This window comes from Callithrix jacchus, chromosome 13, assembly GCF_049354715.1.
Source record: "Callithrix jacchus isolate 240 chromosome 13, calJac240_pri, whole genome shotgun sequence".
In the NCBI taxonomy this organism is placed as follows: Eukaryota; Metazoa; Chordata; class Mammalia; order Primates; family Cebidae; genus Callithrix; species Callithrix jacchus.
In genome coordinates this window covers 109,567,330-109,711,508 of record NC_133514.1, presented here as the reverse complement: position 1 = coordinate 109,711,508, position 144,179 = coordinate 109,567,330, and positions in this window count along the sequence as shown.

Here is a 144,179-nt window from a genome sequence, read left to right as displayed (position 1 = left end):
GACAAATCGGGAGCATGTTGACAGTTGGGTATTGTGGTAGAAGGATTCTAACACTGGGAGAAAAACAAACAAGATTTTCAATGTGAGCAAACAGAAAATATGTTGAATAACAGCAGGAATCCAATTGGCCTACCTTGTTCTCACTCTTTTGCACAGCAGTGGACAAGTGCTTATGTATTTGGTGTCTGGCTCTGCTTCTCTGCATTTTAGCAGCAATAACCATTTAGTGTCCACACTCACTTAAACCCTATATATTTCAAAACCAGACTTCACAAATTGAAATGTATGCAAAAAAAAGCCAATTATAAACTTTAAAATTTATTATATTTATATTACATTTCAAATTTCTAGAAAATAACACTAAAATACGTAGATTAAATACTGTATCTTTCAGAAAATTTTAAAAGTGACTCACTGTAATGCAAAAAAGTAACTTTCAATTGTAATCATATATATGTAAAATAAGCTTAAAAAGGGTAAATAGTTGTTTTAACTAAGTTACTTTCAATTATTTATGTTGTCAATTAAGAAACAAATTTAACATATAGAGACCTAAATAATCTGACCTCCAATTTGTGATGAAGTCAGATCTGAAGATTAAAATTTGTAAAAAAAAATAATAATAATAATAATAAAAATTAAAATTACAGAAATGTGATTAAAAGCAGAATCTAGGAAAATAAAAAGTTAATCCTCATAATGGCAAGAGGATTAACAGGAAAAAAAATAGTCCACGGGTACTGGAGTAGTACTCTGGTTTGATGAGTGGAAGATCTCATGTATTCTGTATTCTCTATTTCCAATTTTTGCTAATTTTAAATGCATGCACGGGTTGGACAAATGGAAGATCTCTTGCATTCTGTATTTTCAATTTCTGCTAATTTCAAATTCATACACATGCTCAAACACATTATATCACACACTCCACAGATTTATATGCACAGTGTTATAAGTATACTATAGAAATTACCTATGTTCATTTTGTATCATTTTCTGGTGTTTTTTATTAAAAAGTATAGAAAGATTTATAGAATGACACAATAAGATTGTATGCCATAGTTTTGGTTTGTTTGTTTTTTATTCAGGGAAGAAAGATGAAACATAAACTGGGAGGAATTACATTATATCTATAAAAATTCAAATCGCAGCTAGATAAGAACAGAATTTAGTTGCCAAAATGATAAGAAAAAATATCAAGGACAGGCTATTATGCATTAATAGCCAAAATAAAATGAAGTAGGCACAACATGTGCCTGAATCAAAGAAGAATGTTTATGTTTTGCTAGCATGTTCATTGAGTTTACAGAAAACTATGAGAAAAATTCTGTGGTGGTTGGGATGGAAGTAGCTTTGTAGGATGTGAAATGCTCTGTTGACATAGCTATTTAAATTTAAGGTAATGGACATTTATGGAAGTTTTAAATAGGTAATAAATGTGACTGTATTCTTAGGGAGATTCATCTTCAGGGTTTGATTTGTGTTGTTTTCAGCAGGATGAATGGAAAGGGTTATATTTCAGGGAAGAAGAACCAGAAGTTTTTAAGGTATTTGTAAAAGTATAGGAGAGGGAATCTACAAGAGTAGCAGATATATGGACTTAGAGCTCAAGAGGAAAAGATAAGTAATGTGTATATCATCACGCAAGAAATAGCAGTAAAATTCTGGGTGTGTGAAATATGAAAAATAAAATCCTGCAAAGAACAGATAAAATGGGAGACAGAGTCTTGCCCTGCAATGCTGTGTCAGATGAGTATGGAGGGAGAAGGAGCAGAAATTAAAAATGATTAAGACAGAAATCAAAGCAATCCTGCTAAATGTTTATGTTTCTTCTGTTAAAATTGATATTTGGCAATAGTACATTAAATAATAATTTTACTCTTTTCTTTATTAATAATAAGAACCTTAATTCATAGGTTGCAGAGTATTTATATGCTGTCAACTATAGTGTGCATTCCTAATTTATATATCATTCAGGTTTGGGAAACTATATCATTATGAAACAAAATATAACACAATTACCAAGCTTAATTGTAACTCAATGGGAATCATCAAAGCCACTTAAACTGTCTTCTGGGAACAATCAATTTAAAGAAGTAATTGTCATAGTGTTAACCTTGATGCATCATAATAAATGCTTCTCAAACAAATGAAAGTATGACACAGCAAGATGATTTTGAAAGTGACACTAAAATAAATACTCTTATCACAGAATAAAAGGGACAGAGCATTCTGGCTCAAAATATAATTGGCTCCTGTCTTTGTGGAAGTTTTACTATTTTTCTACATTTAAAATGATACTGAGTGGAAATAAACTGTATTAAGTTAAATTTATTCAGGTTTGTCCTAAGTATTCAGTCTAATAATGTTGCAAATTAAATATTATGGTTCATGCAAATTAATATCTTTGTTATACAAATGTTTTCACAATGATCGTTTCAGATATTTTTGTCCTAGAAATTTGGTGTTACCAATTATTTCAAGTAACCCAGAAACAATAACAAGAATTAGCCATTATTTATTCATTATATCAGGGCTGAAAAAATGTCAACATAATTATATGATAGTAATAGTGAATAATAAAATTATTGAATTTCATATTATGCTGTAGGGATATTTTTTGTAACCAATGCTTATTAAATAAGTATATTTAAATATGTATTAGCTATATAGTGTATTATTAAATACAACAGGACAATACATTGTTGACTTCAATGGACTCATTCCCAGTGTTTAGATCACAAAATCCACAAACCTTATTCTCTATGCACTTAGAATACTAAAACAAATTAGAAAAAAATGAAGGAAGAAGAAATATGTGGTTCAGTTAATCAGCAACAGATAACTTTTTCTTTTTGTCTACATACATATACAGTTGCCTGTGCGTTTCAGCCTGAAAACTACGTAAGTTTAGTCTAATTCAAAAAAATTTTTTAATGTTAAATTATCCTGTGACTCTCTTCATCTAAGTTTCTAGCAGTTATTCTATCTTTGAACAACATTTATAACAAATATGATAACTGAACCTCTCTAAGGTGGTTGAATTAATCAAACTAAAATGTTTTCAAAATTCAACTCATCTAGATTTTTCTAGATTTTAAATTAATTTTAGAAACTACTGAGTGCAAGTAAGTTTAATTCAGAAAGCTAGGAACGTTTTAAAATAAATGAATAATAGACAAAGTAATGAAAAATGGAAAAGTTTTATCCCAGGAATTATCTCCTAAAGATGTTCAGAGTTGGCATTTGTTTTAAATCAGTATTCTTTATTTATTGTTTTAATTTACTTTTGTTGGTAATCAGTTTAAAGGATCATATGTCTTTCCCAATCAGTGGCCATTTTACAATCAGTAAAACCTTGCCATTTAACACTGAGTGAAATCAGATTAACTCTAATTTAGGCAAATCATAGTTACAGTAATCTACATAGAAAAAGCACTCAGTTTTCTGCAAAACTGTTGAGAGGAAGATATACGTAATTGTGGAGATCCTAGGAGGAACTCTAGCAACATACAGCCATAATCAAACAATTTTGAAATTTGGCAAAAAAAAAAATTCAACTTTACCTGGTAAAGATTTATGTCTTTTTATTTCAATTTCTCTTCTTTGACTCCTTTCTTTCTGTCAGATTTGTTAAAGAACAAACTACGGACATAAGCACCAAGCTGGATGCATCTTTTTTTTTTTTTTTTTTTTTGAGATGGAGTCTCGCTCTTGTTACCCAGGCTGGAGTGCCATGGCGCGATCTCGGCTCACCGCAATTTCCGCCTCCTAGGTTCAAGCAATTCTCCTGCCTCAGCCTCCTGAGTAGCTGGGATTACAGGCGCGCGCCACCATGCCCAGCTAATTTTTTGCATTTTTAGTAGAGACGGGGTTTCACCATGTTGACCAGGATGGTCTCGATCTCTTGACCTTGTGATCCACCTGTCTCGGCCTCACAAAGTGCTGGGATTACAGGCTTGAGCCACTCACTGCGCCCCGCCCGCTGGATGCATCTTAAGGACATTATGCTAGGTGAAAAATTTCAAAGGGTTAAACACTGCATGATTCATTTATGTAGCATTCCCACAGTAGCAACATTTAAGTGATAAAGAATAGATAACTTGTTAACTAGGGTTTAGGGATATGGGAATGAGGTGAGGACTGAGAGATAACACAACAGAGTTTCTGTGTTGTGATGGGACAATTCAAATCTATGCATTTGATGAAACTTTATGGAAACACACGCAGACACAGACACACACTCGCAAATGTGTATGTAAAAAACTTGTTGAAAACTGAAAAAGATTTATATCTCAACTAATTTTATATAAATGTTAATTTATACTTGTTTTTATAATATATATGCATATATATTTTTTTTTGAGACAGGACCTAGCTCTGTCGCCAGGTGCCAGGCTGGAGTACAGTATCGCGTTCTCAGCTCACTGCAACCTCCGCCTCCTGGGTTCAAGCAACTCTCCTGCCTCAGCCTCGAGAGTAGCTGGGACTACAGGCGTGAGCCACCATGCCCAGCTAATTTTTGTATTTTTAGTAGAGACAGGGTTTCACCATGTTGGCCAGGTTGGTCTCCAGCTCTTGACCTTGTGATCCACCTGCCGCGGCCTCCCAAAGTGCTGGGATTACAGGATTCTTTTTATAAGTTATCTTCATTAATGGAAGTTAGATGAACTCTACTATTTTTTAAATTTAATTTGACTCTAAAGCTATTTCAAAGTAAAAGAAAAAGTGTTTAAATGAGTGGTTCTTAAATATTTGAAAAGTGTTAAGTATTTTCTTAATTGAAAAAAAATGTCAATTAAAGTCACTCTAAGCTATTGTTTCTCTTTCATAAGATTGGGGGTAAAATTAAAGGTGTGTCAGTTCACTCTATTAATAAGACTATGAAGAAACAAGCATTCTACAGCGTGGCCAACATAAAGACAGCTCATCTCTACAAAAAATAAAGAAAAAAAATCTGGTTTTGTTGGTGCACAATACTTGAGAGGTGGAGGCATGAGAATTGCTTGAACCCAGGAAGTGGAGGTTGTAGTGAGCTAAGACTGTGCCACTGCACTCCAGCCTGGGCAACAGAGTGAGACTCTGTCTTTAAATAAATAAATAATAGAAATAAATAGGCTTCCGTGTTTTGTTAGATGAATTTAGCAGTATCTAATAAGGCTGCATATGTATTTACAAGTCATCACTCTACTAGGTATCTACCTTTATAACATCTCCAACAATGCAAAAATACAATGCATGCGATAAATACAAAATCTAGAAAACTGCCTAAATGTCTAACTAAAGAAAATAAATGGCTGGATGAACTGTGGTGTATTCGCCCTATGGAGTACTATGTATCTGACAAAATATAATGAGGATTATATCTATGAAATGATACAAATTGATTTCCAGGACATATTATTAAGTGAAATGATTGATGTAAGAAACTATAGAATACAGTAAGAAAATATATGCTTAATCTTTAAAAGGAATGAATTATATGTAAACTACAAAACAGTAAAATTAGCTACTTAAATGGTGAGTTGGAAGAGGAGTAGAAAATAATAAAAATTAATGAAACTCTTAGTTGAGGGATAATTTTTTTATAACATTGATTTTATAATATATGTTAACGTTCTACATAGACATCAAAATTACATCAAGAAGCAATGGAATAAATGAAAATAACATAAATCCATAAGAAATGAAAATAAATAAGCCAAAAGAATTTGACTATATACTTTAAGTCTCATATGGTGGGGAGGGTGTAAGAATCAAAATTCCATGTTCTTTTTAATGGTTTACTTTGTTTGCTGGTTTATTGATTTTGATTTTTTGAGGAGGAAAAGAGCAATTCTGAACAGTCTGAATCTCATATATGCTTGCACAAATTAGTAATTGATTTGATGTTGTCAGTAACCAGGCACTTCATTTTAGGAGAACATACAAATATAGATTTTGGAAGCAAGAATGATTCATCTGGGGATTGACGTGAGTTTATTGGTTAAAAAAAACTTATTATTTTAAAAATATGTACGTGTATACATATACTCATATTTATTTACATATATAGTTATGTATCCATGTGTAAATTTATTTTTAACATACATGAGTATGGTGTGTACCTTTTATAATTTCTATCTGCTAATTAGGCCAAAAACAGAGACAGCTGCATCAGTGAGTTGACCAAAGTCTAGATCTTATTCTTTACAATATTATTCCCCAGTTAAGAAAGAACCAGGGCTCCTCAGAGAAACAGTTAAATCTAGGTCTGACCGGGTTATATACCACATGAGCCTGAAATGTACCAAAGAGAGAACATGTAAAGACCTTGGATACCTTTTTCATCATTACAGGAAGACATAGCTGAACAAACTGAAAACTTACCACTTTTTCTTAAACCAATTAGAGGAACAATGTTGTGGTGTAAACTATTACCCTAAAATCCAGAGAGGCAGGTGCACCCATAGAGATCCAGCTGTTGCGGTCTGCTCATCTGAATTGGAAGCTACTGGAGCAATAAACTTGTAGGAACACTTAAATGGTAATTGGCAAACAGATGAGAAACTCCTACAAGCCATGATGTTTGGGAAGTTCCCACATTTTCCTGGGCATTCCCTCCAAGAATCCTACCAGGTTGCCATGCTGAGAATCAGAGAATGTACCTTTTGTGACTCTGGCAGAAGATGAGAAATAATAAGCATTTTGAAACATTCCCAGGCCCTCTCACTAGAGCCAAAGCTTACACTCTAGAAAAAAATATTTCACCACTTTCACCAGAACATACTTCTGAAACCCCAAACCGATGGCTTCTTGACATTTCTTCCCACTCCAGCCCCTTCTAGAGTTCCTGTCTCCTGTGAGTGGATAGGGCTCTAAAAACAGTACTGTGAATACTGTACATGGCCAAAAGAGTAGGAGGCAAGTGTAAGTGAAGTAGGGACGGAAAATCTGGTAAGGGCCCTAGCACTGAGGACCACCAAAAGATGGAGAGTTAATCAGAATATTCTAGAACACGCTCCTCCCCCACACTTTATCGCCACACCAAGAGGGCTCCAGTTTCATAACTGTGGATTTGACTAGAAAGAGAGCTAATATTTATAGAAACAGTATATAGAAAAGACTCAAGAAAGTTGAAAAAAACAAAAGAAAACCAAATATTAGAAGAACTTAGAGACTGATACCCATACCTACAACAAACATTAAACACAAACCAGCTTCTAAATCTCACACTAAAGTCCCGTTTCCTCAGTGTCTATCAGCTGATGCAGATTGTTCTGCTGATTATCCTGCTGTTATTTGTCAGCAGGACAATTTGTCTGCCTTGTCTCAGCAAATCACAAGGCATACAAAAAGCAAAAAAAATAATTATGATTAACAGGACAGAAAGAATCACAACCAGACTCAGATATGATGCAGATATTAAAATTATTGAACAGAAAATTTAAAATAGCTGTTTATAATGCATTAGGTATTCTAATGAAAAAAAGGTAAACAACATGTAAGAACTTAGGACTAATGGATGAAGAAAGATCAAAACTGCAAGAAACAATCAAAAGAAACGGCAGGAAATAAAAGATGCTGTGACGAAAATGGAAGCTGCATTCAGGGTGCTCATCAGTAGACATGATATGATCAAGCCAACGATCAGTGAGCTTGAATACATTTCTGAGGGAAACATATTTCCCCGAAATGCAAAAGGAAAAAGAAATTGAATAGGACAAAAAAGAACAGAATATTTAAAAACTGGGTGAAATTTCAAGATTTATAACATAGTGGAGCAAACCATGAAGGCATGTGTATACCTATGTAACAAACCTACACGTTCTGCACATGTACTCCGGAACTTAAAGTATAATTTTAAAAAAGAAAGAAAAAGAAGAATGGAATCAAATAAGTATTTTAAGTAATAATGGCCAAGAACATTCTAAAATTAAATCCAAAATGTAATGTCAGATATTAAAGAACACATGTAGAAAGCTCTGGGGATTCAGAGTACAACAAATATACACACCCCGACATGCTCACAAATTGACATATGTATTCAGGTGGCATAAAAAAATGATGGATATATTTTTTTTTGAAAGAAGCCAGAAGGGGAAAATCATTTACTTATAAAGAAAGAAACACACGTAAACTTCTTTTAGAAAAAAAAAAAAAACATGCAATCAGGAAAATAGGAAGTTATCTGAAGTGTTAAAAAGGAGATAGCAAACTGGAATTCCATATTTAGCAAAATAATCATCCACAAAACAGAACTATATATTTTCTGAAAAAAAATATAGAATGCCAGGGTCTTCCTATCCTGGAAGAAACTTTGTAAGATGCTGTTTAAACTGACTTTTTAAAAAAACATTAAGAGAAGAAAACTGGTATAGAGTAGACACTTTAATCTACATAGAATGGTCACAGAAGCCATAAATGGAGGTAAGATAATACTTTTTTATTTTAAATTCATCTAAAATATGTCTTTTAAAAGTAATATCAGTAACGATATACTATGTAATTATAGCACATAGATAAATAAAATGAATAATAGCAATACCACAAGAGGCGGGAAGGAGAAATTGAATTCATTCTGAGGTAAAACATCTGCACTACTTCTGAAGTGATGTAGGGTCATTTGTTAGTGAACTGATATTATTTTAAATGTGTATTATAAACTCTAGAGCAACTGCTGAAGAAAAATTATAAATGGCACGCAAAGACAGAAGAGAAATTGAAATCATATAAAATGTTCAACTGAAACGAAAGAAATCACAGCTGATGAAAATAAAAGCAAACAGAGAATATGAGCCGGGGGAAAATAATTGCAAGGATAGTAGACATGAATCCAATTAATAAATAATCATTTTAAATGTGAATGGTCTAAACACATCAGTTCAAGACAGATATTGTCTGATAAAATGTTGTTTTTTTTTTTTTTAAATCCTGGTATACCTATCTACAAGATAATACAGCATATTAAATGTGATGACTTGAGTTAAAGGTAAAAGTGTTTGTATATATGTGGTCAATTGATTTCCATCAAGCGTACCAAGAACATTCAATGAAAAAAATAACAGTAACTCCATCAGGTGGTGTTGGAACAACTGTATGTTCACAGGTAAAAGAAGAAAAATGAACTCTTCTCTCATATGATATTCAATAATTAACTCAAGAGCCATCACACTTCTAAATAAGTGCTAAAATTAGAGATAAAACACTTAGAAGAAATGTATAGTTAATTCTTCACGGCCTTAGGTTTGGCAATGATTTCTTAAATATGACACAAAAGCTCAAGGAACAAAAGTAAAAAATAAATAATCAAAATGTAAATTCTTTTGTAATTCAAGGGCCACTGGAGAGTAAAAAGATAACCTACAGAATAGGGAGTAATATTTGAAAATTACGTCCCTAGTAATATTCTAGTGTTGAGAATACATTTAAAAAAAAAAAAAAAAAAACACCTTTAACTCAACACCTAAAAGACAAAGAACCCAATTCCAAAATGGGCAAAGAGTTTGCATAGAAATTTCTTCAGAAAAGATATAAATAGCCAACAAGCACATGAAAAAATGCTGTTTGTTTAGTCCTTGGGGTAATGAATAGCAAGTCCATGTCCAACAGGACAACTTCATGTCCAATAGGAAAGTTGTAATAATAATAATAAATAGAAAATAAGTGCTTGTGGGGCTGCAGAGAAATTGGAAGACATAAATTTCTGGTGAAAACGTGAAACGGTTTCACAATTGCGGAAAATGTTCAATATCTCCTCAAATGTTAGAACATAGAATTGTCTTATAACTGAGCAATTCCACTCCCAGATCTATGCATAAAGAATTTAAAAAGAATATTCACACAAAACTTGTACATGTATGCTCATAGTAACATTAATCTCAATAGTCAAAAATGAAAACAATAAAAAAGCCATCATATGATGAAGAAATCAAATGTTCTACAGATATACAGTAGAATATTATTCAGCCATGAAAAGAAATGAAGTATGTACAGATACTTGCAAAAACATGGATACATCTTGAAAATATTATACTAAATGTGATTGTGAATGTAATAAATGCCACTGAATTTTATATATAAAATTGGTTAAAATAATGCATTTTAGGTAAAATTTACCTCAATAAAATTATGCTAAAAAGTAATGCCAAGGTGAAAGATATGCTATAGTAACATGAATCAAAAGAAATCTGGAGTATCTATATTAACTTCAGTCAAAACTACCTTCAGAACAAAAAGAATCATCAGTGATAATGAGGAGAATTATATAATGACGAAAGGATCAATTTTTCAAAAGGACAAAACAATGTAAGTGGCTACGCACCTAAAAAAAAGTGTCAAAATACATGATACAAAATATATAAGATGAAAATAAAAATAGACACATCCAGGACTTGAGTTAGAGACGTGATTACCCCTCTGTCAGTAACTGGTAGATCACACAGGCAGAAAATCAGTAAAGGTATATTTTACCTGAAAAGCACTATTGAGAAACTTGATCTATTGACATCATGAAATGCTTCATCAAAAACTGCATAAAACACATAGTTCTTAAGTACATATCAAACATTCAATGGGATAAATCGTATTCTATGCCATAAAATACAGTTTAATAATTTTTAACTTTTTTTTGGAAAATGCTTTTTTTAAAAAAATTATTAAGTTCTAGGGTAAATGTGCAGATCATACAGGTTTGTTACATAGGTATACATGTGCCATGGTGGTGGTTTTCATGTAATTATTCTAGAAATCAATAAGGAAAGATGGCTTAAATGCATCCTCCAAGTATTTGGAGATTAAATGAGATATTTTAACATAAAAGATAGGTGGAAGCAAAATTTGTAAAAAGTAAACTAAAGAAGACAGTACTAAATTCATAGATAAGAAGAAAAGAATCTATTAAAAGCTGTGCCCTAAGATTCCATCTTACAAAACTAGAAGAGATCAAGCAGGGAAAAAATGAAACAATGAATGTTAGAGCAGATATGTGTTACAGAACAGGAGTCCCCAAAGTTTTTGGCCCCAAAGTTTCAGGGACCAGTTTCATGGAAGATAATTTTTCCATGGATGATTGGGGGTTGGAAGGATGGTTTCAGATGAAACTGTTCCACCTCAGATCACCAGGAATTATTTAGATTCTCATAAGGAGTACGCAACCTAGATCCCTCACATGTGCAGTTCACAAAGAAGTCAGGCTCCTATGAGAATTTAATGCTACATAACTGATCTGACAAGAAGTGGAGCTCAGACACTAATGCTTGCTCAGCCACTACTGTGTGGTACCTGGCCTGGGGGTTGGGGATTCCTGATATGCAAAACAGAACAATAGAGCAAATCAATTACATAAAAACTGTTTTTAATATATTAATAAAATTGATTAAACTCTGACCAGAACAGTCAAGGAAACAAAAGTACCGCAATCATAAATGAAAGAAAAGTCATCAATACTTACTGCATCAACATTTAAAAATTAAAAGAATAGTCCAAAAAAAACGATGTCTGCACTTGATATTTAGATGTAAATGGACCAATTTCTTGAAAGATACAAGCTACCAAAACCCAAAGTAGGAAAAAAAATTAGGTTGGTGCAAAAGTAATTGCAGTTTTTGCATTGTTGGAATTCGTCATTTGATATTGAAATACATTCTTAAATATGGTTATGTTAAACATCATTTAAATGGGCATTTATCGCTTTATTATCATTATTCTTTTTCCGATGAGTTATTACTTGGTATTTATTTTATGTTTATTTTAGACTATGGAAATGATGTTAGACAGAAACAAATTTGAGTGATTTTCTTATTCGAGTTCAGAATTGGTCATAAAGTAGCAGAGAGAACTTGCAACATAAACAACACTTTTGGCTCAGGACCTACTAACAAGCACACAGTACAGTGGCGATTCAAGAAGTTCTGCGAAGAAGATGATAGCCTCAAACATTAGGAGCATAGCGCTGGTCACAGAAACTTGACAACAATCAACTGAGAGCAGTCTTTGAAGTTGAACCTCTCACAATTACACAAGAAGTTGCTGAAGAACTCAACGTTGACCATTCTACAGTCATTCCGCATTTGAAACAAATTGAAAGGTAAAAAAGTTTAATAAGTGGGTACCTCATGAGCTAAGCAAAAATATTTACAAAAATAGTCATTTTGAAGTGTCTTCTCTTATTCTATGCAATAACAAACCATTTCTTGATAAGGTTGTGATGTGTGATAAAAAGTGGATTTTGCATGACAACCACTGATTACCAGCTCAGTGGTTGGATGAAGAAGAAACTCCAAAGCATTTCCCAAAGCCAAACTTACAACCAAAAAGGGTCACAGCCACTGTTTGGTGCTCTGCTGCTGGTCTGATTCACTATAGCTTTCTGAATCATGGTGGAACCATTACATCTGAGAAGTATGCTCAGCAAATCAATGAGACACACTGAAAACTGCATCACCTGCAGCCAGCTTTGGTCAACAGAAAGGGCCCAATTCTTCTCCATGGCAACTCCTAACCACAGGTTGCACAGCCAACATTTCAAAGTTGAACAAATTCAACTACAGAGTTTTCTCTTACCTGTTATATTCACTGACCTTTCGCCAACTGACTACCACTTCTTCAAGCATCTTGACAACTTTTTGCAGAGAAAACACTTCCACAACCAGCAGGATGCAGAAAATGCTTTCTAAGAGTTCACTGAATCTAAATTCACAGTTTGACGCTACAGGAATAAACAAACTTATTTCCCATTGGCAAAAAAAATGTTAACTGTATTGATTCCTATTGTGATTAATAAAGATATATTTGAGCCTAGTTATAATGAATTAAAATTTGTGGTCTGAAACCACAATTACTTTTGCACCAGCATAATAGATACTATGAAAAACATTAAATGTACCAGAGAAATAGAAATAATAGTTAAAAGCTTTCCAGCAAAGGAGGGGTCTTCCATTAGCAGAGGACAGTTCTCTACAGAAGGAGATTGCTGTGTGATAATTAGTAATCAATGCAGACAGCAGATGGGAGATTGGCATACCAGTCTGTCAAAGCAGAGCTGGCCAGGGTACAATCACCATCTCTAACATACATACAGAGGGAAGACCTTTTCACACCTCTAAGGCTGGTGTTCCATTGTTTGATCATTGTGATTTCCTGCAGCTAGTGTCTGCTATCCCTGGTCAGAGCCCTTGACATGTTAAATATTTGGAATGCTTCCCCTAGAGAATGTAAAGTGAATACATCAAAGTAGCAATGAGATGTAAAAATCTGGAGCTTAGCTACTTTCAAAGGAATATAAGAACAACAAAAAAATCATACTTGTAAGGCAAAAATTAGACTAGGTCAAATCCTCATTGTGAATAACAATGCAGCATTTTCTTTCTCTCTCTCTTACACATACAATAATAATAATTCCACAAACACATTACTTATAAACTTTTATAATAATTATTTTACTTCCATAAAAAATATGCAATGATTTCGAATTCATGCATAGCAGATGATGGAGCCGAGGCAATTATCAATTATGTAAGCAATAGCGTATAATTTGAAATTAGTGAGAATATGAAGATGATATGTTTTATTTGTAAGAATAGGGATTTTTAACGTAAGAAACATACCTTAGACAGAATGTTATAAAAAGAAACCAGGTAATGCCAAATTCCAACATGTGTTTAAAACAGTTATATTGACAGAATAAGGCAAAATAATTTTTAAAATTATTTTGTAAATTGTTATACAAAGAAATAAATGTATTTGCAAATCAAAAATAATATTCTAAGCTCCCCAATCATCTGCACGGGCCCCTCTTGTGATTGGGAAGGGCATTCCCAAGTTAACCTGAAAAAGTAGTTCAGAGCATGATGGGAGGAGGGAGTAGGACATGCCTCATTATATGGTTTTCTCTGTTGAAATTCAGGCCCAACTGACCAGCATTCACATCAGCACAGACCTTAGGACTGATAGACTCTAAGTTTTATAAGAAATATTTACAATCTATTCTCTCTGAAGCCTGCTACCTGGAGGCTTCATCTGCATCATAAAACCTTGGTCTTCACAAACGCTTATCACAGCCCAGGCATTCTTTTCCATGGACTCCAGGTCTTCAGAAAAGAACTCTTTCTTCTGATTGCCAGTCAGAAAATCTTTGAATCTGCTTATAACCTGGAAGCCCTCCACTTCCAATTGTCCCGCCTTTATGGACTAAACCAATGTACATCTTAGATTGATATCTTATGTACACCTAACATATAGAAAACCAAGTTGTAGTCTGACCACCTTGGGCAAAAAATGTTCTTAGGCTCTCTTGAGGGCTGTGTCATGGGCCATCGTTCACTCACATTTGGCTCAGAATAAATCTCTTCAAATATTTTACAGAGTTTGACTCTTTCCATTGACAATAATTCAGCAATAATGTGGAACATCAGAGAAGAACTGGGACCCTGAAGAAGTTGCCCAAACCGAGAGTTAAGCTGGGGCCCACAGAAGACTCCCCAGTGTCAAGCTTCTTTGTTGGAAGTGGAAAGTCAGCTTGAGCCCCAGACCTCCCTTTTGGTTGATGGTCCTTGATTTATTTTGAGCTAGTTTTATTTTTCCTCCTAGGACCTTGTTGTTTAGGATACTAATTCTAGCTTGGTGTTGGGAACCCTAATTCTACTTTGGAGGTACATTCTAAAAAGCCTTCTTAACTGCCTTTTTCTAACAACAAGGGGAATGATCCCCTTTTGGGCTTCTTATTTGGTTTCATGTTCAGGGGTACATTCTAAGGGGTCTTCTCCATTGCTTTTTCTTCCAAAATTAAGTTAAGTTGGCCTGTCTGTGTATTTATGTAAGGAACTGAACTGTTACTTTCATAGATATATGTGAGAGTGAGCTCTTTAGTTCTGAAGAGAAAGGGCATTTCGCTCCTGCCAGCTGAAAGATGTCTCTGGGGGGACCAGAAGACCAAGTGGGAGTGTCTGGAGGGTTGATCCCTGTAACGTGCAGCAGCCCTACAGGAAACTTCCCACAACAAAACCAGCTTAAGATGGCTCATCCAGGAAGTGCACAGAACAGCTGTTCACTCAGTGTTTTCAGCCCTCTTAGAGGTAATGAAAAAGTTCTAATCAACTGGCTTAAGAAAAAATAGGTGCTTTTCAGGCAACTAAAAGCTAGCTCTAATGCCTTTTAGTTCATGTGACTAGCAATATTTGATAAGATTAATTTGGTAAATTTAATCTCAAAATTAGTTCCAGTAGTGCTAAGTCTTAACATCATGTTATGTAAACTCAGTTCCCCCCACCCTCCCACCACAGGGAATTTGGGTTTCTAAGAGTTAAAATAGTAAGAAAGTAAGAGTTAAAATTGTAACAAAGGAGAGGGGACTCAAGATGGCGCTGTGAGAACAACCCAGGATTGGAGCCCGCGTTGAATTCGCAAACGGTGAGTCAGTGCTGCATTTCCAGACTGATCTTTGTTGCCCACAGAACGGGGAAACTCCCAAGTATAAAAAGACACGGGACGCCAGGCAGTAGGTCTGCCTGGCGAAGCCGGCAGCCGGGCGGCGGCGGCCGGCCCTACCCAGCAATCCCCACAGGGCGCGCTTGTCCGGGTGCCTTGTTGAACCGGCAACCTGAGACTTGAGAGGGCTGGACTTGAGACTGAAGAGACTTGCACAGTAGCCCAGCCAGGGGATTGAAGGGACAGATCGTTTGAGATACCCAGTGGGACGAACAAAACCGCGATTTCAAACTATCCCGGGCAGACGGTCCCAGACGCTCTGTGGGGGAGGGGCGTCCACCACTAGGGAGGCAACCTGCCCCAACTGATATACACGCCCACTGCTGAGGCAGCCAGCCGTTGCCGAGGCAACCCGCCCCAACTGAGATACACGCCCACTGCTGACGCAGCCAGCCGTTGCCGAGGCAACCCGTCCCTACTGAGATACACGCCCACTGCTGACGCAGCCTGCCGTTGCTGAGGCAACACGCTACAACGAAGAGACTCCGCCGCAGGGCGTGGCGGAGACCACAGCAGAGCCGGCAGGAACAGCGCGAATCACACAACAGCAGGGCGGAGCCTTGGCAGCCAAACAGTGGCTAGTCTGCCTTTGAGCTGGGCAGGACACCTGATCGGACATCTAAAAATAAAGCCCAAACCCCTCAACACAGAGCATTTGAGAAAAAAAAAAAGGGTTGTTTAATGAGCTGTGTTGCAGCAGAATCAAACATAGCAGCCTAACAGCCCTGAATGAACAACAGAGTGCACAGCTCAGCAATTAAACCCCTATAAAGTACAAACTGTCTCCTCAAGCAGCTCCCTGACCCCTCTATATCCAAAAGACTGTCATTAGGCAGGCATCATCCTGGGACAAAGAGAGCAGAAAAAGAAACTGGTAGCATCCCTCGCTGTGCCACGGCTACTAGAGGTGCACCCCAGACAAGCAGGGTCTGGAGCGGACCTCAACAGTCATACAGCGAAGGGGCTAGACTGGTAGAAGGAAAACCAAGCAACAGAAATACTTCATCATCAACATTCTGGGTGTCCACTCAGAGACCCAAACGAAAAGTCAGCAACTACGCAGACGACCAGCGGACAAATCCACAAAGATGGGAAGAAACCAGCGCAAAAAGGAGGAAAACACCCGAAACCAGAACACATCGCCTCCTAGAAAGGACCAAAACTCCTCACCAGCAAGGGAACAAAGCTGGACGGAGAATGACTGTGACGAAATGACGGAATTAGACTTCAGAAGATGGATAATGAGAAACTTTTGTGAGCTAAAAGATCATGTATTAAATCAATGCAAAGAAACTAAGAACCTTGAAAAAAGATTTGAAAAAAGATTCGAGGAAATGATAACAAGAATGGATACCTTAGAGAGGAATATGAATGAATTAAAGGAGCTGAAAAACACAATACGAGAACTTCGCGAAGCAAACGCAAGTTTCAATAGCCGAATTGACCAAGCAGAAGAAAGAATATCTGAAGTCGAAGACCAACTCAATGAAATAAAACGAGAAACCAAGATCAGAGAAAAAAGTGCAAAAAGGAATGAACAAAGTCTCCAAGAAATGTGGGACTATGTGAAAAGACCTAACCTACATTTGATAGGTGTACCAGAAGGGGACGAAGAGAATGAATCCCAGCTGGAAAATACTCTTCAGGACATCATCCAGGAAAATTTCCCCCACCTAGCAAGACAAGCCAACACTCAATTGCAGGAAATACAGAGAACACCACAAAGATATTCCGCAAGAAGAGCAACCCCAAGGCACATAATCGTCAGATTCAACAGGGTTGAAATAAAGGAGAGAATACTAAGGGCAGCCAGAGAGAAAGGTCGGGTCACCCACAAAGGGAAGCCCATCAGACTCACAGCAGATCTCTCGGCAGAAACACTACAAGCCAGAAGAGAGTGGGGGCCAATATTCAACATTCTTAAAGAAAAGAACTTTCAACCCAGAATTTCATATCCAGCCAAACTGAGCTTCAGAAGTGAAGGAAGAATAAAATCCTTTGCGAACAAGCAAGTACTCAGAGATTTTGTCACCACCAGGCCTGCTTTACAAGAGCTCCTAAAAGAGGCACTACACATAGAAAGGATCAATCAGTACCAGCCATTCCAAAATCACACTGAATGCTAAAGAGCTTCAACATAATGAAGAATCTACAACAACTAACAGGCAAAACAGCCACTTAGAATCAAAATGGCAGTATCAAATTCACACATAACAATATTAACCCTAAATGTAAATGGACTAAATGCACCAATCAAAAGACACAGACTGGCAAATTGGATAAAAATCCAAAACCCATCAGTGTGCTGTATCCAGGAAACCCATCTCACATGCAAGGATACACAAAGGCTCAAAATAAAGGGATGGAGGAAGATTTACCAAGCTAATGGAAAGCAAAAAAAAGCAGGAGTTGCAATTCTCATCTCTGATAAAATAGACTTTAAAGCAACAAAGATCAAAAGAGACAAAGAAGGCCATTACATAATGGTAAAAGGATCGATACAACAAGAAGAGCTAACGATCCTAAACATATATGGACCCAACACAGGAGCACCCAGATACATAAGGCAAGTTCTTAATGACTTACAGAAGGACTTAGACTCCCACACAATAATAGTGGGAGACTTTAACACTCCACTGTCAATACTAGACAGATCAACCAGACAGAAAATCAACAAGGATATCCAGGGCTTGAACTCAGACCTGGAGCAAGCAAACATGGTGGACATTTACAGAACTCTCCACCCCAAATCCACAGAATACACATTCTTCTCAGCACCACATCACACCTACTCTAAAATTGACCACATAATTGGAAGTAAAGCACTGCTCAACAAATGCAAAACAACTGAAATCATAACAAACAGCCTCTCAGACCATAGTGCAATCAAGTTAGAACTCAGAATTCAGAAACCGACCCAGAACCGCACAGCTTCATGGAAACTGAACAACTGGCTCTTGAATGTTGACTGGGTAAACAACGAAATGAAGGCAGAAATAAAGAAGTTCTTCGAAACCAATGAGAACGAAGACACAACGTCCCAGAACCTCTGGGACACATTTAAAGCAGTCTCTAGAGGAAAGTATATAGCAATAAGTGCCCATATGAGGAGAATGGAGAGATCCAAAATTGACACCCTATCGTCAAAATTGAAAGAGCTAGAGGAGCAAGATCAAAAAAACTCAAAACCCAGCAGAAGACAAGAAATTACTAAGATCAGAGCTGAGCTGAAGGAGATTGAGACACGAAAAACCCTTCAAAAAATCAACAAATCCAAGAGCTGGTTTTTTGAAAAGATCAACAAAATAGACAGACCACTAGCCAGATTGATTAAAAATAAAAGAGAGAACAACCAAATAGATGCAATAAAAAATGATAAAGGGGAAATCACCACAGATTCCACAGAAATTCAAACCATCATCAGAGAATATTACAAACAGCTCTATGCACATAAACTAGTAAACCTGGAAGAAATGGATAAATTCCTGGACTCCTGTGTCCTCCCAAGCCTAAACCAGGAGGAAGCTGAAACTATGAATAGACCAATAACAAGGTCTGAAGTTGAGGCAGCAATTAAGAGCCTACCTCACAAAAAAAGCCCAGGTCCAGATGGGTTCACAGCCGAATTCTACCAGACACACAAGGAGGAGCTGGTACCATTCCTTCTAAAACTATTTCAAACAATCCAAAAAGAGGGAATCCTTCCCAAATCATTTTATGAGACCAACATCATCCTGATACCAAAACCCGGCAGAGACCCAACGAGAAAAGAAAACTTCAGGCCAATATTCATGATGAACATAGATGCAAAAATCTTCAATAAAATATTGGCAAGCCGATTGCAACAGCAAATCAAAAAACTTATTCATCATGATCAAGTAGGATTCATCCCAGGGATGCAAGGCTGGTTCAACATACGCAAGTCTATAAATGTAATTCACCACATAAACAGAACCAAAAACAAAAACCACATGATTATCTCAATTGACGCAGAGAAGGCATTCGACAAAATTCAACAGCCCTTTATGCTAAAAACCCTCAATAAACTCGGTATCGATGGAACATATCTCAAAGTAATAAAAGCTATTTATGACAAACCAACAGCCAATATCATACTGAATGGGCAAAAACTGGAAGCATTCCCTTTGAAATCTGGTACTAGACAAGGATGCCCTCTGTCACCACTCCTATTCAATATAGTACTGGAAGTTCTAGCCAGAGCAATCAGGCAAGAAAAAGAAATAAAGGGTATTCAAATAGGAAAGGTGGAAGCCAAATTGTCTCTATTTGCAGACGACATGATAGTATACCTAGAAGACCCCATTGCCTCAGCCCAAAAACTCCTGAAACTGATAAACAACTTCAGCAAAGTCTCAGGATATAAAATCAATGTGCAAAAATCACAAGCATTCGTCTACACCAATAACAGACTTAAAGAAAGCCAAATCAAGAGCGAACTGCCATTCGCAATTGCTACAAAAAGAATAAAATACCTTGGAATACAACTCACAAGGAACGTAAGGGACCTCTTCAAGGAGAACTACAAACCACTGCTCAACGAAATCAGAGAGGACACAAACAGATGGAGAAACATTCCATGTTCATGGTTAGGAAGAATTAATATCGTGAAAATGGCTATACTGCCCAAAGTAATTTACAGAATCAACGCTATCCCCATCAAGCTACCATTGACTTTCTTCACAGAACTGGAAAAAACCACCATGAACTTCATATGGAACCAAAAGAGAGCCCGCATAGCCAAGTCAATTCTAAGCAAAAAGAACACAGCGGGGGGCATCACACTACCGGATTTCAAACTATACTACAAGGCTACAGTAATCAAAACAGCATGGTACTGGTACCAAAACAGAGATATAGACCAATGGAACAAAACAGAGGCACCGGAGGCAACACAACATACATACAACTATACAATCTTTGATAAACCTGACAAAAACAAGCAATGGGGCAAGGATTTCATGTTTAACAAGTGGTGTTGGGAAAACTGGCTAGCCATGTGCAGAAAGCAGAAACTGGACCCCTTCCTGACACCTTACACTAAAATTAACTCCAGATGGATTAAAGACTTAAACATAAGACCTGGCACCATAAAAACCCTAGAAGGAAATCTAGGCAAAACTATCCAGGATATAGGAGTAGGCAAGGACTTCATGAACAAAACACCAAGAGCATTGGCAACAAAAGCCAAAATAGACAAATGGGACCTAATGAAACTCCACAGCTTCTGCACGGCAAAAGAAACAGTCACTAGAGTGGATCGGCAACCAACAGAATGGGAAAAAATTTTCGCAGTCTACCCATCTGACAAAGGGCTGATATCCAGAATTTACAAACAACTCAAGCAGATTTACAGGAAAAAAACAAACAAGCCCATTCAAAAGTGGGCAAAGGATATGAACAGATACTTTACGAAAGAAGACATATATGAGGCCAACAATCATATGAAAAAGTGCTCATCGTCACTGGTCATCAGAGAGATGCAAATCAAAACCACATTGAGATACCATCTCACGCCAGTTAGAATGGCGATCATTAAAAAATCTGGAGACAACAGATGCTGGAGAGGATGTGGAGAAAAAGGAACACTTTTACACTGTTGGTGGGAGTGTAAATTAGTTCAACCATTGTGGAAGACAGTGTGGCGATTCCTCAAGGCCTTAGAAATAGAAATTCCATTTGACCCAGCAATCCCATTACTGGGTATATATCCAAAAGACTATAAATCGTTCTACTATAAGGACACATGTACACGAATGTTCATTGCAGCACTGTTTACAATAGCAAAGACCTGGAATCAACCCAAATGCCCATTGATAATAGACTGGATTGGAAAAATGTGGCACATATACACCATGGAATATTATGCAGCAATCAGAAATGATGAGTTTGTGTCGTTTGTAGGGACATGGATGAATCTGGAAAACATCATCCTCAGCAAACTGACACAAGAACAGAAAATGAAACACCGCATATTCTCACTCATAGGTGGGTGATGAAAAACGAGAACACATGGACACAGAAAGGGGAGTACTAAACACTGGGGTCTATTGGGGGGAAAAGGGGAGGGCCAGTGGGAGGGGGAGGTGGGGAGGGATAGCCTGGGGAGAAATGCCAAATGTGGGTGAAGGGGAGAAGAAAAGCAAAGCACACTGCCATGTGTGTACCTACGCAACTGTCTTGCATGCTCTGCTCATGTACCCCAAAACCTATAATCCAATAAAAAATTAAAAAAAAAAAAAAAAAAAAAAATTGTAACAAAGTACAGTGCATTTGGTGAAGTTTATAAAAATATAAGGATACAGTTTTTTTTCTAAAGAACTGTAACTTTTTTCTAGTTTACAGGTTATTTAAGAACACTTTAAAATAAAAAAATATATATATCTAAATACATATATAATATATAACTATATATAGTTAATGCACTTGGATATATATACACACACATATATATGTATGTGTGTATATATATATATATATATATATATATATATATATATATATATAAATGGATATAATGTGAGCACCGAGTCATTTACATCCTCTTAAATATCTCAGTTTCCCTCTCCAGAGGTCCATTTAATTTATATATATAAATAGTAAAAAAGAAAGGCTAGAGTGAGAAAAATTGTTTCAAAGGAAAACTGTAACACCTATTACTCGATTGAATCACGACTTATTCCTTGGCTACAATAATGCTCTAAATGTGAAGCAGGTTATAACTTTTCCTTATGTTTGTAGTTGGTACCCTAATATAGGTTCCATTTTCTGTTCTTGCACACACACACACACACACACACACATTTAATCAAATTATTAGTGTTATTTGTTGCTCATATTTGTACTTCTGAGAAAACCAGAATCATGATATTCTGAAAACTAAAGCTGATTTGATAAAGCTTGTGAATCTTCCTGATTTAGACTCCCACCCACCTGATCTGTTTTTCACCGCAAATGTCTTGCTGCTAAAACTATTGAAGCACCCTCTCTCTAGACCCAGGGGCTATTGTGGAAGAGGGGATCATGTGAGACTGTAAGGGGCAGTACTGAGGGATAAAATTAGTTCAGGCCCTTCAAATCAAGGAATGCTACACAGAATGCCTAAACAGCTGGTGAAATAAAGGACTTTGCCTTCTGGGTTATTACATGACACTTTTCACCAATCTCAACCACAAAGAATTTCCTGCTTCCCATAGAGTTTAAACTAAAATTATTATGAGAGGATATAAAGATACAGCATGGCAAAGCCTCCTGGGTATAATACACCCAGTTATGAGAACTATGCAGAAACATATATATTAAAACGATATTTTTAAATCAGCCACTTTACTACAAATTTCTAAAAGATCACAACAAGCACTGTGGCACAACAAAAGTCTCTAAATTCATTAGCTTAAAAAGTTTTAACAATGCTTATGTTTTCTATAGCTAATTACTATAAGTATATAAAATAAAACAATATTACAGTAGCTCAGTGTATAGAAATTAAAGATAGACAAGGCAGTTTTCAACCTCACCATTGGCTTTATATTTGTTGGCTTTTCAATTACTTTAAATTTTTAAGGGTTAATTAATACCTCTGCATGCCCACTCCTGCCTGGCCTAGAACAGTGAACTTGGCTATAAATCTTTGGTCTTTAAGTCCCATGGCCATAGGGGTCCCACCAAGGGATAGGATGTAACCAGAGTAGGCAGCCATGCCACCTTGGCAACACTATGGGACAAAATAAAAGTGTGGTGGCCATTGTTGCCTCTGGGAAATCTTGGCCAGAAGGGAGAGAATGTAAAATAAAATAAATATAATTCTAAGCCAAAATATAAATAAAACATAACCAAAAATAAAATTCTAAGCCCCATTGCACCATTTGAATATGCTCCTCCTCTTGGCCAAGAGCATTCTAAAATTAACCCGAAACAGTAGTTCAGGCCATGATGGGAAGTGGAAGTAGGACACACCTCATTATACACTTCTCCCTTTTGAAATCCAGGTCCCACTGACCAGCATTTACATCAACATAAAATTTAAGACTGAGAGACTCTTTCAGTCTTACAAGAAACATTTACAATCTAACTTCTCGGAATCCTGTTACCAGAAGGCTTCGTCTACATGACAAAACCCTAATCTCCACAACCTATTTTCGTAATTCACACATTCCTTTCTACTGAGTCCAGGTCTTTTGACAGTAACTCTTTCACCCAATTGCCAATCATATAATCGTTGAATCCACCTTTGACCTGGAAGCCCCACTTTCAGTTGTCCGACCCTTCCAGACTGAACAAATTGCATGTACAAATTGATGTCTTATGTCTCCCTAAAATGCATGAAACAAGGCCGGGTGCGGTGGCTCATGCCTGCAATCCCAGCACTTTAGGAGGCCGAGGCAGGTGGATCACCCAAGATCGTGAGTTCGAGATTAGCCTGACCAACATGGAGAAACCCCTTCTGTACTAAAAATACAAAAATTTACTGGGCCTGGCAGCACATGCCTGTAATTCCAGCTACTCTGGAGGCTGAGGCAGGAGAATCACTTGAACCCTGGAGGCAGAGGTTGTGTTGAGCCGAGATGGTGCTATTGCATTCCAGCCTGTGCAACAAGAGCAAAACTCAGTCTCAAAAAAAAGAAAAAAAAATGTATAAAACCAAACTGTAACCTGACCATTTTGGGCACATTTTATGAGGATCTACTGAGAGCTGTGTCACTAGCCATTAGTCACACATATTTGGGTCAGAATAAATCTCTTTAAATATTTTACAGACTTTGACTCTTTGGGTCAACGTATTTATCAAAACTACATGCAAACCAACACTAGTTATAATTAAGATTCTTATTACCTTCTTGGGTAATCTAGTTTTAACCTATTAACCAGATACTGTTACAAAAATTTTAAGAAAGGTATTTGCCTCATTAAAAAACCTTAATTATTTATAAGTAATGACTGAAATGGCATACTTTGAGAGATCAAATAATTGAGAAAATTAATTCTTGTGTCAAGGAATGAAACCCCTATGTATTTTTTTGCTATTAACGACTAACTTTCTTTACCCAAATTTGCCATAATATTCATTAATTACAATAATGTATCAGGAATATGAAACTTTACCAAAGGTTCAATAATTAAAGATCTGGATAATATGCAAGCTTATTTTATTATAGTATTTTTAAAGAAGATAACTATTAACAAAAGTATACAACTCATTTCGATGAACTGCAGCATATCTCTGTATGTTAGAATTGTTTCTATAATATGGACCAGGAAACAAAGACATGTACAAAGGAAGGTAATAATTGTGCACAAGTTATAAACTTGATGTTTTTCTTCACCTTTACTGTCTACCAGCTAACTCCAGGTTTCTAAATTATCAGGGGGTCGGAGGATTGGGGTCGGATAGCATTAGAAGTACCTAATGTAGACGATGGGGCGATGGATGCAGGAAACCGCCACCATGGCACATGTATACCTATGTAACAAACCTGCCTGATCTGCACATGTATCCCAGAACTTAAAGTATAATAAATAACTTTTTAAAAAAGGAATTAGAAGTAAATACACAATAAAAAATAAAATAAACTAGAGCTCATTTTTTAAATTCTAGGAATAGGTTTTTAATTTTTTTTTAGTTTTTATTATGTAGTTTTAGTTGTTGTTTGTTTATATGTGTGTAAGCAAGGTGGGCATTTGTTCTGGAGTAAAGAGCATTATTCAAAGATGTGAAAATTAGTTTCATAGAAGTCCTCCTATCAAAGAACATGAACTACCAGGTTTAGTGTCTAAACAGGCATGCAACAAATAAAAGATAGTGATTTGATTCTTAGTTAGATGGTGCATAACTAGAAAAGCACCTCTACGCCTTTAAAAAAGAGAAAGTGTTTGTCAACCTTATCATCAAATAGTTAGTGATCTCATATAAATCATCATAGACCTGGGATTCCTTAAAAGTGAAAGAACTTCAATCAATCTTAGATTAAATATGAGAAGAAAGGAAGTAGGCATTTGCATTCAGTTATATTTTAGCCATAATAGCTATTGAAAATATTTGACTTATTTTTTTAGAATATACTTCTTTTGGTATAAAGAAAACGTCTAACTCAAAACTATATAATATATTTGTTATAAGAAGTGGACTCTTCAGCATTGTATTATACTGGCAAGACCACCATTACTTTTGTACTAACCTTATAATTGCAGAGAAGTTGCCCACTAATTTATGCCACACAACAGTATTCTTGGCCAGATTATATCTATCTATCTATCTATCTATCTATCTATCTATCTATGGAACTAATGTGAATGTTTTGCCATGTTTGGATGAACCAAAGCATGTTATGACAAGAGGCTGAAAAATTACCGTTATCTACAACTCTTCGACTTGTTTTGTATGTGTGCTATTTCCATGTATTTGAAAAGACTTTTGCACATACTCATTATTTTACTCCAATATATTTTTCTCCATTACAACCTTATGTGTGAGAACACTACATGTGCAAGATAATCAAAAGCCACATAATTTGGAGATACATATTTTACAAATAATACAACAGAGTAAGAATGCTTTATCCATAAAGAAACTATAAATACAACTGAAGTGAGATATAAATAAATGACATTAATCTATCATCTGGTTTACCTTTACTGAATCTGTGATTGCTTTGCCAGACATAAGAAGAGAAAGAGTTCGCAATCAGTTGAACATCCCAGGAAATTGTTCTCTGTCATGCAAAGTGACTTTCAAGGAGGTATATTAATACAAACTTAAAGAAGTCAACAAAAATCCATCTTGCCTTTCTTTTTTGGGCTTGGAGAATTCACCTCTTCTATGGTAATCACAAAACTTTCTGCATCAGAGCTCTTTCTAGGTGTCAAAGTTTCAAAGAAAATAAAATTATCATCAGGCTTTACTGATTTTGATGTGGAATGCCTGTCTGAAAAATCCATTACACCTTTTGAATAGTGAACTCTCTTAAGACTTTTTTTCCTCCTTCAGCTCTTCCAATAAACTTGCATTATGTTGCTTTATGTACAAATATGTATTTATTTCCTTTCAAATTGGTATACATTACCTACAAAAATTAGTTTTAATGAAGCAGTTGATAATTTTTGTCTGTGAAAAATGTTTGGGTATCTAGAATTGTCACAGAATGCAACATAAGTTTTTCTCTTTATTTTTTCATTTAAGTCCTTTTCGTTTTGTGTCAGAATTTTTAAATGAATTAAAGTCATTCAGTGAAAGACAGTTATTAAACCAATCAGCAATAAGTGTCCTACAAGTGAAAGCAGTATTTAAATATGATTATTATGTACAACAGGGAATGGTGAACCATGTCTGAATGCAAAGACCAAGGGTCAGGAACTACGGACAAAGGAGGAAGGCAAAGAAGGGAAAACAACTGAGGTACACAGAATGATGCCAAAATCTCCAGGTACAAACATGGAAAGTGAAGGAGCGTGTGCCCCAGCATGCAGATCCAAGCCAGAAGCATCAAATCTCAATGAAATTCAGAGACTAGGTATTCTCAACCTTTTAACACAGTAACTGGTCATTGTGATGGAGGAAAATGGAGGGGTTATGTTCTGAGAAACAGGATTTAAATTGCAACTCTATAATTTGTTAGAGTGGCTGAAACAAGCTGGCCCTAGAAGTTCACCTGGGCTGACCTAAGCTGTCGTACTTTTGAAAATTATGACATCTGCCTGATCAAACCCTCTGAGCTTCTACTTTCTAGAAACCTAATTTTTGGTGGCTCTAGCTTGTATGTTATATTCTAGCTTACAGTTATATTGACCTTCTCCTCCAAACACACACACACTCTTATAAAAACTGCATTTAAAATTTTTTTATTGCTCAAGATGATCCAAGTTAAGAATTTTTATGGTTCTTCTGTCTTTCGCCTGGTGTTATGACTGGGAATAAATGTTGCAGTATCATATATTATCTCCCATTACCAGCATCATAAACCTTGTATAAATAGAAGCACTATGATTTTCAAGAATAAAATACAAATTATATACATTCATATGCATATATGAATATACATATTTGAATACATAGTCCAAATAACACTAATTGAGAGGCTATCTAGAAACCTTCTTCATCCTTGCTCTTTCACTGCCCTTTTTTTGATTGATAATCTTTTCAGTATTCCAAGCTTTTCTGAAAGATTCATATTTAGGGGCTCTCTCAATCTTGTATAAACCTTTTCTTGACACTTAGGGATCACCTGGTATATTTAGACATTTTACTTTGATTTTGCACAGCTGAATGACTCATGGCACACCAGGAAACTTACTATATTCGCCCTGTTATCATTTTCATTTCCCTTTCCCTCCAGCATATTTTTAAAATTATTTTTATCTAATTTATTTTTATTTTATTTCATAGCATTATTTTCAGTTTCCATAGAAGCACCTCATTTTTTAATCCCGTAATTGAAAACAAGTCCTCTCTGTCTCAAGCAGTTCATTCACTGCTTATAGTTGATTGAGTAAATAAAACATAATTCTTAAAGGAGAGCAGGTAACATTCACACTAGCACAGCAATGTATAGTCTAATTTTTCACTGGGAGAATGTATTTAATAAAAGCACCATTTCCATCCCTCACATACATATATCACCTAGACATCAAGTCTAAAATTTGTGAAGCTTTTATTCACAAGTATGACTATTTGTCCCTGCACCAAGTATTTTTGATTAAGAGAAGTGTGTCCAGTTACTGCCTTACAGACTGGTGAATCAACTATGGGAAAAGAGAGATAGTCGAAGAAGCTGCTAAATTAGTAGTAAGACAGATTGTGAAAGGCTTTATATAGTTTTCCAAAATGTTCACATTCTCAAAAATCAATATGGAGACGTCATCAAATAAGTTAAAAAGTATCACTCGTAAATAGTTTCAGAAATACTTCTCTTGTTATAAGATAGTATGGATGACTAGAGAACTGGAGAATTAGATATTGAAATTAGCCCCAGTGAAAACTGATGACACCCCTGGTTTTAGACATTGACAATGGCTTAGTGAAGAAGGAACAGATCTGACACATATGTTAACATGTAGATAATCACAGGGTGTCCGGGAATGTGGGGCTAATCTAGGGAAAACATATGACAAGGAAAACACAAGATTTGCTGAGAGAAGCCTTGGGAGTTTTGCATTTGGGGAAGTCTCTCAGAGTAGGAGCCTGTTTGGGTACTAGAGGCCTGGGGCATAGCTCCACCATACTCAGAAAAATAAGGGAACTGCAGGGGGAGAGGGCGATTGCAGAAGGGGTGTCTTACATGTCTGGGTGATGTACCCCTCAACCCTCAGCAGTGTGGTGCAGTCTCTGGGTCTCTGTCTGGCCATTTACTAAAGTAAAACATATCAGTGGCAGAAGAAAACAGATAATGGAAATCATTACAAAATCTCCAAATTACACATAAATATTTCTGATGAATCAAAATACTTTAGTCACTTTCTCGTAAAACAAAGGATAGCCCTTACCACATAAAATGTACTATAGACACATTCAACACATGATGCATAAGCAAATATAAGATAAAAATAAAAGTTAAATTTTCGGTAAAGGATTGATCCAGTTATTCAAACTCCGACACAACATGGAGAAAAATTGCATTTCATAAAATATTTGCAGTATTAAACCACTGGCAATATTAAAGAATAAATAGTAATTGGGCAAAGATCTAAGTGAAAACAAGAACTGTGTGAAAAAGGGAATAACAATTTCTCTTTTCTCCAGAATGCCTTTTCTTGTTTCAGATGGCCTCTCAAGGCTTGGTGGACAGAACAACAACAAAAAATCTAAGACCTCCCTAAGATGAGCAACCTAAAATGGAGTTGCAAGATAAAATACAGGACAGCCAATTAAATTTGAATATCAGATAAATAACATAACGGTTTTTTGCATAAGTATGCTCTATGCAATATTTGGGATGTATTTATATTAAAAAAGAACGGTTACATGAAATTTAACTTTAACTCAGCAACCTGTATTTTGTTTGCAATGTGAACCCCAGAAAAAAGAAGATGTCTCCACATAACGATGGAGAAGCACAAGTGCTCCATCCGTGTAAATGTGACCACACGTAAAATAGTGCACAACCTTCTCTTACTTTCAAATGATTATATGAAAATTTACAACACTGAGCATAACACAGGGAAGAAAAAGAATCCCTGATAAATTGCAATTGTAATCCTCTCCTTGTTTACAATGTAGCCTAAATTAACATTATCTGGAGAGACTGAGTTTATATCCTATAAAAACCATATGACATGTTCTAGGTGCACATAGCATTATTTATCCTGCGAAAAATGAGAAAGCAACTTACCAATATTATCATATAAAATAAAGTATATTTGTTTAGGTGAATATTGCACAGAAGTGAACCACAGCTATGGGCATCATATTGTATGAATTTCGGAACACAAATTTTTACAAAAGGAGCAAGTTAAATATTGATTGCATAGTTTGATTTCATTCCTTTTTTTTTTTTTTTGAGACAAAGTGTTGCTTTGTTGCCTAAACTGGAGTGCAGTGGCATGATCTCAGCTCACCACAACCTCCACCTCCCGGGTTCCAGTGATTCTCCTGCCTCAGCCTCCCAAGTAGCTGAAACTACAGGTGCCTGCCACCACACCAGCCTAATTTTTGTTTTTTAGTAGAGACAGGGTTTTACCATGTTGGCCAGGCTGATCTTGAATGCCAGATCTTGTGATCTGCCTGCCTCAGCCTCCCAAAGTGTTGGGATTATAGGTGTGAGCCACTGCATCCAGCCAATTCCATTATATAAAAACTCATGAACATAAGCTAAAACTTTATAAATTAAAAAATATGTCATTCAGGGATACACTCATAAGTAATACAATTACAAGATATCCCAAGGACACGATTAACATAAAAATAAAGAGAGAGAAGAGACGGAAAGGGAAATATGAGAATTTGTTAGATACTGACAAACGTATATTTCTTATACTTAACCAGAATTCTAGGATGCTGGTATGACACAGGTCTTACTTCTACCTGTCTATTATTCAATCTATCTACCTACCTACCTACTACCTACCTACCTAATACACTTCTGTGTGTTGGCTGGTCTACTGGAAATTGTTTTTTTTTAAATTATTTATTATACTTTAAGTTTTGGGGTACATGTGCAGAACATGCAGGTTTGTTACATAGTTATATGTGTGCCATGGTGGTTTGCTGCATCCATCACCCCATCACCCCATCAGCATTATTTCTCCTAATGCTTTCCCTCCCTAATCCCCCCACCCCCTGCTCTTCCTCTCCAAGTCCCTTATTCCCCAACAGGCCCTGGTGTGTGATGTTCCCCTCTCTGTGTCCATGTGTTCTCATTATTCTACACCGACTTATGAGTGAAAAGATGCTGTATTTGCTTTTCTGTTCTTGTGTGAATACTATGCAGCCATAAGAAAGGATGAGTTCATGTCCTTTGTAGGAATATGGATGAAGGTGGAAACCATCATTCTTAGCAAATGGGAATTGCTTCTACATGACACTCTGAATTATAACAATAGAAGTTTTATGTAATTCAACCTAATATACATATATATATCCCATATATGTAAAACCGCCTCTACAATACATTCACCATTGAATTAAAATGATTGTAGAGTAATCACCATTCTTGCTTTTGCAACTACAAAGCTTCTCTTCCGGCTTTAGTAGAAGAAATTTAATAGAGAAATTTCATTTTAAATGGGTTGAGTTTATACAGAATAATAGAATTTTACACAAGTTTTTCTGTAGTGAAAGTATCTGATACAAGTTTGGCAATTTCAAAAGTTTGTGGCAATCTTGTGCTCATTTCATACAGTTTTTGTTTTAGTGAAATGTTTAATTTATAACTAACTACTGGGCTTATATTTTCTAAGTATACAATGTTTATCATTAAAATAGCCTCAAGCCTTTCCCTAAAAAAGTGACCTAAAGAAATATTAAAATCTGACATAAGGAACATTGTTAACTTATAAAACTTTATTCATGCATCTCAATTTCACATAGTCTTTTGTTCTCATATATCTTAATTGAGGTATTACTAGAATATGATTTTCTAACTAATTATGGGGTCATTAAAATTCGTTTAAGTTATTAAAATTATTGTTCAGTGAGCAAGGCATGACATCTATCATCTTTATAATCATTTCAATATTATAGTCACAAATATCTAAACTATAAAATTATATAATCGTTATGTTCATCATTCATTACTATTAATTTCTTAGCATTCTAGAAAATTTCAAGAAAGAAAGGTATAATCTTTATTTCTACAAGTAAAGGAACTCACTACAAAAATCGCTCTTCATATCTCAATAAAACATGTTTTTTTTTCTGGAATGAATAGCTTAGCTATTCCAATTACAGATGTGACTATTTTCTTGCAATAGAAATGTAAGCAATCCACTTAAATCAAAGGACCAGTATTTTCCTTATATAGGATATTTAGAAATATTACACTTTGTTTAAAAATTACACTTTAAAAAGCAGAATTTGTACATGCCAAGTATATAATATGAACAAAAATATTGTTTAAAAAACGGGTATTTGATAATCCAAGATTATAAAAACATCTTAGTATTGGTTAATATGCAACACGAAAATTAGAACAAAATGGAATTTCAAATAATTTCCAACATACTAAAAAGTTTTAACTTACCAAAGAACTAAGGTGTTTAAAAAGCAATACTTGTGGTGCATTTTACAAACAAACTCCATAAACAAAAATTATTTATCAAGTTGATCTCTAAAGGACTGACTAAAGAAAAAGTGCTTGCCAGAAGCTAAGCAGTGATTTTTACAATTAAATTTTAAGAAAGAGCAGAAGAAATAGCTTTCCTAAGCTGTTTTTAGATTCTTCATATCATCTCATAACTAAAAACTCATCCAGTAGACATTATGTACTGCAGCTTCTCAGGGCAAAGGTTGCTAATGGTCATTGACTGGGCTGCCCAGGCACAAAAGAGAACTGTTCAGTCCTCATGTCTCTACTTCTGATTTTTAAAACACTATGGTATGACATTATAAAACAAATATATATTGACAGTGTCAATGCTGTGTAGTTATTTACAATTTTCATTAAATTGTCTCTGAACTGGTATTGTCATGAATGCTGAAACTACTAAAATATTTGTCAGGTTTGCATTTAGAATTTCAAACTGGTGGAGATTTTATATTTGTAACATTACCTTCAGCAATCCACAAAAAAGATCAATATGTAGTGATTCACTTCCTGTTATAATGGTATTTTCAATTTTGCAAATGGAACTCAAGAGTTGTTTTCAAAATTACACAAGTTACATATTTAACACGTTTGGCTTTCTCTATTCTACAGAAAATTATTCATGTGATTTATAGCTGTAAATACCATCTTATCAATGTTTTCACGCTTAATAGTCACAGAAATGAAATGACTTACTTTCTACATGACCTGAACATTAATCACATAGTGAATACTATGGGGAAATATGCATATTAATAGACATTTAATTGATTACGGAAAGACTGTTCTACTATTTAAAAATGCTCACAAAATATACAGAAGAAAAAGGCTGTCAGTGACTAACACATCAAGAAATTTTTATAAGAAATTGAGTTATACCTACATTAAGATAACAAATACCTGTTAAAAACTACTTGAAACATGTAGAAAGTCTTTGACAAAATGTGAAATACTTTGACAAAATTTCAAATACTTTGAAAATATTTGCCAAATTGAATAAATAAGAGAAAGAAACATGAGAAAAACTAGTTTTCTATAAATTAACGAAGTGAAGTGTTTATGGTTGTTAGATACTTTTGAAGAAGTGTGTCTATGAGAACACTGATACAAATGGAGTATATGTCATCAGACATAAGCACTTATTTCTTCTTTGCCTTCTTTTCTCTTTTCCCTTTTCTTTCTCTCCTTCCTCCCTTTCTCCTTTCCTCTCTTGCTCCCTTTCTTCCTTCCTTTTTTTTTGTCATTAGTGTCAAAGACTTTCTTCTAAATTCTCCATAACAGCTTCTACTGGCCAGGTTTGGTATATAGTTTCAATCCTACAATTCACTGTAAACATTATAAACAATAAATTTTTAAAAGATACACAGAAACACGCTAGAAGTGGAACTCTGAAACAGAAAATAATTGGCTAAAAGTAGAAACAAATACTCATTTACAGATGGTTTTCACTGGACATAAGTCAAACAACAAAATCAAAATCTTTTTAACAGTCACATCTAATTTATCAAAATCTGACCCTTCAAACTGATACATTTTATGTTGGTCTATTAACTAGCACACATTCTTTAAAATATATACTATATGTAAAATCACACTACTCTGTCAAGTAATTTTTGTATATTTTTAAAAACATCTATAGATAGGAGTTTTGATATATGACTTAACAATACAATCATAATTATACCTAATACCATTTTATTACAATAATTATCCAGAGGAATAAAAATGGATTAAAAATATAAATTTATTTCACTTAAAAATGTAAATTTGTTATTAGGACCAATGACTCTTGAATTATAGGCAAAAGCATGGTTAGTATAACAAAGTTTTTCTTTTTGTAAAAAATATATTTACTATCTCATAAAACAAACAGCATAAGGTGCAGTTGCAGAGTTGATTAGCCCACATCTCAGCACATCTCAGTACCATCATAAAAGACCCAGGTCTCATGCTGTTTATTTGTGCATCCACTCTAAACACCTTGGTGAAGTCCTATATCACAGGATGGCTATAGCAGCTTGTGCATGGCCTCCTCATGAACAGACACCCAGGGTCAATTTCTTAAATGTTTTTGTTCATATTATGTCAGACTATTTAACATAAAAGTAAGGATGGGGCCAACCTTCCCCAGTACTCAAGGAAGAACACATAAACATGAACACAGCCGTGGTTGTGTCACCAAGAAAAAGAAAAGTGCAAAGCTATGTTATCATAGCCAGCAGTGTCTAGAACAAACATGGGATAATCAGAAACAACATCGAAGATACATTTTGTCTTAGCCCTGTATTTTAATTTTAGTAGGTATTTTATGTCTATATTTTGAGATTTTACTTTTATATCATTTCTAGGCTTTATTAAAGTTAATGAATTATTGGTATCATATGACTTGCATAGTACAGTGCTTTTCTCAAGAAAAAGCTTATTTAGCAGACTGGTAGAATAATAACAGGAGCACATTGATTTTTGCATTTGTAACATTAGGTTCATATGCTTCAAAACAAATGCACTATTGGCTAAACATCCCGATGATATTGATACAATTTTGACTAAGGCTCTATCCTTAAATATGCATATATATGTGTGTGTGTGTGTATATATATATATATGCTTAATTTATATAAACATTATACACATATGTGGACACATATGTATATGCTTAATGTATATAAATGTTGTGTAGTCATTCAGGAAAATGAAAATAAAGACAAAACTTTTAAATATTCTTACTCAATTATTTTCTATGTACACTATCATATCAAATATAGAAAATATTTAAGAAATCAGCGATAATGTAACTTTGAATTCTAGCCCCTATAAGCTCTGTCAAATTCAGCACAGTCATTAGATCATGCATAAAATTTAGAGTCTGGGGTAGCTTTAGAGTGGACACAGAGGGCCCCCCATGCATAAAGATTTCAGGTTAAGCCCACAGAAGAGTCCTAACACAGTCTCCCACAGTCACTTACACTACACTATGGAATTAGAATCATACTAACAAAATCAACAACATATTTTAGTCTAATCGTAAGAAGTTAAATGAAAACAAAATGTTTAATTGAACACATTACTTAAATGAGCTACAGTATGATTTTAATGTAAATAAAACAGTGTATAGTTCTGAGAGTGTATCCATTAGTCATATAATTATCGAAAACATTCTGTGAGGTACTTATCCTTGAAGGAAAATGAGGTTTTAGGAAACGTGCCCAGTGTTATGCCTACTTTTCAGAGCTTACACGTGATCCCAAGCGATTTGGAAACCGACCTTGAACAATGTTTGCTCATCTGGACTCTCAGTTTCTTCTCGGAATATTTTTGCAATAATTTCTGGGATTTTTGAGTCCCTAGTACCATACGTGAGTGTGATTATTAGCTGCTGGCAACTGTAAGAGAGACGGCTGGCAGATTGTGTCTGCAAAGATGTGGAAGTCATGGTAAGGCTTAGGGGAAAAACAGCTGACAGGAACTAGAAAAACAAAATCAATGTCAGTGATTGAAAAATATGATTTCGATAGTATCCATCCACTTCAGAATTACCACTGATACTTACTAAAAACCCAAAATGCTGAACTTTACTTTAGACTGCTGATTTTGTATTGAAATCTCTTTTTTAAAAAAAGAGATTCTCCAGCTGATTCAAATCTACACACTATTTGAGGATTGCTTCTATATTTACTTTGCTGGTTTAGCTATGCCTAGTTTTATGAACAAATTCTACAAAATGTGGCGTCAGCTCTACTTCACCTGGGAGATGAATGATTAAAAACAAAATTACCTACATCAGTTAGGGAAAAAGAAATAGTCCAGACACCATTGCTATCCCAGGTTACTACTGTCACCAGTTTTTTCTCACTAAGGCCAACATTCTATCACTCACTGTTCATTCTCTTCATTTTCTGAGCCCCAATCAGATTATTGGAAAGAAGGAAAGGCTGGGGGCAAGATGAAATATAAGGGCTGGCATTATATATTTCTAGAAGATCCATCTTTAAGTCTATGGTAAGGAAAGAAAAAAGACTGAGAAACTTGAGCAGGTCTTATAAAAAGAGAGGCTGTGTTTATGAAATACTGAAGACAATGTAAGTTTTAATTACATCGGATTTAGTTGCAACCTGTACCTGATTTTTGCTGTTGTGGTCTTGCTTTATTTTAAAATTGGAATCTCACATGTTGCTCAGGCCGGAATGCTGTGGCTTTTCATAGGAGACATCATAGCACCTCAAACTCCTAGGCTCAAGTGATACTCCCACCTCAGCCTCCTGAGTAACTGGGAATACAGGCATGAATTAATGAGTCTTTTTTCAGGTGCCTTTAAACTAGACAACATCCCTAGGAAATTACATATCAAAACATTTCAAAAACAATATATAATTCAAATAAATTAAAATCATATTGAAATAGTAGCTATAGATGTTTAAGTAGACATGAGGGCAAATATAGAGGCACCCTTAGCTCTATAACGTGTGTTTTGAATAAAGCATGCATTTGAAAGATTTGCTGAAGAGCTTTTTAATGTGTAAATTTCACAAAATACAAACGTGTGATTTTCATTATTGTTTAATAATTGAATAATCCTCATGATTTCCTGGACACGTTTTAGGACAGCATAAAACAATAAATTTTTCATGGTAATTCCTTTTAAACTATAATAGGTAAGGCAAAGATGACAGTATCAGAAGATAATTAATCTTCTGACATAATCAGATGATGATATGAGTAGAGATAGAAGAGCTGGATAAAGATTTTCTGAAAAGTTCAGATATCAAATCTTAGCTCAAGTTCATAATACCCATGTGATTTTTTTGTTCCTCTGAGTCCTTCTGTACTGTATGACCTCGAAGTTCACATTCACTATCATTCTGTGATTCAGAATCACTGTGCTAAAAGGTATGTATATAGTGATTGTAGTATACGTTATATATTTAGTATCTAATCACTAGATGGCAGTAAATGTGCAACTGTGAGGTGCCTCAGATCTTCTGCATACTCAAGGAGGGCTCAACACGCATGCAAGACTATCACTGTTTGACAGCTTCCTTTCAAAGGTTAGCTGGAAGGAGAAAATATCCTATCATAAGAAATCACTACAGAGTATAAGGAAAATAAAATGTCGTAGCTCGATAATGCAGTAGGAAATATCTCCAAATAGTAATTTAAAATACTTTATCTGAGGTAAACAGTGTTGGTGTCTTCTCATTTAAAACTGCTGTGAGGAAATAAATAAATAAACAAAAACATAGATTTCAATTTGCAAAAAGTGATGAAAAGGCACATATCTTGCCCGCATACATCACAGGGGTCTGCTTTACACACAGAAAATTATTATTTTTTAAAGTAGATACCAGAAACTGCCAAGAATGCTAAATCCATTTGCCAAGAAAAATTGAATTAACATATTGAAAGGAATGGTACAAGGGATCCCACCCCATTACATTTAATGTGATCATGTCTGTATATTCCACAGCAATACATGCTTCAGAAATAGAACAGGCTTCCCAGTATATCAACATAATGGATCAGAAAAGGAAATGAGAGTCCAGTTAAATGAATATATAATTCCGTTTCTTATAAATTCCGCTTGTCAGCAGCCACTTATCACTTATACCACAGCAATGTAGTCATGATACTTTTGTCACTCTGTTCATCTAAAATATATTGGGTGGAAGTGTGATGATATAATTGTCATTGGAAGATTTCCAAAGTGGAATACATTTTAAAAGTATTTTTAAGTATGTATGGATATATGTGTAATATGTATTTTATATATACATATCTATCTTCTGTGACCAGGGTTTGATAATGTTGGCTATGCATTATCTACAGAATTAGTTTTTAGAGAGTAAGCTGGTATTTTTCACAGGAATTTTGTGATTGTCCACAATTTATAGCAAGAAAGAAGTTGTGTAGAAAAAAAATGTCACAGTGACATAGAGTCTCCTAAGCATATTCAGCTAAAGGACACTGGTTGACCTATGCTGTGTTATGTAAGTTTTAGCATTAAAATAAATACTCTAGATTTACTCATTTTAAACCTTACTTATATATTTTTGTTTGTTCTATTTACAATTAATTGCATAGGAGAGGGACAAATTTGTAAAAGAGAGAAACAAATAATTCACAAAAATGTCAAAATGATTAGCAAAATTGTTTTTTTCCTAATTCAAACCAAATAATCTTCCATGTAATTTTACCCACCATGGTCTCAGTAGGTTGGAAGGGCATTTTTCAGGCACTATTTCAATCACTCAGTGAGCTTTTTCAGGATACCCTGCCACATTCCCCTAAACATTATCAAAACTTGCTGGATAGAAAAATAGAAAAGAAAAACAGACAGAATAGTTAACCATGTGGTAAAGGTCATGGGTTTTAGCATTCAGGCTACGCTTAAATAGTAGTTTATCTTATAAAAATCACTTTATCTTTCAATCTGGAATTTAATTTTTGGCTATAAATATGTCCTCCAATGATTATTGTGAGATCTGAGTGAGGTACTCTTCATAAAATGCGTTTATATTACCTGAAATATAGTAATACGAAATAATTAAATCAAATAATCCAACCACTGCTCCCAAAGTGTTTATTTCCTAATTGAAAAGCTAGAGGAAAGTATTGTTTTGTATATTATATTGAGTATCACCAATAAAGGTTAAGGAGATAACTTGGAAGTACTGTTGTTGGGACTCAGACTGTGCCCAGTGAAGAAGCAGAACTAATTATCTGGGGACAGAAACTCAGGATTTTTAATGACCAAAAATAAACTAGGCATGAATTTAGCCCGAGGAAGAGGATTATTTAGTCTGACTGACTTAGAATCTTTTCATTTCTCATGTATTCATCTCAAAGGATGGATAAATCTTACATATATTAGCTTGTTTAATCCCCACAACAATATCTATTTTGGGTTGTTATTCTTACTACATCAATTTGCAGGAGAAGACAGAAACTAATATAAGTTACTTGAAACAAATCATTCTAAAGGTAATCCCATGACAGTGAAAATTCTGTGAGTTTTCATAATTACATAATAATGTGTTAAATAAGGAAATAGTTATATATGTAGATTTGTGAGGAAAGGAATTTTTTTTTTCCCATAGGTTTTGGTAGAGTAAGAAAAAGTGAGAACATCCAAGATGGCTGATCGCTAACATTTCGGGATTGCAGCTCCCAGTGAAAGCGCAGAGAATGAGAGGACGCCACACTTTCAGACAAATTTTTGTAGCTCACGGACCAGAAGATTCCCAATGGAGGAGCCCCATGGGTCGCCAGTGGCACTCTTGTGGCTGGCGCAGTGGTTTTGCTGGCACCTTGGCACAGCAGCTCTTGGTGCAGAGTAAATGGGACTGGTTCCCCTTCTGACCGAGGTTTGGAGCTCCGGGAAGGCAGAGTTGCCTATTACGAACTCAAGAAGGAAGCCAGACTGGAGATTCCTGGGCAGAAAAGCACCATCTGTCTTAACGCCGCTGTTTTGGCCCGCGCAGTGGGTTGCTCATATTTCGGCCCTGGGAATTAACAACTTGGACGTCCACTCAGAGACCTAATTTGAAAGTTGGCAATTACAAAGATGACAGGTGGATAAATTTACAATGATGGGAAGAAACCAGTGTAAAACGGCTGAGACTACTCAAAATCAGAATGCCTCTCCCTCTAAAGAGGATCACAGTTCCTCATCAACAAGGGAACAAGGCTTGATGGAGAATGAGTGCATTCCATTAACAGAATCAGGCTTCAGAAGATGGATAATAAGATACTTCTGTGAGTTAAAAGAACATGTTGTAGCCCAATGTAAAGAAATTAAGAACTTTGAAAAAGGGTTTGATGAGATCCTAATGAGAATAGACAACTTAGAGAGGAATATAAGTGAATTAATGAAACTGAAGAATACAATATGGGAACTCCGAGAAGTATGCACATGTTTAAACACTCGAATTGATCAAGCAGAAGAAAGAATATCAGAGGTCGAAGACCAACTTGATGAAATAAAATGAGAAGACAAGAATAGAAAAAAAAGGATAAAAAGGAATGAGCAAAGTCTCCAAGAAATGTGGGACTATGTGAAAAGACCTAATTTACGTTTGATAGGTGTACCTGAATGTGACGGAGAGGATGAATCCAAGCTGGAAAATATTCTTCAGGATATTATTCAGGAAAACTTTCCCAACCTAGCAAAGCAGGACAATATTCAACAACAGGTAATACAGAGAACACCACAAAGATATTCCTCAAGTAGAGCAACCCCAAGGCACATAATCGTTAGATTCACCAGGGTTGAAATGAAGGAGAAAATACTAAAGGCAGCCAGAGAGAAAGGTCAGGTTACCCACAAAGGGAAGCCTATCAGACTTACAGCAGATCTCTCAGCAGAAACCCTACAAGCGAGTAGGGGCCAATATTCAACATTCTTAAAGAACAGAACTTTCAGCCCAGAATTTCATATCCAGCCAAACTAAGCTTCACAACTGAAGGAAAAATAAAATCTTTTATAAACAACCAAGTACTCAGAAATTTTATTACCACCAGGCCTGCTTTACAAGAGCTTCTGAAAGAAGCGTTACACATAGAATGAAACAACCAGTATTAGCCTTTCTAAAAATATACCAAAAAGTAAAGAGCATAAACATAAAGAAGAATTTACATCAACGAATGGATAAAATAGCCAGTTAACATCAAATGGCAGTAATCCTAAATTTAAATTGACTAAATCCCCAATCAAAAGATACAGCCAAAACCCAATGGTATGCTACATCCAGACCCATTTCACATGCAAGGATACACAAAGACTCAAAACAAAGGGATGGAGAAACATTTACCAACCAAATGGAGAGCAAAAATAAATAAATAAATAAAAAGCAGGAGTTGCAATTCTCACATCTGATAAAATAGATTTTAAAGCAACAAAGATATATTGGTAAACAGATCAATGCAACAATAAGAGCTAACGATCCTAACACCCAGATACATAAGACCTATAAAGAGACTTAGACTCAATGAGACAGAAAATTAATAAGGATATGCAGCACTTGAACTTAGATCAGGAACAAGCAAACTTAATAAATATTTATAGAGCTCTCCACTTTAAAAATACAAAATATACATTCTTGTCAATACCACATCACACCTACTCATAGGTTTAAATGAAATATTGATCGGCCATTATTAATACTCATTTTTTAGAAAAGAGCAACATTTCCATTCTCCCTCCCTCTTTTTCTTCCTCTTTCTTCTTCTCCTTCACTCCTTTTTTTTCTTTCCTTCTCTCCTTAAAAAAAAAAAAGGTGCTTAATAAATTACTGCTGAACAACAACAACAACAACAAAAAACCTCTTCTGAGACTAAGAGGTCTAAGAGTTTGTGTATGAGAGCCTGATGTAGTGACTGATACTGTAGACGAAATATAACCCAGAATTAAAGAATAATAAAAAAAACCCCACCTGCCTATGAGTGAGAACATGTGGTGTTTGATTTTCTGTTTTTCTAACCTTCAGAACTGCAAGATAATAAATTTCTGTTCTAAGTCACTAAGGAAATTAGAACAGAATTGTGGAAAGGGAGGGAGTGTGTTACATATATCTCAACATTTACAGGTATTATACATTTGCAGTTATTTTCTGTCCCTATTCTCCTGCCCTTTATTCATTATAGTAGCAATAGGAAACTGATACAATGACTGTTCTCTCTGGTCATTGAACCACGCATACGGTTTTCATTCTTATTAGTAATTTTAAATGTAAGTGTATTTCTACAAATAGATAATGGGCTCTTTAAAGATAATATCCTGTCACAAAGACCCAGACAATAGAGATAATTTTTTTTATTGTTTAAAAGAAAAGAAAAGAAAAAGCTTCCTGGAAGAGGTGATTTATGGTCTAAGATTTAATAATTAAGTGACAAATCCTGATGAAGATACTGGGTCATGAGATACAGTGGAAGGTAATTTACGAACAAAAAGACAAGAAAAAAAAGGGATGTAACAACAAAGAAGTAAGCCTAAATGATCAAGGTTGTTGGAAACCAAAGCAGGAACTGGAGAGTGATTGGTAGAAGACTGGGAGAAGATGGGGACAGATAATGAAGAGTCCTTCAAACACTTCCAGCTGCCATCATTGAGAAGTTACAGAAAGGTTTTGAACCCACATGGATAAAAGTTTCAGAGAATAAATTTGAGACAGAAACCCTGTTATGAGGAGGAAAGTCATTTTGACATGTTGCTAGAGTTCAGATAAAAGATTATGAAGTTACAATACAGAAAAATAGAAATGGTACCACAGACGAAATTTGAGAAATACAATTTAAAAGAAAGAAGGGATAGTCACAGATTTAAAATAGGAATTTGAAGCAGGCATTTTACCATCAAGCAAGGTAAAGAACAAAGTTAACAGAGGTGATAAGATTTCAGATATGAGATATTCAAAGTACTTGAGGAAAACCCAGTCAAATTTGTACGTTAGAATTTGAGTATATATTTCTGAAACCTGAAAACCTGGAGAGAAATCTGAGTTGATATCACACACTTAGAAATCAACAATCCTCAAATGATATCAGAAACTGATACTGCTTGAATCTATTGAATGAAAAAAGGAAGAGTATCTTAGCGACCAAAATCAGCAGGGTTTTGAAACCTCCTTTACTAAAGTAGGAAAAGAGACCATTAAGATTTTCATAAAGTAAATTCTAAATTGCAAAACTGAAATATGTTTGAGAACACCTTAAGAAGAGAAGGAGGGAGCAGGCCTTGCATAGGATTCATGACATACAAATAAGGGAGAATAATCCTATAACATGTATGTTCAAATATTATTTTTTGGCCATGATAGGAAATACTATTTCATGAAGAACTTGACTTCTATTCAACATTTGTTGTTTTCTAGTAAGGATATCTGGGAAAATCTGTTGTTAATTTGCTACATGTATCAGTTCAGAAGATTGGAATGGCAGCTACATCCTTGTGTGTTCAGTTAATTATTACCTTTTAATGTTTGATTAGTATAGGCTTCTAAACAGGATGAAAAACAATTGCTTTTCTGAGGCCATGTTTTATTAGGATTGTGTGTTGAAAACTAGAATGTCTGTTTAAAGACACAGAAGGCTGAACATCATATCCCTGCAGAGAGAACCCTTACTAATAATACGCAATTCCACAAATTTTAGGAGGGTTGTGTCATAGATTTTATTAAATCATTTTGGAAGTTACAATCTCAAAGTGTTGAGGATTTCTGGTTCCCCAGGGAGAACTTCATGCTGTACCTTTTTTTATTTGTACCATTTTAATTTGAAGTTCAAGATGAAAGATTTTAATGTTGCTGTCCATCATATTTGAAGACTTTTAGATAATGCTGTTCAACTGAATCAACTTTAAATCACAAGGAAATTTTAAAAGTCATTATATATTATCCGAACCTAACTTTGATTCCTTGTTTTCTTTGTGAAATTAAGACAATTTTAGAAAGTATTTTTAAATAGATCATCATTTTTCCTATATTTACTATAAAATTCTGATAATTTCCAATACATTAAAAATAACTGGAAGTAAAAGAAAATAAGGTTTTATTATATTAAAATTTCTCTTTAAGTATGATAATCAAAAAGGCTTGATTTTTCATTCATTGTAAATATATGGCACAACTACAGAAAATTATTTCTAAAATTAAATTCTACATACATTTACTGGTAAGGAGTCATACAATAGAAATCTTGTCATTTGCTATGGCTAAATCTTAATTTATAATAAGAAAAGGAGAATGTATTATTAAATATTTAAATTCAATTACTAACAGCCACATAAAATATTCTTACATATATCACTTGTATTCCTCTTGACTACCTTGTGAAGTAAATAACATTAACTCAGTTTAATATGTTGGAGAACTAAAGCATGAGATTTAAATAACTTTAATATACAAAATAAGAATCTGTAAATCAGAATTCAGCCCCACCTCTGTTTGAGTCCATCTAATCCGATTATACACAGTTTAGACAGATCCAGTTGCATAGGTAAATTACAATTATGTAACCAATGAAAATCAAGAGACTTTAGCCGTATCAACTATGGCAAAGAGCTCTTAGATTTTGAAATCCACATGTTTGTGTCTATCTATAACCGCAAATATGTGAACATGAGTATAAAATAGAATGTTTATTGGTGCCTGTGGCATTGTGATTTCCTGTGTCTGTAGCTGAGGTGTACGTTGGAGTGGGAACTGTAGGGCCTCAGGCCCAACAGACGAGTAAGGCTCCTGATTTACACAAAACATAGACATTCAGGTTATGAGACTAGCAGACAAACATCTCAACCAGTAGCTGTGCGTTTGTAGCAATATTGTCGCTTAGATGTCTACACAGGGAATTTCAATACTCATTTTAATGAGCTATAGAACACCTAGACAATAAAGAACTTCTTTGGTGGAGAATGTATTTTTTGCAGCCCTTAAAAATAGCAACAGCTGTCCAGGTGCAGTGGCGCTTGCCTGTAATCAGCACTTTGGGAGGCTGAGGTAAGCAGATCAAAAGGTCAGGAGATCGAGACCATCCTAGCCAACATGGTGAAACCTCACCTCTGCTAAAAATATAAAAGTTAGCTGGGTATGGCAGCACATTCCTGTAATCCCGGCTGCTTGGGAGGCTGAGGCAGAAGAATCACTTGAACCCAGGAGGTGGAGGTTGCAGTGAGCCGAGATTGTGGCACTGCACTCATACCAGCCTGGCAACAGAGCGAGACTCTGTCTCAAAATAAATAAACAAATAAAACATATATATATATATAAATAGCTAAAATCCTTATAGGTCAGAAAACCGTAGCTTCCAAAAGATCACCAAGGTCAGAGCCAAACTTTAATGAGTTTGAGTGTCATAATAATTCAGTCATAGTAAATATGAGGCTCATGAAGAGATTATTAGTGATGCACGAGCCAACCAGTCAGCAAGGGCTCAGCCATGGCATGTCCCATAGGCTGAAGAAAAAAAACATGGACTTCTCCCACCACCATTGTACTTTTCTCCTCTTTGGAATAATATCTCTTTGCCTTTGGTACCTTTGATTTGCTGCCTCATCTATCTAGAACTTCTTCCTTCAGATTCAACCTGGCTTGACCCACACTTGACCTTCAATCTCTTCTCAGTGTTTAATTAATGAGACCTTTCAGATTTTCCATATGAATATTTCGCCTTATCCCATCATGTACTATGTTATGCTATATTTTTTCCATGTTATTTATACAAATTAATACAAATGTCTGCATGTATTTTTTTATTAGCTCTTTTGACTGCATCCCCAAAACTGAACTCTAAATTCCAGGATGGTGATATTTGTGTGAATTTTGATGATTCCTGTTTTCCTAGACTGTAGAGTAAGCAGTTCTTAAACATAGTTGGAACTCATTTAAAGGTGGTTACTCTTATATTTATAGTAACCCAGATGTATGACTGTCTCTCCAAGGTGAGAATGGACTAGACTTTAGAATAATGTGCTCACTTTATGGTGACACAGCTCTGAACAATGGGAGAAAGAGAGTCCAAGGTTGGTGTTGGCCATCCGTTCCCGATCAGGATGGGTGGGGGATATGTGAAGAAACAGTCTGAAATAGCAGTTAAAATTTTGGTGAAGTTTAAATTGCTAAAGGAGCCTCAAGACTTAGCCTTACTGTTTAAACTAATTTTTATTTTTATTTTTGGCAAATAATAGCTTTCATCATGGTGGCAAATAGCAGCCTCCAGTACTTGAACATAAATGTAAAGAGTCTTTCTCCTGGGTAGCCCACAGAGCAATCTGCAAAGTTTTCTCTAATCCTTTCATTATGCTAACATAATCTCTATGCTACCTTTGGTGACAAGGAAGTTTAATAGCAATTATGTGAAGAGCAGTGTAAACTTTGCAAGACTTAAAATAAAATTTCCATGGTAAACATTGAAGAGTTGGCTAATAGATGTAGGATGAATGCTTTTGGACTTGAGATTGTTTGAAAGGCCAAACATATTTCACTTCTCTATTAGGCTACAAACATACTCTGCTCCAGTGGCTCTCAAACATTAGAATACAGAGTAATAGTTTAGGGAGCTCCACAATAACAGATTTCCACGTACTACTCTCAGTAATAAGAATTTCAGTAGGTGTGAAGAAAGTTTAGGAATTTAAAAAAATACATCATGCAATTTTTAGCAGTTGTTCATATGCTTTTTGAAAAATGGTTGGTAATCAATTACATAAATTTGAAAATGATTATATAAATTATTAGATTCTTTTTATAAGAAGAGATTTGCATTCTCAGTCAAAAGTATAAAGAAAAAACTTAGAAATCTGATAACGTTTTGCCTTTATTTTAAATAAAGTTATAATTTATGATATCTCAATAAAAAATAAAGACAAAGAAAAGAGTATTTGTGTGCAACTAACAAAACTATGAATTAGACAAAAATGTGTACAGCCCATTTCTTAGAGGTTAAGATGTAGCATACATTTCTGGTGTGAAGACTACATAGATGTCTTTGAAGGATAACTGTTTCAAGAGATGACAATACCGTTAAGAGAATCCAAGTAATTCTTATTACTTCCATTAAATATTTTCCCAAACGCTATCTTATAATTAACTTCCATGTAGATGTTACCATATAGTGTCCATGAGCAACTTGTTGGGGGTATAATTTTCATAATAAATTGGTAAGTTGGCATTTTGGTTTCCATATTAGTCTTTTGTAAATACCACCAGGGTGAGTTAAGCTTGTAAACCAGATCAACAAAGCATGCAATAACACATTTCATTTTCTGTTTCTGCTAGTCTGTAAACCTCTCTCTAGAGTTTTGTGGCCCTAGAAGGCAAGAAACTTGTAAGCTCAATGGTAACTACATTCTCCACCTAATATTTCTAATGCAATTTTTAAGACCTTCAATAAATCTTCTGCTAAATTATTTCTAAAATGATTATTTTCCTACTGTTTGACTAATATGAGTGCTTCCAAATATAAAATAAGGTCTCTTTTCTGTTGAAATCAGATCGAATGTTAGAAAACTAATTTCAAATAATCTGATTCATTTAGAGATTGCCGCACTTACCCTAATCCTAGTAACAGTGTGGAATTGTTCCTTTTTCTCTAAAATTGTCCAATGTGCTTTCTTCAGTGAAGTTTAAATTGCTAAAGGAGCCTCAAGACTTAGTCTTACCTTTTAAACTAATTTTTTTTTCTTTTTTGCAAATGATAGCATTCATCATGGTGGCAAATAGCAGCCTCCAGTAGTAATACAGAATGACAGAGAAATTACCTAATCCTTCTTACCTACCCAATATCACTATGGCTTGGTCAGATCTGGATGCAGTCTGGTATACAAAGAGGAATAACCTATGATTCCAGATATTCTCAGGGATGTCTATTCACTGCATCTGTGAAAGGGACAAGGTGCCACTTTCCACCCTTGTCTTGATATTTCCTCTCAAGGTTCATTTGGTTGAGGATTGATGACACCAATGAGTGAGTGGAAGGATAAATGTGTGTCAGTCAAATCTCTAGTAACATTTTTATGTGAGATTTTTCCCTTGGATAAGTGGCCTTTATCAAAAACAAGGGACAGACAAATGTAATTCAACATGCAGTCCTTACAATTCTCAGGGCGAAAAAAGTAAAGAAAGCCTTCAAATACAGTGAAAATGCAGATTATCATTGCACGACTGAGACCTTTCAAGATGACATAGCTCTTGAAACATGAGTTCAGTTGAAAGGATTTGTTCCATTACTTCTTAGACAGTTAACATTTCATATAGAAAAAAAAGGTAATTAGCACCAGAATTGTCTTCAATCCCATGAGAAGTTTTTGGCCTTAGCACTGCCTAAAGCTGTGCTACACAAAGGTTACTGTTATTTATTGCCATGCCTTCCATCCTTAATAGGAGTCTATTCAATAAAAATTACCAGAAAGACTTTTCTGCTGCTTTCTTTAACATTCCAAAATCAATGACTTGAAATAAGTCCATCTGTTAAAGGCTAAAATGTCTTTTTCACAGATATACTTTTATCCAACATATAAAATGCCTTTCATTATTTTTTTGGAGAAAGAATAGTGGTGAATATGGTTTTATTTTAAGGGAAAAAAGTGTTTCAGGACTTAGGATAGGATAATTATAGTGAGTTTAATCCATTTGGAATGCAAATAGTATATATTAGACAATCGAATAATAATTTAAATTCTTAATGTACTACAAGTTGCATAGCCAAAAATAGTAAATATTTACTTAGTAACACATTCAACATTCATTTATGTGCTTAAAGCCTACAAATAACCCCAAAGTAAATTCAAATAAAAAAAATAATTATGCCTCTGGCTTCTCACATATATTGAAATAGTCAAAGATAGAAGCTTATTTGTCACTACCTCTCCAGCTAGGTAATGAATAATTTGATTCATTAGCTCTATAAATTATTTGTACCTGCCATGTGCTATTCCAAGCAGATGCTACACCAAGAAAACAATAATAATAGTTTTGAACCACCATGAGTTTTTGATGGTGTATACAGAGAAAAGTAACAATTTAAAAATAAATAAGAAACAAGTAATACTGTGTCTAATAACAAACCACAGTGCAAGAGTAATGGCCAAGTTTATTATAAATAAAACTTTTTGCATTAAACCTTATTGCAAATAAACTTTTGCATTATTTTCTTTGATAACTTTATGTAATTTTCAGGTTTTATGAAAGTTTTATAGTGTTTTATGTTTGTTTTCTTTCATATAACATCAGAAGCAATAGTAATTAAGCTGCTTAACGAATAATTTAATTTTATTATTTCTTGTTTTTTTTAGTTAAAATTACACTCTAGCGGGCATAGTGGCTCGTGTCTGTAATCTCAGCACTTTGGGAGGACAAGGCAGGCAGATCACCTGAGGTCAGAAGGTCAAGACCTGCCTGGCTAACATGATGAAACCCCATTTCTACTAAAACTACAAAAATTAGCCGGGCGTGGTGGTTCGTGCTTATAATCCCAGCTACTCGGGAGGCTGAGATAGGAGAATCACTTGAACCTGGGAGGCGGAGGTTGCAGTGAGCCAAGATTGTTTCATTGCACTCCAGCTTGGGCAACAAGAGCGAAATTTCATCTTGAAAAAAAAAAATACATTCAAATATTGAAGGCTTTGAATTGTCTCACTTTTTGAAAGTTTTTCCCTTTCTATCAATTTCTTACATAAAAAATAATTCAAAATAAGAAAACTTTAAAATATGCCTCTAATGTAAAAAGGGAAGTTTTATGGTTTCTTTGCAGACTTAGGTTAGTTCTTACATAAAAATTACTAATTACATCTCTTTATATAGAGAGCAGATTAGTAACTCATAATGTCCTGCTTCTCAGAATTTTATTTGTTATATTTTTAAAACATAGGAAAATTATATAATTCTGTTTACTAATGCAAAACATTAAGCCATTTTATACCATTATCAGATAAATCATCACGGTGTAATGACATAAAAGTTCCTAAATATCACTTTCATTTGTAACTTCTGAAGAGATTCAACATTTATATCTGAATAAGTGTCCCTGTGCTCTTATTTTTCTAACCCAAAAGAAACACAGCTGTTACACTGTTCCTTCTTTATAAAGCCCCTTTTCTGAAATAAAGTTATCTCTAAGCAGCAAGGATCTTTTCCCAGACAGATTGTAACTTCGCACCAAGCCCCACTAGCATAGAAAATGGTAACATCTGCATTTAAATTACTTATTTATTCAACTCATTTATATAAAAGTGTACTAAACCTAAAATTCAGTTCTGGAACACTGCTCTGAACCTAGAGGACATCCCATTTCATATAGTTTCTCCAACAACTCGTCTCTAGTAACTGTCAAACTAATAATCTATACAGTGTTGTACGGCAGCATCATTCAAATGCAGCATTTTGGAATGCCTAAGAAAATAGACCGTAAAGTAGGCCTTTGGAAAATAGAAAAAAAAAAATCCCATTACTATTTGAGACTGTCTGCCATCCTTTCAAAACATCTTTGCTAAACTAGTTCCCTCTGGCTCCAATGACTGTTTTATACCATCTGTTCATTAAAAAGGGTACTATTCATTAACATTTTCCAACCACTAACCACTTTGAAACAATTGCAAAATATATTTTCCACATTTTAAAGTATATCCTATCACTCTTATTAATACAGTTGGGCAGCCCCTGTAATAAACAAATACATATCCATTTATAAAAATAACACTGGTTATCTCCCGTTTTGTTACATTAAGCAAATATTGAGAGGCTACTTTGTGCACAGAACTTTGCCATGGTATGAGAGATACATAAACAAATGAGATTTGGATATTTTTATTTTTATTTAAAAAAATTTTTTTTAAAGAAAGAAAGAGAAAGAGGGAGAAAGAACAGGAGTCTTGCTCTATTGCCCAGGCTGGAATGCAATCTAAAAATAGATATTAAAAACCTCTTTTATGCCTATAATTGTGCTTAACCACGGAGACAGGAAGGAATAAGGGAAGAAAATAACAAGCAAACAGCCAACCAATATTTCATTTAAGTCTGTGAAATGCTATGCAAATGCTAAAGAGTGATTTACTTTCAATTATGTGGTCACCTTCAAAATAGGTGTAATGCAATACTGAGAAAAATGCATGTTCTGTGGACCTGGGATGAAGAAGTCTATAAATATTCACGGAGTTTACTTGTTCCTGGTCTGAGTTCTAATCATGGATGTCCCTATTAATTTTCTATCTGGTTGATCCATCGAATATTATTAACAATCTGGTGTCAAAGTCTTCCGCTATTATTATGCGGGAGTCCAAGCCCCTTTGTAAGTCATTAAGAACTTGTCTTATGTATCTGGGTGCTCCTATATTGGGTGCATATATATTTATGATCATTGACTCTTGTTGTTGCATTGATTCTTTTGCCATTATGTAATGTCCTTCTTTGTTTCTTTTAGTCTTTGTTACTATTAAAGTCTATTTTGTCAGAGATGAAAGCTACAACTCCTGTTTTTTTGCTCTCCATTTGACTGGTGAGACTTCCTCCAATCCTTTGTTTTGAGTCTTTGTGTGTCCTTGCTTATGAGATGGATCTAGGCCAGGTGTGGTGGCTCAAGCCTGTAATCCCATCACTTTGGGAGGCCGAAGTGGGTGGATCACGAGGTTAAAATATTGAGACCATCCTGGTCAACATGGTGAAACCCTGTCTCTACTAAAAATACAAAAAAATTAGCTGGGCATGGTGGTGCATGCCTGTAATCCCAGCTACTCAGGAGGCTGAGGCAGGAGAATTGCCTGAACCCAGGAGGCGTAGGTTGCAATGAGCTGAGATCCCGCCATTGCACTCCAGCCTGGGTAACAAGAGTGAAACTCCGTCTCAGGGGAAAAAAAAAAAAAAAAAATGAGATGGATCTGGATACAACATACCGATGGGTTTTGACTTTTTATTCAATTTGCCTGTCTGTTTCTTTGATTGGGGCATTTAATCCTTTTAAATTTAGGATTAATATTGATATTTGTGAGTTTAATATTGTCATTTAATGCTAGGTGGCTATTTTGCCCATTAGTTGATATAGATTCTTCATTATGGAGATACTCTTTACCTTTTGGTAAGTTTTTGGAATGTCTGATACTGGTTGTTCCTTTCTCTGTGTAATGCTTCTTTCAGAAGCTCTTGTAAAGCAGGCCTGGTGGTGATGAAATCTCTGAGTGCTTGCTCGTTCATGAAAAATTTTATTTTTCCTTCAGTTGTGAAGCTTAGTTTGGCTGGGTATGAGATTCTGGGTTGAAAATTCTTTTCTTTGAGGATATTGAATATTGACTCCCACTCTCTTCTAGTTTGTAGGGTTTCTGCTGAGAGATCTGCTGTGAGTCTGATAGGCTTCCCTTTATGGGAAACCTAACCTTTCTCTCTAGCTGCCCATAGAATTTTCTCCTTTATTTCAACCCTGGTGAATCTAACCATTATGTGTCTTGGGGTTGCTCTACTTGAGGAATATCTTTGTGGTGTTTTCTGTATTACCTGGAATTGAGTATTGTCCTGCCTTATTAGGTTAGGAAAGTTTTCCTGAATAATATCCTGAAGAATATTTTCCAGCTTGGATTCATTCTCTTCCTTTCTAAGGCATGTAATTGATGCATCATCTGCTATTTGCATGCTTAGTTTTTTTAAGAAAGTGCCAAACTTTTTTCCTGAGTTTCGATTTCTTGTATATTTCCACCAACAATGTGATAGTATCCCAATTGCTTCATATTCTCCCTAGTCTTCGATGTTGCCACATTTTATTTTTAGTGTAACCATTTCAACATATGTGCTACAATAGCTCATTGTGGTTTTCATTCTAAATTTCCCTAATGGCTAATGATGTTGAACACATTTTCATGTTCTTATTTCCTATTATGATTATGCACTTCATTGAAATGTCTATTCATGTCTTTCATGTGTATTTTAGTTGGTTTCTGTGTTTGTTGGTTGGTAATGTTAAGTTTTGACAGATTTTTATAGTTCTAGGTAAGAGGCCTTATTCAAATATGAGATTTAAAAATATTTTTTTCTATTCAGTAAGTAGTCTTTTCTATTGCTTAATAAGATCTTCAAAGAACAAAGTTATTAATGTTGATGAAGTCTAGTTTATTTGTTTTTCTTATTATGAATAATAATTTGGTATCAAGTCTCAAAATGATTTGTCTAGTCAAAATTCATTTTATGTTTTCAATTTTTTTCTAAAAGTTTGCTTTAACCTTTTTTTTAAATTTAAATTTTATTTTATTTTGAGTTCTGGGATACATGTGCTGAACGTGTGGGTTTGTTACATAGATATATATGTGCCATGGTGGTTTGTTGCACCTATCAACCTGTCATCTGGGTTTTAAGCCCCACATGCATTAGGTATTCGTCCTAATGCTCTCCCTCCCCTTGTCTTTCATTGCCTGACAGGCCCTGGTGTATAATGTTTCCCTCGCTGTGTCCATGTGGTTTCATTGTTCAGCTACCACATATGAGTGAGAACATGTGGTCTTTGGTTTTCTGTTCCTGTGTTAGTTTGCTGAGAATGATGGCTTCCAGCTTCATCCATGTCTCTGCAAAGGACATGAACTCATCCGTTTTTACTGCTGCATGGTATTCCATGGTATATATGTGCCACATTTTTCTTTATCTGGTCTATCGTTGATGGGCATTTGGGTTGGTTCCAAGTCTCTGCTTTTGTAAGTAGTGCTGCAATAAACATGAATGTGCATGTGTCTTTATAGTAGAATGATTTGTAACCCTTTGTGTATATACCCAGTAATGGGATTGCTGGGTCAAATGGTATTTCTTGTTCTAGATCCTTGAGAAATTACCACATTGTCTTCCACAATGGTTGAACTAATTTACACTCCCACAAACAGTGTAAAAGTGTTCCTGTTTATCCACAGCTTTGTAAGCGTCTGCCATTTTCTGAGTTTTTAATAATCACCATTCTGACTGGCATGAGATGGTATCTCATTGTGGTTTTGATTTCCGTTTCTCTAATGACCAGTGGTGATGAGCCTTTTTCATATGTTTCTTGGCCTCAAAAATGTCTTCTTTTGAAAAGTGTCTGTTCACATCCTTCGCCCACTTTTTGATGAGTTTGGTTTTTGCTTGTAAATTTGTTTAAGTCCCTTGTAGATTCTGAATATTAGCCCTTTTCAGAGGAGTAGATTGCAAAAAATTTCCCATCTTGTTTAACCACAAAAATACAGTTTAACTTATATGATAATGCAACTATATACATATAAGGTAGACTGATTTCTCTCACTTAATTCTTCTTTTTCAAAATGGTTTTAGCTATTCTAGTTTCTTTGCTATTCTACATAATTATTGAAACAATCCTCTTTATACCTGTAACACATTTTACTGGGATCATGATAGGAACTGCATAAAATCTATATGTTGATTTGGAGATAATAGAGATTTCTATTATGTTCAGAATTTCAATTAGGAACATTATATGTGTTTCCATTTATCTAGTGTTAATGTGATTATTTTTCTGCATGTTTGTATAGTTTTAAGTATACAAGTCTACATGCTTTGTAGTAGATTTATAGAAAAATTTCTTTGTGGATTTATTGGTATTCTCTCTATAGACAATTATGTCATCTCCAAATAGAGTCAGCATTTTTTCATCTCTTCATTTATTTATGCCTTTTATTCTTTGTTTCTTGCCTTATCACACTTGTTAAATTTCCATTAAAAAAATTGAAAATAAGTGGTGAGAGCAGGTATCTTTAATTTGTTTCTAATATTAGTGGAAAATATTCAGTCTCTCATAACTAAATATGATATTAGCTATGGCGTCTTTGTTTTTTATAGATTTTCTTAATGAACTTTAGATAGGCCTTTTATTCTTAGTTGTCTGTGTGTTTTTATTATGAAGGAGTGTTGGATTATGTCAAATGCTTATCTGTATGTATTGACAAAATTATATGTCTTTTTATTCTTTATCTTTTAATATAATGTTTCACATTGATTGATTTTTAAATATTGAGCTAGCTTTGCATACCTGAAGTAAACCCCAAGGAGTCATTATGTATACATTTTTTTGTATATGGCTTAATTCTGTTGGTTAATATTTTATTAAGGATTTTTGCTTTTTGTATTTAAGAGGTAATACTGGTCTGTAACTTTTTTTTCTGTGCTATTTTTGTAAGGTTTTCTTATCAGGGCTAAACTAACTTTATAAAATCAATTAAGAAGCATTCCCTTACTATACTCTAAAATACATTTTAAAGAATTGGTGTTAATTTTTCTTGCAACATAATAGTAGATCACTACAGTTACATCATCTGGATTTAGAGATACGTTTTTGTATGAGTTTGTAAATTATCAAATCATTTATGTGAAATCTCACTAACCTCTTGTGGTCTTTTTCAATCAAATCTTCCCTAGAATGTCTTTGCTTTCTTTCCACCAAAACCTTAAAGGAAATTTTCCTTTACATCCTAGCTGAGATACTCAGCGAATATTATTTAAAGCAAAGAACCCAAATTATTAGTCCTTTGAGCTTTCCTATTTGTTAGATTCTTTTCCTCAAAAACCAACCACATACATGTTTCCCTTTCCCATCAGAGGATCCATGGCAATTATAGACAATTATAATTTCAAAAGTGAGCCAAAATCAGCAAATTTCCTCATGAGACAAAAATGGTTGGAAATTGTCACATCCTCAAAAATGCCCACATTAACTGGGATTATATTTCATAAGATTGTTGTTTTTATAGCTCTTAGAGACCATAAAATATGACATTTAGAATTTATCTTTATTTTTCTGCATATAATAAGTGACATATTGTTCTCCAGAAACAACTACATCTTAAGTAGAAATGAACATTTACTTATGTTAATTACTTAATTGATTCTTACACTGGAATTTAAACTTCACAGGATATGGAACTTTACCTATTTGATATACCACTGTATTAACAGGAATTAAAGCATTACAAAATTAGCACTTAAAAATAATTTATTAAGTATATTAGTAAATTAGCACTAAAGTAAGAGTTCCTCAGAGCAGTTCCTTCTGTCTATCTCTCTCCAACAGACTCAGCCAGTTCACCCATTTTACATTTGATTGCTTGGATATTTTCAGAGAAAGCTGTACTTTCTTGAGTTGACATCTTGTTTTTTTTTTTTTTTTTTTGAGACGGAGTTTCGCTCCTATTACCCAGGCTGGAGTGCAGTGGGTTCAGGCAATTCTCCTGCCTCAGCCTCCTGAGTAGCTGGGATTACAGGCATGCACCACCATGCCCAGCTAATTTTTTGTATTTTTAGTAGAGACGGGGTTTCACCATGTTGACCAGGATGGTCTCAATCTCTTGACCTCGTGATCCACCTGCCTCAGCCTCCCAAAGTGCTGGGATTACAGACGTGAGCCACCGCGCCCGTTACCATCTTGTATTCTTATTTGTGGTATTTTTTTTCGTCAATGGAAGGTAAGGTCCATTACAGCATGGGTGATTAAAACAGTTTTTGTAAAAGATGTTTAAAAGTATACATTATGAATATTTGAAAGCATACATTTTAAAGGTGTATTATATTTGATAATGAGCAGGCATATGAAGATGCACACATCAATTTTTACGACAACATTCTATCATGAAATGTTCATATGATTGATGAGAATATATAAGTATAAAATATAAACAACTTTGCAACTCACAAATCCCTGTAAAAAAGCATGAATTGGTAAAATGGCTTAATAAAGTTACTTTTCCGTAAACTCAGTGATACCATTGTACCATTAAAACTTGTTTTAATAATCAAATAATATTTTGTTTCATACAGAGACAGTAATTGAAGTAATTCTAATTAAATAGTTTCTTGAAATAACTCAGCAACAGGTGCTAAACAGAATGCTGAGGTTCAGTGCTGAGGTTTCACAACTTCGTATGTGTTAGAACCTCCTCGAGGAGACAATCCACAAAATCCTTCCGTGCTTCTACACAGCTTGCTTCATGTGCCTGAATAACAAGGACTTCAGTATACCCTAATCCAGAACACAAGAGTGGCAAGTATCACACAAGGAGTGGCACAGTTCTAAAGGTCATTTTATGCTGCTGAAAACTGTAAAATAACTGTATAGAAATAGACTCAGTGTTGCCACTTGTACCTGGTTTTCTTCCTGGCCAAGGTCATTTTGTCTTACTCCTTGTTACAAAGCTTTAATTCCTCAGCTGTGATACTGCCACTCCTTGTGTATCACTCATCTAGATTCTTCACATTGCCTCCACATTGATAAAGGAAAATCAAGCATCACTAGGTCCATTCTCCCACCACCTGCTAGATCTGGAGTAATACAGTTCTTTGTCTTCAACACAGGAACCTCTTGTCTTTTACCAGCATCCATGGAATTGTGGCAACCTAACTTATTAAAACTTATGGCTATTTTTGTGAGTGCTCTACTGCTTCTAGCATTACATTGCGAAATTTAGGTAAGTAAGGTAACATTTCTAAGGCAGGTCTTATAGGTAACACTTGGTAGTAAAATAATTTTTAAAACTCAGATAACTTTCTTTTGCCGAATAGCATCTAGGAGATTGAACCAACTGCAGGACTAAGAGTGAAGAAATCAGAATTCTTCCCCTGCTCTGCCAATAATTAACTGTTAGATATTAATTAGAAGGAAATGTGATTAACATTCACTGAGCATTTACTATGTGTACATTATCTTGCCAAATTAATGTATTCATTTAATATCCATGCATTCTACCCAAATGAAAGATGTAGAAACTGAGGTGAAGACAGTTATGTATATGCCCTGAGTTTATAGGACTAATAGGCATACTCAGGATTTGAACTGAGGAAATTCCTAGTTTCAGAGTGATATGCTTAACCAACGCTTTCTGTATGATGCAAAGATTGTGAATGTTGGATACTGACCTACCTGTGTTAATATCTGGGTCTACCACTCTTCTTTTTGTGGCTGTAGGCAAATTACTTAAACATCTAAGCCTTATTTTTAACAACATTAGAATATTGTACCTGCTTTGAATGGTGTTTACGTTAATTAAACCAGATCGTTGAGGTGGTATCTCTTCACACACTACTTGACATATTATTGGCTTTCAGTAAATATTAATGTCTTTCCTTCTCCGAATGCTTCTAAAACATGTATATGGCTTCAAATGCTTTATGTTTAACCTTGTCGTTCTCACTTCAAAGTGTTAAGTTTATGTTCTCATTTTGTGTAACAGCTTTTTCAAAATTATTTCACATTTCAAGAACTCATTTTTTTCCACTACCTTGTTCAACGATAAAAATGAAAGAGCCTTATATTACCACATTTTGTGCTATTTGAAATCGCTCTCCAAGTAGAGAATTAAATGAAAATTTTCCTACTCTGAGATGTACCTAAAAATAAGTAGTAGATGTGGTTATATAACTTAATGTTTGAAAAATGACACTTTTCACAATAATTTACTTAGGGGATAAACTAATTCTTAGAAGATAGGTATTATAACTCTTCATTATTGATGATTATAAATTCTAACCATTTTATATCTCATATATAAAATCTTGACTTTATAATGCTTTTTCCATAAGTTAACAATGTGTGTGTTATAAAAAGAAGCTATAATGCTTTGATGAAAATACTGAATAGTTCATAAAATCTATGCAGCTTGAATTAGTCTCATAATCTCCTTGCGATTAGGGAACAAAGTGGTTTATGTTATTGCGTGTATTATTACTGATTTTGATCATTTAATTATCAGTTAAGTTTAATCCAAATACTAACTGTGGAAGCTCGTATGTATTTTACAACAAATATAAACAATAAGACACCTTGGGGAATGGTTTATTACATTGATACAATTAAACTGCAGGCTGCCAATTAAGAACACATGTAATATTGTGAATTCCTATGCTTAAAGACAGACAAAAATTTACACAATTCAAATAAAATTGCTTAACTGCAAATTGGAAGAAAAAATCTTTAGAACAATAGAAGGAAACACATGAGCGAACTCTTTTACTCTATAGAGGGAATACAGTCGTACATAATCATAGGATAAAAGATTCAATTGAATATTAAATAATGAAATTCTCTACTTTGAAAATCTGGACTAAAATTTTATGTGATGATGAGATTTAAATTTGAGATATTAAGTATAAAGCTATACAGTTCTTTTGTATGAATCAGAAGCATATTTCAGACAGAGACCTCTTTCTCATCAGTCTGGTTGGTTTTACAGAATTATGGAAGAACGTAATAGCAGATTTTAAGGCACACTGTGAGAAAATGAATAGTTTTATTTCCTTTCTTTATAGCAATTTTCCAAACTTCAAGCTCTTCTCATCACACATGGCACTTAATCTAAAATTGATCCCATAATCGGAAGTAAAACACTCCTCACCAAATTTGAAAGAATTGGAATAGTAAGTCTCTGACCACAGTACAATCAAATTCAAAATCAAGACTAAGAAATTCACTCAACACTATGCAATTACATGGAAATTGTAATTGCTCCTGTATAACTTTTTGGAAATCATAGGCAGAAATCAAATTCTTTGAAACTAGTAACAACAAAGACACACTGTACCACAATCTCTGAGACACAGCTATGGCAATATTAAGAAAAACATTTATAGCACTAAATGTCCACATCACAAAGTTAGAATGATGTCATTAGCAACCTAACATCACCACTAAAGAATTAGAGAAGGAAGAGCAAACAAATGTCAAAGCTAGCAGAAGCCAAGAACAGACTAAAATTAGAGCTGAACTGAAGGAGTTAGAGACAGGAAAGCCCATCAAAAGATGAACAAATCCAGGAGGAGGTTAAAATTGCTGCACAGATCACTAGCGAGACTAAGGAGAAAAAAGACAGGATTCAACTAAACACAAGACAAAGAAACGACAGAGAGGAACAACAAAGGAGGTATTACCACTGCCCCCACAGAAATACAAACAACCATCAGAGATCATCAGGAGCACCTCTCTGTATATAAGATAGAAAATTTAGAAGAAATGGATACATTCTTGGACACATATACCCTCTCAATACTGAACCAGGAAGAAGTTGAATACCTAAACGGATCAATAACGAGATCTGAATTGAAGCAGTAATAAATAACTTAACAACAACAACAGCAAAGGAACTGATGGGTTCACAGCTGAATTCTACTATATGTACAAAGAGGAGCTGGTACCATTCCTCCTGAAACTTCCAAAAATTAAATAGGGACTCCTTCCTAACTCATTTTATTGAGCCGGCATCATCCTGATGCCAAAACCTGGTTCCAAGGTTATTATTATTATTGCCTGCCAAAGCCTCTAGTCACTAAGCAACTCACTAATCAGTTTCCTCATCCTGACCGTCAAGACCATTTCCCTCCAGAAAAATGTGTATTATGAAAAACTGAATCAATTTCAAATCTGAGCAGAATATAGTTTGAGAAACTAAGAAGGATATCTGTTGCCCCTATAAGAGCAGCATGAATTCTAAAATAAAAAACTAGAGCAAACGTCAAATTTATGGTGAAGCATGAGTGGAACAATAGTGAAATCTTTTATGCATTATGAGAAATTCATGGAGATAATGCCCCAAATAAATCAAATGTTTTCAAAATGGATAACTCATTCTTAGAAGGGAAGAGCTCATTTTGAGGATAAAGCCTGCAACGACAGACCATCCGTATTAATTGGAAAGGAAACAAAATCATCTTCTTTATGGCTTCATTAAAAAAGACCAATAATCAACAAAAGAAACAATTACTAACACCACAGACACCTCAGTTTTACCAGCGGCACAGTGGCTCACGCCTGTAATCCCAGCAGTTAGGCAGGCTGAGGCAGGCAAATCATGAGGTCAAGAGATGGAGACCATCCTGAACAACATGGTGAAACCTGGTCTCTACTAAAAATATCAAAATTAGCTGCATGTGGTGGTACATGCCTGTAGTCCCAGCCACCCAGGAGGCTAAGACAGGAGAATCACTTGAATCCGGGAGGCAGAGGTTGCAGTGAGCCAAGATCATGCCACTGTACTCCAGACTAGTAATAGAGTGAGACTCCGTCTAAAAAGAAAAATAAGAAAACCCAGTTAAAAAATTAAAGTTGAGCAAAGTTTCCAAACAATGGGTGCTAAAATCATTGTTCCCAAATCAGCTTCAGATAACAGCAGAAGTGTCAAGGAGAATTTTGAACAAGAGGATCAAAATCCTGAAGAATTAAATTGGCTAGCAATGTGCAGAAAGCAGAAGCTGGACCCTTTCCTGATACCTTACACTAAAATTAACTCCAGATGGATTAAGGACTTAAACATAAGACCTAACACCATATAAACCCTAGAAGAAAACCTAGACAAAACTATTTATGACATAGGCATAGACAAGGACTTCATGACTAAAACACCAAAAGCAATGGCAACAAAAGCCAAAATAGACAAATGGGATCTAATTAAACTTCAGAGCTTCTGCACAGCAAAAGAAACAATCTTTAGAGTGAACCAACAAACAACAGAATGGGAAAAAATTTTTGCAATCTACCCATCTGACAAAGGGCTAATATCCAGAATCTACAAAGAACTGAAACATGTATACAAGAAAAACCAAACAAACCCATCCAAAAGTGGGCCAAAGATATGAACAGACACTTTTCAAAAGAAGACATATATGAAGCCAACAAAATATGAAAACATATTCATCATCACTGGTCATTAGAGAAATGCAAATCAAAACCACATTGAGATACCATTTCATGACAGTTAGAATGGTGATCATTAAAAATTCTGGAGACAACAGATGCTGGAGAGGATGTGGAGAAATAGGAACACTTTTACATTGTTGGTGGGAGTGTAAGTTAGTTCAACCGTTGTGGAAGACAGTGTGGCGATTCCTCTAGGATCTAGAAAAAGAAATTCCATTTAACCCAGCATTCCCATTACTGGGTATATACCCAAAGGACTATAAATCATTCTATTATAAAGATACATGCACATTTATGTTCATTGAAGCACTGTTTACAATAGCAAAGACCTGGAACCAATCTAAATGCCCATACATGATAGACTGGACAAGGAAAATTTGGCACATATACACCATGGAATACTATGCAGCCATAAAAAACCATGAGTTTGTGTCCTTGGTAGGGGCATGGATGAACCTGGAAACCATCATTCTCAGCAAACTGACACAAGAACAGAAAATCAAACACCATATGTGCTCACTCATAGGCGGTTGTTGAACAATGAGAACACTTGGACACAAAGAGGGGAGCATCACACACTAGGGTCAGTTGGGTGGGGGGCTACGGGAGGGATAATGGGAGGGAGGGTAGGGGAGGGATAACCTGGGGAAAAATGTCAGGTATAAGTGATGGGGGGATGGTGGCAACAAACTACCTTGCCATGAATGTACCTGTGCAACAATCTTGTATGATCTGCACATGTACCCCAGAATCTAAAGTACAATTAAAAAAAAAAGAATTATAACAGCAGGTGGAACGTGGTTTTACCAGTACAATCCAGAAAACAAAGCACAGCCACAGCAGTGGATGTCAAGAGCTGGACATGGTCCAGTCAAGGCAAAGGTAGACCAGTCAAAAGCAAAGGTAATGACAAGTTTCAGGATGCTCAAGACATTTGCTTGGTGACATTCTGGAGTACCAAAGAATAACAACTGCTTATTATGAAGAGTGTTTTTAGAAAGTTGGCCAAGATTTGGCAGAAAATTTCCAGAAAACCTTCACCAAAGAGTTATTCTAAACCACAAGAATGCTCCTACTAATTCCTCTCATCAGAGAAGGCCAAGTTTCTAAGAATTTTAATGATAAATTATTAGGCCTCCATCTTAGGATCCTATTTGTCTTCTTTCAACTGATTTGTGTTTACTCATCTTAAAAACTCTCTAAAGCACGCATCCTTCATCTGTTAATAATGTCAAAATGACAGCACTGATACGGTAAATTTCCAGGGACCTAGTTCCTTAGGGGTGGACCAAATTGTTAGGATCATCATTTGCAATATTGTCTTGGACTTGATGGAGCTTACATTAAAAAGTCCATATTTATTTATTGTTTAAAAAATTCAACTTTGAATTTAGATTCAGGACATACATGGGCAGATTTATTAAACTGTGTGATGCTAATGTTTGGCATATGAATGCTCTTGTATTTCAGGTATACCCAGGTAATGAGTACATACTCAATAGTTATTCAACAGTGCCCCCTCCCTCCCTCTTCCTTGTAGTAGTCTCTAGTGTGTGTTGTTCCTATTCTTATGTCCATGAGTACCCTCCCAATTATAAGTGAAAATGTATAGTATTTGAGTTTTTGTCCCTGTGTTAATTCACTTGAGATAATGGCTTCCAGCTGAATTCATGCTACTGAAAGGACATGATTTTGTTATTTTTTAGGGCTGCATAGTATTCCATGGTGTATGTGGACCACAAATTTTCTTTATGTAATCCACCATTTTTGGGCACTTAAGTTAATTTCCTATGTGTGCTCTTGGGAATAGTTCTACAATGAACATATGAGTGTATGTGTCTTTTTAGTAGAGCAATTCATTTTCTTTTGATACACAGCCAATAACAGGTTGCTGGGTTGAAGAGTAGTTCTGCTTTGAGTTATTTGAGAAATAACCAAACTGCTTTCCAAAGTAGCTGAACTAATTTACATGCCAACCAACAGTGTATAAGTATTCTCTTTACTCCACAGCCTCAACAGTATCTTTGTTTTCTGACTTTTTAATTACAACTCTTTGACTATATGAGATGGTATTTCACTATGGTTTTGATATGCATTTCTCTAATTGTTAGTGATTATTGAGCATATTTTTATGTTTGTTGCCTGTTTGTATGTTTCATTTGAGAAGTGTCTGTTCATGTCTTTTGCCTACTTTTTAATACGGTTATTTATTTATTTATTTATTTTTGCTGGTTGAACTGTTTAAGTTCCTTATACATTTTGGATCCTAGACCTTTGTCAGATACATTTTGAGTTTGTGAATATTTTCTCTCACTCGGTAGGTTATTTGTTTACTCCAATGATAGTTTATTTTGTCGCACTGAAGCCTTTTCGTTTCATTAGATACCACTCGTCATTTTTTGCTTTTGTTGCAATTGCTCTTGAGTACTCAGTAATAAGTTACTTTCCAAAGCTGATTTCCAGCATGGTGTTTCCTAGTTTCTTCCCAGGATTCTGATAGTTTGTGTTCTTACATTTAAAGATTTAATCCTTCTTGAGTTAATTTTTGTATATGGTGAAATATAAGGTCCAGTTTTATTCCTCTGCATATAGCTACCTAGCTATCCCAGCACCACTTATTGATTTTTTTCCCATTGATTATTTTTGTTGGCTTTTTCAAAGATCAGATTGCTGTAGGTGTGTATTTCTGGATTCTCTATTCTGTTTCATTGATATATATGTTTCTTTTCTACTGGTACTATGGGATTGTTTACTGTAGCCTTACATTATAGCAGAGCAATGTGATGCCTCCAGCTTTGTTCCTTTTGCTCAGGATTACTTTGGCTATTCCAACTTTTGTGTTCCATATGAATTTTAAAACAGATTCTATTATAATTCTGTGAATAAGGACATTGGTATCTTCATAGGAATAGCATTGAATCTGTAAATTACTTTGTGCATTATGGTCACTTTAATGATACTTATTATTTCGTTTAAAAGCTTGGAACATTTTTCAATTTGTGTGAACTTTAATTTCTTTCAGCAATATTTTGTAGTTTTCCTTGCAGAAATCTTATACGTCTTCATGAGATGTATTCCTAGGTATTTCTTATGTGGCTATTGTATTATGCTCTTGATTTGAATCTTGGCTACAATGTTATTGGTGTACAGAAATGCTACTAATTTTTATACATTGGTTTTTGTATTCTGAAATTTTACTGAAGTCATTTATCAGTTCCAGGAGCCTTTTGGTTGAATCTTCAGGGTTTTATAGATGTAGAATCATATTATTACTGAAGACAGGTAGCTTGACTTTTTATTTCCCTATTTGAGTTGCCTTTATTTCTTTCTCTTGCCTGTTTGTTCCAGCAAGGACTTCCAGTACTATGTTGAAGAGGTGAGATGAGAGTAAGCATCCTTGTCTTGTTTACTTCTCAAGGGAAATACTTTCAGTGTTTGCTCATTCTGTATGACCTTGGCTCTGGATTTGTCATTAATGACATTCCTATGAGGTAAGTTCTTTTGATGCCTAATTTGTTGAGGGCTTTTATCATAAAGGGGTGCTGCATGTTATTGATGGAGTTTTCTGCGTCTATTGAGATGATCATATGATTTTTGCCTTTAATTCTGTTTATGTGGTGAATCACATTTATTAATTTGCATATTTTCTCTCATTTAGTAGGTTGGGAGTATGTTCTGTGTACATATAAGAATAATGTGTAATCTGTGATTGATGGGTATTCTGTAGATGTCTATTAAGTTCAGTTGGTCTAGTGTTTAATTTAAGTCCAGAATTCCATCATTAGTTTTCTGCCTTGATGATCTGTCTAACGCTGCTGGTTCATTTGCATATGTTAAACAAGCATGCACCCTGGGAATAAAGCCAACTAGATTGTGCTAAATTAAAGTTTTCATGTGCTGCTGGATTTGGTTTGCTAGTATTTTATTGAGGATTTTTGTGTCTATGTTCACAGGGATATTGCCTGTAGTTTTCTTTTATCATTGGGTCTTTGGCAGATTTTGGTATGGGGTGATGCTGACTCCACAGAATGAGTTAGAGAGGAGTCCCTCCTTGCTGATTTTTTGGGATTGTTTTAGTAGAATTAGTTTCAGCTTTACTTTATTTGTCCAATAAAATTTGGCTGTAAATTCATCTGGTCCAAAGCTTTTATGAGGGATTAATTTTTTTATTACTGATTACATTTTGCCACTTTTCATGGGTCTGTTCAGGGTTTCGATTTCTTCCAGTTTCAATTTTGGGAGGTTGTATGTTTCTAGGAATTTGCCTATTTCCTCTAGATTTTCTAGTTAGCAGGCATAGAAGTGTTTATAATAGACTCTGAGGATCATTTATGTTTCTGTAGGATCAATTATAAGGTCACATTCGTCATTTCTGATTATGCTTATTTGGATATTTTTTCTTTGTTAATCTAGCTAGAAGTCTATTGATCTTGTTTATTCATGAGAAGAAACAACTTTTGGTCTCATCAATTCTTTGTATCACTTTTTAGATCTCAATTCTGTTCAGTTCTGCTTGGATTTTAGTTATTTATCTGTTAGCTTTGAGGTTAGTTTCTTTTTGTTTTTGTAGTTCTTCCAGATATGATGTTAAATGGTTAACTTGAGCTTTTCCCAAATTCTTGAGGTAGAAATTTTGTGCTGTAAATTACTCTTAATGTTGCTTTTGCTGTATTCCAGTGATGTTGGCTTGTCGTGTCTCTTTTTTTTATTAATGTCAAAGGTATTTACTTATTTTTATTTATTTATGCCTTAGTTTCATTGTTCACGGAAAAGTCATTCAGGAGCAAGTTGTTTAATTTCCATGTAACTGTGTGGTTTGGAGAAATCTTGTTATTGATTTCTATTTTTATTCCACTGTGGTCTAAAGTAAGGTCGATGTAATTTTGACTTTTAAAAGTGTATTGAGACTTGCTTCATGATTAAGCATGTGCTCAATTTTGAAGTATGTTCTGTGTACAGATAAGAAGAATGTATTTTCTGTAGTTGATAGGTGGAGTATTCTGTAGAGGCCGATTAAGTCCAATTAATCTTACGGTGAATTTAAAACCAGATTTTTTAGTTAGTTTTCTGCTTGATTGGTTATCTTGATTTTTTCCAAATAGAAACATTGAGTGTAAGTGTTTAATAAAAGAGGACCTGCCAATAAATAATTGTTATCCCAAAGAACATGTTTGAAAGTACAAGGTCAGAATAAGAAGACAGAGAAGAGGCCATAAATGAGTGGACTGAGAAGTTGATAGTCTGGATAAAGCAGAACACAGTACAGTTCAGTGTTAGAAGAAAATTAACCTCTTTTTTCTGACAGGCATGTCTCCAATAACTGCACCTTCATCAATAGTTAGTTAATGCTTCAGTATAATGTTCACCATAAAAGTTTTAGATTTTTAATATGTCTTACTAGATTAAGTAAACTTACTGGGATATGATGCCTGTTAAAATTGTATCATTATCACTTTCCTCCATTTTGACTGCTATATATGTACTTTCAAGGTTTGTAAAGAACTAGAGAAGGGACAATTTAAATTTTAAATATCTATAGAGATTTTTGAGAGAACAGATTATTTTAATGGTACAAATATTAAAAAGATGATATAAACCTCCAATTCCCTTAAAAGAGAGATCCTGATGTATTTTTTCAGTGTTTAAGTACATTAACTTAAAGTAACATAAAATAACATAGTACTTGGCTATCAATTCATTTCTTTTAAAGAGAAATATTTTATTTGAGTTTATCCAAATATTATATTATGAATCGTCATAAAGCACTCTTAAGCCAAATCAATTGGTCTTTTATATATAAACATTTAATTTCTTCCATTAACATTATTGACTGAACTTATTGTACATTTTATTGTCCCTTTGTTTAAGAATATACAAAATGTCTGCATTTTATTACTTTCATTTTATTTTCAATTTATAGTAAATATAGTCACCCAACTATTAAGAGGGCACTTAGTCCACAGTTTGTAGCTGTCACTAATCAGAAAAGGAAACAACAGAAACAAAAAACCACATAGTTCTGCCCATAGATATTGGGGTTGTACTCAATTTAACTTAATTATGGAGTCATTGTGAAATGTGCAAATAGCATAAGAAATTTTTAACTGAAAATGCGTTTTTTCCTATTGACTTGTATAATTGAAATAGCATTCATTAGGAATTAATTTAAAACACTATATCTTCTTATGTTGACTAACTTGTAGACTGTATTTTTTTTATGTTCTCAAAACGGAAGTTAGTACGAATGGATCTTAAATTCACCTAGCAGCATTTTTGAAACAATAATGTTAGAATCTAATCAAATTATTCAAGTTCACCTTAGAAAAATACTTGAGGTTATCTTAGTAATATAGAAAAGAAAAAGCCAGTTTTGAGAACTTACCATTTACAAAACAAAAACAAAACAAAACAAAAAACCCTGTGAATCAGGTATTGTCATACCCACAAAGCAGCAGACCAAAACAGTTTCTGGGAGGTTAACAGCTTTAGTGTGGTAGAGCTGATATAACAGCTAGTTTCTTGATCTGCATGCTTATGCTCTTTTCATGAAACTTGCTGCCTCATATGTATATTGTAGTTTACTCCTTTAATTAATCATGGTATAGATTTGTGTTCCATTACTGCACATTAAGAGACAGATAACTAAGAAACATATGCTTATTTTTAAGGATTTTAATGCCTTTATGTATTCCAAAATTCTTTATAAGAGAATCATGGGAATATCCACAAACAACTGAGCAAAACAACTCAGAATTTGTAAGATGAAATGTGTAAAGGAAAATAAGCTTTTCATAAAGATTATTACAAAAAAAGAAATAAAAAATACTTTCCTTTCTGAGACATAAGTGGTGATAGAAAAATATAGAAAAATATGAGATTTGAGGCTAAAGTACCTATTTCCATCATGTATTAGGTAAAGATGACATTAATTTCCAGAATTGCATCAAAAGGAGAAAACAAGTTAAATAGTATATAAAGTGCAATTTCCCACATAAATGTTTTTTATGTTCAGAGATCCATATATTTTTACAATATACCTGATCTAAAGTTTTAAAAATACTAAGTTTAGAACTGAAACATTTTAAAATTGTAGTATTTCACTCAGCGTTGCATCACAATGTGGCTAAACATTTTACAATTTAATTTTAAATTTACTTCAATTCAATTTGAAATTGTAAGATGTTCAGGTTTTGTGTATTATTTCCAAAATATTAAAACTTATCATTTTGTACCAACTGTGAATGGTGTCCTTGAAGGAACTTAATTGGCTATAATTATTTGAACAAAGCCATGTAAACCTCAGGTTTAATTTGCATTTAATCATTCAAGCACTCCAAAATCTGTGGTCATTGCACAGTGATAAGCTAAATATGAATGTAACTAATTGTTAGAAATGTCTTACTTAACAAGGCTTAGTTCAAACAGCTGCAAACACAAAGGTCATTGTGTCCAGTGGGTTGAAGGATTTCAATCCACGATATTAACAAAGGTGAAGTGCAAGCAGATTAAAGGTCAAGAGACAGATGTGTGGAAGGAGAAGGCAGTGTCCGAAAGCATGAGATAGAAGTGTGTTCGCTGTGTTCTAGCAACTGATTTCCATGCAGCACAAGAATACAAATGGTATGCTTTACAGCAGTGGCAGTAAAATGTCAGGAAGACTGGATCAGTTGTGTTGATGTCAACATCTGCCCTCATAAATGAGATCTAGATATCTATGAATATAAAAAGTGTTAAGAAAAATCTTTTGTACAGATATGGTTTAAATACACATGCACACACACACACAGACCACATGCAACAAGCACATACCTCATACACCATACATACACGCAAACATTCACATTGCTTATAAGCTTATAACCTACATTGCACTTAGAGTCCTTCACTTCTATATAGAGATAATAGAATAAGACAAATTAAATGCATATTGCATTATCAAAGCCTGATGAAATGTTTTATCTTTGTAGATTCTGACTCTGAGATATTTATTTTTATAGATACATAGTTCTACATATTTATGGAGTACATGTGATATTTTGATACATGCATGCAATGTGCCATAAGATTCAATGCAATCCCTATTAAAATACCAATTTGTATGAAACCAGAAACCCAGAATAATCAAAAAAATCCTGAGAAAAAAGAAGATAGCTGGAGGTACCACATTCCTGACTTAAAATATACTGCAAAGCTATAGTAACCAAAACAGCATGGGACTGACATAAAAAGATATACACAGACCAGTGGAACAAAACAGAAAATTCAGAAATAAATTCCCACGTTTACAGTCAACTCAATTTTGACAAAGGCATCAAAAACATACAATGGAGAACGGACAGTCTCTTTAATAAACAGACATATTTTTTAAAACCTCACCATATTAAAGTATTTAAACTTATGATTTTGTAAAAAAAAAAACTATGTTATACACAGTAGGAGCTTTACAACATTTAATATTCTAAAGTAAAACTTATTTTTGATTTAATAGGAAAGGAAGGTCTCTCGGAATAATATTTTAAGAATCATAATGGTGAAGGATCATCTTAACTTAAACCTGACAGAATATTGGCCACACCAATGCAATAATAGGATGAATCTTTTGGATGGCTTTTGAGAGATTACATTAATTTTGCATGTGGAAGGAATATATTCAATTTTTGGTCAGAGAGTAAACTGTGATTAGCTGTGAAGAAAGATGACCACAAACTTTTTGCCACTCTTCACATAGAGAATTAGAATAAAATTCTGCTCCCCTTGAACATCAGCTGACCTTAGTGACTTGCTTGAGCAACTGAATATGATAGAAGTAATACATGGAATTTATAAGGCTAAGTTATAAAAAGACCTTAAGCTTTCACCAGACCTCTTGAAGCACTCGTTCTTAAAGCTATCTTTCCACTGGAGGAAGCAGCAGCTCAAGCAGCTGGGTGGAAATTTCCAGAAAGAAGGGAAATTAATCTTCCCAGCTGATAGCCTCAGCTGAGCTATCATTCAGTAGCCTACATTAAAGTACTAGCTCTATCTTTAAGCAATATTGACAGCAGATCCTAGCAGCCAACTAGAACTACCTCCGGTGTTGTCATATAGAATGAAAGTTGCCACCTGTACCCTTTCCAAATTTCAGATTGTGAGAATAAACTGATTAATGCTGTTATAAGCCACAACTTTGCCAAACACATTATACAATCAAAAGTTACTTAGCATGCTACATTCATACTGAAATATGCATGTATCCTTCCATGATAGAGCCACATGTTCTAGGCATTCACTTATTGTTTTTTCCTAATCTTGACTAAACAAATTATCAAAATTATCCAGATATAATGGCCCATCACAGATATCTTCATATTCCCATTTAGAATCCAGGAAACTCTGAAAGCTACTCAGACCTATCTGTTTAGACTCTCAACTCAGTCACTGCTGACAAAAGGCATATGGATCTCTTTATGCCCCTGGCAATCTTTCTAGAGGACATCTTAAGAAGCCAACAGTTCTTCCTTTCTAGGATGCCCAAACATAAAGGGGCAGATTGTTGTGTTTTTCTCTTCTCCTCCCAGACACAGGGACTAAAAATTTCAAACTTACATTTTAATTCAGGTATGCTCCCTCCCATTCTCATGGACTGTGTGAAATGTAATCCTCTTTTAGGATGGTATTTCTTTCCTTGTATCATTATGCATTAGCTCTCTTTCGAGTATTTGAATTCATTTGTATGATTTTTCAAAATCCCTAGCTCAGAGGATTGATGGAAATTATTTTTCGTAAACTTAGATCTTGAATTGAAACCCATGTTTAAGAAGAATTTTTATTTTGAAAGAATTTTATTTGAAAGGGCTTCTTTCGTAACTCAGCATGAATATATAGATTCTTTGTCTTCAAATGTACCATTTTTCTCTTGATAGAGTGTATAGAAAATCTTGGCTGCTAAATCTACCATAGTAATGCCATGAATATAAGTGAGGTCAAAGCAGATCAACTTATTTTTTTCAACTCAAAATAGTTTTATTAACTATTAAAAATAACAACAAGCTATAATAAAAGAGCTTGCCTCCGTAGACAAATTTAAAATAGAAAGGCTTATATTTTTAACTGGAAAAATTATTTTCTTTAATGATAACTTAAAAATTATTTTCCTAGTAACTTTCAAATTACTAGGAAAATTTAGAGCCTCAAAAATGTTTCATCTTTTTAATTCTTGCCCTTACTCCCAAATGCGACTAGCTTTGTTATACAAGTACAATTACAGGAAATTGCTCTAGCAGAAGGATTTTGGCAACCACAGTAAAAACCGATCAATAGTACATCAGGCTCATGGCGGTATAAACCTTAATGGAGACAGCGAACACATTTGTTATAAATGCTTCTCACCAGGATCTTGGCAATTATACAAAATATTTAAACTTCAGTTGTCAGATGAGTGGCAAAGGGGAACTTCATGAGAGATACAGGAAATAGATTTGAGTTTTAGAACCTAAGTATAGCAAATTTCCTGAATAATATTTTGTGAAAATAAACTGCTTCCATAGTCTTTGGATTATGTTATATCCTCGTTCTGTATTGTTTAAAAAGACTCTGCCTTAGTTGGTAAGGACATTGAAATTTTTCCATAGTTTTGAAGCATTTAGAATGTCATGGCAGTGCTTCTGGACTTTTTCCAGAGATGATAACTAGAAAAGTAAGAAAATAACAAGAAAAGTCAGATGAAGGTCTCCATGAAAATGAAAGTGCACCTATTGAGAGAGCATTTAAAAAAATTATATTGGTTTCCCCTATATATCTCTTTCCTGGACTTATCCCTAATCCTTATATTTTCTCTGCTTCTATTAGGATATATTATTCTTGGTACTAATATAACTAAGTATTTGTTAATTTTAAAATGTGGCATATATATACCATTGAACACTATGCAGCAATAAAAAAGAATGAGTTCATGTCCTTTGCAGGGAATAGATGAAGCTGGAAACTACTCAGAAAACTACTACAGAAACAGAAAACCAAACACTGCATGTTCTCACTCATAAATGGGAGTTGTACAGTGAAAATACATGAACACAGGGAAGGGAACATCACACACTAGGGCCTGTCAGTGGTTGGAGACTAGGGCAGGGATAGCATCAGGAGAAATACCTAATGCAGATGGCGGGTTGATGGGTTCAGCAAACCACCATGGCATGTGTACATGTATTTGATAAAGTTGCACATTCGGCACATGTATCCCAGAACTTAAAGTGTAATAATAATAATTTTTTAAAAACTAGCATTTTGGTATTAACTGGCAATTGACTTGTATCTTAAAATATGTTTGTCTCTAAAAAAAAGGATACTTTAATACAGATGATGCATATCTGTTTTGGTGAATTTTCTTCTTCTCCTTGATAACTCATCATTACTATCAGAGAAAGATGTATACAATATGTGAATGTTCTGTTATAATAATCAGATGTTAGACTTTAGAACTAATTTTCTTTCAGAAATAATATTATCTATTTATTTTGAATGTCTACATGTTGTTAGTGTTTCAGGAATAGCACTGAGTGTTGCTATCACAGAAATAACTTATATGTGCTGAATAATATTGTGTCCTTAAGCCAAGGTACACACAGTGGGCTCTAACAGATTAATTTAACTCACCAGAAATAGAAGAATTATGAATGATTAAAAATAGTAGGAAAATTTAAAGGTACTTTTAATACTTATTTTCAAATCTAAAGCTAATATGATGCTCACTGATGAAGTCTTTTCTCTTTTATAATTTTAATTTTAATTTAGTTTAGTTTAGTTTTTTGAGATGGAGTCTCTCTCTGTTGCCCAGGTTGGAGTGCAGTAGTGTGTTCTCAGCTCACTGCAACCTCTGCTTCCCAGATTCAAGCAATTCTCCTGCCTCAGCCTCCCAAATAGCTGGAACTACAGGCAAGTGTCACCACATCTGGCTAATTTTTGTATTTTTAGCAGAGATGGTGTTTCGCCGTGTTGGCCAGGCTTGTCTCAAACTCCTGACCTCAAATTATCCACTCTCCTTGGCCTCCCAAAATGCTGGGATTATAGGCATTAGCCAACACTCCTAGCCAAAGTCTTTCTTCTATAAGAATAATTTATAAATATAATTTCCATTACTATTGTTTTGAAATCCTGACAGTTTCAACAAATTAGAAAGATACACAATATTTGTATATCTAAATAGGGAGAACCTGTTATGTATCAGAATTTATTCTAGGTACTAGAAATGCAGTTGTAAATGATGAAGACAATGAATCTGCTCTTGTTACATTGTAATTGGAGAAACCACAATCAAAACAGACTTGGGGACTGATTATCTCCCTAGAAGGTGATATGTCAACTGAGCATTTAATGTTTCTTGAGAATCCATGTGAATATTTCAAAAATTACATTGCAATAAAAAACAATGAACATCGTGTTTGTATAAAGGTCTTGACTTGGAAATAAGCCTGGAAGGCTGAAGGATAGATTGAAACAAAAGGGTTACTGGAACATGATGAAAAAGGGCACAGGAGTATATTAGGAGGAAGGGTGAAAACTGTAAGGTCTTGTAGGTCACAGTAAATAAACAGTTTGTATTTGCATCTAAGTATAGAGTACAATCAGCAGAAGATTCTTTAAAATCTCTTTGTAAAATGTAAAACATTTAAGATAGAATTCATTGCAAAAATATAAGGCTTCAGAAACTAGCAAAATAAAAAGCAATTATTATACTATCTACAACTTTTACATATCTGTTAAATGATTAACGGGGAAAATGATCATTTCAGCCAAAATACCAACAATAATACTAGACTTGTTATGATATGGAAAAAAAGGACTGCATCATTGCAATAGTATAGAACGTAAGATATCCACAGCATCATTCGCCACTTAGATTTGTGTTCAAACACATGGAAAGAATTAAAGGCAAAAAGTTAAGATCTCATCATGGAACTAGTAACCATACACAACCATAAAAAAAACCCAGCTAGGACTAAATAAATTTCAATAATTTACTTGTACAATTGGGTTAATTACAGTAGACTGCTTTACAATATCATATTATGTTGCATAGTCTCAGGTAGTAGGAGGTTGTTTGTTCTTGTTTTCTTTCATTTTTCAGAAAATGAAAGAAACAAACCTGTTTGTGACATCTAAGAAAACATCTCTGAGTTCATGAACGACTTGTGATTGAAATTATAGCTCATATAAACTGGATATTTTCACACAGAAAAAAATAAATAATTGAATTAATTTATACTTGTAAAACAGACTTAAGAAAAATCATTTGTACTGGTATCATTCTTCTGTGCTTAAAAGTCTTTCCAGTTATGAAAGTGATAACCTAATCCACTTTCTTAAAAGGTATACACTTAAAGACTGAATGACTAAATAAAATCATTGGATTTCAACCTTCATTGCCTGTTATTTTCCAGTTCATTTTTCTCAATTATTATGGAGTGCAAATGAAAAACTACTAGTGGAAAATACTTAAATATAGTACAAAAGGATATTAAAAATTAAGAGTAGATTTCTGTTTCAGCTTACAGAGTGTAGGAAAGACATTATTTCCACCACTTGGAGAAAAAAAAGTGGACCCACTGTAAGTTGTAGATTTAACATGAAACCGTAACAAAACTGAGATCAACTGTTAAATGACCATGCCAAAATCTGGCGTTAGATTTGAGACATCAGCAAGGCACAAACATTGTGCATATGCTTACCTGGTAAAAGCACCAAAGTCCTATGAGACCATAGGGTTGCTACAGAAAATGTGACTAAGAATTTTGACCAATTTCTGAAGACAGAGTGTGGCAATCCTGTATGTGTGACACTCCTGGTGGCCGTAGACATAGAGAAGTTCCCACTGTTATCAGACTTTCTTCCAGAAACACTATCACTAGGAAGATTCTGAGCAATCTGAAGAAATGCCCCCCTTCTATTGTGGTAAAAGCTGCCCAATGAAAAAAAGCAGCCACTGCTAAATCTACCCTATCACATTTACCGTATTTCCTTGGCCACTTAAAATAAAAACAGTATCTAAGTGGAGATAATGATACAATGTACATTCTTATAATGGAATTAAGTTAGATCATCAATCAATGAAAGATATCTGAAAATTTGCAAATATTAGGAGTTTTAAATTACATTCTTGAGAAAAGGAGACAGAGCAAGATGGCCCAATTAAAGTCTCCAGTAACTGCCTCCCTCATAACCGAAAATACCAAATTGAACAACTATCCACACAAGAACACACCTTTATAAGAATCAAAAATCAGGTGAGCAAACACAGTACCTGGTTTTAATGTCATCTCAAGGAAAGAGGCACTGAAGAGGGTAGGAAAGCCTTGAATTGCTGAGTCCATCACCCAGCTGTGCAGCATGGCAGGAAAAAGAATCTGTATGCTTGAGGGAGAGAGAGCAAAGTGATTGTGGAACTTTGCATTGGAATGCAGTCCCAGTGGAAAGCACAGTGAAAAGTCAACAAAGAGTAGAGTTCAACCAGCATCCAGAGAGGGAGCATTTACAACAGTCCCAGCTAGAGGGAAATTGTCCATTCTAGCTGTCAGAACCTGAGTTCCAGCTAGCCCCACCACCACACACTAAAGCACCCTGGGGTCCCAAATAAACTTGAAAAATAGTCTAGGCTGCAAGAACTGCAGTTCCTGTGCAAGTCCTATTGCTGTGCTGAGCTCAGAGCCAGTGAACTTGGGGCATGTGGGATCTGGTGAGATATCAGCCAGGCTGGCCAAGGAGTGTTTGTACCATGCCTTCCTAAACCTCAGGAAGTATAGCTCAAGCTTCAGGAGGACAGGGAAGTTTTCTTGCAAGGCCACTTTTTTCTTTCAGAGGACCTTCTCTCTTGCAAGCTTAGTACTAGCTCATCTTCCATAAAATAAAGCACCAAATAGATAACCAGAGTCCATGATCCCAGGTCCTGGCTCCTGCAGAACATTTCTACATCCACCCTGAGCCAGAAGGGAAACTGCTTCACTGACAAGAAAGATGCAGTCCTGGCAGGATGTATCAACTGCTCACTAAAGAGCTCTTGAGCATTGAATAAATATCAGTGGTAGCCAGAAAGTAGTCACGTAGGCCTTGGAGGAGAACCCGTACTAGACTGGCTTCAGAAGTGACCCAGCAGTCCCAGAGGTGGCTATGGGAGTGCTTGCATTACCCCTTCCCCATCTCCAGGCAGCTCAACACAGAGAGAGAGGCTCCATTTGTTCAAGAGACTGCTGGGTAATCCAAGGAATTCTACTGGATTTTACTCAGGACCACTAATGTGATACCTCTGTAAGTCTGCAAGAGTCACAGCATTACTGGGCTTGGAGCTTCTCCTAATGAAAATATGGCTGCAGTGACCAAAAACGTATAACACTCAATTCTCTTGGAATATTTGAAAAGCTTTCTCAAGAACAGGTGTAAGCAAGCCCAGACTATGAACATGACAACGTAACTCCTCAAAAATATCTAACTCAACAGATATTGCCTAGACATTAACAAACATCAAGCCCATCCAGAACAACATGGGCTTAGCAAACAAAGTAAATAGGCGTCAATGACCAATTCTGGAAAGATAGAGATATGTGGCCTCTCGAACACAGAATTCAGAATAGCTGTTTTGAGGCAGCTCAATGAAAGCTAGGGTAACATGGAGAAAGAATTCAGAATTATATCAGATCAATTTAACAATGAGATTGAAATCATTTAAAAGAATACAGCAGAATTCTGGAGCAAGAAAATTCAATTGACATGCAGAAGCTTGCATCAGAGTCTCTCAACAGCAGAATTGATCAAGCAGAAGAAAGAATTAGTGACTTTCAAGACAGGTTATTTGGAAATACAGCCAGAAAAGTCAAAAGAAAAAAAGAATAAAGAATAATGAAGCAAAGCTACAAATTCCAGAATCTCAAAAGAGCAAATCTAAAAATTATTTGCCTTAAAGAAAGGCTGGTGAGGATGGGGGGCTAGAAAGTCTATTCAAAGGACTAATAATAACAGGGAGCTTTTCAAACCTACAGTAAGATATCAATACTCAAGTACAAGAAGGTTATAGAACACCAGGCATATTTAACCCAAATAAGATTATCTCAAGCTTTAAGACACTGATAATCAAACACTCAAAAGTCAAGGATAAAGAAAAAATTGTGAAAGCAGCAACTTAAAAGCAAAAGGCAACTCATAAATGAGCTTTTATATGTCTGGCAGCAGATTTTTCAGTAGAAACCTTACAGGCCAGGAGACAGTGGCATAATATAATTAAGGTGCTGAAGGAATATTCATTTATCCTAGAATATCATACCCAGTGAAAACATTCTTCAGACTTAACAGAAAAATAAACAACAAAAAAGTATCTCATTACCATGAGACCTGTCCTACAATAAATGCTGAGGGGCGTTCTTCATTTTGAAAGAAAAGAGTGTTGATGAGAAAAAAAAAATCATCTGAAAGTACAAAAACTCACTGGCAAAAATAAAAACACAGACAAATGCAGAATAATATAACAATGTAATTGTGGTGTGTAAAGTACTCAAATCTTGAGTAGGAAGAGTAAAAGCTGAAGCTGTCAAAAATTAACTACAACAATTTTGCAAGACATAGATCGTATAATAAGATATAAGCTTAAAAACCAAAAGTTACAAAGTGGCAGATAGAGTGATGAATTTAAAATATAGTGTTTTATTAATTTTTCCTCTTTGCTTGTTTGTTTTTGCCATCGGAGTTGAATTATCGTAAGTTTAACATGATGGGTAGGTAATGTAAATTGCCAGCCACATGGCAATGCCACACCAAAAATCCTAAGACAGATACAGAAAAAATATAAGGCTAAAAATTAAAACATATCACCTCACTTTCCCAAAACAGAATACCAGAAGGAAGGACAGAAGGGAAGAGCCTAAAACAACCAGAAAATATTTTTTAATGGGAGTAATGTCTTACTTATCAACAATAACATTAAATTTAAAGGGACTAAATCCTCCAATCAAAAGAGTAGCTGAATAGATTTTGAAAAAAAAAAAAAAAGACCTAACAATTGGTTGCCTACAATAAACACACTTCACCTGTAAAGACACACATAAACTGAAAACAGATGAAAAAGCTATTTTATGCAAATGGAAATGAAAAAGAAGGAGAATAGGTATACCTATATTTTAAAAATAGATTGTAAGTAAATAATGATAAAAAGTGACAAGCAATTTCATTATATAATGATACAGGGATGAATTCAACAAAAGGATATAACCATTGTAAATTTACCCAACACTGCAATACTCAGATACATGAAGAAAATATTATTAGAAATAACGAGAGAGAAACCTTAACACAATAATACTTGGAGTATTCAACACCCCACCGTCAGCACTGGACAGAGCATCCAGACGGAAACTGAGCAACAAAACATGGGATTAAATCTGCATTATAGATCCAACGAACTTAAAGGATATGTATCAGACTATTTCATCCAACAGCTACAGAATACACATTTTTCTCCTCAAGACACAGATCACTCTCAAAGACAGATCATTTGTTAGGTCAGAAAACAAGTCTTAAAGATCTGAAAAACATTGAAACCATATTAAGTATCTTTTCTTACCACAACAGGATAAAACTAAAAATAAATAAGAGCAAACTTGGAAACTATGCAAACACATGGAAATTAAACAATGTGCTCCTGAATGACAAGTGGGACAACGAAGACATTAAAAAGAAAATTTAAAAATCCTCAAAACAAATGAAAATGGAAACACAGCATGCAAAAACCTGTGTGGCATGGAAAATCAGTAAATCAGTACAAGGGGAAGGTTTATTGCAATAAGTACGTACATCAAAAAAGTAGAAAAATATCAAATAAATGACCTAACCATGCTCTAGGAAAAGCATGAGCAAACAACACCCAACATTACTAGAATTAAAAAACGTAATAAAACTCAGAGCAGAAATAAATGAAATTGAAAAGCAGTAACAAAAGATTAATGAAAGGCAAAGTTGGTTTTTTAAGAAGATAACTAAGATTGACAAACCTTTAGCCAGACTAAGAAAAAGAGACAGTAACATAACTTAATTCACAGATGAAAAAGGAGCTATTACAACTAATAGTGCAGAAATTAAATGTATCATTGAATACTACTGTGAATAGCCACATACCAATAAACTAGAAATCACAAAGGAATGGTACGGTGGGTGGGCAGAAGAGTGAGGATGCTAATGAGTCCAGAAACACAGTTGAATAGAATGAATAAGACCTAGTATTTTATAGCACAACTGGGGGAGTACAGTCAATAATAACTTATTGCCCATTTAAAAATAATCAAAAACGTATAATTAAAATAACTATTAACCAAAGAAATGATAAATGCTTGAGGTAATGGATAGCCCATTTACCCTGATGTATTTACTAAACGTTGCATGTATTTTATATATACTTTATTCCATGTATACACCGAGTATGTACTCGTAAAAATAAAAATAAGTATAAAAAGCACATATGTATTACATATAAAAACACAAAAATATTTTGTCTCTTTTAAAGACATGCAAATTAAAACCAGGCTGAGATAACACTACACACTTATTAGAATGGCTAATACTTGATAAAACTCCAAATGTCAGCCAGGATGTGGAAAAACAAGAACTCTCCTTCAACAGTATAGATATATGTTTAATGCATTTTGGTAAGTGAAGGAAACTAGACTGAGAAAGCTACATATTGCATGATTCCATTCATATCATATTCTAGAAAAGGCATATAATATGTAATAAAAGCAGGTAAGTGGTAGGCAGAGGTCAGAGGTTGAGGGTGTTCTTGACTAGATGAGATGCAAAGATGAACTTTTGGGATTATGGAACCCACATGTATAGTATTGGGGTGGATACATGACTCCTTGTGTTTATCAAAACACGCAGAACTGCACAACACAAAGAGATAATTTTAATGTATGCAGCCAATGAAAACAGATCATGAAGGAAACTATTCAAAATAAATAGATAAACAAAAGCACCCACGGCCTAGGATGCCAGGGGATCTAAGGATGGAATGCAGACTATGGCAAATGAATTTAATTGTAACACATTATATTTGTGGTGGAGTACATGGAATGGGGTGTAGGAATAAAGGAAGCTGACATCAGTAACTTTAGAAAATATTTTTTCTAAATATTTGTATTTGCAAGTTTCAGTGTGAGAGATTAAATGAACCATGAATAAACACTATTGTTGGTAAATTTACTTTTCATAAGTGCAAGGATTAAGAATTCTGAAACTACTTTTTATATATACTGGGGTTGAATAGATAAGTAAATAGATGATGGATGGTGGGCTCCAGATTTTTCACTGCTAGGAAGGAACGTTATGGAGAAGCAAGAAAGCCAGGCTATAAAGAACACTACATACAGGTTGGGTGTTGAAGATGTCAGTATAAACTTACAAACACACACATGAATGTGCATGCGCGCACGTGCACACACACACCTACATACATAGGCAGTGGGGTAGAAAAAGAAACAATCATACATATTTGGGTATAAAAACAAATTGGTATTACATACACATAACAAACATCTAATTATTTCTATTGAGAGCACCCAGATGAAATGAACTTCAATAGCAAATGGCACTCCCAACTCTCATATCTTGATTTCTAAATGCCAGTTTCCAATAAAAGGAACCAAATCTCCTCAGAGCAACAAAAGATGCTAGGGCTGGGTGGGTAAAATGCAAGATGAGCCTGGAGCATCTTGTAGAAACAGTAAGGAAGTGCTCAGAAATAAAAGGATAGAGTCAGGCCAATGGGACACAGCTGAAAAGAGTCCCCAGTGGCCTAATCTGGAGCAATTTTCACAATAAAATATATAGCGTAGTATTAGATTATAAGCCAAAGTATAAAACAAATATACTTAATTATTAATTATTGATATAATTTGTATATACTGAACTGATGATATACATAAATTCTCAAATAAATGAAAGTGGAGAAGATATACATCTTGTGGAAGAAACTCAGTTAACACTAAATATTCCCATTTCAACAGATACAGCTAGTTGTCCCCATCCACCATAAGAGCTGTATTTATTAAAGAGCAAAGGGAAAATGAGTACTTTCCCAATGGTGAAACCTGTGTCCCACTATCATACACAAGTGACCAAGTTTAAAGTCAACAGTGATGCCATGTGACTATTATGTATCCCTAATATGATGTGAGAAAACGGCACATCACTTCTGTGTATTCCTTCCAGAGACCCTTAACCCACTCTGATAATGAGTTAGGAATTCAGAGAAATGTAAACTGAATGAAATTGGGAGATATTCTACAAAATACTTATAAAGTACTTCTCAAAATTGTTAAACTAATAACAATGAAGGAAAAACTGACAAACCAGAATAGGCTAAGTAGATGTGATCACTCTATGAAGCATCCTGGACTGGATCCTGCAATAGACAAACTATGTTTATGAAAAAAACTGGTAAAATCTTGACAAAGTCTAGAGTTAACAATGTTGGTTTCCTTTCTTAGGTTTTAAAAAAACATATTTAGGGATATAAGATGACATTAGAAGAAACTGAGACTTTGTGAGGCATACTGAAATTATTTATATTACATTTTACAACATTTTTGTAAATTTTGCAACATTTTTGTAAATTTAAAATTATTCTGACAAAGAAAACAACAAAGAACATACATTTCAGCACTTTAACTACAAACCATCTTTGAACAGTGCCTGTTTTCTCTTGATATTGGCATGATAAGATACATCATAGTTTAAGGACAATATGTGTGGTTTAAAATCTAAATTCCATAATGCGCAATGCATCTTTAGATATGGGAACTCAAATTCAACTTATTCCTACAAAAGAAAGGGGCTAGGTTTTCAGTTCCAAATACTAGCAGTTAAAAAAAGTGACGTAATATATTGTTTTTTCAACTTTGAGCTTGAAAACATATTTGCATTATCGCACATGTTATCTGTACGGGGCATATTTGAGTAAAATAAAATGTTACCATAATGTTTACATTTTCCCATTTACCTATTGAAATTGTGGTGTGGTTATAGTAAATCTAATCTAAGCTCACTGAGAATTTTACTGCTATTTTTTGTTTAGTTTATTAGGAGCAGAGTGGCAGAGGAGAGTTTGTGAGGATTTTTGGAGAATATCTGAAGAATCCCCCCACTTTTGCAATATCGGGTAGATCACTGAGGTTTGTTTATTGAACTGAGAATGGAAGCAGAGGACTTAGCAGACCAGAGGGTCAAAGAAGCCAAGAATAGGAGGCAACTGAACAGAACTGATGCTAGACAGTGGGGCTTCCAATATGGGTAAATTTTTGTTTTATTTTGTATCGAAGAAGCAGTAGAGCTGCTTCCGTAAAGGTAGCCCGAGAAGGCAGGAGGAAATGGAAACAGGAGCAATTATTGATTCCATTTAGAGAGGAAAGAAAGGATGACTGGAGGTGAGGGTAATTTTGGTGCAATATGTTTTTTTTTTTTTTTTTTTTTTTTTGAGACGTAGTTTTGCTCTTGCTACCCAGGCTGGAGTGCAATGGCACGATCTCGGCTCACCGCAACCTCTACCTCCTGGGTTCAGTCAATTCTCCTGCCTCAGCCTCCTGAGTAGCTGGGATTACAGGCAGGCGCCACCATGCCCAGCTAATTTTTTGTATTTTTAGTAGAGACGGGGTTTCACCATGTTGACCAGGATTGTCTCAATCTCTTGACCTCGTGATCCACCCGCCTCGGCCTCCCAAAGTGCTGGGATTACAGACGTGAACCACCGCGCCCGGCCTTGGTGCAATAATTAAAAAAATTTTGTTCTTATAATTTTTCTTCAAATAATAAAGTAGGAAATGAGATCATTTACTGAGAATTAAGTGGTTAGGAGAGTAGAAGTTATGTGAATATAACTTTTGTACCACAGGATAAAATTACATTTTAGCCTATTAAAATGGCCACAGCTAGCACGGATAATTCTCAGTATCTCACGGATAATAATCCTGAGAAACGCAGGATATAAGGGTGATTTCTTACAGACCTGGTGACGTTGTCCCTTAGGAATCTCAGTTTTGCATTTTTCCATGTTTCCTGTTTCTTGCTTGTTTTCTATCATGGTACATCTCTACAGTAACAGGCAAAGTTTGTATCTAGAGAGTTCTCATCCAATAGACCAAACATCGAAGTAAAAGGAGAATCACCATACTAACAACCACTCCACGATCTTTTAATTTTCAAAGCCTTAGGCAAGCACTGCTGCACCACAAATCAGCAATAAACATGGTCAAGATTGATGGCTTTAATTAGGAAAGCAGTACAAAGGTCCTTGGAGCAATGAGAATGCCAGAGTGGTTTTCAAGTAAAGCAAAGGTCCATCTTCAGATCAAATTTTATTTAACGTATCATTTAAGAAGTTTACCCTAGACTAACACCTTCAGAAATAAAAATCGCAAAAGGGCACCTTTATAAACTTTGGAACACTTAACAAATAGTTTAAAAAGTATTATGGGCTATCCCTGATATATTATGGGCTATCCTTGATATTTTATTGTATGAAACATGCTTATGAGACAGTACCAAAATGTCTAACACCGAACTCTCAGTATTATTTGAATTTTAACAGTTCAAATTGTGACCATCTTAATCAATGTTCTACAAAGAGCTGTGTATACAATTATGTAGCCATGTAGAGACACAAAACCATGAATTGCAGAAGAAAAAGAAGTTACTATAAATTATTGCATGTGTGTAACCTACAAAAAGAATATATGGTATATAGAACAGTATGTATCAATATATATAATGTATGTAATATATGTAACATAATATATAGATTCCATTTTCTACTATCATTTGGTCCTTATTTATTATTGCATGGCAAAAACTCACATACATGAGGGGTACTGAGAAATAATAAAAATTTTACTAGCAGAAAAGGTGAGCACAAGCTTCGAGGGGTAATTTTAGTGTTTTTAGATGTATTTTAATTAAATATCTCGAATTAAGCAGAATATTATACAGTTTTAATTAAGTTAAACATGACAAAATAATGAATAATATCAAAAACAATACTTGCTAAGAAACTGTGGATTTTCAATTGTACTAAAGGTATAAATGAGAGTAATTGTCAGAGTTAATGTGATTGCTGCCTCTACTACAACTTCTTTCTAAAAGCAATGATGAGTAAAACACCTCCGGCTAGAAATCAACAGACAAGACTTCAAAATTATCTCATTATGATGAATCTCTCTCAATTAGCAATATATTTAATGATATTGTTTATTATTCTACATTTTAATATTTTAAAATGTTTACATTGTAATTTTATAAATTTCACATTGTGCAGCTATTCACATATGTACTTTACAAATATTTATTGGAATTATGTGATCACAGGTTGTATGATAGTAAAAGCTGGAGAACACCAACTCTGGAGTAAAGGTCGATTAATATAGAAATATAATTAGAAAATAAACAACAACACTGACGCCATTTTTCATAATAATGCCAATGTTTTAAAAAGTCCTGCTTATTTATTGTTGCAGAAATAAATAAGCAAGAACCATTTTATTTTGTGTGATGGTTTAGTGGGCCAGGAATGGGCAAGGATTTTCATGTTGATGATGCTGGAACTGATCTTTTCTATTAGTCCAGCAAATCACATAGGCCCACCCAGATTCACAGAGAAAAATAGTACCAAGTATTCATAGTGATCATTCGTCTGCTACAACCATATTTAAGAAAAAAAATAACTTGGCAAGATATAGGTATATACCACGTTTATAAGAGTACTATGTTTAAAACGGACAGTTTTTTAAAGCAAATTATTTGATGATAATGTAATAGTCTTATAATGTTAAAATAAAAATTATTTCAAAAATGTTTTAAGATGACAGAAAAATATTCTTAATGCATTATGAAAATACTACTAACCCAATTTTGCAAAACAGAAACTCAGACACATATATACGAACATATACTCATATATTAGAGGAGGAAACCAACACATAAACAATATTTCTCTCTAAAGGAATAGCATTAAATTGTATTTTAAATTGCTATTCATTATCTCTGTTTTATGAATTGTCTAGTATACGTTATATAAGTTTTCTAATATATATCTTTTTAAATTTTATTTATTTTTAAAATTTGTAAAACCCTTTACCAACTATGAATTATATTTTAATTTTTGAATAGATATTATTAATTCAATGAGTTTCATTATAATTTGTTATACTGAACAATTAGTAAGATATTTGGAAAATTTATTGACTCTATAATTTTTAAAAATTGGTTAGCCGAAATATTCGATGTTTTAAATGAAATCTTATATATTATGTAATTTTATCTTTCCAGTTCCTCTATACATTTTATGAAAACTAAACATATTTTATATAAATATAATTATATTAAATTTAAAAAAACTGAAAATTATTTATTGGTATTATTTAATCTGCCATCTGTAATCAAACTTCTTGATTTTTTAAGTTATATTTTTATGCTTTGTTATGTATCTAAAACATGATTTTCAGTCATTTATAATCTAGTGCATAGGATTTAGAAGGTTCCTGAAACTTTAGTTTTATATCTTTTGTCACCTTTGTAAAATTCATGGTAATTCTTCCAATGTGGCACCTTCCTCATTTTCGTTGTCCTCTTCATCTTGAACACCTGTAACAAATGTACATAACACTTGTGCTGTTTCTTTCTCTTTTGTGTTCGTTTATCCTTCTGCCTTTTTGTGCTTCAATCGGAATTTTTGTTTGTCAGTCTTTCAAGTCCATGAATCCTTTGTTCTGCTATGTCTAAACTATTAAACTGAAATATTGATTTCTTAATTTTGTTACCAGCATTTCTACTGTAATTTATTTTATGCATTTCTAGTATCTTTTTATATTGCCTTAAACATAATCATACTTGCTCCAAAATCCCTGTATAATAACTGCAATATATTACTTTGGTTTTATTTTTCTTTTCTATTATTTTCCTGGTGTTCGGGCATCTATCCTCTATTACGTCCATAATGCTTTATCCAACTACAGACATTACGGATAAAAAGCTGCCCAAACTCAGGCTATTACTATCTGTATCCAAAAAGCGTTTCTTCTGCTGCATAAATGGCAGGCAGACAGGTCATCTTTATCGTGACCTCCTCTCAGAAATTATATAGTATCATTTTCACAGTTCTTTTTTTTAATAACAGCTGAGTCTGAATCCCGACCAATTTCAAGTGTGGGGAACATGGAACTAATCTCTTCATGGGAGAAGTAACAAAAATCACATGGTTTAAGAATAGCACTGGGAATGAGGGCTATTATTGAGGTCCTCTTTAAAAAAAAAAAAAGAATCTGGTTTGGCGTGGTGGCTCACGCCTATAATCCCAGCACTTTGGGAGGCCGAGGCTGGTGGATCACGAGGTCAAGAGATAGAGACCATCCTGGTCAACAGGGTGAAACCCCGTCTCTACTAAAAATAAAAAAAAAAAAAAAATTAGCTGGGCATGGTGGCACATGCCTGTAATCCCAGCTACTCAGGAGGCTGAGGCAGAAGAATTGCTTGAACCCAGGAGGCAGAGATTGCGGTGAGCCGAGATCACGCCATTGCACTCCAGCCTGGGCAACAAGAGCAAAACTTCATCTCAAAAAAAAAAAAAAAAAAAAAGAAATTTACACATTTGCCTTCTCCCCCACAACAGATCTTTTATGGGGTGTAATATTTTTTCTATTATTGAATATATATTTTTATACTTATTCATGTGGTACATACACAAACATATGCAGATATATACCACATTTCATACATGCATGCATAAACACACATGTGCGCGCGTGCACACACACACACATACACATCTCTAGATTCCCAAACAATGAACTATCCAATTACGCTATGTCCAAGTTAGTGGATTCTTCAAGATTTATTTCACTTTGCTTTGCTTTTAAATTAGCATTTCCATAGTTACATGTGTAAATCTAGATTTCCTAATTCTTATCCAGCCTCTCATCCCAACCACATTTGCTTTCTCAATAACCTATGACAAAAAACAATTGGGGGAAAAAGAAAAAGCCTATATTTTATTACTGCAAGAATATTAAAGTTAAAAAAAGAATCCATTTGTTCTTTTCTACTTACACTACTAAATAATTGATGTACACAATTCTAGCAATGTTTAATGACTATTCAAGAATATGGATATATCTCTTTTCTACACAATAACTTTAGTTTCTCTTATGTTACAATAATTCCAATGTGTTTCTACCTTCAGTTTATAGTTAAATGTATTCAGTGATCACCATAGGCATTTTACTATAGCTACAGTTTTGTTACTTGGAGTTTTTTGACAAGATTTTTCTTTTTTTATAATTTTGTTCAAGAAGAGGCCAGGGCATACACTTTCTCAAGTTTCTATATGGTGGGAAAAGTTTTAAAATTAATTAAAAATTTTTTTTTCAATATTCACTTTCCATATCCATGACTATTTTTAGCTGACTGGCTGTTTTCAGTTTATTCTCTTTTCCTTTGTATGTTTAATAAGGTTTTCACCAATTTAGTCATTTATTTTAATTTATCTGTTTATTGTTGTGCTAGAACTTTCTTCGTTATTTGATAACATTTTTTCTACCCTATGTCTTCATGGTAGCTTCTTTGTTATCATGCGTCTCTGAAAGGGGCCCTTCTTTCTCTGATCGCTTATTATTGGGGAATATAGGGAGAAGTTGGGAAAGTGAATTAGAATGGAGGACTATTTTGCCCTTTCTTCCCTTGTCCTTTGCACACTCATCCTGCCATGTAGCTATGGCTGTCCAAAGGACTAGCTGGTGAATTGTGTAGATAGAAGTGAAAGTGAACATGGTGTAGATACTGAGTCTGAGACTTTGGTTGTCTTTTCCTGCAGCTATCCAAAAGTAGGAGTTGCAAAGTTGATTGCTACCCAAGTTTTCTACTCCATTTGGGGTTACTGATATTTTAAATTGAGTTATCCCAAAAGCAGATCCTGGGGCCAGTATACAAGTGCATTTATTTCATTTGGCAGATTATTTTAGGAATAATCTATAGGGGATCCCATATGTAAGACTGGAAGGAAAAGAGACCAATATAAAATAGTCATGTACTACTGCTGCAGAGAAAGAGTGTGGAAAATACATCAGAGTTATCTCAGCAGTGGGAGACGGCAGTCAAGAAAATTCCGCGTGGAATCCTTTCTTTCACTCCTACCTTTAGGGAACATAAGTAAACTCTCTAGAATTTCCTGCTTGTCCTATGCATCCTGGACAAAGACCACCTCCTATTAACAGTTGGTAGTCATGAAATCTGGAGATGCCAAATATTAAGGGAGTAGATGGTGAGATATTAATGGCATCTACTAGGGGTAATATCCACAATCTTTTCTTTTCTTTTTTTTTTTTTCTGTATGCTATCTTGTTAGATCCCTTATCCCTTGACTTTAACAGTAGAAAATAAATCATCACTCTCATATTACACCTTCAGAAGTTGTGGTTCTAGAAAAGGCAGCATTTGTTCAGCATCAGTAAGGATGTTTATGTATTCTAGAAGACCATTTAGCAACGGCTGAAAATTTAATAGGCTTTAGGCTTTCTAGGAAATTAAACTTATGTTGCCTCTTGCTACATAAAAGATGAAATGATAATCCTATTTAAAAATACATTTGGTGTTCATCAAAAAGTCAGAATACAGAAACCTATTTTTAGCATCATTAATAGGAAACCTTCCATTTTCCAACATTAAAAAAAAAAAAAAGGAACATTCCCCTTTTAAGGACTGTTTTTCATGTATTGGAAATTGAATACTTTGGAGCAGTTAAGAAACATAATTGCTGGTGAAACAAGTTTCTGAAAAGGATTTGGATACTCTATTCAACACAGGCTAACATAATTAAATCGATAATTCAGCACAAAGAGTATGCTGGATGGAGCTAATGTTATGTTTTCTAAATGGATCTGCCTAGCTATAGTTGTTATACTGAATTTTTTATATGACTATATATGATAATGGTCACTGTTCAATCATGATTCTCTTTTATTTAGTGCCTTATACATTTCCTTTTCAGGAAAGTTCGGAGGAAGAGCATTTGCTCCAACAATGTTTCTGGATGTTTAGGACATGGGATTCCTAAAACAGCTGTATATCATGCAAAGGTATACAACAGGTGCACTTAGGTAACATTGAATATTTAAAGTCTTATAAGATTTAGTCTCATGAACCTTAGTATACTAGTGTAAATTGGTAAAGGATAGCAATTTTCTGCATTGCTTAAATTTCTGAAAAATTTCTCCTTATCTTGAGTCTCATAAAACACATATGACATTAGCTGACATGATCCTCCAACAAATTACAGAAAAGAAGACTTTATAGTAACAACTAACATGCAACAAGTACTTTCTTTATATTGTTTGAGTTGTGAATCTGATATGTATGCCACTTTATTCAATTCCAATAAAAATCCTAGTGATTAAGGACTAATGTATCCTTCCCAATACCTAGATGAAGAAACACAGAAATGTGACACAACTAAGACATGCCAGAGTTTCAAGTCCAACTTGGCTATTCAGTCCCAGAGTGTGCCCTAACCACCACGGTGGCCTGTCTCAAGTGACATCAAAGTAGCAAAAAGTCTTGTTCTATATTTAAGCACTGGAGGCAAGCAGTCTAATTTTAAGAACAAATAAGAGGCTTGTCCACCTTCCTTTATTTTTTTTTGGTTAGGAAAGTTGATTATATCTTTCAGATTTAAGGAGAGAATTATGTTTGATTTTATCATCCAATTTCATAAAGATTATAAAATTTATTCTTTTAATAAGATTTTTTGAAGGAGAAAATACACATGAGAACTGAGAATGAGGTGAGTAATTAGTTACTACTAATTGATGACTTTTTGTCTACCTTCAGTATATGTCTAATAATGTTGAGTATATCTTGAGTGTAAACATTCATATGAGATTATGTCACCATCCTGACCCTGTAAAGTTGTAATAAAATATCTAAGAGTGCATAAAAATATGATTTGTCATTAGACTATTAAAGCAGTTTATGCTAGGTTCATGAAATAAATAAGTGACATTCAGTAGGATGTTCCACGTTAAGTCGTCTGTTTCTATATTTGTGCCATCCAATATGGTAGCCACTAGCTATATACTTTTCTGAGCGCTTGTGTTATGAGTAGTGAAACTAGGGGACCCAAATTTCTTAAATTTTAGAGACTGCTCTTAAAACGAGAGTTGTGGTTTATTGATATTTAATTGATTAGATAACTTATTCACCAACAATCAACAATATATATAGAATTCTAAAGGTCAAAAATTACAGTGAAAAATGACTAGATATTACAAAAATGTCTAATTAAAACCACATTATAATATTAAACTTCATCATTTATGTCTTGTCAGCAATATGTTTATATGATACATGAGGAGAAAATCAAACATTAGTGTGTGCTACAATCCTGTGTTTTAAGAAAGACAGGGAGGAAGAAAAAAAGGAAAGAAATGAAGAAAAAGAGAGAAAGTTGACATTCTTGGTTAATTTGTACAGCCAGCATATTATTGTAATTTATTATTGTGTGTAAGAGATTACAACAAATTTAGTAGCTTAAAATAACACTAACTTATTGTCTCATAATCTTTGTTTTCAAGAAAACAAAAAGGTGTATGTATGACCATTAACTTTTTGTTTTCAAGAAAATTGGAAGTTTGTGAGACAATAGATGGGTGCTGTATCTTGGGGACTGTTCACAGCTCCAAGAGGCATTTCACAGTATGCTAGTTTATTTCTTCCAAATGAGCAGAAAAGCGCTTCCCTGAGTTTTCTCAGCATCAGCCAAGGGCAGTGTCGCTGTGCAGCCAAGAGTTCCTAAAGCTAGGATAGATGACATCACTAATGAGGATATAATACTTGATGGACAGCCTTTTGTGGACTGAAAACACTCAAGGTTTGCTTAAAGAATTCAAAGGTAGCCACTGTGACCTTTGAAAACAAAAGTTAGAAACAAAGCTGACTGGTGGCGTGTAATTGCCCTCTCCTGCATCTGCCTCTTGTTCTTGTCCCTCCCTTTACCCTCTACACCTACTTTACCTACATTAACAACAACCACAACAACAGCAAATTGTATTCGTTGTGAGATTTATGTCTCCCTATGCCAAAGCAGGACCAAAGGCCATATGCACTCATTAAAGTACTCTGGGGATTATTAAAAGTAGGAGAGACACAGATTATCCTGGCCTTGTTGGATGTGTATCCAAGTCACCATCCTACCCAGTCCCATGTAAATAAGTCAGTGGACAGAAAATTGCTTTTAAAATCGAATCTAGTTTCCTGAATACTAACTATCCTGAAATATAAACTGTACCTGACATACATCTAGATAGAGAGTCACTCTTTCCAGCAGAAAGAGAAAAATGACAACTCCCATTAGTCAATGCTTGAGGAAAAAATATTATGATCTACCTGATTTTACAAGAATAGACACAGATTGATAACAGAATTTCTAACCATTTTTTATTTTGGGGTTATCAATTTTTACCACAAATATTAAATTTCTAAGCATCAGTTGTACAAATCCTTATGCAATTTGTTATAGCAAATCTTTGTATATTTGCCTAATAATAAAAAATTAGTCAGACATGTTGTAAAAGCAACGTTATCTACGGAAGTACGGTAAAATATATGTTTTCGCATTCAAAGTGGTATAAAAAATGAGGATATGAATGAACATTAAACTTTCACTACTGCTATTCTTGTGTATTTACCAAAACAATTCAAACAACAAGAAAGAGCTCATCGTTATTTTTATACAACTATATGGAATATTGTGCATTACATCTTCTACTTGCTGTAATGTTTTTCATTCAAACTTCAGAGCTTTAAATTGATAATAATTAAAACTTTGCTTATTGCAATATTTGTAAGAACAGTTTTAGAGTCATTCTAAGAGTGGTTTAAGAAAACCATTTGCTTTCTGGCAGTGAAAATAGCGTAATGTTTTCATAGTAAATAGTACTTTCCGTAATGATCGTGTAAGAATGTAGAAAACAACTGCTTTGTTGTTATGTATGATCAGAGCTGACACACTTCACTTCTACATTACTCTGCTATAATTATCTTTCTGGATACCTCAACTTTTAAATTTAAACAGGAGTTTTTGAGTGAGAGACACACAGCCAATTATTCTATTTGAATATGTTATCAAACATCCTGAAACATTTTATACTTTTTAACTGTCTGTAGGTTTTTAGTTATTTATCCCTTGACTCAGAATAAGTTGTTGTAGTTGTTATTTTGTTGTTGTTTGTTTTGTTTTGTTTTGTTTTGGGACAGGGTCTTGCTCTGTTACTGAGGCTGGAGTGCAGTGGTATGATGGCAGCTCACTGTACCCTCAAGCAATCTTCCCACCTCAGCCTCCCAAGTGTCTGGGACTAAAGGCACATGCCACCACACTCAGATACTTTTTTTTAAATTATTTTTTGTTGAGATGTGTCTTGCTTGTTGCTCAGGCTGATCTCAAACACGCAGCTTCAAGCAATGCCTCTGCCTCCAAAAGTGCCAATGCACTTACTAGAATAAAATTTTAATACATGCTTTTAAAATTTAAATTATTTCAGTCAAACTTAAAAACCTTTAATAAAATTTTAAATTATTCGATATATTTATATGAATATAATAAAACCATTAAATTTTGGTTTTTAAACTTTTTATTATGAGATGATTTCAGGTTTAAAAAATAACTGCATTTCTCCCCATGTTATCCCTCCCCAACTCCGACCCCCCACTGTCCCTCCCCTAGTTTCCCCCCACAGACTCCAGTGTGTGATGCTTCCCTCCCTGTGTCCATGTGTTCTCATTGTTCAGCACCCGCCTATGAGTGAGAACATGTGGTGTTCAATTTTCTGTTCTTGTGTCAGTTTGCTGAGAATCATGGACAGCAAACCACATTACCATGTATGTACCTATGCAACAATCTTGCATGTTCTTCACATGTACCCCTAAACCTAAAATGCAATAAAACATATATTTAAAAAATTAAACAAATAAAAATAAAAAATAAAAGGTTAAGTTCATTACCTTAGTTGAAACGTCACGTTTATACAATAAAATTGTGTCTATGATATACATAACTTAAAACTTGAAAAAAAAGATAACTGCAAAAATAGTATAAAAAATTTACATACATACTTCATCTAGATTCTACAAATGTTTACCCACATTTGCCTTTTCATGATCTATTGTTACATATGACTATATATTAATCTAATCTATCATATATATATGCACAAACATTTGAATACATATGCATATTTATTTATATAACAGTTAATACAGCTATAAATATTTTTGGAAACTTTTGAGAGTATGTTACCAATTATAATCTATAATGTCCTTTACTTAAGCTTTTTAAGGTATATTTACCTAAAACAAATAATTTTTCTTATAACCACAATGTAATCATCAGAATAAATGATTTAATATTGATAAAATACCACCTAGTTATCCACAAAACATAATTTTACGTATTGCCCTTCTGATTTACTTTGTAAAGCAAACTTTTCTGGTCCAAAAACGGATCTAGGATTACTAGGTGCATTTGTCTACCATGTCCTTTTGGTTACCTTTAGTCTGGGATAATCTTTGTCTTTCATGATCTGAGTATTTTTTAAGAGTACAAGCTATTTACTTTGCAGAAAAAAATACATTGGTAGATTAAAATGAAAATCATCAAATTGGAGGCTGAAATGTAACCATTTGAAAATTTACCACATATTTGGAAAATGCTGAGGTCAAGAATATCAACGTTGAGAATTTCCAGCAAAAAAAAAATTCTGGTAGTTATATTTAATTATATTATTAATTATTGATATAATAAACTACAATATATATTAAATATTTTTGGATAACCCTGTTTCTACCAAAACCTAGCTTCTAAAAAATGGGACAGATTATATTCAGAAATTAACAATTTTTAAGTTTTCATTTATTTATCTCATTAAATAAATGATAATAAATATTCCTGGGTTAAAGAGTAAGCAAATATGGCTAACCAAACATTGCTGAAATTTAAACATAGTGTCTTTTGGTTGACAACATTCTGTTGTTGCTGCATGAGAAAGTTTGTTTCACTAGAATAGCACACTTACAAACTAATTCAAAGAAAAACAAATAGATTGAGGGTATTTACATGATTTCTTTCGTACTATATAATGTAATGTTTACATTTTGGGGATTATCTAGACTTTCATGTTTTTTTCTTAGTTGTCATACTTTCATAAAATAATATCTAGAATTCTTTGGGGTAAAAAAATATATATAAACATCAGACTAAAAATGTCTAATTTTTATTTTTCTGCCTCAAAAAACATGCACTATTTCTAGTGATCATTCTGTGTTTTCTAGGAATAGTACATGTGTTTTAAGAGTTCCTAGATCTTTCATTTGATTTCATCATTGTATTTGTCCATTCTCCCACTGCTATAAAGAACTGTCCAAGACTGTGTAATTTATAAAGAAAAGAGGTTTAATTGGCTTGCGCTTTCCCATGGATGGAGAGGCCTCTGGAAACTTACAATAATGGCAGAAGGGGAAACAAGCATATCTTACATGGCAGCAAGGAAAAGAGAGAAAAAAACTTGTGTAGGAGGAACTGTCAAACATAAACAAAACCATCAGATCTCCTGAGACCTCACTGACTGTCATGAGAGCAGCATGGGGACACTGCCCTCATGATCCAATCAGCTCCCACCAGGCCCCACCCTTGACATGTGGGGATTATAAGGATTACAATTTCAGATAAGATTAGGGTGCAGACACAAAGCCAAACCATTTCAATCATGAAAACTTATTTTTAGGGCTTAACAGTAATATAATGGGCTAAAGCTTTATCCTGTACGTATTTATTTTAAGAAGAAAAATACCAATTGCAAAATTTCTAAATTATCCGTTAAACAAATTTCTCTTTGTACAGCACAATAATAACTATAAGAAAATGTGTCTTTGACATGACACATAGCTGTTATGAAAAGTGATAGAAATGTTAGAAAGTACTGTACAAGATAATTTACATTATTTGTTCATATGATATTATTTTAACCCACAGGAACAATTACATTTAAAACCATTGGTATTTTTTTTTTCCAGGCTGGGAAAACACATTAAAAAGTTCTGCTGAGTCATGTCTAAAAAAACTGCCTGTCTAACAAAGCTGGTAATTCTTACTAAAGAGCATCATTAGTATATGGTGAGATTTAAAATAAATGTATCACTATTTACTCATCTGTTAATAAATTAGCTAGTGACGAGAAAAGTAAAGAAATACATTTTTTTTCATGGCATACAATTCAGGGTATCTGGAAATTTCAGGAAGTAAACAAAATGATCCACTAACATAACATAGTAACTGAAAAAAAGACTTCCATGTAAGTTCCAAAGAATCTTGCAATTAACATGGTTTAATCTAATGGAAATATTTGTTGGTCAATTATTTATTTGTTCTAACTGTGTGAGTGTTTATGTACGTGTGTGTCTGTGTGTAATTTTATAGAAGGTAGCTAGCAAAACATAATGAGAATTGCTATGTCTTTTAAAATTTATCTCTATTAAAATACTCAGAGAAAAATACTTAAGTCTTTGTGCCTCTGTTTCCTCAACTGTAAAATGGGATTACAGTAAATGTTCATTCTAATTGTCTTTATGTTATTTTTTGAAATTTCTATAATTTTATCATTTCAATTATTCTAAATAAAATTACCTCCTTGCCAGTATTGGTGATTTTTATTTTTTCTTTCATACTAAAACTGTTAAAAATTAATTCATTGATCCATTCATTTATCAAATACAAATTTGATACATATTTCTATTCTAAACACTATATTCGTCCATGTAGCTACAAATGAAAAACAATCTTTCTTCAAGGAGCTAATAAAAGAAAGAGATAATTTCATGTGGGAAATTTGTTTAAGTATTGAAGTAGATATAAGCATGTAGTTGGATAGAATAGTGAGAAAAGGACATAAACTAGGGTAGAGTTAAGGAAGGCTTCCTGGAGGAATTCTTAGACTAAAAGATGAAAAACAGCTAGACAAGACAGTTGTCATTTTATTTTAATATACGATTTTGATCAAATACTATGAAATCTAGAAATCTACATTAATCAAAACTTTGAATTAAACCATGAGTAGCATTGTCTTAGAATAAAAAATATGCTTACCCTCAAAATCAAAACAAACTGCATTTTTCAGTCTTCCTTTAAATAAAAAGTCATTAATCTCAAATTAATTTAAAAAATCAATGTTGATGTTTTCTCCCATGGAGCATGCCGCTTATGAAAATAAAATATATTTACTATGTGACTTCTCTTTACTAAAATATTCATTCAGTAAGCTTCAAATGCAAATATACTAGAGGTAACATTATTTAACTCTATTTTTATGCCTTTTTATACTTTATCTTATCTTGCTCATATAAAATGATCTGCTAATGATTGATATACAAAATGCTAAGAGTTTCAAACATTTAAAATGATTAAGTTAAGAAAACTGAACTACACTTGAGATCCAAGTTCTTTCTCTGACATTAGGGGAGAGAATGTCAGAGAATCTCTGGTGAGATGGCTCTCATTTCCCCATATTCTGCCAGAACCATATATAACAGTACAAAGTGGTAGAAACTGGCACTTACCCATGTCTTTAAATCTTTGCAATTTGTCAACTTTAGAGCTGGTGCTTGATGAGCTATATATATATTTCCTCTACATATATATTATGTACAACTATATAATATATAGGTATATATATTATATATATAGGTATATATATTATATAGATGTACATAATTTATAGGTATCCTATAATCCCTGGGAAATTGCAGTGATGCTATTTTAACTTTGCTGAGTAATTTATCTCTAGATCTTAATATGACATGGTTCCTTTGGCCAATAAATACCTAAAGACCAGAAAGTGTGAGTAATGAATCTTTCCCTATAATAGATCCTCAAATTTTTGACTGAATAATATTTCCCAAACCATTTAGTTTGCTTTTGTCTTGTCCACTCACTTATTCACTTAGTAAACACTTATTAGGAAGTTTGTATGTACGATGTTCTTCAATCAGTTTACTAAAAGCTCAGAAATTATGCTATGTGGCTGATATGAGCAAGAAGTTTAACCTCCATAAACCTTATTTAATGCCATGCGGATGGTCTTATCTCCACAATTTGAACATGAGCTCATCCAAAAAGTGTAATGTCAATAACATTATAGTGAACATGATTATTCATCTTTATAATATAATTAAGGATAATAGTAATATCTGCCTTACATTTTGAAACAGTGTCATCTCACCCAGTGTGATGACACTTTCAATTTTCTTTGTTCATTATCAGTTGGCTCTTCAGAGTCCTGTTCTACTCAGTCAGAATTGGAAAAAGGTCTTGAGGGTTTGGAGATCTTCCTGCATCTTGTTTTGCCATCCCAGTTTTATGTAACCGTAAGAAGCTCTGCTGCTTTCTCTCATAGAGATTTTCATCCACTTGACTTAGAGAAGCTTTGCTTGGCAAAGTCCCCAGGCAGAGCTATATGTCTTCAATTCACTCTGAAAGATTCCTGGAACTTTGGGATTTTATACCCTCTAGTAATTATTGCTTCTGTATGTTTCACATGCCTTAAAAATACAGGCTCTCAGGACTGTGCAAATATAATGAATTATATTCAAAGTATAGCCTTGTGTATGTTTTGTTTTGTTTAACCTCATTCATTATTTGCTAGATATATTAACATGATTTTCAAATTAATTTTATCATATTCCTTACTTGCATTTTGGTCTTTTTGCCTTGAAAACCTTTTCATTTTTTCTCGAAACATTTTTCTTTTAAAAAGTCCTTTAGCAATGAGGCACTGGTAGAAAATTCAGATTTTTCATCTGAAAATATCATTAACTTAGCATTATGTCAGAAAGACAGCTTTGCAGAATGTAAAATTTAAGTTGATAGTACTATTCTCTTGGTGATTGTGAGATTTTGATTCCTCTGTATTGTGGTACATATTCTTGCCTTTGTGAAATGAAAATAGAATCTTGGGACCCAAACTCACTATGCCAAAGGGAAAGTTAAGCTTGGGAAATGAATCACGCAAAATCTGCCTTTCTTTTATTCCCAAACGGAGTTTTAATTTCACATGCTTACTTTATCTTATGGAAAATGTAGACTGTGGAGCTCCAGAGGAATGCATAATCAACTTTTCCCCTCACTCCTTTTGCACTTTTAAAATGTGCATTCAGTAAGCACTAATCAAAACCTCATAAGAACCTTCCTTTCTTTTTATTTTTCTATCACCCTCCTGATAGTTTCCCCCGCCCTTTAAATATTGGAAGTCCTCAAAACCCTCTTAGGAGAAAGCACAGGCCACAGATTCTACTGGAAATTGTGTTTTGTTTCGTTGTCCCCAGGTGCATCCTCAACCCTGGCAAAATAAACCTCTGAATAGCTTGAGATCTGTCTCAGACACTTTGGTTTACATCTTTGAGAATTCAGCAATTTGTGTGACTGTGAGTCATTCGATTATAAACCCTATTTTCCTCCTGAATGTGTGTCTGTTATTCAGTCTGTTAGACTGTGCATAAGTATGGACTTTATTTTATGTATCCTACTGTATGTACATTGTGCTTAATAGTTGATGGAATCTGATATCAATCAATGTAGGGAAATGTACAGCTTATAGTTCTTTATGTATAACCTCTCCTCTACATATCCAATTATTATTTCTAGTAGAAATATATTTGAATTAGAAATGTATTTGAATTAATCTTTCTCTCCTACATAACTTAAATGCTTTCAAATAATCTAACCATTTGTTTATCTTTGCTACAGTGGATAACTGCTTTAGTTCTATTCATTAATTCTCTTTTGGGCTGTGTCTATAATCTGTTGGTTAATCTAGCCGTTAATTTTTTTCCTATGGCATTTATTTTATTTGCAATATAAATTTTGAAAGAGTCACTTCAGATGAATTTTATATTTTTTACTTTGGTTTGATTTATTTTAGTGTGAGTATTTATCATGAGAGCCACTCTTTTAACAAATTTTTAAGTGCATAATACAGTATCGTTAACTCTAGGCAGGAAATTGCATAGCAGATCTCTAAAATTATCTTGAATAACTGGAACTTGATATCTGTTTAATATAAACGAGTATAAACTCCACTTCTTCTTCCCTCCAGTTCCTGGTAACTGGTATAAAGTATTTATTGCATTTGTAATTTTTTAATATTTTAAGATCCATGAAGGTTTTTTTGAGGAAAGACATATGTTTATGACAGCCTTAGTAGTACTCATTTTTAAATTTGTATTCTATTTCATTTCTTTAAATATATTTTTCTATCATCAGTCTATTTTTCCATTTTATGAATACTGTCATAAATATATATTTTACTAGATATTTGGCTAACTCTCATATGGTCAATAAGTAAATTTGGGGGAATTTATATATGATTGTGCCTAATGTACGAGAATGTTTTGAGTCTAGTCTGGAGATTCTTTCCTCCAGGGAAGAGTTCTTTTTTCTACTGTTTAAGAAGAGAGGAGGGAAGGGAAAGAGTTTGTTGCTGATCTGAGGCCTTTTCAATCTCCTTTGGATGTTTTAGTCTTTGAAGTTTTAGATTCAGTTCCCCAGCAGAATGCAAAAGCAACGGCAACATCTTCCCGTGCCATACTTACACTGGCATTCATCTACTGAGCTTTATCCACGGTCCTCATTGCTTGTTTACATTCCAGCTCAGATCATTTTTCGTTTCACCTATGTGTTTGTTTAGGTTATTGAGATTTTTAAATGTTTTGCAAAGCGTTGATTGTATTGTAACAGGAATAGAGTTGAATCCAGTGGAAGAGCCCCTCAGATGATTAATTTTCTTTAAAGATTACTGTTTTTCTATACCTGCCCATGCCTTAATTACCTGTTTTTGTAAAGACACCAGTCATAGTAGATAGGGTCCACCCCAATAAACTTACTTTAACTTATCACTTTAAGACTCTAGCTCCAATTCTCATCACATTATGAGGTAGTGGCAATTAGTTTAACAAATTATGTCGCATCTGTACCATGGAATTCTATTCAGCCATTAAAAGGTGCAAAGTATTAATACACAAGCACCTTTGATTGGTCTAAAGGGAATGATCCTGCATTTAAAAAGCAAGTTTCAGACAGCTACATACTGTTTGATTCAATTTATGTAACATTTATTTATTATTAATGTTTACTTTTAATCGACACATTGGAATTGTACATATTTATGGGGTGCAATTTGATGTTTCAATACATATATAGGTGTGATGATCAAATCAGGATATTATTCCTGAAAAGACAATATCATAGAAGGAGAAGGCAGATTAATGTTCGCCAGGGGTTAGAAACAGGGTAAGGCAGGACTGCGACTGTAGCCACGGAGTGGTACTTGTAGAAAACTTTGTGATGAAACTTCTCTGCAACTTAACTATAATAGCGTTCATCTATCAATGTGCTGAAAATACTCAGAACTAAATACACACACATACAAACAAATGAATGCACGTAAAACAAGTGAAGTGTGAATACAGTTAGTGGATTTTGTCATTAAGTTTCTTTGTGGAAACTGATCTAGAATGTATTTCATATACTTCATACAATCTACTTAGTAGTTTAGATAGAAAAAACAATTTGCCAACAACTGATGCTTTATATTTTAGAATTGTTAGCTAAATTCTTGGGCCCCAGAAGTATTGTGAGACATGCCAGAGGTAATGATCTAGGCAAATTGAAAAGTATGATACTGATTAGGCAAATAAGGAAAGATATCACTGCTCTGCATGAGTCATTACCAACCATTTGATAAGGTTCTCAGGCATTTTCCACTGACAGACTTTTATCAATGGGTAATTAGAGGAATACAAATAAAGGAACAAACAGAGCTCATAATTGCACCAATGCAATAATAACTTCCTTTCAGACAATACTCAGACATGATTGTAATTTATGAAATTGGAAATATATGTATATATATTTTAATAATAAAGATATATGTGTGAAAATGTTGCAAAGACTTTAAAAAGTCTGTATAATTGTGGAGCGTCAGGAATTAAAATAAAACTCTTCTTGTCTACTAATCCTTTCAGGTATGCCCTGAGGTTCTGTTCTGTTCTTTATGGCTCTTTTGTATAATCTGGCTCTATCATTACATCTACAGCCCCAAAGCAGTAATAGCCACAAGCTCGTCCCTCAGTCCTTCAGTCAATTAGCTGAAAAATATAAGATATGGACCCAAGTGTAGGAAGATGTACCAATATGAAATAGTTAAGCATTCAAGTTTCTTAAAAAATCAAATTTCTTTATTTAAATGTTTATTTGATACATTAAACTGAGTATTGCTAGTAAGCAATATTTCTGAAATACCTTTCAGATACCATCTAATGTCAGCTAACCTGATTATCATAAATTAACTTTCCTAAATGCATGTTGATCTATACACTTTTTGTCATTGCAGTTAATTATATTTGGGAACATATTATAATTCCAACTTACTTCTTTTGCTCCTCCCAGTGTGGACAAAATAAGGATCGGAATGAGTATTATATCTTTTTAAAAATTCAAATGGCTGGATATTACAACACATAGGACACAAAGACCATGAATGTGCACATGCCTGTTATAATCCTCAATATATTGAGACACATCTTGGCAAAATTAAATAAACAATTCTACCATAATACTAGAATATTTTAATACTCTCTCTTAGTAATTAAGAAAGTCACATAAAAAGTAGTAAGAAATTAGATGATCCAAACAGCAAACTCAACTATCTTGAATTAATGGACAGTTCTAGAACACTGTCTGACAAGAGCAGAAACACATTCTTCACAGTATATGTGCATCTTACACCAAGACATACCATGTACTTAGCCATCAAATGTCTTAATAGATATCAAATAATTAAAATATTTTGTTCTTTGTCCGTAACATAATGGCATTGAAAATAAAAAATTAAATGTATAGACAATTTCAAATTAGTCAGAAATGATATCCACTTCTGGATAATTTATACATAAGGAAGATTTGCTAAAGAAATCAGAAAATATTTGAACTTAATAGTGATAAAAATGCAACATATCAAAACTTGCTGGACTTACAGAGTGTCTACATAAACTGATTATGAGTAACATATAAACAAGGAACAACAAACTGCGAAAGGCCACAGGAGGGCTCTGGGGAGGAAGGCCTCATGTTCCAGTGCTGGGTGACCTAGGCTCTGTTACCATAAACATTGTGCTCAAGGACATAAAACCCCTTCTTAGCACTATGATGTAGCCAGACCTGTAGGCTCCTTGAAAGGCCTGAGTTCCACCAGCTGCACATAGATAATAAGTCAAAGATAACCACATGTTCTTGTTTTGTGAAACTCCCAAACTGCCACTATCTATCTTTAGAATGATACACCAGTTCCAGCTCACTGATTCAATTCTGGCTCACTGATTCACTCCACCATCATTCCACCCCTACCCTGTAGACCAAAGTGATTGTAACCAATAAATAAAGTAGATGATCAGAGCTAGGGGCCTGCACTGTTTCCTCCAGAGTAATAAAGTGATGGCCCCCTTGTGCCACTTTTTCTTTTAATCTATCTTTTTCTCATTCCTTTGTTGCCACTGAACTTGGGGTATCAATGGGTGATGTAGGGCTGGCTCCCTACATTCTGGTGCCCAATGTGGGGCTTATGGATCCCTACAGTAATCTATAAAGTTTCCCTGAAAATAATTTTTAAAAAAGGAAAAACTTAGAAAGCAGAGAGAATAAAGGAACAAAATAGAAAAAAAAAAAAAGACTACTCACAGTAAAGCCATGTAAATGGCCTCTAAAACAAACAGCAAAATACATACTCACTCAGAATAATAATAATAAATAGAAGTACAATAGCAACAAATAGAAATTAAAGAAACACTATTGTTCTCTTTCACACTTACTGTATTAGCAAAGATTCCCAAACTGTATGTAATAGATATTACTGTGAAAATATAGGAAAGCAAAGAAAAGGAAATGTGGCACACAACCTGTGAAGACGATTTCACATTGTTAATAAAAATTTAAGATGTATTAACTTGTTACTGATAATCTACTAGGAAATTCTACCAATACACACCAGCATGTGTACAAAGTAATGTACATATAAAGTTGGGGTTTTTGGTATAAAAAGACTAGAAAACTTCAAATGTCTATTTATCACATGATGAATGAAGCATGATATGCCAACATAATAAACATCATAAGACTATGTCGTAACTGTTGTGTAGTTATAATATTAAAAGGAAAACCTTTCTGTGTTCTGTTTAAACTCTGCACTATTACTTGACATGACACAATCTGTAAGCTTGTGAAGGCAAGAACCAAGCTGCAGAACCGTGAATATATTATAAATATATTTGTGTAATAAAATGAAAAAACCATAAATAGATACTCGATTTTTCTTGGGCTATAACCTTTTTCAAAAGATGCACTGGAACAATTACAAGAAACTAACAAAGATTTTGGTGTCTTTTGTATGTTGAGGGCAGGACAATGTTGGGTTGTTCAGAATAAACTGCTCTGAGCAAGTAGTATTCAGGCTAGGACCTGAAGACTTAATAGAAGCTAGCCAGTTGGAGGAAAGTAAAAATATTTATTCCAAGATGAGGCTACAGAATTTGAACCAGGGTGTGGAACAAAGAACTAGATACTAAAGGAAGCTCAATATTGGCCAGGCACAGTGGCACATTCCTGTAATATCAGCACTTTGGGAGCCCAAGACAGGCTGATCACTTGAGGACATAAGTTCGAGACCAGCCTGGCCAACGTGGTGAAATCCTGTCTCTATAAAAAATACAAAAATTAACTAGGCATGTTGGCAGGTACCTGTAGTTTCAGCTACTTGGGAAGCTGAGGTGGAAGAATAGCTTGAACCCAGGAGGTGGAGGTTGCAGTGAGCTGAGATAGTGCCACTGCACTCCAGCCTGGGTGACAGAGCAAGACTCTGTCTCAAATAAATAAATAAATACATACATACGTACATAAAACAAAATAAGGAAGTCCAATATGGAAGATACTAAGAGATCCAGAGGAAAATTTGGGCAAGATGTGACTGGAAATCAGGCCTCCCTTAAGTTTTGAAAAATTATAATCTGCTTTGATATATCCATACTTGCCTTGCAGAATAACATGATTTCTTCCCCAGGTAATATATTGTAAATGTCTAGATGATTTTTATTGTATATCTTTAAATTATACAATATACTGTTTAGATATACATACACATAAAAAATCACTACAGTTAAGCAAATTAACCTGTCACCTTCCATTGTTACTTTTTAACCTTTATGATTTTTATCAAGCTTTTAAAATTTTTTAAATTAGTAAGTGAGAAGGCATTGTAACTTTCTGAAACCAGGTAGGAACCTTTGGTCTCTATGGATACAACTAAAATAGCTTATCAATTTTACAAGAAAAGAAAAATAAATTTTTGTTTTTATAGAATTCTCAACTGTCAAGAACCTTCGAGTTCATCTAACTCAATGATATTATTCATAACTAAAGATATTAAGACAAAGAGAGGTAGCGATTTGTTCAAAGTTTCACTTTCAGAACTGAAACTTCAGAATAGAAACAAAAGCATAATATTTCTAATGTTAATCTACTGTTTGCCTTGGAATATTTCTAATTTCAAGAAAATGGTTGGAAATTTTAGAAAATACATGGTCAAAAAGATATTGTCACCATGAAAGACATAAACAACATTTTTCTGAAAAAAAGTTGAGGTGATGATTAATCCAGTTGCCCTGATGTACTTATTATACACTGTATACTGTATCAATTATTGTAGGCACCCCACAAATGTATGCATGGACCACATACCCAAAATATTTAAAATTAGCTATTATAAATAAAATGGAACTCAAACCTCTTTGTTTTTAGGTGTAGCTTTATTCTCTAGCAAAGCCAAATTACATCACCAAAGAATACATAATCAGACAACCATATTTTTTCCTCAGGCATTGACTAATGGGACTTGTCATTTTTCTTCCATTAATAGGTTTTATATGACTCAAAGTGGAAAACAGAGATGTATTTTTCACTAGTACAAAGTGCAAAATATACAAAAATATTAGAACAAAGCAATAGATTAGAATTCATCAGGCTTTTAGAAAATATTGGGTTTTTAATAGATGAAAGAAGATTTTTGATACTTAAAATTTAACTGAATGAAGTGTGAACTAATTTATCTTTAGGGCTACTAGAGAAAAATGAACAATAAGACAAAAACTGACTATATCCAGATTTGGTTGGAAAAACTATTGCTTTAAAGAGTATTTTAAAGTTCCAAAATGTCTAAAGAGAATTTTCAAATTTCTTTTAAAAATCTCTACTTTAGAAGTTCTACTGGAATGTAATAGACATTTATACTTCTATATCTATCCAATGTTTGAACATAATAATCAGATCTCACTAATTTTTTGAGATGCTAAGAGAATTGTATAATTAATTATAATGTTTATGACAATTGCATTACTTTTGAGAGAAACCATCTAAATATATTCCCAGTGTTCCAAAGAACACACAATTATCTGAAGTATGAAACTTTTACCTTTAAAATCTTTCAATCTAATCCTTTCCATTTTTCCCATATTTAATAGGTAAATGGGCATAAAAACACATTCATGATTCCTCTCCATTAAAGTTTTACACAAATAAGATGTCTTTATGAAACTTAAAATTATAGTCTTTCATATGAATTAGAAAATATTTTGTTTCATATATTCATTATGAAATGAAGCCATTCTATTATAAATCTCACAATTGAAAGGTGATGCCTTCAATAAAATGCAGCCGTAAAGTATACCAAAAAATACCTTTCACATACGTAGCTAAATTTACACAATACATTATAACTAATTCAGCTTAACCTCAAAGGAAGCATTCAAATATGTAAAACCTAAATTACATGCTATTTTTTTCTAAAATGAAATCTTAAGATTATAGTCACCGGAACAATTCTGATCTTTTGACATGTTTTAATGACTTAGGAAAACATTTCTTTAATTACCATATCGCAGCTCAGTGCTAAACCACAGAAAATTTATTTACTGTAGGTTTGTTGTAGATTTCTGTGTGTGTATATGTGTGTGTTTGTAGGTGTAGCTGAGATTTTTTTTTTACAGAGTCTTGTTCTGCCCAGGCCTGAGTGTAGTGGTACCACCTCAGCTCACTGCAAACTCCACCTCCCGGGGTTCAAATGATTCTCCCACTTCAAGCTCCAGAGTAGCTGGGATTACAGGCACGCACCACCATGCCTGGCTAATTTTTTTGTGTTTTTAGTAGAGACAGGGTTTCGCCATGTTGACTGGGCTGCTCTGGAGCTCCTGACCTTGTGATTTGACCACCTCAGCCTCCTAAAGTGCTGTGATTACAGGTGTGAGTCACCGTGCCAGCCCCAAAAGAAACTTATATCATCTGCCTATGCACTTGGTTTGCACCTCCTTTAACTCGAATAATGCAAATTGTCCTTCAGTTAACTACTTGACTGAATGAATAAAAATTTAGATTTGTACTGCCAAAGATAAAACAGCCAGATCTTAAGAGTAGTAAAAACAGATTTTATTCAATTATAACTGACAGTAGGAGAAAGAGCTGAGATCCGCTTCAATTTGTACAAAGGAAAATTGGGTGTTTTAAAGGCGAATGAGGAAGGAGTGAGTGAGGGGCTCAGTAGAGTCAGAGGGGTGAAAAATTATAAAATGTTGGTTCTTGTCAGTGTGATCAGGCCAGGGGAGTGTGTTAGCTGCCAGTTATCTAAGATAGGATTCTATCTTCCACAGACACCAGGAGACAGGATCTATCCTTCCTAAGGATTACATTTCAAAGAAATGGCTTTCAGGTCCTTGAGAAACACATCTGAGCTGTAAAAGACATATTCAAAAGTGTAGGCCATTTTTGTGAATGCTTTGAGAAAGGGCAGTTGGGTCTGTCTCAGGTGTGGCTGGAACAGACGATTCTCTTGGTAGCCTTGTGCTTCTTAGGGCAGGCATTTTATTTATTTATTTATTTATTTATTTATTTATTTATTTTTATTGCATTTTAGGTTTTGGGGTACATGTGCAGAACATGCAAGACATTTGCATAGGTACACACATGGCAGTGTGTTTTGCTGCCTTCCTCCCCTTCACCCACATTTGGCATTTCTCCCCAGGCTATCCCTCCCCAGGCTATCCCTCCCCAGCTCCCCACCCCCGCTGTCCCTCCCCTCTTCCCCCTAATAGACCCCAGTGTTTGGTACTCCCTTCCCTATGTCCATGTGTTCTCATTTTTCACACGCCATGGATTATTATGCAGCAATCAAAAATGATGAGTTCGTGTCGTTTGTAGGGACATGGATGAATCTGGAGAACATCATTCTCAGCAAACTGACACAAGAACAGAAAATGAAATACAGCATATTCTCACTCATAGATGGGTGATGAAAAAGAGCAGGCATTTTAATGGGGTCCTGGGATTATCCAAGGGACAGGGCCCTATTCTGCTAGAAGCCATGCTAGAGCTTGGTCCAGTTTCTTAAAACAGGGGTTTGGATGTGGTTATGTGCTGGGAGTTCTGCAGCTCTTGTGATGAATAGATGAATGAAAGCTTTTAGTAGAGGTGTATCTGCTTTCATTGGAAAACTTTCAAAGTCCTAAAATGTAAGTTCTAAGGAAACTGATTTGTATGCATATTTATTGCAATCACATAGTTACAACAATACAGTTGCGTTATCAAAAGTAAAACAAATGAAATCCAGAATAACTCCAAAAATTAACGTGAGAAGACAAGGTGTATGTATACACAGGTCATGTTTTGTTAAGGTCTGGAGCGGACAACCAAGTAAGAATACAATCTCTTCTACTTTTTTATGCAATCTGACCTTGAAATAATTATTATCTTTAAATTATAATCTTATTTTTAACAAGCTAATATTTATTATCTGAAAGTGGATTCATAAAGAAATTCATCCCATAGACTTATTGTGAAGAAGCTATAACATAGTTCATTCAGACTGATTATCACAATACCAGGGAAATAGTAAATCATCAGTTGTTAGTTACTAAGAACCAGGAAAAAGTCATTGCAAGAAATGTAATTTAAAAAAAAATAGGCTGGGCACAGTGGCTCGTGTCTATAATCCCTGAACTTTGGGAGACCAAGGCAGAAGGATTACTTTTAGCCAGGAGTTCAAGCCTGGGTAACAATGTGAGACACAGTCTCCACAAAAAATTTAAAAAGTAGCCTGCATGGTGATGTCACCACTCAGAAGGCTGAGGTAGGAGGATGGCTTGAATCCGGGAGCTACTGCACTCCAGCTTGGGTGACAGAATGAGACCCCATCTCTAAATAAAAAAGAAGAAAAAGAAAAAATACTGAAACTTAATAATAGCTCAAGAGCATATGTAAAAACTATATTCGGCCAGGCTCTGTGGCTCACACCTATAATCCCAGCACTTTGGGAGGCAGAGGCGAGCAGATCACTTACAGTCAGGTGCTGAAGACCAGTGAGGCCAACATAGTGAAACCCCATCTCTACTAAAAATACAAAAATTAACCAGGCATGCACATATAGTCCCAGCTCTTTACGAGTCTTAGGCAAGAGAATCACTTGTCCCCAGGAGGCAGAAGTTGCAGTGAGCTGAGATCATGCCACTGTACTCCAACCTGGGCAACAGAGTGAGACCCTGTCACACACATACCATATTCAAATTGCCCTATTGTCCAGTTATGATTGTCTATATCTATATGCTAAATCTGAAGATAAAATATAAATCACAATACTCAGTTCTTCATTTTAGAGTTTTTTCATTATTCTATAAAAGTAAAAAAAAAAAATCATTAAGCCAAGACAAGTAACATGTTTGGTGGGAGATTAAGTGTAAGGAAAATCATAGCCAAAACTGTTTATATTATCATTAGACCCCAACAAATGACCATTCAAAAACAGAAGTACAAAAACATGACAAATTCATAATACACAGATATTAGAGGGAAGAGGAGAGAAGGGATATTGGCAAAATGACATAGAAAAAAGGTAGGTATAATGGTAATAAAGACTCTATTAATAAAGGATCAGGCTATCACGATGAAAAAATGTATGACATGTGCTCCCAAGATTTGGATTGAAGTTTTTCACATCTTTTGTTGTATAAAATCTATTCAAATTCATGTTATATGTATCTTTATAAAAATAAAACAAGTCATTAATCTATTAGCCGATATAATTACCCACATAACAGCATGGGATAAGAATCAGCTTCCAAGTCTTGATAAAAGCATACCATTATCTGTCATGTACGCTTTGTTTCTCTTTTTGCTAAACAAACGATGAATGTTGCTTTTGGCAGAAAATATTTACAATATCTGCCAAAATTACTCTTGGTAGATGGCAATTCAAGTAGTAAATATCTTTTTTATGGATAATTAGCTGATTGAATGTATGAATTAGAGACTTTTTAATATTCATGACTAATTTATATCTATGAATATTTTATTAATTTCTGTGTTTTCTTGAAATAATCATGTTACAATAACACAGAACACAAACACTTGGCATTAATAAACTCTAAATAATAAGTCAGTGTTAATTCTGTGATAAAGAATCATCTAATGCTTCCTTGAAAGAGCATTATACAATGCTAAATACTAACTCTGCGGCTCAGGTATAGACATATAATTTATTATTTTTCTAACAAATTAAAAAATCTAGCTATAGAGCTACCTTCATTATTTTCAATACTTTATAGATTCACTTGATTAAAGGAAGTCAAGTTTGCATTTTGGTAGCAGAACTGTTATCCACAGAATGGGTCTATCACCTTATTTAGACAGATACTCACATTTTTGGGGTAGACTTCCCTTTATTGGACACTTACATTGCCCTGCTTAGGGCAACATGTGTTAATGAACTTATGTCCGTGTATTGCAATTCTTTGTTTACTTGTGTTTTCTTTTTCACTAATCTGTAAGTGTTTAACGGCAGAGGCAATATGTTATGTTTTGGTTTTCTTTTCTTGGCTCTAATACAATAAAAGCTTTATATGAATTAACAGATATTTGCTTTGAAACTATGAACCTTCACCAAAGAATCATAAGGGAAATTCAAATTTAATTCTAAATACTTAGGCATGGTATGTTGAATCATCATCCTAATTACCTGATTATTTTCTAGAGTCCAGCAAAAGAATGGTTTGTGTGACAGGCCTTACCTGTCAGATTCTTGCATCACTTATATCTCATGACCGCAACAGCTTCTCTGCATACAACTTCTGCAACATTTTTACTACTGCCAAATGTGAAACAACCACAGCAGAAATCCAGGCAGGTGCATGCAGCTGTCCCCCATGGAGACAGAGACTCCAGTCAGTCCAGCGGAAACAATGGAAAACCAAATTAGGAAAAATTTGAGCTGAAAATGACAGCTATGATAGAAAACTGCCTCTGTAAATGTCACCATTCTGACTCATGTCAGTATCTACACCATGAATATCTCTGTAACAGAAACCGTGAATCAAAGCTCCTAAAACAGACTATTTAAGTTAATATATTTTCCGGGGTTACACCAATTTCTGGATCTCAATCCAGCTATAAAAGTTACACCTTTTCAATACCTCTTCCCACATATCTCCAATTTGGCTTCTCTTATAAGGGTGAACGCACACCATTACCATAAAGCAATGACCTCCTCTCCAGACAGTCAACCTAAAAGAGAAATCAGGCATGGTTGACAAAGACTAGCATTAATTTCAATATTTGTGTCTCGTATTTTGTAAAAAAAAAAGGGGGGACCTTTTTGAGATCTGTAAATAATTATTTATTATTAGAAATTTGCTATTTAAAAAGTGTTGATCAGAGTAGAGTATAATACTATAATTTTAGAAATGGAATACCAAAAGATTTCTGCTTGAGCCCCTGCTCTCTTACGTTAGTGTGTACATAAACACAGCACAAATATATTGCACTTCAATCTCCTTTTATTAACCAATTTACCAAAGCATCTGTATGATAATATGTTCATCAATATAAAATATTTATTTCTTAATTATTATTATTATTGTTGCCCAGGCTGGAGTGCAGTGGCACGATCTCTGCTCACTGCAATCTCCGCCTCCTAGGCTCAAGTGATTCTCCTGCCTCAACCTCCCAAGTGGCTGGGATTAAAGGCATATGCCACCATGCCCGGCTAGTCTTTGTATTTTTAGTAGAGACAGGATTCCTTCATGTTGGCCAGGCTGGTCTCAAACTCCTGACCTCAGGCCCGTCTCAGTCTCTCAAAGTGCTGGGATTATGGCATGAGTCACTGTGCCCAGCCTGAATATTTATTTTAAATCAAGCATTTATTTAGTGGCTGAGGCAGACACAAATATATAAAGGAATGGTATGTTTTCCATGAGCCAACAATCTTTATCAGTTCAAAGCCTAATTGCAGTCAAAATCTCTGACAATGTTCAACTTTATGAATTGGTTATTATTCACTCTCTAGTTTAGAATTATTTAAACTTTTTTTACATTTCATTGTATCAAATATGTTAGACTTTTCCTGAAGAGGGTTACACATAGCTGAAGATCGAGACATTTTCCATTACTGTATTGACAGTTGGTGAAATGCATATTTGTTGTGTAAATGCTAGCTAGCATCACCTCTTTAAGGATTTCTGTGTGTGGTCTTCTAAACCTAACACTTTGCATAGCTGGCGGGAAAAAAATGTCGACATAAGCTTGGAGTTTAGATTTTTATGCAGGATTGAAACAACACAAAATTAAAATGCTCTATGTAAAGTATTTTAAATTATATATAATTGTTGCAATGTTAGAACTATCTTTACCTGAATCATTGTTGACATGATCAACTCTATGCAAATTAAAAAACAAAGCTGAAGGAAATTTTTCACTAATTTCACAGATAATTCATAGATTCTTAAGAACAGTTTCTTAAAGATTATTTTATAAACAGATTTCCCTTTATGTATTTAAGCCTTATAGAATCCAAACCAATAATTAATATACATTTTTGTAAGATTCTTGAATGATGGATATGATTTTATGGGAGTTAGAAAGAAAAATTGTCTACCTATTTTTGGAAACTGGAGAAAATATTTTGTCGCCTTAATTACATTAGTGAGCTGAGACTTAGAGTGACACGTGCTTAGCTGATCATTTCATTCTGGAATTTTAACTATTTGTATTTGATGCTAGTCAAATTCTGCTGTCTATTGCATCAAGGAATCTTATAATCAGTTGACTATAAAATGACTCTGTACTGGTTTAGATCCAGATTTTCATTTGTCACCCACTCAGGATTGGTAGTATCTCAATCTTTGCCTCATGTGGACCCAAGAAAACCAAATCAGTTTTTTCCCTTCCTTATAAGAAAGCTTAATCAGAAATTTTCAATTATTCTCATTTTCTGCCCTCTAGTTCTCAGAGTACAAAATATTTATAAAAATGAAAGTCTGGTTTGCTTTTTCGCTTCCATTTTTATATTATAATACAAATCCATGCAAATATCGGTATTTCAAAGTGCAAAATTCTCCTTAAATTCTACTCTGAATTATTAGAGCTAAACAATTTCTTTCTTTGGACAGAAATAAAAGATTATTTTCTATATCAACGTCTATTTGAGATGTGCTCAATTTCTCAAAAATCTTTCCATGTATCTGGAAAATATACATGTGAAGTATATATAAAATATATATATTTTTAACTTTATCAAGGACCAGTCTGTAAAGCTGCAGTTGTATTTTGAAGATTGCAATGGATATCTGGCTCACTTTAGTGTTTATTAAAAGCCTCAGATCGCGGCAACCTCAACTTACCTACACAAGTATTTTTAGCACCAAAAATTTTGCCCCATCATTAATTTTATACCATCCTCCTGAGGAAAAGACTCTAGTCATATCTTTTATTTTGACTTTCAGATACAGTGTGAAAATCAGAGTCAATTACTTCTAAGTCAATGGCTCAGCCCTCTAGAGCTAGGTCAATGTCTTATTGATAATATTGGTCACTATATTTTAATAGTATATTCACGATATGCTTAAAATTCTCTATACTTGTAAATTATAACAGAAAAATAAGCTCTTTCTGTTTATATGTCTTTCTTTTTAATTTTTTTTTTTTTGAGACAGTCTTGCTCTGTCACCCAGGCTAGAGTGTTGTGGTGCATTCTTCTTGGCTCATTGCAATCTCTGCCTCCCAGGTTCAAGCAATTCTCATGCCTCAGCCTACCAAGTAGCTGGGATTACAGGTGTGCACCACCATGACTGGCTAATGTTTGTATTTTTATAAAGACAGGGTTTCTCCATGTTGGCCAGGCTGGTCTCGAACTCCTGGTCTCGAGTAATCTGCCTGCCTTGGCCTCCCAAAATGCTGGGATTATATGTTTGAGCCATCATGCCCAGCCCTGTATATATTCCTATTGTGTATATGAGAGTATATTTACATGCACATAAATGGTTATGTTTTTATGTACTTGAAAAATAACCTCTCAATGATACTACTCCAGGGATTACTTCATTTATTTCAAGACTATTTTAGAAACAAGACATATCTAACTCTTGTATATTCCACATCCTCAACACTTATATTTAGTTTCCTTTGGTGGTTGATTATAGATACCTAGAAGAAAGGAGAATGTTGCACTTTTAAATATTTTTCTTCCTTTCCTCTGTCAATTGTGTCAGAGACATTTTTCTTACATAATAATGGTTGGTTTCAATATGCCAACATAAATTTCAATGATGATTTTAACAACTTCAAATGCTTTCTTCAGTTCTGATTGTTTCAATAAGATTGATTTAGTTAATGTATATTTTGTTATTGCTTTTTATTGTTAGCTATTTATTTGAAAATAAAATGCACTGTAGGAAACTGATTTCAATTTCAAGGGATAAAAGGTACCTGAGAGACATGCAAACTGAGAAAAAGAAAACTGAGTTAAAGTACATATTGAGGACAAAGCCCAAGTCTCTAAACTCCTATTCATAATTCATTATTTTCATAACCCTACACCTCTTTAATAATTCTGAGTTACAATCTGTACATTATTCCTGAAACCTGGTTCAAATGCCTTTTACATATGAAACATATTTTACAACTAGAATACTCAGTGAAACATATTTAACCAATAATCTATGTGACAATAGACATTGACCATTAAATTATTCTTAGATAAAATCTGAAACTGATTTTATATTAATCAGAGAACCAATAAAGTCAGAAATTCAAAAAAGTGGATTCAATACAGCTATTTAATAATAAGGAATAAGAACAAGTAAAAATAAAACATTAAGAAGAGAGAGAGATTTTACATTCCAAAGAGTTCAAATTTCAATAAAGGTGAGTAAAGTGTAATGTAGCAGGAATTCTTCACAAACGTTTTAGCATTCAAATTATGGCATGCATGCTGCATGGTGTAATTTTACAAGCCCACAAAATAGTAACATTAATGGCCCAGCATCTTTAAAAATCAGAAGCTTGCAAAATGATTCACTTGCCAGCATATTGAATATTAATAACGTCAAGTAGTGGAGTTTATTAACCTTTTACATTAATGGTCAGAAATGAAACATGCTGAGAACTATTGCATGACAGAAGGGGGAAATGTTTCTGACGACTACTGGGTTTCATTTGACAGTTAATAAAATCACCAAGTACATATTATGTTAGATTATCTGAGAGCTGGATTCCATATGACAAGTCATTATTATTAAAGGCAAATGGAGGGTATTTTCAAATACACCCTGGAGTGAGGTAGACTAAAATATGATAGTACACTCTTGAATGTCAAGGACATTTTGTGCAGTGTGTAATGGAAAACTACATGTAATGTGCAGTTTGGGAACTATTTCATGTTCCTCTGTAGACCTCAAAGCATCACACTGCATATTTTATTGAAAGATGTCACACTCTCCTATAGGTTCAAGTGCATAACAGATATTTATAGACAATCATCATTTAAATGGCAAAGAGAACAAGTCAAAGCTAACTTCATTATGGATAGCATATGATTAAGTGTATAATGTCTTACCCATTCTATTTTTCCCTTCATTTTCTATTATTTAAAAATAATTGGTTGAGTTTTACATCATCCATAAGTCATTCCTGTAGAAAATCAGAGTCATAAATGACTGGGTGATTTTTCTCAATAATGTTGTAAGTGGTAAGCTATGACTTTGACTAATTATGCCTTCCTAAATGTCAGCTATATTCATTAGAAAGTGTGAAGACTGTTGGCAGTGGGACAATTTTAAGAATGCTAAACTTTTAAAGTATGCAAATATTGATAATGGCAGAATTAACACTTTGCTATGGCGGAGAAATTCTACAAGCTTGACTAGAAAATATTTAGTGTTCAATATGAAATTCATATTATGTACTAAGAGCTAAGAATTTGGGATCATAGCATCCAAATTAGGGTGATGTTTAATACTTAATGGCTCACTGCCATTTAATATGCGATCTACCCTAAGTAAACAACTTAACCCCCCTACACCTCAGTTTTAACTCCTGTTATTCTTAATCATACCAATGAGACAAGGTTGTGTCAAGAATTACATATATGTGAGAATCTTTATAACCTATGAAAAAGTTATAAAATGAAACACAGGGTAATTAATAGTTACAATACAAATAGTAACATAAAGGCGATCATTGGTTCCCTGAAAATGTGGATCAGGAGTTGTGCGAAATGAGAAGGAAGAGTAAAGGATGGAAAGGAATCAGGAAGGATTGAAGTACAGCTGCATTATTTTGACTGTGGTTATGGTTTCAGGGGTGTATACTTAACGCCAAAATTTATTATATACCAATATACCTGGTTTAAAATACCAGAACTACTCAGTATGAAAAAAAGTAGATGTGTTTCACTAATATGATATTGAACTAGTAACAAAATAATATACAATATACGTTGATTCATGTATAGCTTAGAAACAGGCAAATATTATATAGACTTAGAAGTCAGGATAATCAATCATCGATATTGTTAGGGAGGAGTTGTGATTGGGTAAGAATAAAATGGATAGTAGGGTGATGAAAATAATCCATGTCCTAATCTGGGCTGCAGTTACATGAATTATATTTCTGATAACTTACTGAGTTATACATTTTAATTTCTGCACATTACTTTAGGTGTATTTTACTCCAATAAAACGTTTATTTAAGAAAGCAATAATTTGTGGGCTGAAATTGTTACCTCTGTTGTAGTTCCTTGATCACCTGTTGCATATTAATTGAATTAAGTAATTTAGCTGGCTACGTAAAGATCTTGTTCTCCATAAGAATATACCTAAGACTTCTAGTTCCAGAGTTCTACTAAACCTCCAACTAATAAAAGTCTTCGTGATCATCCAAGAGCAAATTTTAAAACAAAAAAGGATGTTACCTAGTAAATATTTTATTCTGGCTTCTCCAGAAAAGCAGAACCAGTAAGGTATCAATAATAATGATATAACGTAACAGGTAGATCGCCTCTTGGTCTTTTGGCTAAGATCAAGTGTAAAATAATAGATGATAGATAGATAGATAGATAGATAGATAGATAGATAGATAGATAGAGACAGATTAGATAGACAGACGGTAAGTAATTGTCTAGCCCAGTTACAGAGGCTGTGAAGTTTCCAGATCTCTAGTTGGCAAGCTAGAGATTCAGAAGAGCTAATGACGTCATTCCAGTCCAGGTCTGAACCTAGAATTCAGGTAAAGAGAAATGTCTCAGGTTTTCCTTAAACATAATCAGTTAAGCTTTACATAATCCATAAATCACAGCCATTAAAAAATTAGTCATGAGCAATTGGGTGATTTTTTTTCACCTTCAGGCAGAGGGAGCAGATTCTCTTACTAGGTTTATTTATTTGTCTGTTCAGGACTTTAACAGACTGTAAGAGTCCCACCACATCCTGATTAGCAGTCTGCTTCTCATCCAGAAATACCCTTACAGATACACCCAGAATAATGTTAAACCAAACATCTGGACACCTCATATAGGCCCACTAAGATTTTGAGGCCATTGCCCAGATGAGCCGACACATAAAATTAACCATCATAGGAAGTAAGGATAAAATATCAGAGGAATATGACATTCTGTATCAAGAATGGTAGAAAAGGCAGTTCAGGGATAGATAAAAGATACAAAATAAGAAAACCTGAATTGAGCTTACAAGTATATGCTTTAGTGTCTCCAGTTGTGAATTCCAAAGACATTGGATTTTTTTAAATCTCTTCCTCAGAACCATATCAATGTCATCACCCAGATCTGCCCACCCCATTTTAATTCTTGTCTAATTCCCTCTGATTTTATTTCTTCTAACAACACCCTGATTCAATTTGCCGTCACCCATTAACTGGAGGCAAGTCTGACCTAGTTTTTTGTGTGACTCTTGCTGCTGCAATGTATTTTCTAAAAATCAGGCACATTGATTTCCTTAAAACATATATTCAGTTTGTTAATTAAAATGACTGGAGAAGATTTTCCATTTACTTCGAATAAAATTTCCTATGACTAAAATTACCTGCAGGGCTCTCCATGAACTAGTTGGTCTCTAACTTCCTCTCAGGCTCTGTATTCCATGAATAACTTGCTCTCTCCATTACATTATTAACCTTCTCTTTGTTTGGGGAATTCTGCAAATTAATCCTTATTAACAACATTCACACAGCTGTGTTCTTTCTATAGCACAATTTTTCCCAAGCTGACTCCTATGCATTATTACATCACTATAGGTTTACATTAAATGTTACTTTGATTAAGGATACTATCTCTGTCAACCTTTCCCAGGAAATTTATAGCTCATAATTGTATTCATCACTATGAGTTAGCACTGTTTAAGTATTCATTAGCCCAATTAGTGCTTGTTTCAATATCCATTGACAGTGTCTTTGTATCCATTTTTAGCCAAATTTGGGAAGCTAGAAATAGGTGAAAAAGAAAAGAGTGATACTTATCCTATCTATCATCTCCTCTTCTTGTACTAAACTACTACTAACTGTAATGGCAAATATAATATTGTTTTATTTAATGTTGATTTCCCACTTTATTGTGTAATATTTGAAAAATTGTATAAATATTTTACCTTTCACCAAAGTGTGTTTATTAACATCGAGCTGTGAACTATAAGTCTTTCTAGTAAATTTTCTGATGAAATAAAATTGAAATGGGAGAAATAACTAAACAATGAGACCAAATACCTATTCTGAGTCTGTCAACATTTTAATACTTATACCAGGCATTGTGTTAGGCTCCAGGAGTACAATGGAGAGTAAGATTATTTGTCTGGAACATTTTGTCATAAGCCTATGTGACTTCATTTCGGAAGAACGATTGGTAGTTTTGGCACCTCTTGTTCTGATGCACGTTCTCTCCACTGTTCTGAGGCCTTCAGACTTGCACTGTTTCAACCTATAAGGTTCCCTGTTTCTCCGTCTTGCAGATGGCATATCATGGGACCCCCAGAGCCTCCATAATCACAGAGTAAATCCCCATAATAAATCCCCTCATATATTTCTCTCTATATAAATTTTATTTGTTCTGTTTTTTGGGACAACTCTGACACGATGTACACATAAAGTGAAACTCATTCTGATATTGATAATACATCTTTATTGTGGGAGATTCTTGAGCAAGAAAGATCAGTTGACCATCCTCTTTTATTTCCTTTGTGGCCAAGAGAATACATGGACAATGTAAAGAAAACTGAAATCAATTGCACTAACTTTTTTGTTTTATTTGTTACCAAGATAACACATGGAAAATGCAAAGAATGTACTTCAGTTTATTATAACTGAATTAACCCTAAAAGATGAAAGAAATATTGAGGATAAGATATGTCAGAGAACAGGAGTAAGCAATGAAGTGAAACTTCTGAGTCCTAAGAGTGCATGTTGCATTGTTTCCCTCATTCAGGAGGAAGTCACTGGCTTAGTTATGAAAAAGTTCAGTCAATTAGAGGATAACAGCCTTCCTTTATATTTATCTCAGTGTGGTACAGAAGGAATGTGGGCTTTTGATTTCACTTTGTTCATGTATTTTTTTTTATATTGCTGTTACAAGTAATTCATTTTGTAACATTTCACATGAATAGTAAGTTGTGACTTTAAATTCATTGTTTCCCATCCTTGAGTTACAACTTACTTTTAATTTATTTATGAAAATTGATGAACTTAAATGGAATTTTGATGGTAAAGCCTCAGGTTATAAAATGTTTCATTTACATATCATAGAGAATAGCACTTTCAATTTTTGCATTATTCTAAAATGTAACTGAGTTTATAACAATATTATTCTTTGCTGCAATGAAAGTAGCACAGTACATTGATTAGCATGATTGCAGATTGATTAGATTTCATTCTACATTGATGAGTCAAAGAAGACAGGCAAAGGAAAATCTGCTGACTCTGAATTCATAAAATGGCAAGTGAAACACTCTCTGTTAACCAAGCAAGATTTAAAGTTATTTCCTATTATCTGAAAATCTATTCTAAACTCTGCATCACAAATGTCATAGGAGAGTAAACCTTGAGTGAAATAAAACAATACAACTTGTATATTAAAGTAGATCTTTTTTCAGAAGGAGTTCCCTAATGAGAAAAAATATCCCTAAAGAAATGAATAATATTTACTTCAAGGAGAAATAAACACAAACAAAATGTCAGTTGGACCATAAGGTATCTACAAACAGCAATACTATAATTGATATTTTGATGATATCACAAATACAGGACTACTGTAGTTTATGTTTATTTAGTCAATATCAACATTTTAATACTAACTTACACCAGGCACTGTGTTAGGCTCTGGGAATACAATGGAGGGCAAGATTATTTGTCTGGAACATTTTGTCATAATCCAACGTGACTTCATTTCGGAAGAACCATTGATAGTTTTGGCACCTCTTGTCCTAATGCACTTCTTCTCCGTTGTTTTCAAGGTTATTATAGTATCTTGGTTTTCACTCTAATAAAACTTAACTTATATTTTACTTTAGCAGTAAAAAATTTCCTTTTGTCTGAGAATAGCTTTCAACATCAACAATCCTATATAGAGGAATGGATTCTAATCTATGTCCCTGGCTTTAATTTACTCTCTACATTTTACTCAGTTGTATGTCTTTCTGCATTTCAAAAAAAAAAAAAAAAAAAGTAGTATTGGGCTGGGTGCAGTGGCTCACACCTGTAATCCCAGTATTTTGGGACACCGAGGTGGGTGGGTCACTTGAGGTCAAGAGTTCAAGACCAGCCTGGCCCACATGGTGAAACCTTTTCTCTACCAAAAATACAAAAATTAGCCAGGTATGGTGGCAGGGGCTTGTAGTCCCAGCTATTCAGGGGGCTGAGGCAGGAGAACTGCTTGACCAGGGAGGGAGAGGTTGCAGTAAGCCAAGATGGCACCATTGCACTCCAGCCTGGGTGACAGAACGAGACTCCATCTCAAAAAGGAAAAAAAAGTATTTTGCCCACAAAACACTGATTTTTAATTTTTTGTTTCTATTTTTATAATTGACGTCAATAACTTTTTTCATTTACTTTTAAAACTTTGAAATAAAATATTGAGTTTTAACCCCTTTATTACTTACTTAAGGGGTAATGATTTTGCATGGTAAATACTATCTAATTTCTGTGCTCAGGGACTTTATTCTAAGAAGGTCTTAAATATCCTTGCTTCAATATGTAACACAATAAAATATTAGTACTTCGTTATCCACATTTTATGTTTCCACTTCAATCCAGTCATCTTAACTCTTCACATTTAGAACCCAACTTTAGTCATGTCACTTCTGTGTACTTCTAAAATATATGCTTACAAAAATAAAAACATAAATTGTGCTCTACTATCTACTGAAATAAATGGTTTTCATTATAGAATTTAAGACCATTCATAATATAATCACTCATTTTTATTTTGTTTATTTATTTATTTTTGTAAACCACATTCTTAAGAACTGTGAAGGGTCTGAAAATTTACCCTGATTTCAAGTAGCAAGACAGCTTTCCACAGTTTCATGGATGCTGGGGAAAACAAGGATGACTACTGATTTTACCAAAAAATAAAAAATAAAAGGAAAGGAACAAAAAGGAAAATCCCTCATGATTCAAGGTGCAGCAGGCATCATGGGCTTCATGATCCCATAAATTTCCCTTGCCCTCAAAGTGCAGGGGCAGTGTCGAGAAGCCCAGTTAGATGTTCTACACACAAGAGACTTGTGTCATAGCTGAAAAAGTGTGAGCTTAGAAAACCTTAAAGTTTTAAACTGTTCTTAGTAAATCTATCCAACGTTTGCTTCAGAGTGAGACAGAGTCCTCAATATTGCAGACAGAAAACAAATCTATCCTCTATTCTCCAGAGGCAGACAATATTCCATCTTCCCAGGCGATCTGCTATACAGACATCCTCAACGCAACAGTCAAGAATAAACAAATCATCAGGCATATGGACATGCAAAGGACCTAGCTACGATTGTCTCCTAATATACGTCTTCCACTCCATTGTAACCCCTCAATGAACTCTAGTTTCATATTATCAGATAGGCTTGGTAAGACAGGGATTAAATGTGGTGACCATTAAAGGGATATGTTTTTGGCTTGACAAACAGCAGCTAGTGTTTTGTAGTCTCCCACCTTAACTGCCTGTTATACTTTTCAGTCTTCTTTGACAACAAAAACAACAAAATCTATTTTCAATAAATATTCATGTTTAAAATTGTATACAGATGAAATATTTAATTACACAAATGTGGCAGGGATTAAGGAAATAAGATGTTACAATGCAGAATCCCTATATTGCCAGCAGCCTTTCTGTTATTGTCATAAAAAAATCATGTGAGGATTTATTCTGGACAGAGAGACAAGCAGATCCAGAAGACTGCCTTGAGAAGAGCAGTGACCTTTAATAAAGTAGCTGTAGCTGGCTTGAGGAAAATAAAAAAAGCAGCAGGGGAAAATAAAATAAATACCCAATCCTCATGATTTACTCCCCTTCCTATATCCAGCTTTGGATCCCTACGAGCCAGTTCTAACCATAATGCAGAGAATATGGAAGATTGTTGATGTAAACCATATAGGTCAATCCCCCAATAAATCTACAAGTGGTATCACTGGTTTAACATTGCAAGCAATCCATATCCAAAATGTATTTCTGCTACTATCTAGAGGACCAGCTCATATACTTAGGGAATGATGAAATATTGATAGTTCAGCTGTTCGCAGTAGCAATAGACAGACCAGCACCGGCAACAAGACCATTTCTGAGCATGATCCTAGCCATTCATAGTCTGTTTCTCTGCTGCCATGGACATATTATAAGTAGATCTACTAGGCAAGTTAGGGCAATTTGACAAAGCTGCTGACTTAATTCACAGAGAAGATCATTCTTTTCCCTGATTATTGTGAACCTCCATTGCTGTTAATGCCTTCTAGGTAAGTACTTATATAAAATACATTTTTTCTTATGTTATGTTGTTCTAAATAGTCCATTTACATACTATCCCCAGACCTCCCAATTACCTATTTTCTGGGTCCCTGACTTCCCTGTCAATCATTTGTCATTCTCTACTAGTTGGATCTGTGACTTAGATGAGGTCCACAGATACACTGGTCAAGGGTATGTTTTTTGGCAGGATATTCCCACATCATTGTCTTTCCAGGTTATTCCCCAATAAAATGAAATTCAGCACTGTGTATTTCGGACCCATACTAACCATGCATTCCAGATCTGTTTGTGAACTAGGTCAGTTTTTGCTCTTCTGTTCACTGGGTGTGGGTACTCATAACAAGGTCATAGATATGAATTAAAAAAATTGAAGTAATAAGTCTCATCAATTTGCTGATGCAATTTTTAAGAACCTTATGGATCTAGTCAAGACTTGTCATTTGTATAACACTCTCATTTTATAATAAAAATGTGGGTTCTATGCATGTCCAAGTTATGGTTCAGTGGATTAGATTATATCCACACATGCTTAAACATTTAGATCACACAGTTATTTTTTGTCCTATCATCAAATGTTCCGTCTCCATTAGGGACTAAGAGCAGGCCAGGAATTACTTTAAAATTGATAACATTTACAAAAAAAAGAGAGAGTAAACTCTCTCAAGAACTTGATATGTATCAGCAGGTCAGTGCTTCTTCTATTGGAACTGCTTGCAAGGGCCTTTATTAAGCATTTCTAGCTGGCTCCCACACTGTTAGAATGAATGCGTCCTAGGCTAACAAGTGACAGGGAAGCTCAGACTAGTGTTGACAAGCTGTAGAGTCTATTATTGCTTTAGTTCTCATTTAAAATTGGCAACTTTATGGATTACCTAGAAAATGGTTTCTAGAAGAAATGTAATATGTGTTGCCTCCAAAATTTAAAGAGATCCGTTAAGAGTTCTACCATTTGTTATGATCCATAAGTGCAGCAACTTGTGTCTCACTTGAAAGGAGTATCCCAGTGTTCACTAGACCATTAGTCTCTCTAGAAATGTCACTGAATTTATCTTCTACTTTGGGATAGCATATGTGTTGATAACATCTCTGAAGTAGTTGCTACACTTTGCTTATTAGGTCTAAGTAGCATGATGTTATCAATGTTATGGACCAGTGAAATTTATTTTGTCACTTATCCAACAATGGAAGTCACTCTGAACTATATTATGATGGTAAGCAGGAGGGTTGACCTAGTACATGGGTGAAGTATTATTAATAAAAGTACACTCTTGTCCTCTCTGAAAATATGAAGTGTGTGCTCCTATTGTTTGTAACTGAAAAGAAAATATTTATCACCTCAATTTTTTATATTGTATCCAACCCTCAGAAACTGTAATGATTTGCTTCGGTAAGATTAGTACATCTAGAATCAAAGTTGTGATTGAAAATACCACTTGATTAAGTTTACTCTGACCTCCTGTCATTTTCCACAACTCATCTGAGTTTTCCACAGCCAAACAGATGTAAATGTGGACGTGATAGGAGTTACTAGTTTTGCTTTTTTATTATTTATTTAGTTTTTATTTTTGCTGGCTTGACTGGTCTCTGTGATTGCCTGAGGTGGTTGAAATTGCTTTTTATTTATGGCTTGGCAGAAATGGCCAATTCTCAGGACTTTCACTTGACCTTTTCCACATTAATGGTACTCATTTTAGAACCAATAACATTATTCTCCCAGTTACAAAATATATCTATTCTAACTATTTACTCTCTTCATGGCAGACAACTGTAATTGTCAATGGTTTCACTATACTCAGTGTCAGATATATTTGGACCAATATATAAGCCAAACTCTGATCTCTTCATCAATCATCTGCCTTTACTAATTAATTTTTTCTAACTCTGAGAAATGGGCCCAGGGTTCAATCTAATTACACTAATAATTTATAGCTAACCCCAGAAGGTCTATGTATTTCTGGTTTCATATGAAACAGTCACTCTCTTGAAAGTGGGAAAAATTCATATCCTATATCTTTTGCCCAAGGGACCCAGCCATCCAATCAATCTAGTCTCCAAATCCAGGTCTGCAAAGTGCTTACTTGTAAGAACTGAGTATATAAGATGCAGTATATCCCCATTACTGTGACTTAGTTGTAAACTGGACCAGCAAACTTAGAATTTTCCCTTTTAAATATCTCATGGAACACCTTGGGAGGCTGTCCAGCAGTTTTTATTTCTAAGCGATTCATAGAGGAGTTAGCAATAGATGCCTATGCAATCATAGAGCATCACTGATATTCTAGCCCCAAGGCTTATTGTTGCAACTTTGGTGCTTAATCTCCCTAACCCAACCTCTACCATTATAGGATGCCTTCCTCTCCCTTAAGATCCATAAATCTAATTTCATTGCAGTATTTCTCACCACCATGTGTTGCCTACAGAAAGCAGCCATGGAAAGAACTCTTTATGTTGAATAGAGCTGAGGATTAACTGTCATTAAAACTTTTTAATACATGTGATCAAAATCTACACTTGCTCTCAGTCATACATGTCTTATGAATTCAGAACAGAAGGGTGTCTGATAAAATATTTTTTCACTTAATATCTTTCCTAAATACCTCATTTTTTCCCTGTCTGCTCCTTGTGAATATAAGCAGAAACATAAGTGTTGTTTTAAACACCTAGCACCGCCACTCATCATCATACTACCTGCTTTTCACAACTGCTTCATGCCATACCATAATCAGTAGAATTCTGAGTGCTCTTGTTGCCATTGTAAGAAATGAATTCCAGATGTCCTATTTATGGAAGCAAAGAGATTAATTCTCTCTGCCTTGCATATATAAGCATTCCAATTCTATAATTCCATTTTAAAATTCTACTTTTTTCCCTGGTACCCCTCCTGATACCAAAACTATATTAGTCCTTGCCCCAAAAGAAAGTGGCAGACTCAAAATAGAGTAATCTGAAGATGGTTTATCTACCAAGAAAGTTTTGGGCATGGCATATTGGAACTCCAACCAATAGTAGAAGAACACAGACTACAGAATCAGAGATGTCATCATTCCTTGTGACTCCAGTCACAGTAGAGTCATGTAAAATAAACCTCCTGGAGAATGGAATGATTTTTTACAAGGAGTAGAATGAGTGCAAAGTAATCTTCTAGCCTAAGGCAACCTTCTAAAAAAATGTAAATTCAAGTTGAAATATCCTTACTCCCTAATTTTTCATGTGATCTTATGTGGAGATCACTGGGTTTCTGAATGAAACCCAGTGAAATTTAGTGAAATTTAGTGAAATTCACTAAAGCTCTAGGGCATTAAACAACAAAAGCAACAAAAAGACAATTTTGACAGTGTAGATAAACTAGTTCTGAGATCTTTACAATTTAGAAAGTTTTTAGAGAGAGACACTGAGGATTAAAAATAGGTGGCTGCTCCAATGAGTATTTGATAGATAAGAAAATTTAAATGATATGGATTTTTTTGTACCTAAAGCAGGTAAAATGATTCATACTGGCTAAACATAAAACCACTGCATTTAAAAATTTTGGGGGGGGTTTGAATCTATTTGTTCTCAACTTGGAATGTACTTCTATCTAAAAAGTTACTTAGTTACTTAGTAACTTAAAAGTTACTAACATTCTTTTATTGAGGTCAATCATAACTAATCACAACACCATGAAACTTTTTCTAGGGGCCCAATGAGATGTCATCTTTCTAATGTTGTAATGTAAAGATTACCTATTTGGAACTTTCTGTAGCTAAATTAAGTATCTTTATTTAACTTACCACATAGAAGAAGAAAGTACTCCTTAGAGAGAAATTAGCATTGTCAGAAAATAGGATAGGAAGGGGCCTCTCTTAGGAGTTTCTGTTTGTGTTAGCTGAGAAGGGAAAGGGAAGCAGGGGCCATTCTAGATTAGACAATGACAAGAAATTGGAACAGTTTATGATTGTGTATTCTAAATCTCTTCAGAAAGCAAGAGAATTGAAGTAGAGCTAAATATTTAATCAGAAGAGGGGCACATTCTGTCATGTGTGTGGAATCAGTGTAGCCTGTCTCTCTCTTGTTTCGATCCTTGAGTATATTCTGTTGGGACTATCCAGTCTTGATATTCAAAAGACTTACTTTCACTTTGCCTGGTTGCCAGCAGGAATTATTTTCGCCTCTTTAATTAGAAACCAATTTTTGAAATGAAGTGTTGAAGGCATTAGAAAAAGAAGTGATTAACTCAGGGTCCTAAAGTTACAATGTCAGTATAGGCTCTAGAATTCTAATTCCAAACTCTCTTTGCTATCACTTTATATAACCACATGTTTCTGGGATTTAAATTTTACTTATCTGCTCAAACCAATTGATACCTGTTTTGACAAGGCACAATTGTCCAGATACTTCCAATAGGTAAGATTGTATGATCACAACTTAAAAATAATATAAAAAGTTCCAGATTCCTTGGGTATAACTCTTACAGTTGTCGTATTTATTAAGATATTATGTAGGTATGTTTTCAGGACATAATATCCAACATAGGAAGGAAAAAATTAAAGAGTTAACATATTCTATTTTTCTATCAGCTATCTTCAAAATCTTGATCAGTATAATGATTCTGGGTGGTTGACAACTTGATTAATCTGAGCAGTCTCTGTTCAGAAAAACACTGCAAGGGATTTTCTGTCTTCTCCGCTGATAAGATCAACCAGAACTGGGATAAATTGGGCAGGTTTGTAGTGAAAGAGCCATATCCTGGTACTGAAAAATGCTTTGTCTTTTCTGGCTTACTTTAGATAGCTTTCCTCACAGAAAATGGAAAGATAATATCTTTAAAAAAAACAAATAATTTAATTTATACTCTATAATAACATCCAACAATTATACCTAAAAATCGCAACTATATTCTGAGATATACATATTAATAATACTTTTGAAACATATGAAATGCAGTTGTATTAAATACATAAAATTTAATACTATTTTTTAAAAAATTATAAAATATTTCATGTGGTCAGCAAACAAACTGGAACAATAGCTGGTCCATTTCTTATTAATGCTTATATCTTGGAGACTAGCACAGTAAATGCATTAGGTAATACAGGGTGTTACGTATTTCTGCTCTTTTCCCGCTAGTATGTGCAATTCCCCAAACAAGGTTTACCTAATTCTTCCCTTCAAAGGATTCCATTTAACCTTTCTTCTTAACTCTCCCTTAGCCACTCCATCCAACCAGCTGTGAATTGCTGACAGTCTGTTCTAAGTGTGTCCTGGATGTGTGCATTTCCCTAAGCATGTATCTCTTGAGGCATATTCTCCTTACCGATTCAGCCTCTTGGCTTTCTCTCTGCTGCACTCTCATGTCAACTCATCCTTCTTACAGTTTCTAAAGCAATGCATCTAAAATCTGAATGTATTCATGTCATTTCCCACATTGAAAATGTTAGCATCATAAAACCTAAGATTACTTAAAGTCGAAAACTTAATATTTGTTCTTTATGCCAGGAAGTGTTACTACCTCCAAGATTAGTCTTCACCGTGTACCCATCCTTTCTTTTTGCTCTCCATAATCTAAGGATACAAAACTCTTTTATCATTTTCTGAATACATCTTATACCTCTGTATCTTTGCTCACCATTATTCTTCTTCCTGGAAAATTCCTGTTTTATTCCGCATTTTTTGTGGGCCAACTTCTAAGACTGAAAGTTCAATGCATTCATGCATTGCCCTGACATGTTTTGTTGGCCTATTTCCGTTATATGGCATGTTGGATTCATTTCTCTATATGTTTATGTAATCTCTGGGAGAAACACGATCCGCACAAGAATAAAAACTCTGATATTTGCTGAAATTTACTGAAATCAACCATTTTCATAGCATATGTTTCATGCTTTTTTATACATGCTTATAATTTTTACTATTATCAATATACTTATGTTTCATAATAGAGTTCGTCTCATTTTTTAAGTCAGAGACAATTTCCCTAGCTTTCCAGTGCAATGCCTTCACATAGAAAGTGCTCAATGAACACACATATAAACTATTGAGGAAAATACTAATAATACCAGAATTATAGAAATAATGTGTAATAATATAATGGAAGGTGAAATTAACTGCTTTAAGAATGCAGAGTCAGAAAACAGTCAACACCAGCACTACTGAGGAATGATATTTTTGTTTGATTCTGTTTTGTTTTATTTACAGTTTTTCTATTTTGCTTGTGGTTTGTCTGTTGTTCCCATGACCTCTTTTTTAAAAAAGAGAGGATTCTCTCTTTTTGTATGGTTTGGAATAGTTTCCAAAGGAGTGGTACCAGCTCTTCTTTGTACATCTGGTGGAATTTGGCTGTGAACCCGTCTGGACCTGTACTTTTTTTGGTTGGTAGGCTTTTAATTGCTGCCTCAACTTCAGATCTTGCTATTTGTCTATTCAGGGTCTCAACTTCTTCCTGGTTTAGTCTTAGGAGGGTGCAAGTGTCCAGGAGTTTATCCATTTCTTCCAGATGTACTGGTTTATGTGCATAGAGTTGTTTGTAGTAATCTCTGATGGTAGTTTGTATTTCTGTGGAATCAGTGGTGATAACCCATTTATCATTTTTTATTGCCTCTATTTTATTCCTCTCTCTTTTCTTTTTTATCATTCAGACTAGAGGTCTATTTTGTGGATCTTTTCAAAAAATCAGCTCCTGGATTTATTGATTTTTTTGAAAGGACTTTTGTTTCTCTATCTCCTTCAGTTCTACTCTGATCTTGGTTATTTCTTGTCTTCTGCTAGCATTTAAATTTTTAAAATCTTACTCCTCTAGCTCTTTCAATTTTGACAATAGGGTGTTGATTTTAGATCTTTCCTTGCTTCTCATGTGGGCATTTATTGTGATTAACTTCCCTCTAGACATTGCTTTAAATGTGTCCCAGAGATTCTGGTACATTGTGTCTTGTTTCTCCCTGGTTTTGAAGAACATTTTTACCAACCATTATGGAAGACAGTGTGGTGATTCCTCAAGGATCTAGAAATAAAAATTCCATTTGACCCAGTAATCCCATTACTGGGTATATACCCAAAGGATTACAAATCATTCTATTGTAAAGACCCACGCACACGTATGTCCATTGTTGCACTGTTTACAATAGCAAAGACCTGGAACCAACCCAAATGCTTATCAGTGATAGACTAGACAAAGAAAATGTGGCACATATACGCTGTGGAATACTACGCAGCCATAAAAAACGATGAGTTCATGTCCTTTGTGGGGACATGGATGTATCTGGAAGCCATCATTCTCAGCAGTCTGACACAAGAGCAATAAACCAAACACCATATGTTCTCATAGGCGGGTGTTGAACAATGAGAACACAGGGGCTCAGGGAAGGAAACATCACATACTGGGGTATGTTGAGAGGTGGGGGTCTAGGGGATGAACAGTGGGGGATGGGGAGGTTGGGGAAGGATAACACTGGGAGAAATGCCTGATGTACGTAACAGGGGGATGGAGACAGCAAACCACCATGGCATGTGTATACCTATGCAACAATCCTGCAATATCTGCACATGTGCCCCAGAACTTAAAGTACAATTTAAATTTAAAAAAGAACATTTCAAAGAGAAAAAAAAGTAGTGAAGATGCTCAGGAATTCAGCTGTTTGAACTGAAAAAGAAAGCTTTTTTTTAAGAAACTTTTTTTTAAAGAAACTTAATTCTTATGGACCTCAGTTTATGCACAGGCTGAAGGACAAAGCTGAAATAGATGCTGTCTTAAATTAAAACCTTTGCCCCTCTGGTCTTCTGTATGTCTTTGCTCTGTGTTATGTTGCTATTAATAGCTTTGTTCACTGTGAAGAGGATCGCCTTCTCTGGTGAGATAAAGGGGAACAAGCCACAGATAAAAACTCTGTAAAATATTTATAAAAAGTAAGAGAAAAGAGAGAAAACTTTTTAATTAACGTTATTTATAACTATTATAGTTAATAATCAAATTCTGCAAACTTAACTTATTTTTGAAATGTATTATTTTACTTGACTAGCAAATATTGTATATATTTACCATGTACAATCTGTTGTTTTGAAATAGGTATACATTATGAAATGACTAAATTGAGCGAAATTACATGTTTATGACCTCACATACTTAGATTTGTGGTAAAGACACATCAATCTATGAGGGTTAAGGGAGGATACTACTCAGCTTTGACTCTACTGGTATTACTGATAAACTAGTCAAAAATATAAAAATATATACTTTTTAAAATTCTACATATTCTTTTTAGCAATTTTCAAGATTACAATACATTGTTATTAACTATATTCATCATGTTATATGATTGATTGCTTGAACATATTTTTCCCAGCTAAACTTCTGTAGCCTTTACTAACATTTTCACAATTCTCTCCTTCTACCAGCCCCTGGTAATGACTGTTCTACAGTCCACTTCTGTAAGTGCAACGTTTTTACACTTTGCATTGAATTGTGCAGTGTTTGTCTTTCTGTGCCTGCCTTGTTTGACTTAACATAATTTCTTTCAAGTTTATCCGTGTTGTTCCAAATGAGATTATCTTCTTCTATTTTATGGAGAAATAGTGTTTCATTGTGCAAGTATATTACATCTTCTTCATCCGTTTAACTGTTGATGAACACGAAAGTTGATTTCATATCTTGGCTACTGTGAGCAATGATCGTTGAACATGGAAGTGCAGATATCTCCTGAACATACTGATTTCCTCTCCTTTGGATACATACCCAGCAACGGGATTGCTGAATCATGTAGTAGTTATATTTTTTATTTTTTGTTTTCAAAAGAATTCTCATTATGGCTGTACTAATTTACATTCCCACCAACAGTTTCACCCTTAACTTCTTAACAATGATGAAGTTTAAGGACTTCTTTCACCTAAAATGATGAGGAAATCTCTTTCAAATACCTGAACCTACCTTATCCTGGTGAATGGTTTTCCTCTGGGAAATAAACTACATGAAATTTTCATCAGAGTGAGGACAAAAATGTCTTTCCCAAATCTTGGTATGAGGGCTGAGGGAGCACACTCCTTAGCTTTGACTATGTCGGCATTCATGACAGACTAGTCATATAAAAATATATTTTTTTAAAAATCCTATGTATTATTTTTAATATTTTCGCTTGCTTCATATAGTTCCCTAAGAGTTCTGTAAATACAGATGGTGTCAACCTAGGAGTTCAAGGTGTTATAAATACATAACTCTATATTTATAATATATATTTATATAACTGTATATATTATATATATGTATATACATGTATATATGTATATATATATATATATATATCACTCAAGGGTATAGACCACAGTTTTGCCAGACTGTGTGTATCACAGATGCTGAAGACTGTCATTTACTCATCAGTTGACTGTTATTTGATTATTGTGTTCACTTGGGTTTTGTTTTCTGTAACAAAAAGGAAAACAGATGTATTTCAGGTTATTTATTAATTATCAAGACCCATGGCTCTTCAATATAGAATGAGGAGTGGAGGTCAAGCTTCTCACCAGAGTTAATTTAGGGTGGCACAATGGAAGGAGAACAGGAGAGTGCCTCAAAAGCCTGAAGAAATTATTGAGATATCAGGTTATACTTTTATCTCCAGTTACAAACTAATAAATACATCTGAACTCATTGATGTACTTAATGTATGGAAATAATATTTCACACAGACAAATAGGTGCTTCTGTTTGTGGTAAGAACACACCAGTCTATTATTTTAGAATTATTTAATCTCAAATACCAAACAGAAAAACCTATTTTTAATATGCTTCCTTAGAAGAGCTTCTTTCTTTCTTTCTTTCTTTCTTTCTTTCTTTCTTTCTTTCTTTCTTTCTTTCTTTCTTTCTTTTTCTTTCTTTCTTTCTCTCTCTCTCTCTCTCTTTCTTTTTCTTTCTTTCTTTTCTTTCTTTATCTTTCTTCTTTCTTTCTCTCTTTCTTTCTTTCAACAAATTATCAAGGTCAGGTATAGTGGCTCACAACTATAATCCCAGAACTTTAGGAGGCTGAGGTGGAAAAACTGTTTGCACCTAGGAGCTCAAGAGCAGCCTGGGAAACATGTCAAGAGCTCATCTGTACTAAAAATCAAAAACAAATATAATTAGCCTTGTGTGGCAGTGTGCCCCTATAGTCCTAGCTACTCAGGCAGCTGAGGTAGAAGGATTGCTTCAGCCCAGGTATTTGAAGATACAGTGCATTCCAGCCTGGGCAACAGATTGAGACCTGTCTCTAAAAATAATTTTTAAAAAATCTAAGATAAAAATCTGCCTAAACTACATCAAAATTTCATTAACACCATACATTAAATCAAATCAAATATATTTTCAAAATCATCACATTTTTGTTGACTTCAAAGGCAGGATTTTGTGACAGGGTAGTAGAAAAGACAATTGTTAAAGTAACTTTGCAGAGTGACACTTTCTAAACTTGTATTCAAATGTCCCTCATTATATTTTTGACTCTCCATTTTACTGATTACTTCTAGCTTTCTGAAAGAATAACATGTATTTAATAGATACTGCGGAAAGCTAATAAATAAATATCAAGAGTTATAATAATGGGAAATGCATTTTTATTGTAATTACTGCACTTTGCCCATTACACTTCACATTCATATATTGCAAATATAGGTTATAAAGTTATTAAGGTAGTTTTAGATTTTAGGTATTGAATATTACTAAGGTTATACAAATAAGCTTACTAAGGCATACAGTATGTTTTATCTACCTTTTCAAAAGTTTAGATAAAGAAAAGTATTTGTTCTACTCTTCAATAAGTATGATAAGCTAAACAATCCCTAAGAAGTAAAAGAAAATTGCATATTGAAAGTGAACATATGTTTTATCCAATAAATAGTACAAAAGTAGAGTTTTTGATGCCCCATCATTATTTGCTTTAACTTATCTCAAGAAAGCTATTTAAATAGTAATTAGTATCTATAATTCTGGGTAAACCAATGTACTATATTACATGCTTTTTTTTCCACAAATAATCTTGACATCAACTTTAATTGATAATATTTTTCTTGCATTTTTCCTATTGTTTAAATATAGACTGTATTTTGGATCCACTGCCTACTACATTCAGTATCTACAAATGATTTAGGATTTCCAGTATGTAAAGTAATAGTTAAGTACCAGAATAATCCGGACTTAGAAAGAACTTGTCAAATACTATCTTGTATCTTTCTTAACTGCCTGTCTTCATGTAATCAAAAATAAAGACCTTTCTCATCCTTATTTTCTTGTTATGTAATTCTGCTTAACGAATCATTCCAAAATGTAGTGTCTTAAAACAAGTATGTTATTATATCTCATGGTTTTTGCTTTTTAAAATTGAAAGTGTGAGCATGACTTGGGTGGCCATTTTTTGGCCCTCCGTGTGTCTTTAACTGAGGTCACTTGTTGCAATTGAGTTGGCTGTTGGATGTGACAGAGAGGCCACTTTGGTTCCCCTCACACCCCATGTGCTTTGGCAGGGATGGCTTGAAGGCAAGGCACAGCTTGGACTGTTGGTCTGAGTTCTTACATGTGGCCTTTTCAACACAGTGGTTTCAGGACAGCTGGCCTTCTTTTGTGGCAGTTTTTGAGCTTTGAGCTAGCAATCCAAGAGACAGATCTTTAAAGCCCGGTCCAGGAAATGGACACTGTCACATCTATAGTGTTTCATTTGTAAATTAGTAGCAGAACCAGCCAGATTCATAGAGATAAAAATTAAACTCTACCTCTCAATGGGAGAAGTAGCAAAAATATTTTGGCCATTTTAATATGCTGCAGTCTGCCCACTGGCTATAAATTATTTATCTTCCTTCCAAATGCAAAATAAACCCAGTTGCTCCAAGGCCCCCAGAGTCTCATTCCACTACATCTTCATTTCAAAGTTCAGGATCATGCCATCTTAATCAGTTCTAGGTGCAGATAAGCCTCTTGATGTTCAGTTTTTAAGTGTTCTTCAAATGAGACTATTATAATAAATAAAAATGAAGTGTTAATTTGGAAGCTTTTAACCTGTTAAGCTCTGAAAATACAACACACATACTCTCTTCTAAGTCATTAATTCAATACAGTATTGGTAAAACTTTTAGAATAGTAATATCAATAATGCTTTCAGGTATGCACAAGATTTCTTCCATATGTTTTCTTAAATTCACGTCCTTAAATACAGTTTCTCTTAAAATGAGACTTCCAAAGAGTAGAGATTTATAATGCCTTCTCCAACCTCCACACATACAGTAAATAACAATGAGGCAAACATAGGAAAAGTACAACAAATATTTCCATTTAGAAAGGGAAAAGGAGAAGACATATAGTCATTAATGGTTCATGGAAATTTTGAAATTTACCAGGCACATGTTGCCAGGTTCTTGAATAAGTCCCAGTCTCACTGCCTGGAAAATACTTTCTGTGGTTTATGCCTCTTTTTTTCCAGGATCTTGATTTCACTGTCTGATTTGGATTTAAACCTGAGTAGTTTTCTATGCCTGAATTCTATTTATACAATTTTGAGAGTACAAAGTCATTTTTTTCATTGTACAGTCTCAGTCTTTTTCATTCAAATTGGTGTAATTTACTTTAAAAATTTTTTTAATATTTCTGTGAACTGAACTATTTAATTCATTACATTAAAGTCACACTCATATTTTGACTTTTTTTTTTGAGACAAAGTCTCACTCTATCACCCAGGCGGGGTACAGTCACACCATCTTGGCTCACTGCAAATTCTGCCACCAGGTTCAAGTAGTTCTCCTGCCTCAGCCTCCCGAGTAGCTGGGATTGCAGGTGCCTGCCACTGCACCAGGCTAATTTTGGTATTTTCCATAGACATGGTGTTTCACCAACTTGGCCGGGCTAGTCTTGAACTCCTGACCTCAAGATCCACCCACCGCGGCCTACCAAAGTGCTGGGATTACAGGCGTGAGCCACCGCCCCTGGCCTTAGACTTTTTGATATATTGTGCTGAGAAACATTTTATTGTGGTAATATCTCATCTGAGATTCTTAAAAGCTTTTTTGTCTATTTAAAATGGATCTAATAAGAATGTACTTAATATTCTTAGAAGCCCTACTAGATCTGCTCTTAAATCTTCTCTGAAGTCACAATACGGTTTCTTCAAGTTACATTGTTGAGATCTTAAATTTTAGTCAATGCTTTATTGGGAATGCTCTGTACTTGATCTCTGTCTTGAAGCCTTTTTTTTTTAATACTTTAAATTCAGTGATACATTCGCAGTTCATGCAGGTTTGTTACATAGGAATAAACATGCCGTGCTGGTTTGCTGTATCCATCCCCCATCTTCTACATTAGATATTTCTCCTAATGCTATCCCTCCCAATCCTCTAACCCTCTGCTATCCCTCTCCCAGCACCGCCAAAGCCATTTTTTACTTGAAAGATTTGTTAAAGAAGACAACGAGAACACATGGACACAGGTAGGAGAATTTCACACACCGGGGCCTGTCGGGTTGGGGGCTAGGGGAGGGATAGCAGAGGGGTGAGGGATTAGGGGATGGATAGTAACAGGAGAAATTCCTAATGTAGATGATGGGGTGATGGATGCAGCAAACCACCATGGCACGTGTATACCTATGTAACAAATCTGTACGTTCTGTACACGTACCCCAGAACTTAAAGTATTTTTAAAAAGACATTTGTTAAAGAGGAAACTGGGGATCAGAAAAGTTTTAATTTGATCCCTGTAATTCCTGGATCCTTAATATTTCTTCTAAATTCTGCTTGAAACTGGATATTATTTTATTTTGGACAATTTTCTTTAATGATACCTTCTCATGTGTGCCTAAAATAACCTCAGTCACCTATGATTTAAAGACGAGATACATTCTGAGATATGCATTGTTAGTCAATTTCATTGCTGTCTGAACGTTATCTATTGTACTGACACAAACCCAGAAGGTACACCCTACCACACACGTAGGCTATATGATGTAGTCTATCACTCTGAGGCTACAGTCCTGTGTGGCACTTGCCTGTACTGACTACTGCAGCCAATTGTAACACAATGGTAAGTATTTGTGTATCTAAGAACACTTAAATATTGAAAAGGTACAGTAAAAAATACAGTATGATGAAAACAAATGGAGCACATGAATGGGGGTGCCTACCATGAATGGACCTTGCAGGACTGCAGATGCTCTGAGTGGGGCAGCAAGTGGGTGTTCAGTGAATCTGAGGGCCCAGGACAGTACAGTGCACTCTACTGTAGACTTTTAAACTCTACCCTTAGGCAACACTAAATGTATTTTTAAAAACAACTTCTTCGAGAATAAAATCACCTTATCTTACTGCAATATTTTTACTTTATACATTTTTAATTTTTTTTTACCTGTTGACTCTGTAATAACACTTAGCTTAAAACACCAACACATTGTACAGGTATACAAAAATATTTTCTTTCTTTATATCTTTATTCCATAAGCTATTTTACAATTTACAGTTTTTTTTTTTTTTTACTACAAGAGCCCAGCTTTAAGAGCTTCTGTTTGCCATCTAGTCCCAAAACCAATACTGTATATTTTAATTTTAGTTACAGTGGCACCACAATTGCAGCTAAATCAGTTTAGATTACTTGCACAGACTATTTCAAAAGAGAGACCTAAAGAAAACAGTCATTTCATTACATCTTATGAATCTATTGGTCAATGACTGAGATCTCTGTGTGGCATTTGTTCCATACGTGGAATGGTTTGCTGGCACCTAGAAGGCTTTGCACACACATCTGGCACATTTGCAGAGAAAATGTGTGTTATTACAGACTGGGTCCATTTTGGTCTCTTCAGCATGATGTTCATATACATATATATATAATTTATATATATATTTATATGTTATATATATGAATAATATATTATATATTTATTCTATATATAATATATATATATTTAATCCTGGGACCCAATGTTAGCATAGCATTGCTTCCATGTTATCAGATCAATTAAGCAGTTTTTAAATCAAAGCATTATTTCCATGTAATCCGATCAATTAAAAGCACCAATTATTAAAGGGGCAGATAACGGATTCCACCTCACAATGAAAGACAAAAAAAATGAATGTTTTGTCATCTTTAATTAATGAATAGTTAACCTGTGTTGGTAACAAATTTTAATTTTTGATAGTACCCTATTGTAGAATGACCACACATATTTTAATTCATTTTGTTTGTATCCCCTCTCGGATTACAAGTTTTGTGAAACTAAGGCTGTGTGTACTTACTTAAGCACAACATCCCTAGGAACAAGTGGAGTATTAAGTTAACATACATTTAATGAATGAATAAGTGAACGGATGCATTTGACTTTACCAGAGATAACTTGAAAACTATTTTCTTCAATTGGTTATAAGGTTTATTTCACTGATTATTTTTTTAAAGCTGCCACTGATTTTGGAAGAAATACCAACATACGCAAGGTTCACAAATCAGATATTCAGTTTTACGCACAGATACCAGAAAAGAAAGTATGTAAATGTCATTCTTTGTTTTTTAACTAGTCTTTATAACTCTTAGACAAGTAATACCTTCTAAAAGCAGATCTCATCCAAGAAAATGAATAAATCTTTGCCATGTCTCCCACAGAATTTTTTATAGAGGGACCAGGTTCATTAATCTGTTTGCATGGAAAGCTATGACTCTTGCTGTGAAACTTTGCTTCCACATTAAGCATAGTATTTTTACTTAGACCGTATGTTATGTATTTGTGTGACTTGTGGCAGAAACTGATAGGGACTGTGGAAGGTCATGCTAAATAAAAATAGAAAACAAAACAAAAAACTGGTACTACGCTATTTTTTGAACTCTAGGATACATAAACTACAAGCGATGGCAGGTTTATGCCAGTAAGTGAGTATAATATGCATCTTGTGGTTAGAATTTCTGCATTTGGATATGGCTGGAAGCACAGTTATGCAAATAATTCAAGTCTCAATTCTTTTCTTGATAACATGTGAATCCAGTTGAAATATGCATAAAAGCTTCCCCCCATCATAGACCCTGCTGTGTGCTCTTCTCTCTAATAGAAAACAGAGAAGGAAGTCAAAAGCTAAAAAGCAGTGCAGTTGGATTTTATAAATGCTAATTAGCATCATCTGTACCATAAAAGTTATGTATTTTGGAGTTTAAAGGTTACTATAATCTAATAATATGGAGGGCAAAATTAGGGCCTGCTTAAAACAGTTAGGTATGCAAATCGTGGGTACTGCCATGAGCTTGAACAGATGTTTGAAAATTTAGCTGAGTGTGTTTATTCATTCTAAATATGTTTACATAATGTATTGCATGCTATTTTCTCAAGCACATTTGCATGGAAATGTGTGTATAGGCCTGATTCTGCCATCTTTAATCATGCAAAACTGCCACTGGCTTCTGGTGGAATTATGCACGTGTCAGTTGTGGCAGAATCAGAACCATGGAGAAGGTCTTGCAATTGCTGGAGCAAATGAACCTATTGCCAGTGCGTGTTCAGTTACATAGTAATGCTTGTGGGCAAAGGATGGCAAGAACTTCATAGGCCTGGAAAGGAAATTTATAAAAGGCTCCTGTGTTACTCAAGGAAACGTAGGTATTAATTAATATACATGAGTTCTTTCAGTGACTTAATGCTATGCTATTTTTCCTATATCTGTATCTATATCAATTTCTGATGCTAATTTTCACTTACTCTCTTCCTGTTACATACATTCCACACACATACCTCCCACACATCTTTATTAATGACTAGAGTGTTACAGGAAACACTGATTAGGAGGTGATGAAAAAACTTAGATGGTTCACTCTTTCATTTTATATAGAAGGTACTCACAGCAAAGAAATGAGGAATGAGTTTCCTTATTATTTTTTTCTCCAACTTTCAACAAACATTTTAGTCTATTAAGTTGAATTTTTCTAGGTCTTCATAAGCATTTTTTGATGACTATAAGTAATCTGCACTGTTCGGTAATAATTTAAAGTAGTCTGATTTTTTATTTTGAAGTATTTGATGACTTAATAAAAAAATTACTTACTATTTTCTATTTGCTAGACATTGTTTCTAGAATTCCAAGGATACAAGGTCGAAAATATTGGCTTACCTTATGAAATTTACAATCTCATTAAGAAGAATATACAGACATTATGTAAATTAATAGTACACTTTTATTATAGAAATTTCAAAGAAAACTAATGCAGATCAGCTTGAAAAAAAAAGTATAGGGAAGTCTTCACTTGGATTGGGGCATCAGTGTAATCTTTGAGTATGTGATCTTTGATCTGAAACCTGAAGGAAAACAGTTAGACGTAGACACAGAATAGGTTCAATCTTCAAGGCAGACAGAATGGCATATGTAAAAGCTCTGAGGTGAGAGAATGCTAAAAGAGTCCGAGTGACTAAAAAAGCAACTGTCAGTGGTATATTTACTGGAATGGCTGAATTGTTGACCACAGAGTGGTAGGAAGGAGTCTGATCAAGATAGGATCAGAGTCTGCATTTTACCCAAAGACAGTGGAAAACCATTAAGAACCTTTTAAGTAGAAAACACAAAATATTACTTTCATTTGCAAAACATATAAATAGCTATTGTGCTAACAATTAAGCTTTATTGTAGACGTAGAAAAACCATTTTGACAGATATTTGTATAATTATAATAATTTAAACCAGTATAGCAAAAATAGTCGTAGAAAAGTAAACTAATTTTAAAGGACTATTGAAGAAAGTGTGAGCAGAACACAGTCATGAAATAAAATTTAGGATAAAGAATTGAAAAGAAATGACATTGGTAGCTAATATACAGGTTTAAGCAAGTTAAATATAAGCCTTGGCTGGGTGCCGTGGCTCATGCCTGTAATCCCTGCACTTTGGGAGGCCAAGGTGAGCAGATCACCTGAGGTCAGGAGTTCCAGACCAGCCTGACCAACATGGAGAAACCCTGTCTCTACTAAGAATACAAAACTAGCCAGGCGTGGTGGCACATGCCTGTGATCTCAGCTACTTGGGAAGCTGAGAAGGGAAATCACTTGAACCTGAGAGGCAAAGTTTGAGATGAGCCAGGATCACACCATTGTACTCTCGCCTGGGTGACAAGAGTGAAAGCCATTAAAAAAGAAGTTGGACCAAAAATATGAAAACTTCAAACTTAGCCATTGAGAAACCTGTGCTACCATAGCCAAACAAATATATTAAAGGGAAGCCAGGTATAAAGTCCAGACCACAGAAGGGATGTTGAGTTGGGAATGTGAGTTTTAGAGTCACTGGTCTGGAGATAGGGATTGAAAATAAAACACAGACGAGCACGGTGGCTAACACCTGTAATCCCAGCTACTGAGGAGGCTGAGGCATGAGTATCGCATGAACCGGGAAGTGGAGGTTGCAGTGAGCCAAGATTATACCACTACACTCCAGCCTGAGTAAGAGTGAGACTCTGTCTCAAAAGAAAAAAACCAATCACCTGAAAGGAAAGAATAGAAAGAATAGACGGCTCAGCATCGACTCTTGAAAACTGTAAAACTCCAACTAAAGAAGTATTTTTTGTGTTCACAGGATAACTAAAACTATTAGATTGGTGCAAACATAATTGCAGCTTTGCCATTACTTGTCTCCTGTTTTTCATAGTTCTAGAGGCTGAGAAGTCTACGATCAAGACACTAGAAGGTTCACTGTCTGTTGAAGGCCAGGTCTCTGCTTCCAAGATGCTATTTTGAATACTGTGTCCTTTCTTATTGACAAACAATACAATTTTGTCTAATTTTGAAGCCATTTAAAGGCCGTTTCCAAAAAAATTTAGGAAGGAAATAAAAGCTAGAAAGAAAGGAAACAGTGACTAGGAGATAAAGCTATAAAGAAAATTATAGGTATGAAAATTTATTTTTCTAATAAAGGTTAAAAAGAGAATAATTTTACATGAGAAAGAATCTCATAGTAATTATTTTTCCTAGAGTAAAATTACTGGTTATTCAAGAACAAGAAATTATAGCACAAGGCAGAATGTCTAAGCATGCCATTGGATGTCTGCATAATTCACAAAAGGTTTGTGAAGGAGACATTTATAAATTAGACATTTATAAAGACTTTTGTGTGCTATAAAGTTGACTATGATTAAAAGAGAATTATTCATGTCTTTCTGAAGATTGAATGTGATAATATACATACGTGTGTGTATATTATCACAACTTAGTTTTGTAACTGTGTGTGCAAACTCACACAGTTACAGTACATACAGTATATATACACAGTTACAGTATATGCAGTATATATACATACACAGTTATAAAACTAAGATTTTGGGTCTCTATATTAGAACAAGATTTTTATAAAATATTTATCTATTCTTAGTAAAAATTTGCAAAAGGTTTGATTTTTAATACTCTGCAGGTTTTTCTGCTTTAGGGTTTTCATATAATTTCTCTGGTTTCAATTGAAGACACGGTGTTTTCATTTGGAATGGTAATTTTATTTCTTAATGTAGCATTTCTTGTTGAAGCTTTTCTGATTCATGTCTCAAGTTCAACTGTTGTATATTTCATGGGACATGATTTATAAGACATTGCCTTCAGTTTTCCTTCTTACTCCCCTTAAAAAAGTATAGGTTTTCTATTTCTAAGGCCTTGAGGAATCGCCACACCGTCTTCCACAATGTCCCAGCAATCCCATTACTGGGTATATATCCAAAGGACTATAAATCGTTCGACTACAAGGACACATGCACACGAATGTTCATTGCAGCACTGTTTACAATAGCAAAGACCTGGAATCAACCCAAATGCCCATCGATGATAGACTGGATTGGGAAAATGTGGCACATATACACCATGGAATATTATGCAGCAATCAGAAATGATGAGTTCGTGTCGTTTGTAGGGACATGGATGAATCTGGAGAACATCATTCTCAGCAAACTGACACAAGAACAGAAAATGAAACACCGCATATTCTCACTCATAGGCGGGTGATGAAAAATGAGAACACATGGACACAGAGAGGGGAGTACTAAACACTGGGGTCTATTGGGGGGAAAAGGGGAGGGCCAGTGGGAGGGGGAGGCGGGGAGGGATTGCCAGGGGAGAAATACCAAATGTGGGTGAAGGGGAGAAAGCAAACAAAACACACTGCCATGTGTGTACCTACGCAACTGTCTTGCATGCTCTGCACATGTACCCCAAAACCTAAAATGCAATTAAAAAAAAAAAGGTATAGGTGTTTTTGTTTGGCTGAGGCAATAACTCTTTTTTTAACCTTTTTGCCAGCTCCTGTATCATTTATTTTTTCTCTTGTTCTTACTCTGCTGTTAAAACTGACACTGAAATATTCACTTGAATACCCAGAGAAGTAATATTTTCTTCCAGTAGACTTGATTCTGTACTGTTGGCTTCCTGACGTGTTTGAATTGTTCCATGTGACTAGGATTCTTTCTTTGCAGTTACTAAGAGCCATGTAGTCCCCTGCTCAGGGTATGAACTTTTTTTTTTTTTACTGTTCCTCAATCATATGGTGTACACTCATAACCTTGGATACACATTCTTCCTGTGTCTGGTTAAATTCACGTACATTTTCATCATGTTCAACTTTCAAGATATCTAAATGTGCTTCCTGTAAGGAGAAGCAGTAATACAGCAGAAATTTTGTTTTGTTATTTTTGGATTCTTTTTTTCTTTTGTTGTTGTTTTTTGTTTTTACTTTTTGGCAACTGGCCTAGGAAACAAAGATTTTATGTTTCAAGCTTTTATCAAGATAATTTCCTGTATTATTTTTAATAGGCTTTTGATTACCTAGGAAAACTAAACCTTGAAAGGGTTAATGTGTTATTTATTTACTTTAAAATTCATGTCATCTTCTGTAATGCTTTTGAAGACTTTGATTATCACTCTAGTTAAATGAATAGCCAATATTTCACAGTGATCTGTGATCCTGCTATGATCATGTGTTTTGAAACTTCTGACATTGTTAAGAGGCTTTCTCTGAGTCAAGTTTTATATTCAGTCATTTTGACATAATATTGACCAGAGGATTTTCCAGATAGGCCTCTAAAGAGCTTTAAGGATGTATTTCTCATTTTGTAGACATATTAAATAATTAGACTTATTTTATAAATTGTGAGGGATTGTTAAATAATAAATTATGCCAGATTGTCTTTTGGTTACATGTATGGATATGTTATTGATATTAATGTTCTAAAATTATGTAAAAATCTTATAAGTCTAATACATCATCAGTTATAATTCTGGTTATGCTGAATGCCACAAAATAACCAAATGTTCTTGTCAATTTCTGTTTATGGTGAATTTTCATCTAATTATAACAATGGTTATTCTAAGTTTTGCTTGTCCACAGTTACCGAATTCTTATCTAAAGCCATCTATAATCAGATTTATGAAAAAGACTCTAACAAGTGCTCTTAATTACAGGTCTCTAATAAGTTTAAGATCAATGGACAAAAT